Source organism: Gasterosteus aculeatus, chromosome 12, assembly GCF_964276395.1.
Source record: "Gasterosteus aculeatus chromosome 12, fGasAcu3.hap1.1, whole genome shotgun sequence".
NCBI classification, from domain to species: domain Eukaryota; kingdom Metazoa; phylum Chordata; class Actinopteri; order Perciformes; family Gasterosteidae; genus Gasterosteus; species Gasterosteus aculeatus.
The window spans coordinates 4335339-4443161 of record NC_135700.1 but is presented as its reverse complement, the minus strand read 5'-3'; the positions used below and the strand labels follow the sequence as shown (position 1 = coordinate 4443161).

General features: G+C 44.4%; 2 protein-coding genes across 3 annotated transcripts; one reads left to right on the top strand and one right to left on the bottom strand.

Annotated features, from left to right (window-relative positions):
- Nucleotides 1–3918: 3918 nt before the first annotated feature.
- Nucleotides 3919–9039, top strand: LOC120810188 (apoptosis regulator BAX). Its single transcript, XM_040164535.2, has 6 exons — nucleotides 3919–4276; nucleotides 5205–5253; nucleotides 5456–5617; nucleotides 6634–6766; nucleotides 6983–7087; nucleotides 7180–9039. The coding sequence occupies exons 1-6, from the start codon at nucleotides 3934–3936 to the stop codon at nucleotides 7276–7278; spliced, it is 891 nt and encodes a 296-aa protein (XP_040020469.2). The 5' UTR covers nucleotides 3919–3933; the 3' UTR covers nucleotides 7279–9039.
- Nucleotides 9040–16990: 7951 nt separating this feature from the next.
- Nucleotides 16991–105684, bottom strand: adamtsl3 (ADAMTS-like 3). Of its 2 annotated transcripts, XM_078085278.1 has the most exons (32): nucleotides 105426–105684; nucleotides 103496–103596; nucleotides 90981–91091; nucleotides 51702–51829; nucleotides 47669–47714; nucleotides 46470–46706; nucleotides 41897–42023; nucleotides 39311–39385; nucleotides 38802–38959; nucleotides 38025–38136; nucleotides 37731–37869; nucleotides 37276–37326; nucleotides 36095–36305; nucleotides 35766–35913; nucleotides 35119–35203; nucleotides 32142–32419; nucleotides 31927–32056; nucleotides 29146–29356; nucleotides 28868–29047; nucleotides 28307–28460; nucleotides 27092–27829; nucleotides 25723–25963; nucleotides 25317–25444; nucleotides 25051–25188; nucleotides 24379–24561; nucleotides 24147–24257; nucleotides 22946–23200; nucleotides 22644–22827; nucleotides 21196–21394; nucleotides 21002–21105; nucleotides 20415–20629; nucleotides 16991–19814 (listed from the first exon to the last, which is right to left on the bottom strand). In XM_078085278.1, exons 2-32 carry the CDS (start codon nucleotides 103553–103555, stop codon nucleotides 19696–19698), a joined length of 5256 nt encoding a protein of 1751 aa, XP_077941404.1. In that variant the 5' UTR covers nucleotides 103556–103596; nucleotides 105426–105684; the 3' UTR covers nucleotides 16991–19695. The 2 variants fall into 2 exon arrangements, with proteins under 2 accessions (XP_077941404.1, XP_077941405.1); XM_078085279.1 differs by lacking the exons at nucleotides 41897–42023; nucleotides 46470–46706; nucleotides 47669–47714; ... (2 more) ...; nucleotides 103496–103596; nucleotides 105426–105684 and adding an exon at nucleotides 39480–39593.
- Nucleotides 105685–107823: the final 2139 nt, after the last annotated feature.

Genomic DNA, 107823 nt, shown 5'->3' with positions numbered 1-107823 from the left:
GTTTCTGCTATGAGGCGTTTTACCAGCAACATACGATTCCTTTCGGGCTCTTCGGGTTGTCTTCCACGGCTCTTCTCCTCGCAGCGCTTGGCGTTTTAGCGCATCTGGACACTTTTACGCACGGGTGCCTTCAGAGTGGCGGCCGCTCGGCCGACCTGGTCCCAAGAACGACAGCGGTCTACAAAGCTGCAGGTACTAAAGACCTTTTTAACTGCCTCAAGAAAGATGTATGAAGTTAGTAGAGTCCAGGCTGCCCCATGTTCCATGTCGAAGTGTCCCTGAGCAAGACACCTAACCCCTAATTGCTCCCCAGGCAAAAATGTGAAAAAGCCATGGGTTTAAAGTGTAATGTAAGTCGCTGTGGATAAAAGCGTCTGCTAAATGACCTGTAATGTAATGTAATGTAGTCATTATTTGTGAATTGAAGTGCATTTTACATTTTTAAGGTTTTTCTGTCTGAACTTTTTGTGAATATTCTGTTTAACATGTGTTTATTAAGCAATAAGTAATGGCAGAGACCTTTATTTTCATTAATTATGGTTTATTCGTCACACTTCCATCCAAAATCGAACGGTTAGGCCCAAGAGGTCAAAGGGCCCTGATGATAAGAAATAATGTTGGTCAAATGCTGCGGTATAAGGAAAATTACTGACTTGATGGTATTCAGACATTTTGACTCTAGAATATTTTAAATTTTTCTCACTAGAACAATAAAGAAATTAATTCATTCTCTTTTCGTCATTGCCTCCATGTTTGCTTTCAAGTGACCCTTAGAGTGACCTCTGGAGCTGTGGATCGATCCCACCGTCAGGTCACCAAAGCCACAGGTCACATTTAGCCTGATGACACTGGAGGAGTCACATGGTATCTCTGGAGGTGGACAGAATCTGTCCATAGGAGAACTGGTAACCGTGTACTCCATAAATCTGGCCTTGATAGAAGAGTGGCAAGAAAAAAGCCGTTGGGAGTTTTCCACAAGCCATGTGAGACACACAGCAAACACGTGGAAGAAGATGCTCTGGTCAGATGAGACCAAAAGTGAACTTTTTGGCCTCAATGCCAAACGCTGTGGTGGACACCCAACACTGAGCACAACATGCCAACAGGGAAACATGGTGGCCATGGCATCATTTCACATTCTATATTTGATCTATTTACAAGTAGAAGAAAGAGATAAATATAACATGTGCTGACAATGTCGTTTTGTAACACCAATCAGGCATTTTAGTCACTCTTCAAAAATTGTGGCAATTTATTGACGGCACTGTCCAGCAGTACGATAACATCCGTAAAGCACATTGCATCTCTGCAGCTTCCTGATCCCGAGCACTTTGTTGGTGCCAAAGTGTGACACTTGTGTTGGTGAGTCCACCTCTTCACTCTGATGCATCTGGCTTCGCTGGCCCAGTAACTACTACTACTCTTCCTTAAAATAAGAATTTAATGTTTAACAATTATTTTCTCTTGGAAAAAAATGTCTCTGTGCAATCGAGAAGCTGCCCTAAAATCTGCCTTTCAAAGTCAAAGTCAAAGTCAAAGTAGCTTTATTGTCAATGTCCTGCATGTCAGACATACAAGGAACCTTTGAGGGGGAACTAACATGGACACAATCAGTGATAACTAAAAGGTTTATTTTTTTCAAAATAGTAACAAATCTGACGGCAATAAAACTGAAGTAATTTTCTTTGGAACACAGACCAACATTAGATCTTCTCATCCTTTGATCTCTTCGGTTAACATTCAGGATTGAAGTGTGACAAATAATTATTATATATAAAGAAACCAAATGTCCAGCATTAAATACATCCGTAATACCCTTCATAAATAACTTAAACACAGTTAAATAGAAATAAATCGATGGTTTAAATACATCGTACGTTTACTCTGCGTCTCCTTGAACTGTCTCTGCTCGGCCTTCACTGACACAATGCGAGTAAGACAAATATCTGATCCAAGAGCAACGAGTGTGCGTGTTGTCAACTATTGGTGCTAACACATCCCGTCGGACCAGGATTATTTATTCATATCCATTAATTAACTTTTAACCGCTGGCATCGCAGACGGTTTTTTAGCATACAAACGTTCCATTGCGTTGACTCTTACTGTGAAAATCTACGTACTTCCGGTTTAGCGGCTCCGCTTCGTATTTTCGTTTTATGGGCAAAACCCCCAAAGGGATTAACGGACCAAAAAGTTGTGAGTTTGTCTCGTTATTTGGTTCTAAACGAAAAACGAGAAAACGACTGTCCACTTCCGTTGTACCGTTTTGGATTTAGAACGAAAAACGAGAAACGAGTGTTTTCGTTTTCTGTTTTTTACGGTAAAAGGGACTATCAAACCGTACACGCACCTGAGAGTTCTGTATGTGCTTCGTTGGCGCCACCGTGTGGTGGAACCAACTGAATTTTCAATATGTTATTTTCAAGATCCAGGCGAGTTCAACCGGGGTTCGTGAACTTCAGGCACTCCATCTCAAAGCCATGAAGCTCAAACGTGTTCCGGGGACAATGAACGGCAGAAGGACTTGGTGTTTTGTGTTGTTAGCTGTGACACAGAGAATGAACTCATGTATTCACAGCATCCGGCTGGGTGCTCTCAGTGTCGTCGAGAACACCTTTCCCGATTCATCCTTGGGGGGCCGAGAAGTGGCTTTTGATTATTTCTCATTAGCCTGCGACGAAAGCATCTGACTCTGCACGACTACTCGGGAGTTGATGACAACATCACATTGCATTTCATGTCATTTAGCTGACGCTTTTATCCAAAGCCACTTACAATAAGTGCACATGAACATGTCAGAGGAGCTGCTCCACCTCAAAAGCCTCAAAGAGCAAACCGGAGGAAGCGATTTATTTGTTTCTGTTTGTGAAGCTGTTGATGATGATGAAACTACCATGGAGAAGCTTCTGGGATCATTACCGCGCTATGGCTGGTGAGCAAAGTGAAATGTCCACACTGATCCGTGATAACGTCAGCGAAGACGCAGGTAACGCCATTAAACTTCACTGCATCATTCACCAGCAGGCTCTCTGCGCCAAACATCTCAAATTTGTGTTATGTTATGACAAAGACAATGCATTCTATTCGCTCTGAAGCTCTTGAGCACCGGCAGTTTCAGCGGTTCTTGCATGACATCCTGAATATGGGGACGTGTACCACAGCAATGTGAGGTGGCTTAGTCGGGGGTCGGGATCCCGTATGGCTGGAAGCATCTGAATGTTCACTCACATCAAGGCCTTTGGAACCTGACTGCAACCTTTTCAAAGACACTTGTCCCAAACAGAGGCCTGCACCTCCCCTCTTTGAAAAGGACATTGTTTCCCACAGAATGGTGCACATATGAGGAATTATGCAACAGCTCTTTGGGGCGTATCAGTTATTCAAAAGGTCATCTTGCTTCTCCGTGAACACTGATGACCAACAACATCTTACGCATCTCAACCACGGCCCTCAAGTCAGACCTGGTCTCTTTGCTGAAATCTAGATCTCGGTACCACCCTTTAGTGCAGCAGGTTATCGGTTCCTTGATCAATCTGAAATGGGGTGTTTTGAATGGTAACATCTCTCACTACAGCGAGAAGCCTAAAGCACACGAATGCACTCGGAACATAATTGTATCAAACTCTTGAATGGGATTTTGTTATAACTGTTGATGTACCGATGTGACACAAACTATTGCTTTCTGAACTATCTTGTGAAAGGGCACAATTCACCTGTTTTAAAGTTGAATGATAACAGACCACTTTGCATGACTTACTCCCGTTTAAAATGCTCATGGAGGCAAAGATATTTAACTCTTTTACCGTTAAAGTATCCAGTGTAGTTGGTTCAATGTAATCTGACTGAATGAAAGGCAGGCTGGTGTTTTTACAGCTCTGCATTTGGACACGTTGTATTCAAGGAGCGTGTGATTGTCTGTCGGGTTTCCCGTAAATGCGGGTGAGGTCTCTGGCTCTTGCCCGGCAGAGGGAGGCGGAGGAGGCGGAGGAGGAGGAGGAGGAGGAGGAACGTCCGCACGCTTCCGCCTCATTTCCTTGTTCTTGCGCAGAAGACGAACACTTTTCATGGGACCGACCGGCCCGGCGTCCGGACTTCTGTGACTTCGACTCCGCCAAACTCGCGGTCGCCACCCCGGGAAGAAACACCCGTAACAGCGTCGCCCATCGCCCCCTCCGAGAGCCGCGCCGACCGACGTTTTGGGAAGTTATGGCCGACGGCGGGAGAGAAAAGCAAGACGACGGAGACCGGGAACCTCGGGGCGCCGAGGGCGGGGAAGGTACGTGAAGCCAAGCCGCCTCAGGTGCGCGCAGCCCCGGCGGCCCCATTCCGCGCTCCGTGGAAGGAGCGGACGCGTTGGAATGGCGGTCTGTAGTCGCGAGCCGGCGGGGCCCCGGGCTGCTTCACGTCGCTCCACCCTGAACCGAAACCGAAGCCCGACGCGGGGCGTCTGCTGCGGTGCTCTCGGTGACCTCGGGCCGCGGGGGAGGGAGGGAGGGAGGCCTCGGTACTCTGCTCCATAACTTTTCTAAAGTACCGTAATGAAGTACGGTGTTCTCAGAGGGGAGACCTCGGTCACCAACCCTTTAGCCGGAGCTAGCTGCCAAGTGTAATTCTTCCATTAAGTGTGTATTACACGCTTGTTACACGCGTATTCTGCCCCTCCGGTGCACTTAAACCGCTTTAATGTCGGCGAGAGAAGCGCGGTCTGTCGGCGAGGACCAGCGGGCGGCGGTGTGAAACGATGCCGACCGAATGCGTCCGTTTTGGGGGGAAGCGCGGAGGCCTCGCGTCCGCTCGTGTGTGTTACGTGCGGCCGGTGACAAAAACAAGGTAATAAAGACGCCGGAGTCCGGCGGCTGGTTCCGGGGCCACCGCGTCTTTATCTGAGGAACAACTGGAACGAGTCGTGAGCGAATGTTAGAACAACATTTCGACTGCCGAAGATGGTGTCGGGTCGGTGACGTCATACGAGGAATATTTGTAATTGTAGTAAAAGTATTTGTAAAAAAAAAAAAAAGTTCGGAGTTGTTGGAAATTGCAAAACAAACGTAAATCAACATGTTTAGTTTAGAACAACACACCTTCCCACAATAACATGGGCCAGCTGTGTTTCTATTTTGGATAATGTGACACATCGGTTCTCTACATTCAAACAAACCCTAAATGGTAATTATGGGTATTAAAAAGTCTGCTGCTTGTTCTAGATGTGGTCGATGATCCCATCATGGAGCAAGGAGCAGTGGTTCTCAGAGGGTGAGTCGCATCATTACTTGAATAATTACACAATTACACAACAGTCTGAGAGCATGCGTGATCTCAGGAGAGAGAAGTGAACATTTCCATCAGTTAAACAAAACATTTTGTAGCCTTTTTTTTTCCCAAACACATTGTGAAAGCCGTGCCACGAATTACAACATTTTGGATTTGTGGCATATCCTCGTCTTCTCCGTCGCAGGTACGTGGTGTCACGTATAAACGCAGAAGACCCCAGTCGGCACGTGTCGCCTGAACAACTGGGAGGACGCCCGAATGAACATCAGGATCCGCAAATCAAAGAAGTGGTGAAGCAGCTAATGAAGATTGCAGATGAGATGAACAGGAACGCCGAGCTCCAACGGTACGTCGGGGCACCTCGTCCAAACCCCAGTTATTGTCAAATACACCTTCATAGTTTCTACCATAGTGAGTCAACCTTTTTATTTTTTTAGTCAAGGCATTACGTTTTTGGGGTCGGGACCTTCTGGTCCGGCTTTTACGGGAGTTTCCTCAATTTTGGCATAAACGTCTGGCGGGTGGTGACAAAAAGGACATTTGGAACAGTCAGAGATGAGAGATGCAGCTCGACCAGTAGGTGGCGGCCCACTGCCGCCGGGCCGTAATGGTGCTTCAGCCGTCAGACTAAATTGCACATCTGGTCAGTCTCGTCAAATATATCACCTGGTTTCAAAAGAAGCTGTACAGTACGAGAGGCTGCACTTCATCGTCCAACAATGTAACAGTATTGTATTGTGTGTGTTACATTATTGAAGATAAAGTACTGCCTCAAGTACCTTATTGCTTTTATAATACGGTTACCAGCGAAATTATAAATAGTAAATAGGCCACCAAACGTTGTGTATCTAGAGAAAAAAATAGTCCTGGTACGTGCATGCAAACAGCGCTGGGTCCCGCACCATCTCATTCATTCACATCGCTCATGACGTCCACCATAACTGTCCCGTTGCGAAAGCTCGCATTGCCCGAAACTGATCATTTGTGGGATTTCCAGGTCTTATTTCGGCGATCGCCACCGAGCTAAAAGCTAAAATGTCAGCTAACGGTCGCGCAAAAGCTAACCTGTAACTTTGAGTGAGCATTGATACGGAACGCTCGGGTCGATGTGAACAGCAACTGTACATTATCGCATTATAATCTAGCCCCCGTGACTCACTCTCAACCAATCAGAACGCTGGATTTCATCTACCCGTATTATAAAATGGTAATTAATGTTAATAGTTAATGATAATTAACGGTACCGATGGAGGAAACATTGGCGGAGGTGTTGCTGAGGGTTAGTTTCAGCACCAAGTGGAGCTCGATAAGAACGTATGTGGGGGTCAAATAAAAAAATTGAGTCTGTTTCTTCCTCGTCAGACTGATCAGCCAGGTTCCGGGCAACTGTGCTCAGGACATCTTCATGAAGGTCGCCAAAAGCATCTTCGACGATGGCATCAACTGGGGTCGAGTGGTGGCTCTGTTCCATCTGGCCTACCGGCTCATATACAGGGTAACAGCCAGAACCAGGGGAGGCTCACAAGGGGGCCGCAGTCGCTTGGTTGTGTTTTGTAGCACGCACAGGCAGTCTCTAGCACCAATCATCTTTGTTACTTCTTGAGTGCAAAACAACCACATTCAGAATTTTAAGCCTCGTAGCCTTTTAGATTTCATTCCTGCACATTCGTCAACACGTCAATCACCGTCGCCTCTGCTTTTGTTTGTAAAGGCACTGACCACCAACCACCTCGAGAACATCAGGATAATAATCGGCTGGGTTCTGCGGTTCATCAGGGAGCGACTCTACCCCTGGCTCGTGCAGCAGGGCGGCTGGGTGAGTGATATTCATTAGAAATGTTGCTTTAAGGCTTTCAGGACTCGACCATATGCTCTACAGCCCTGAGTCTCCATTCTCCATTTCTTCAGGTGGGCGTGATCAACGGGTTTTCTCGATGGAGGAATGTGGCCATCGTAGCATCGGTAGCATTGGTGGTAGCTCTTGTTTACTACCGGAAGACGCGCTGAGAGCATCCGAAGCTCTAAACCAAGGCTGCACTCCCATCACCTGGAAAAACACAGCCAGTTAACAAGGACCATTAATTACAACCACTCATCAACCGCCTTCTAATCATCAAATGGAGGATACGCATTGTACTCCTCTTCTCAGGATTCCAAGAATAAAAACAAACAAACTGGGCCTCTCCATCAAGCAGATGGAAGCACGAGAACTGCTGCAGCCCACCTTGTAGCAGCCATATCGGGGCTACGTTCACCACTTCTAACAGACCACGGGACCCGACGCAGCTCAAACCGGGTCTTTGGTCCACATCCACTCATGTGGGGTCCAACGTATATATCCAATGCAAGTGTATGTACTTAGATATTGTCAGATGAGGAAAACCACAGCCAATCAAACATCGACAAATTCCCGTATAGTGGCTTCATCGTGTCGGCTTGTGCCATTGATTTGAATGAGATGCAGCCATGTTGGCCCAGTAGTTGATGCGTAAGGGTGCAACATGGTTTTCCCAAAGGATAAAGTAACAAAATCTGAGCGCCACACCATGGGGGTCAAGGTAATTTTCAGATCAGAGTTTTCATTCTCAATATAAGTGAAATTACCAGAGTTCATTTAAACTGCACATTTAAATGTCATGCTTCTACAAAAACAATCTTAAGTTGACTCCATTGCCAGACTTTTCTTACAGAATTGCATTCCAAGAGTTGTTTTAGGTTTATTGGACTGAAAACAGTTGCTAAACATTTGTACTAATTATTCAACAATTGAATTTTTCTTCCAGCCCTCCCGCCACAACTCTATATCTGCGGGGGTTTGAGGGTGAGACTGTTTAGATCGCCATGACTTAGTCGATTGAAAAGTAGCTCGCCAGCCGAAAAGGTGTGGGCGCCCCCGGTGTTAAGATAACCCAAACCCGGTCTCCTGAGTCAAAGTCCTGTGGTTTTATGGGCCTAACTACTACCACCAGCTAACAATAAGAGTAGCCATGGGTTATCAGAAGGCGGCTTGCACGAACCAACTATGGGGCCGTTTTGTGTCGGGGAGGAGAGGATGGCCTCCAATTAAGACCACGTATATCCTGTTGAAGACAAACCGAGCTATTTTGTACATGTTGCCCCTTTCGCTTAAGATACGGGACAACACACGTATATTTTTATGATTATCATTATTCCATTTTCTTCCACTGTGAATGGTCCTGCTGTTAGGGAACAATCGGACTAAGCGGATTTATTTTTCTTGATGTTTTCAACACGTACCTGAGCGGTTATCCGTGCCTACATCTGGGGACTTGTCATATGTGCAGAATGGGCCCATGTCGTGTTAGTGTCTGCAGTATTTCCTCTTCATCTTAACACGTTCACTTCTCCAATCTATTTTTTTATAATGAACAGTTATTTTTGAAACCTGTAAAACCTCTGCGATTTTTAATTTGCATAGCAGATGACTTTTCAGAGTACGAGAAACGGTTCTCGACTGCGACTTCAAATGAAATGATTCAAAATAATGCCGTTTTGGTTCGGTGAGACGTGTCCGGGTCAGGTGATCTAATGGAGGATTTATATGGGAACACCTCTGTGCTGTTGTCTTGTGCCAAGCAAGCTTTTCTCAGGTGTTTTTGCTACCAAATGTTTTGTGCACTTTCAAGAGGAATATCACACTATTTATCTGCTTGTTCGGTGGTGGTTTCTAAAGAGGAGAAAAGAAATGTAACCTGATTATTTTACTACTGGACTCCAGTTCTGTGAATAAATGACAATACAAATGTCCATCTGGCCAATCAATACTTAAATAATGATTTACACATTCATTATGGAAGTTCTGTTAGCGGGAGAATAAACTTCCCAGTTTAAAGATGTTGAACTGAACCGTACAGACTTTGACAACTAAACCAAAACTAAATTCACTCTTTACGCTGATACGAGGTTCATGCCACAGCTGGAAGCCGTCCTTCGCACTGAGGAACCTTGAACCTTTGAACTGGTGTTATCACCCAGGGCAGCGGCCCCCAACCTTTTTTCCCTTGCGGACCAGTCTTCAAGGTGTGCCGGTAATTATCATGTGACAAGCGTCAAGAGGGACAAGCCCACGTTATTCAAAATAAAACATTTTCAGAAAAAAAAGATAGGGTTATTTATTGTCTTCGAACCACCAGGTAGGTCCACAGCCTGGTGACTGGGGGTCACTGACCCAGGGGATTCCAGTATCCTTGCAAAACCTCCTTGACCTTTTAAGTCCTGCACGTGGTAGAGGGTGGGGGTGGAGGCGGTGGTGGATGTTTCATTATTTGGAGCATTTCATTATTTCCCTTGCTAGCTGCTCCATGTTTTCTGGTTTGTTGTGGATTAATTCTTTGCAGTTTTAATATTCTCTAACTCTGACTTGTGTGGTGAGGACACACACACACACACACACCCTCAGAGACCAGGACCTTTCAGTAAAACACCCGCTGAACACTGGAGATTCAGATTCTTCAACGCTATAGTACCTGATAGGTACTCCTAATATGCTGCGTGCCATACAGAAGTTTACCGTGTTTGTATACGTCACCTGTAATATGACGTTTATAAGACAATACAATCATGGCAATAGGAGGGTGCAACGTTTAGATAATTTGACAATATTAACCATTTGTATTAGGAGCACAGCAAAGCCACGATATGGATTTCCCCTAAAGAATCAAAAAACCAAAGGGTTTCTTATACTAAACAAGCATAGACGTGGTTCCGTTACAGAAAGTCAATCTTTATTACTATAATAGTCAACAATTTAAAACAGTGATTCAATTATTGTAAACATAAAAAGATGGCACCGGAAGCACACGTGGACCCAAAATCTTATACAAACCCACACACGCTCATGTGGGGGTTCCAACCCAGGGGGGCACCAAACCACCAAACACAGAGGGAAACACACCAGGAGGCGCCGACCCGTCCACCGTAGGCCTCGCTGCTCCTACAGGTGTTGCCACGGTGAGATAGTGTGCGTGTGCCACAGTTTCAGACAAAACCGATTCATCATCATTACGTTCTTGGCACAGCAGAAGTCTTCTCTTGCAAATGGTTTGAACACGTTTTCCTTTGTCACACACATTTTTCATCAGGTGTAAAAATAAAGTCTGCTGCCTGCCAAAGATCCACATGAGTTGTTACGGATATACACTGGTACGGCGGTATGTGAAAAGAAATCGGATGCCGGCATAGCAGTTGAACCGGTACGGCCCAGCCAAAGTACGCCTCGACAAGGTTGCCAAAGTCTTATGCTGCATTATATTCACGCAAGCGGATTCCATGCAAAGTCAACGGACGGACACGAATGGCTGCAGAGGAAGCAAACTAATGCTAATTCTGTTTAGCAATCCTTGCGACTGACAGCTCAGGAGTTGTCTGACGTCACCGTCGAGGCGGTGCAGCTCGGAGGGAAGCCCAAGTTCTGGCCAGAAGAGACACAGAGCAGCAGGGGCCACTAGACGGTAGCTCGGCTCACTGTCTCCCGCCCCAGCTGCAGAGACAAACAACTGCGGACATCAGCAGTCGCTCATCCTGCTCCACCCCCTATTGTGCCTCCCACAGTTGATGGCTGCCTGCTAGCAGCACTGCAGAGGAGCCTGCCTGGAGCAGACAGGGTACACACACACGTGTATATATATATATATATATATATATATATATATATATATATATATAATATTAAAGCGCTATGGAATCAGTCTTGCACTGGATGAAAAGCTATCTAAGTAACAGGCAACAATTTGTGCAAATGGGTGACCACCAGTCATCTTGATTGGACATTGTTTGTGGTGTCCCCCAGGGGTCAGTATTTGGACCAAAACTGTTTATTCTTTATATTAATGACATCAGTAAACTTTCTAAAATACTTAAGTTTGTTTTGTTTGCAGATGATACTAATATTTTTGTACAGGTGATAATTTGCAGCAGCTTTCGCCTGAAATCAATTTAGAGTTATGTCAACTTAATTTATTCATATCAAACCATATCTCATCATTAAACTTGGATAAAGACCAAGTTTATATTGTTTAGTAATTGCTAAAGTAAAACAAATTTGCAAATCCTAATAGATAATGTGTCGGTGGAGAGAGTTAATGAAATTAAGTTTTTGGGAGTGATGGTAGACCATAAGATTTGCTGGAAACCGCATATTAAATACATTCAGTCTAAAATATCCAGAATTATTGCTATTCTCAGCAAAGCTAATTTTCTAAATTATGCTGCACTACATATTCTATATTGCTCACTTATTTTGCCTTACTTGAGTTACTGTGTGGAAGTATGGGACAACACCTATAAAACCCTGCTGCGACCGTTATGTACATTACAAAAAAGAGCCATTAGAATGGTTCATAAGGCAGGATTCCACGACCTACTAACTTATTATTTATACAGTCCTGCTTCCTCAAACTGCCAGATCTAGTAGAATTTCAAACAGCTATGCTGATGTATAAAAGCTAGAAATAAACAACTACCAGATAACATGCAAAAACTGTTTACTGATCGAGTGGGGGGGCTATGATTACAGGGGAAACCTTAACTTCAGAACCTTGAGGGTTCGAACCACCATAAAGAGAATGTGCATTTCAGTCAGTGGTGTGAAGGTCTGGAAAAAAAGAGCTGAAGCAAAGTCCAAGCAAGACTCTGTTTAAAAAAAAGACTCAAACTGGTGATTCTCAACAGGTACTGTGAAGAAGAGAGAAGGTGATTGGTATAACTACTCAGCACTATATATATGTTATATTGCATTTAGTATATATAATGTATATGGTATATCATTATTATTAAATAAATAAATATTATTATTATTCTTAGTGTAAGTACGTATATGTATATAAATATATATATACACACTTGTTATAGGTGTGTTTGCAGGGATGTGGTGTATGTTTGTTTTTGTGATTGGATATTTGTGAAGTGTATGCGTGGTATGTAGGTGTATTATGTAGTATTCTGTGTAGGTACAGGCTGAAGAGCAGTTGAAAACGGGTGGGACATCAAATAAGTGTCATGCTTCTTCCCACTTCTTTTTTTCTGTTGTGTCTTAGCTCTTTGTTCTATTTTTTTGGAATAATTTGTATTTTCTTTGTGTGTACAAGTAGTAACATTTTGTTCCCTTTTATAAACGTTCGAAAAAATAAATTCAAATTCAATTCAATATACACACATACATATACACACACATATATACCCATACCCATATGGGGTAGATGTTTTGCCATACGTCTGTCTCCAATAAGGCTTTGTTTTTCCCTTCCTTCTACAGAAACTTAGATTTTTCCACTTTGCTTGGTAATCGTTGGTACACCAGTATATCATTGGTCTAGTTTGAGGGGCCAGGAAGTATGACCTGAGGTTTGGTAGTGACATTCTCCCTTCATTTTTTCCAATTTGTAATGCTTCATATTTGATTCTTGGCTTTTGGCCATTCCATATAAACGTTGAAATAATTTTATCCTAAGCTCTGAATTGCTTCTCAGGAATCTTAATTGGAAGTGATTGGCTCCTGGGCACATGATGTTTTCCTCCCAGGTGGCCATGCAAATGCCAGCATATGCAGGGGCAAACGTTTTGCCCATGGCAATGCCCTTTATTTGAAGGTATAGTTGGCCGTCAAAGTCAAAGTCTTTTCTGGTCAATAAAAAGCCTGGGTTGCTTTTAAATGATATTAAAAGCCCGTTAGTAAGCAACGGTCGCTAGTTTTAGTAAGCTCCCGCCATCGATCTCGCATGCGTGACGTGATTTTTAGCGATGGCCGGCAATCTATTGGCACTGCCTTCGACTGGTCGATTGTGGTCGACCTATTGGGCACCCCTAGTGTAGAGGCTTTCAACATCCACAGTGAAGAGCTAAAATGGAATTTCCAGGAATATGGCTCGCACTTTTAGGATGAAATCATATGTGATTTTAGGGTGCTCCCTCGGCGAGGTGGTAATGTGTAGCAGACAACTCAAATGAATTTAAAATACAATGTATTTCACTCTGAATCACAAGTTAAAAAGAGTCAACCTCAACATAACTATGTCTAAAATGACTGAATCTAAAAAAGTAGTTTCAGATTTTGCAAAGCCGTCAAATCACAGTAAAGAGGTGGAGCTCTTTTTAAAAATGAAAAAGGAGACCAGATTGGGCCAGGAAGGACAAAGGAAACGAGGGTATTTCTGCCACGAGGATAATTCACTAACCAATGTACTGAAAAGCCAAACCGCAGACGGATTTCTAAAAGTTTTTTAAAACAACCGGTCACAATACTAGTAAAAGTCTGCCTGTCCACCTCCACTTCGTGCTGCTCCAACTGCCGCGCGCCCTCCCCTGTACCACACCAGACTCTTTAAAGGGGTCGAGCGGCACACCTGCCGTCAATTCCAGGACGCACCTGTTGACCCTAATGAGAAGCACCATTAGACACTCACTTATCACATCTCACACTCAAAATATAAGGTAGGTAAAAAAATAAAACCGCATCTGCAATACTACATTAACCACCACACACAGATAATAAAAACATGCAAACGATGATTAATGAACAATAAAACTGGAAGTAAAAGCATGCACATAATACAAAAATCTAAAAATGACGGTTACACTGGCATGCATATTAGTGAGATGATTAAGATGGTGGTCCAGGAATTCCGCTATGTGATAGCTTTCGCTGTTAGTCACAAACAATGGGTCTTTCTGGAGGCATTTTGTGGAGGACTGGCCAAGCCTCTGGTGGTTTGGGGATTTTTGGGAGGAGGTAGAACTATCTTTTGTGATGCCTCACAATAGTAACGAGGTAGGCACGTTGTTCTTTGGTGATCATTTGCCTAAGGCCATTGAACCAGGGCGTTGGCCATGAGTTAGCCGTATGTGGGTAAATGGGATATCCAAGACTGGTATAATGTTGTGGGTTTTTTAGTTGTCTGTGGGCCTCCTGGACATATTGATTGTGGCCCATAAGTACTACAAGTACCCTGTCCGCCTCCTTGATGAAAATGGATATATTGGAACTAAGCTCCCAAAGGGTAGCTTAGCCAGGCTAGCGGTCAACCTGGACGAGTCTCCCAGTATCAAGATTGGTCTTGTGGGATTTAGTTTCCACATAGGTGTGACCTTTCCCTGTTTCTGGTGGCGTGTGTACTTTGGACCGGAGGAGAGGTAGTGGGGGACAGGGGAAAGTATAAGTCTGAAATACTTGAAGGTCTGGAACGTGCTGGTTGGGTATGGGAGGATCCTGGGCCGATGCTAGAAATGTTATAGAGGGTGGGGTTTTTGGAGATGTCTCCATGTCATTTTTCCCAGTGGAAGACTGTGGAGTGGGCTAGATGCCTCCCAGTACCAGCGTAGTATCGAGGGGAAGCGAGATGAGAAGGGTAGTTTGAAGACAGGATATCTGGGGGAGGTTCGTGGGTGGTTGTGGTGGAGTCTGAGGAGGGATAGTAAGAGAATGAAAGACGTTGGGGGGAGGTGGAGGGATGAAAGTGAAGTAGGTGGGGGGAGAAAAGCAGGAAGGAGGGTGGTGGTCTTGAAGGTTGGGATCTGGGTCAGGGACCCGCGTTGGGACTCGGAAGTTGGCGTCTGGGGTTGGGGCCGATGGGGGATCCTGGTAGTCGATGAGGTGTGGAGGTTGTGTCAAAAACTGTAACCGTCATACCTAAGGGGATGTCAAGACGTTGTTCTCACTTATTTACAGTCAATAAGTACTTTTTCCTCATCCAGGTGCTGGGTACACCCCAGGCCTGTTTCCAATCTAGGTTGTTGAATGCAGTCAGGGTAGTTTTGAAGTGTTGGAGAGAGTCCTGGTAGTGGGATTTTAGAATTTGACGGTTGGTTTGTACCGATTTTTAGGGATTTCCTTGAATAAAAAGCGAGGTCTTGTCATTGGGGTTAAAAGGGCGTGTGACCGTGACTAAATGTCAATCTCAATGATATTGAGAAGGGCGATTGGAATTTGAGTTCTGGCCGCTTTGTGAATGTGGCCCAGGTGGTGGTTGTAAAAGTTTGTATCCTGGTCTCTGGAAGATTAAACTATAACTTAAACACTGGATACAGCTTATACTTTGGTCTAGTGCCTTTTTCAGCCATACATGTCTTTTCCGTTAACCAGACTGTGATTCTGCTTCTTCACTTGTTAGCCTCCCTCATCTGTCAATCTTGGATGGCCCTGCTGCTGTTTCTGAACCCTTGTCCTGGACTGGTCCGGTATCTGTGTTGTAATCTGCGGTCCCATTTTCCTTGATCCCAGACCCGTCTTACTGCTAGTTTCCCTCGGGGTGGTGAAAGGGTGGAGGAAAGACAAGATCGCAGAGAACTTTCTCTTCTTAATAAGTGAGCCGGCTCCTGAGCTACTTCTCTTCTCTGTCTCCTTTATTTTCTCTTTTAGATAAGTGTCTCTCAGTCCTTTCCATTTCTTTCGGCACGAGTCCACAGACATGAAACATATATGCCGCCGATTGGTTCATAGTAAAATACAACAAATAGCTAAAATCAAGAACATCTGCCCTACCGGTCAAAAGTTTTAGAACAAGTTAAACAAAATAGTTTAGGTTACCAAAACTGAAAAATAATGTAGATTTCAGAGTTACACAAAACATATTTTTTCAGGGAACAAGTGATGGGTTAACAACTTGCAGCTGTTCTGCAGCAATGGAAGTAATTAGGCCTTGAAACGTGATACTAACAATTCCCACAGGTGTCTTCACTTTTGTTGATCACTTAGTAACTATGTCTGTATAAAAGCAGTTTTGGAACAGATTGGATTACTACAACCTTCTAAGTAATATTTGGAAAGTACTGCGGGAAGGAGTATATTGGTCTCATAATAGCAAGAAAAAGGCAATTAATAAAGGTAGACAAACAAATATAACCCTGAGGCACCGCCAGTGGACTACTGAAGCAGGTCTCATGGACCGCTGAATCAAAAATTGAAATATTTGGTTCATCACGCAGAGCTTTTGTACACCGAGTATACGCGGAAAGTTCCCTGCTGTGTTACGCCAACTGTAAGACATGGAGGAGGAAGCGTGATGGTCTGGGGCTCAATTGCTGGACCCAGAGTCGGCGACTTGCACAGAGGGACTGGCTCCCTGAACAAAAACAGCTACCACAGAAATGACACTGTACATTTCAATAAACTGAGGTGTTTTAAAACTTTCATAGAGCTTAGGGTGTCCACATACTGCAGCGATAAGTATGTCCTCCATTGTTTCTGATTCAATGACAGCAGAATCAGCGATGACGGGCAGACCAACTAGATCCAGTTTGGCTTTTGCAAGACAGCAAATATTTCCATGCCAAATTAGGCTATATGTGTATTGACAATCTGTCCCAGACAAAAACTGAGGCTGGAAGGTAACCCACAGTATCAAAGTCTGCTGTATTTCACAAGCTGAGTGTGTAACGTGTAGCCTACCCGGACATATCTCTTTGCTTGATACACCCAGAGATGAAAATGATATGCATCATCAGCTTTGACTCGAGTCAGACAAACACGGATTTTCCAAAATATTTACCTTGAAATATCCCATCCTCGGGTCCAGCTGTAAACATCACTCAGCGTACATATTGTTTTTGTAATTTGCATAGGAGTACTGATATATTAAAAACATTTACAGTTGACGAAAATAATGTACATCCCCCTTTCAAATTAGGATTTTTTCTTCAGGAAACCTTTATCGCATACTTTCAGAAATGGATGGAGTAAATAAATAAATGCAGACAAAGATGATCAAAGTGATTAAACTGTCTTTATTCCTCTGCCAAGTTATCTAAAGAACTTAAATACTTTTACTATACTTTTTTTACTATTGTACTACATCATATTTCATCAGGACAGCGACCGTGTCCACGAGCAGTGTTACCACATCAGATAAACACTGTAAAGCCATCAGTAGCAAGGGCCAACAATGGAGGATTTCACAAATGGAGATATAAAACATTGGAGATATCACTTATACACATGCAAATAGAACCAGGTGAATGGCCACAAACATTCCACCGACTCAAAATGTACTTATGCCAAACGCTCCAAGATCTTCAACAGGAGTTAAAAAGACACCTTGACTACGACGATGTAAGAAAATAAAAGTCACACACAATCTACATATACTTAATATAAGATATTGCACTTAGAACACAGTATATACAAGACATTTTACAATGCAGCATATCAGTATGATAAACCAGTGGTCCCCAACCTTTTTTGCGGACCGGTTTCACGTTAAAAAGAAAATTTGCGGACCGGTCGTGAAGGTATGGAAGCCGATTTCCACCATTAAAAAAAATAAATAAAGGGAAATTCTGAGTTAAGACATGCACAGGCTCCTTCATAGTTTGGTACAGTGACTTTCCAAACCCTCTTGGCAAATTTTGCTGTCAAAAGCGACTAGCGACAAATCTAGTGACCTTTTCTGGTTTTATTGGAGACTTTTGTGGTGTCTGACGTGAAAGCACGTATCGTCCTGCAGTTACTGTCCTTAGCGAGTCTCACAGGAACCTTGCGGCTTGCGCAGCAGTCACAGCTGCAGTCAGAGCAGGAGGGAGGCCCACACGTCGCGTCAAGACTGAAAATGGAGCGAGCATTCGTAAAGCCGCCGCTGATCCAGGGGCGGGAGTGTACTGGGAGTAGTCGTTGCGCACGGCAAATGTCAAGGGTGTCAAGAGGGTGTACGATGTAATTGGGAGAGAATCCAGTCCAGTTTTCATTATTTTATTTCTCGTGGTACCAAGTGGCCCGGTGGTTGAGGACCACTGTAATTAACAACAAAAAGGTAACGCAAATAGACCTGTCTGTTTAAAGTCAGTGTTTTAGTAGTGATTCGGTATGGTGAATGGTAAGAATAGAGTGTAAATATGATCCCATGTTTATATAACCAACACTAACAGCAGCAGCGCTTTTCCCTTCAGTGACGTTTGACTACATTCCCGCCTCAGCGCCTTCACATCACAAGACAATGGTCTTTCTAAATTGTGTTTTTTTTCCACAAAACCTGACAATGATATTGTAAATCTAACAATCAACTCTTACTGCTTGGTTTTGGTGTGTGCATATGGGTTTTATCAACCCAATATGTTCATACTTGTTGATTCTGCAGTACGTCATTTGTACGCCACCGTAAGACACATTGGGTCCTTTACTGTAGTGGAATCCAGTGTGGATGTTTTGGGGCACAGTTGTTGACCCCTACCCTTAACATCAAGTTACCCTGTCCTTACCATAATACCTCCTTGGTACACATTTCTATCTCCTTGAACTACCGGTTCATTTGATCAGGCTTGTTACGTTGGATCTCGCACCCTTTCTCTGGCTCTTGTTTTTAATCCCTCGCCCACCGCGTTTCCAACTGTGTCGCCTCGGATGCCCAACCCAGGCAAGTGGGTGTTATCTCCCTCAGATCTCTCTCTTTTGTACTTGCCAGATGCCACTTTTGGTTTGGCGCTGCTGCTTGCTGAATGGGACTCCACGCAGTGGGTCGACTGTTGAGAGGAAGTTTGAGTAGTAAATAGATACTATGTCATCGAGCATCTTGCTGATTTGTCCAGTATCAACATTCCACCTGGTGATCAGGTTTGTTGAACAGATGTGGGGTTTTGAAGACTCAACATTCTAAACTGCTAAACACCCCAAAAGTGGGTTTTGTGGTTTATTTCTTTAAATCAGAAAAATGTCTAAAATGACTAAACGTTTAAATTGATCAGGATTGGAAAAACCTCTGGAACCGCATCACAAGACACTAAACACACGGGACACTGGAAGCCGTGTGAATGTTGTTGAGGTCAGCAGCTCTCATAAAGCAAGGAGACATACTCTGGATTTTTACCTCCAAATAAAGTCGTTGGCACTCATCACCATCCCTCAACTATGTTTCCAAATCACAGCTGGAATTTAGCTTTAATAGTTTACATGACTAACTTTTTAAAAACAAAAAACAAGCTGCCAATTGAATAAAAAAGATGTATGGGTGTATGACTGCAACAATCCTCAGGAGTTTTCACAAAGCTGTCGATGTGATGAACCTTAATGATATCAGCAGTGGATAACGTGACTCAAACCCAATAAAGGAAAATACTAACAGAGCAATCCTTCAGTGTAAGGATTGTTTACCGGGCAGCAGTGGTACACGTACAATACATTTGGCTGGGCCACACCAAGATAATGAATGTCTCTTTACGTGAAAGAGAGTCCAAAATCTCAATTTGATCCACATTGGGAGCATTTTCTCATAAAAGGATTATCGAGTCCAGCTTAGGAAAAATGAAGCCCCTTCATCTTTCCAAGCTGGTCATGTTCCTTCAAAGAAAAAAAATGGACTCAATAGTCCAGTTTAAATATGTGCACTTGTTTCGTAGATGATTCATTGATTATTCCTTTTAGTCATTGGTCTCATTGCAGTCCATCTGTTGTACAAAACGTGGCGCGGTTAGGACTCACTGCTACTAAGGGGAGTCCAGATGTTGTGAACAGGAGCCACAGCATCTCTGTTTGTACATCTCCAGGTAACACAGCTTCAGTCTCTTCACCACACTGCAGTACTGGGTGGTGTCCTTGCATTCACCTGCATGTAGACAAACACTTAGTTAAATCACTGATGAAGCATTTACCTGTGATGGTGATTTACAGCTCTCATAATATACACTTGTATTTATTGGATTGGACTGCTGTGTAATCTGGTAATAATTAAAAGAAAGGGACAGAATTATGTGTAAGTACTCTCCTCAATATTGTAACGCATGAAAGAGGTACTTCAGGTTCGTAGTACTTCATTCTCATGGTAAGAGTATATAATAAATAATTCCGTTGGCATCGGTTACAAATAGCTTTACTTTTATTGACCACGCGGTCTAGTAGAGATTTAAAATAAAAATACTTTCTTCAATGTGCAGAGCAATGTTAAGCCCCTCCCAATGCTCAAAAAGAAATGCTGTTAACTGCCTTTCCTGACACCCTAATTATTGCTAACCAAGACGGATGAAATGGAACCACTTAATAGATTGTAATGAATTCTATGTGTAATCTATTTTAGTTTTGTCACTACACTCAACGACTAGTTTATAATTGAAATAAAACACTTTGTTGATTAGAAAATGCAGATTTCCCTGTGGTGTGTACACACACACACACACACACACACACACACACACACAGACAGACTTACTCCCACAGCTGGTGGTGTTGCAGTGCTGCCAGGTGGGGGGCTGCTGCAGCCAGGCACAGTTCTGCTCAGCCAGAGTCCTGCCACTCCCGCGCTGAACACAGTCCACCCTGCGGGACTGGAAGCCGCTCCCACAGACCACAGTGCATGGCCGCCACGCACCGGGACGCCACTCCACATCGCAGCGGTCAGAGGAGCAGTTACGCACCGACGGAGGCCTTCGTGACACAAGTTATAGTTTTAGCTACACACACCTTTTCAGAGTCCTGGAACCTGTTTCACAAGACAAAAGGTTTGTGTTCTCTGCAGAGCCATGCAGCTGGGACCTCATTAAGAAAATGTTACATACGCTCAAACCTGGGTGGAAAAAGTGAAAAAAAGTCCTAAAAACCCTCTTTTGATCTACACGATTCACGTGAATGACATATTTTGATTTCAGAACAACGAATTTCCCTGGAAAGCGGGTTTGCAGGTATGACGTTTGATACTCGTGGACATTATTGTTCTATTGTAGTTGTGTAAGAGCACAGATCTGACAGCAGTACTATTCATTAGTCTCATCGGTCTTTTCCTGATGATTGAACATGTACCTGTCTCTGAGATCACAGTCGGTGTACGAGGAGCCGTTGACATGTTGGCAGAGGACAGATCTTTTCTGTATGGTGGAAGTTCGGCCCAAACACCTCCCTGAACACTGATATTGAGAAAGAAAATACGATTTACACGGAACACTTCGTTCTCTGTAGTGCAGCGTACACACGTCATTGTGTGTTGGAGCACATACCTTCCCCCATGGACTGGTTACCCAGACCGGACAAACACTGGCCGTGCACGGCTCCGCGTCCAGAGGCCGGCTCTTCCTCTCACAGGAAGCTGCGGTCCTCACAGCGCCTCTGGCATCCAACTGCTGACAGGACACCTGCCTCCTCTTCCAGCCCCCCCCACATGAGGCTGAACACTCGGACCACTCCGATACCAGCCATCTGAATCGGTGACCCGACACAAGAAATATAAATAGCTGTGTATAGAGTATACGACACGCAACAATCTCCTTTTATTACAGGTGAATTTTAATCTCGCTTTATTGGCATGAACGTAATAAATAGAAAAAAACATACTGCCAAGACATCAACAAAAAATACACAACAATGTAAATAATGTAATATATACTGTACACATTTGTATTGCACATGTAAAATCAGAGCTCATTGTTTTGCTGTGTTAGGATTTCAGAGGGGAAAGTCCTCTATGTGGCAACACTTTCGATTATATAAAGATGAATTCAATTTTAATGTTTAAGATGTTATGAAATATGATGATGTAAGATATATTATGATTAGAGTGCATTACATATTCGATAATAGCGATTATGTAATGCATGCCATATTATGTTTAAGCTTTATAATGTTTAAGGTCAAAGCTGCAATCATTGAATGTCGTTGTAGTTCCAGATTCGGTCACCAGATGGCGCCAGATAGGACGGTAATAAAATGCCTGGGCGCGGACGGATGACAGCGGGATACAAAAAACGGTACCGCAGGAGGAATCAGGAAACATTTATTGGCCAAAATATGTCAAACATACAAGGAATTTGTATGTTTGACAGGAGAGACGGCAGAAGCTTCCTGAGAACAACAATGATGGTCTACTCCGGAATATTACACAATTAATAGTATGTTTCACTTACTATTTGCTTCTGTTAAAATATAGATTTTGTTAGTGTTAAACTAAAAAATGTAGGATTTTTGCCTCAGCTGTTAATAAAAACACACCCATATTTAGGAATCAGGAATCAGGAAACATTTATTTGCCAAAATATGCTAAACGTACAAGGAATTTGTCTTGGCGGTTAGTGCGCGACAGTAGACAGCAGTGCACAAGTAATAAAATAAAGTAAAATGAAATGCTAATGCAATGGGTTAGTATAAAACGAGGAATAAAGTTAAAAATTTTAAATATTAAAAAAGTTAAAAAGAAAAATATTAAGCATAAAGTGCACTAACGAACAAGTAACAGACAAGTAATTTAAATTTAAAATCATTTAAATACTAAATCCAAATACCAGCAGGTCAAAGTTGAGCCGGGAAGTGTGTCGATAGCTGTGACGTTGTTTGGGGAACACTTCCATGTTTAAATGTTATCGAGCCGCTGGCTTGAGTTACTTACGTGAGTCCCAGACAACGTGTATTGTGTTTTGTCTTTTAAATGAATCAAAGTTAGAGAGACACGTACCTGGGAGGGCAGTCCTGTCTGTTGCAGCCAACCGGGGAGGCGATGGGTTTTGGGACGTGCCGGCACATGGAGGGCTGCACGGTCTTTCCCTCCTGATTGACACAGTCAATCCTGCGCAGCCCACTTCCTCTATTCCCACAAGTAGCACTGCATGTGGTCCACCCTCCTAAACGCCAGCTCGTCTCTGTGGTCAAAATATATTTAGAATAAAAAAATATGAACGGGTTAATAATCCATTTTAGATTTCATGTATATATTTAATTTATATATCTTTCCCACATGCAGATGGACTTACTGCTCACCTTCAATGTGAACGTCCATCCAGGCAGACAGCGTTTGTCTGGTACCGTTGATGGTGGTCTGGCATCGGTACCGGCCTGAGAACTTAACCTGCAGCGTGTTGACCTCGAGGACGCGGCCTCCCGCCAGCATCCGGTACTGCAGGCGGCGATCGGGACCAGGAGCCCGGGTCCGCTCTGGACTGGACACCCCCCTCAGGGTCAGGTTGTTGTAGCCCCACAGCACTGGCAGTCTGTGACCAGCGAGGACTGGGCAGCCTTTCCAAAGACCAGAGCAGACTGAATGAAGCAGACTGGACAGAGTGAACAGTTTAATAGACCGTTAAACATACTGTGTTTCGGGAGGACTTCTGTTTACAGGTGGGAGACTTCTCAAATGTTGCAATGCTCAAGTGATTCCCCTCAGTAATTCTGAGACAAGGTGACTGAGTTATCAGGTAAAGTCACTTGAGGAAACCTCGGCTAGAAGAAGGAAACCATCTGAGGATGTGGAGTTCAGAAGTGAGCTCTCAAGCTTTCATTAGCACCTAACAGACAGACGGAAACATGCCGGTGGTTGAGTGGCATTGTGGGAAATGAGTCACATTTCGGCAAATATTGGTGAATATTGTGCGGAACAAAGCAGACTATCTCTGTACCATTGATTTGGAGGGTTTTTTTAACGGTCCACTTTGAGTCCAACAATGTTACTGAGATGTGAGAGGAGATTACGGATTAAAATGGGAATGCTGGCTTGGTGATCTTTCTTTCTAAATATCTCATTCTCAAATATCTGTATACAACCAATACAAACAGGATGAAAGCCTTTATGTAGTTAAATGACATACAAATATTTTAGAAAATTTGTAAATTTTAGTCAGAGGAGTGGATGAATTTTGTCATTAATGTGCGATATTATAGCAACAGAGCTGAATGCACGTGTAGATTGTGCCACTTTGTCTTTGAAATGAAATAAGCCGAACCGTGTGTGTGCTTACGTGGGTGTGTGTGGAGAAGAAAGCTTTCAAAATAAGGTGAATCCTCACGCAACAATACAGCAACCTGTATCTTTCATCACAAAGACATTTGACTGGAGGACTCGGGTTCACCGGACCTTCAACTCATCAAGTGCACCTTTCTGCGGCCAAACAAAAGCCTTGTTGTGGAGTGCCGTCTGTCGGAAACGTAGGAAGAAATGTCTCTGAGCCTAGAAATGGCGACTTACCGATACGTAGAGCGTCTCCAGGCCTGATAGCGGCACTCGTCCCCCGCTGTGACGCCATGAGGACCCGTCTTCTGTTCAGCTCCTGTGAGACTGGAACTACGCCGCTAACCCCTGGACACACAAACACACGTACACAAAGAGAAACGCACACACCCGAAACCTTATTCCAGCGTTTCATCGCCTGAGAACGTGTGCTGATGTTGGATGCAGAGTTTCGAGAGTAGCAGCCCACCGTAGACCTGCAGGTCGGTAGAAGCCGCGGACTTTCCGATGGCGTTGGCAGCGGTACACGTGTAGATGCCTCGGTGGTGCAGAGAAACATTCCTGATCCAAAGTGAGCCAGAAGGCAGTGAAACCGCGGCGGTCCCGAAGGGCCCGTTCTTTTTGTTCCATGTCACTGTGGGGGGAGGAAATCCTGACGGACGGAGAATGCAGAAGGTCCAATGAAAAGTATTGGTCACACTTCACATTACAGATCCAACTCAGGGTCTGATCATGTCGCATTCAGTGCAGTACAACATTTTGAAGCCATCATAGTTTTGCCTCTCAGGTTTACAACATAAACTTCAAATTCAGAGGGCGGCAAAGCCAGGTTTTCATTCACCATTTTCCAGATAAAATGTGGCTTTGAGCCATTTGAGCCTGACCGATCCAACTTCCTTGTTTACGTACAACGTTGCTTTGCAATGTCGCAAGCAGTCTCCCACTAACTTACCACCGCACTGGATTTGATGTAGATTTTATTATGCCTTATCCTGTCCGCAGTCAACACACAGGACTCCACTCTGCACCGTACAGGCAGCGTGCTGCCGTCCACTGGAGGCACATTTTAGTACTCTGACAAACAGCAGTCTACTCAAGTGAGAAAACAAACTTCTCACCCAAATCAAGTGATGTGACCTACCGGTAACGGGGCAGTCCAGGGTGAGGTTGGCACCAGGGCGAACGCTGACTCGTCCCCCGACTGTGGACCTCAAGCTCTGGCCCAACACCGCCCCGTGGTCCGACACGTTCCTCCATGACGCCGCAATGGCTGGCGGTTCTGAAGTTCCACACAGAGGAAGATTATCTGCCACTCTTTGTGTTGTGATCTCTTTTGCATTCAGAGAAAGTTCCTAGAATAGTGTATTTGCAGTCGATCGGAATGTATTACAGATTGTAGATCGTCACCTGCCACCAGCAGCTGAGACGTCTCTGAGTCTGAGCCCAGCGTGTTGGTAGCTGTGCACTTGTACTGTCCTCTGTCAGACACTCTGGGCTGAAGGATGTGGAGTCCTCCAGAGATGTCCCAGGAGACCCTGCAGACAGACGACGGAAACACTTCTCTGTGTAAAGGACCAAAGAAGAAGCTTGCAGTACTTTCTGAGAGGCGCACAAGTCATACAGAGGAGGGACTCAAAGTATTTTAGATAAGGACTCAAACGTGTGAGAGTCTTGATGAGTTTCCATGGCAGAGTTCATTGAAAGAATACCGTACACACACGTATACTCATTTGGCTTTTCTGACATCATGATGAAAATCAGGAGCAGCCAGTGAAACGCTCCTTTGATGTCGCCAGCAGCTCCGGGACGTTACCTGTCAGCGGGAAGCAGCGGAGCGCCATCTTTTGTCCAGCTGACCTTGGGAGGAGGGACGCCCCCTGCAGGACAGCGTATTGTCAGGGACCGGATCGCGTTGGTCAGGAGCGCGCTCTGTCCAATGCTGACGTTGACGGTCTCCTGAAAAGCCAGCGGATGGGTCAGCGGCTGTCTGACGATTGCTGCTCCTTTCACGTGTGTTTCCAATGAGGAGCGTTCCGACCAGTTGGGACGTCTGTCTGGGAGACAAACCGATACAAACAGGACATGAAGCTTTCTCCCCAGATCTGACACCAAATAACATAAAGACACATTGTAATTATAATGAAGGTTTTCATATTAAATATATATTTATGTTCTCTGCATTAACAAACTGGACGATCACTTATTCAATTTAGGTGAATAACTTAAACAACATAACAGACCTGCTTCTTTTATACTAAGATGTTCTACTAAACATCTGCAATGTAGTTTTGCCAAAACATGTTGTCATCCAGGAAGAACATGAGACTAAAATAAAAACAGGAGCAAACTACAGAGCGGCTGATGAAATTGACATATTGGCAATAGTAGCTCTGACTTGCGCCATTCCAACAAAATATTCTACATCACCCAAATAGCACTCAGCTATTTAGGCTCTATAATTACAAAGAAATGGACGTAACAGCTTGTGCATTTTTATTTTTGAGGTTCATACACAGAAGATCTGTCAATAGGAGAACATCCTGGTTTGCAGTTTAGCCAAAAGTTAAGATTTAACAGTAATATGTGTGCTCCGATGTCTGGAAAACCGAAATAAGAGTAGTTCAATGAACAAGCTAAACCCCACTGTGGAGGTCGGACGGCTGAGAGGTGGAAGGCGACAACAGACACCCAATCATCCTCTCAATACATCGCCACATTTCAAGTCTAATATTCAAAATCATTCTTCAAGCGCTGAGGTATGCCAGGATAAATTCTGCCCCGAGAGAAAGATTTCATGTCACTCGCGCCAATGGAGCCACAATAAAACCTTTTGTCTATTGTTTTCGCAAAAATCACAAAGGAAAAATCCTTGACGGCTGGTTGGCCCAAAGAAAGAGCTCCAGATGACCTTTAATTAACATGGACGATGTCTGATGCGCCGAGGTAAAGTGAGAATGTTCCAATGGAGTCTTCATAACGTGTAATCACATTAATGTTCCTGTTAATTGCAGGGAGCTGGGGGGCGGGGCAGTGGGAGGCGGCTACATTCCAAACTGATCAAGGGGACATGCGCAGTGAGTGCAAGCTGTTCTGCAGAAGCTACTCGTACATCTAAGTTTGTTAAAGTGCTCATGAATGAAACAAAGATTGCAAAGAGAACAAGCAGCCGGGGGTCTTGTTACCTTCAGCTTGTCCCCCGTCTGCTGTGCTTGTGGTCCAGAGCTGGGCAGCAGACATGTGAGTCAGCAGTGAGGAAATGAGTTGCGACGCCTGCTCCTGTTGGATCTCTCCTCCATCAGCCTTCAGGGTGATATTTATCAGCCTCTCCTCCACCTGTGGCTGCAGTCGGGCCTCCTGGCCACCAGGAGGCAGCAAAGACACACTGACTCCGGGCCCGGTCAGCTGGGACACGCCTGAGTGGTGCCGATGGCAACTCGGCAGCGCTTGGTCCCATTTGGGAGGACTGGCCGTGGTCAGTCTGCCGGTGGATTTGCTGTCACCACCCAGGAGCTGGAGGGTGAAGATGTCAGAGGCGGGTCCGGCCACACACGTGTACACCCCGATGTCCTCTGCGGAGAGGACTTGGATCTTCAGGGAGCCGAATTTGGTGATGCCCAGGTGTTTGGAGGTGGGTGGGGGGCGTCCGTCTTTGAGCCAGCGGATGTGGGACTTGGGGAACCTTCTGACGGGGCATTTGATGACTATGGAGGTGTTGGGTAGGAGGTAAGCGTGGCCCCCAACAGTCAGGTGGAGACGCTTCTCCCTGCGGGTTTGGATGTAGACTTTGTGCACAGCCATGAGCGTGGGACACTGCTGAACCCCGTGCTCATGGCCTCGGGTCTTTGGTGGACGTCTCACTGTCTGCCTGATTTGGTTCTTCAACAGAACCTTCTGGTGTCCTTTGCGTCTCATCTCTGGCTCTGTGGGGGGAGGGAGGTGGATTTGATTTGAATTATACAAATGAGTTTAGTTTTTAACTCCTTCAAATGTGAGAGCAGTTCAAAGCATAGAGATTGTTACTCAATAAACAGGTTGCTTGAAAAATACATATAGAAGTACAGTCTTTTTAAACAGTACTGTCTCCCAATATCATTAAAAGCTAAATGAAGGAATCTACACCAAGGAGCACTGCAGCTGTTCAGAAAGCTCAGAGGAGGTGGTGAAATGTGTGTGCCAGCTGCATATGTGTGTTAACACACGACACTTAGATAATTGATTTTCAAAAAATATTTTTTTTGCTACTTACTATTCGTGCCCTCACTTATTTCGTTTGAAAAGCTGAAAAAGGGAACTCTTGGTAGGTCCTCTTGAATGACTCACTCCCCAATAGTGTGGAATGCACGCAGATAATGAATGTGTTGTGAATTTGAACATGTGATGTTTGAGTGGCTCCTTACTGGGACAGCCCATCATCCGGCAGGTTCTTACGAGGGGGGGGGAGGGCAGCCCGGAGCACAGCTCCCGGGCCACTTTCACCTGGTCGCCTGTCGCCGTCCACTGGCGACACATTGGCTCCCTGCGCTGAATCCCCAAACCACAGGACACCGAGCACTGCAGATCCACAGGGAACAGATGGAAGCGTTCGGGAAGGTTTGTGACAAACAGCATCCCGGCGGTTGGACCGGTTCTATGTGCCAGGTCCAACTCAATTCATCTTCGGAAATCACTGCAAAGCATCTTTTCACTTTGACTAAAGGAAACCTGTATAAGTCATTAACTGACACCAAATAGAAAGACATCAATACTGATGTAAAGATAAATGTAATTTTTTACACTGTTCAGCCTCTCCGGCTCTTCTTTCAGATATCAAAATTGTCGATTTCAGCATTTTGCTGTTGGTTATCGGCGCTGATTTGCTGCCTGGTCACAGCAAACTTCCCTGTGATTCCATTGAAAATTGCAAAAGACATTGCTGTTATAAAGAAGCACTTGCTTTGGCCTTAGTTCAACTTGCTCACCTTTCCCCATTCTCCTCCTGCCAAATAGGGCTCACAGTCAATGTTGCTGCATCCCCTGTGAGTGGCAGGTTTGCCGCCCAAGCAAGCCGCGTCTCCAAGCCTTCTACGGGCCCCTGTAGACAGGAGCTGCTTACAGTAGACCTTCCGCAATAGAACACCGCCACCACAGGACTGGGAGCACTGGAGAGAGGAAGCAGAGTTTAATCATTTCCTTATGCAGACACACAACATGCACAAGCGCGTACACACACACACACACGCGCGCGCGGAGCCCACACCTTTTGCCAAGGCTCCGTCTCCCAGGCTGGAGGACAGTCCACCTGGTTGCAGGGCTGCAGGATGGCAGGTTTGAATTCCCTGCACTCATCCTCTGACACAGTCACAATGTCCTGCTGGTCCACGGACATCAGGCGCATGCAGAACACACTCCTGGTTTGTATGCCAACGCCGCAGGATGCCGAGCAGCTGGTCCACGCCGTCGCCTCCCATCTGCAAGGGGGAAGAGGTCACACAAACTGAATCACACATGAATCAGAGAATGAAACGTTCTTACATAATCCACCATCCTTTTTTAATTGGCATGTCAATGTCTCTTAACTTTGTTGCTTGAATAATTTATGTATCAACGAGACAAAATATAATTGTATTGTAAAAATAAAAAAGCAGAATCCAGAGGCATGTGGTTTTATTAAAATATCACATTATGCAGGTTACTCGTAGTCATTAGCGCAAGTAGAACATAAATCTGTTAAATTCTGTTTTGGTTGTTTATAACTGTATCACGATCAGACGCAATTTGATACATTTTCTATTAATACAAATAAGACATTCAGAGAATCGTGCCCACTGTTGCGCAAACCTCCAGGTACGAAAAGGAGAAGCCGCTGTTTCTTAAACCTGCTTTTTCTCTCCAGCAGGAGCGACTTCTGTGATGGGAAGATATGGCCTCAATTCCCCGCTCAATCATTTTTCTAATTCATGCCATTACATTTGCCTCCCTCTCCTCCGTCTTTGTGGAAGCCAAGATCACATAAGCCATTTTCTTTCATCCTCACATTTTACATACACACTAGGCCCATACGTTCTGATCATGCACCCCAAATAGCCATTAAAATTGTGCAAAAATAATGTTCATGCATTGTTGTGCTAGGGCAAGAAAAAAATCCAACTTAGGGTCTGTGAAACAAAGTAGCCATGAGCCATAATAAATACTTTGGGAAATGGGCACATGTTTTGATGGCCTGTCCATCCACCCTCAACGTCCTCCTTACAAGACTTTCTGGCCATACGATGTCACGCTACACCCACATGTGGAGAACTACAACAGATCACTTTTTACAGGTCGTTAGCACAATGTTCTCCAGCCGAGAAACTTGAATCCGTTCAATGTGTTTTCAGTTGATTACAGTTAATTGGTTCCTTTTTGGTCACCTATAAATGATTTATTAAGCTTTCGCTTGTTCTCAGCGCAACCCACCGAAACAAAATACAATACATTATAGTCAGTCTGCAATAAACCTTGATTTTATTTTATAATTTAAACAAACTTTCAAAGATGTTTAATTGTGCCATGGCATTTCCTTTTCTTTCATCAATGAATTTATTTCAATGGCTAAAAGGTTTAAGTGAACCTTTAGCCTTCGATACCTTATTCAGTCAGATAAAACCCCATCTGATCGATAGATGGATAGGTCGATCCTGTCCCTGTATTCAGTAGCCATATGATGTCAGTTTTTCCCAGGAGCTCAACCAGCCTGACTGAGAGTGACTCAGTCTATTCAGTAAGCTATTTGTTTTGGGTGGAAGAATATGGCAAATAAACATCTACTGGGAGCAGCTCTCTGCAATGGTGCCAAACACTCTGACTGCACTCACGGCTCTAATCCCAGTGTTTATTCGAGTGATGTAGGCAGCTCTGTTTAGCTTTCCTCTAAACCACCGGCCTAGTGTTTACAATAACCTACTGGGGTACTTCCGAGGATTTAAGAGCAATTAAACCTTCAAGCGCCAAACAACGGGCTCTCGTACCTTTGTGCGTATTGGAGGTAATGGCAGGGCGCTGGCGTCCGCGACGGTCGGACAACTTGGTCACTGAGTTAGAGGAACTTGACCATGTGGACTGCGAAACACCGGAAATGATCTCTTGCAAATATTCCACCACTTCCTGCATCTGCTATTTGGGTCAAGAGAACCCTTAACAACCGTGCATGATTCTCCAGTTGTAACCGACAGTATAAGGGCCCAAAAGCAACGCGCGAATGAAGGGATCTTTGGCTTTTGTTAGCACGCTTTCAGCAGGCAGCGTTTCTTGGGGAGAGGATCAGAAGCCCAGTCGGTTTACTGCTGGAGACTAATCACTTTGGGAGCGCGGAGTTTAAAAACTTGTTTAATTGTATTTTATTTTAAACACAAAGCCACACACATTTGATCATCTTGGAGGCAGATTCCCACCGGGTGGAACATGTTGGAGTAGCGACTCTTCCTGTTGTCCTCGTGCACTTTGCTCTCAACTCTCCATCATTTGACGGCTTTGTTTGAAGAGCCAACAATCTCCCACATTTAGCCAGAAGTTTTTCCAAACCACTGTCTTTTAGGGACACGGTGGTGGTCCTCTGCAGGGTACATGGTGAGCTAGAAGTAGCCTAGCAGCTAGCTTAGTATACAAAAGCTTTAAGTGGTCCGTTTGTCACTCGTCGCCTTTCGTTTGACACGTGGAGAAATTCCTCTGCTCAGTTCTCCGCTGCACGTCAAACCTCTGTTTGTTCTACTTCCAATGCAAAAAGCTCTGTCCATCTACAACTACTGTCCTGATCTCTCGGATCTAACTGACTGCAGCTAGCGGTGGTTTTGTTTTTGGAGTAATCGCACACCGGAAGTAAACAAAAGTTGCATTAACTCTGTTAAAATACTTTATTGCATTAATCACAGCCACAATAATCACATAGATCAACGCGTTCATTGTGACAACCCTACAAAATACATTTAAATGGCCACGTGTCAGTGGCAAAAAGCCTGGCGCGCTTGAAAACACTGTATGTGATTGGCTTGTGGGTTCTTACCTGGGGGGGCACGGCTCGGGGGAACAGATGCGGACTATTACTGGGGGCTTGCTGGATGAATCACACAGAGAATCATCCACATCTTCACCCTGCTCCCTGCTTACACACCTCACCACTGCTGTCTGCTTCCCTACAGAACACACACGGCAATCAGCGGCACATGAAAGGATAACTGAAGTGGACAAAAGTTCATTTCAACTGGCCACAAACCTTACCAGCAGCACATGTGGCCGAGCAAACAGTGAATCCCCTGTCGTCCCAGCTGTACAGCTCCTTCGCCTGCATGTTGAGGCCCACAGAGAGGCCTGGAACTTTGGTACATGGCCCTTGGTTGCAGGGTCTCAACAGCCGTGGTCTTTCTTCGCCACACTCCTCCTCTGGAAGGTCCACCTCCGTCTTGGTGAAAGAGAGCAGCACTTGGCACTTCACCTCGCGAGTCTGCCGGCCAGGCCCACACGTGGTGCTGCAGGCGGACCAGGGCCCGGGCACGAAGCTAAACACAGGGATATAGAAGGTTCTGCAATCAGGGAGAGCAATAGTAATCCAACAAACAGCAAGATCGACAGGAATCAGTAATACAGATTAAAATCACAAAATGTACAAGATAGAGAGAAAAAAGGTATGTTGGCCAATATAGAAGAGGACAGACTACGGTGGACTCTGTTTGAGGCTCTAAGTCTCATCTGCTTTTAGTGATGTATATATTTAACAATAATCTATTTATGGTAGGATGGGCTGCTGTTCGTATTGTGCTGAATTGATGGAGCCGTTCGGGTGAGTTCTTTCCCTCTCAGTCAGTAAGTCAAACTGAGCCAACGCATATAAGTTTCAATGGGGATCAGGAACCCAAATAGCCGTCTTCTAATGTGCACTGCAGCTAATGACTGGTCACGAAAAGGCAGTTGTGCTGCCATATGTTGTGCTTACTCACTTAGTCTCTGCTAGTTGTATCACACGGTCACTCACCAACAATGTCTTTGAAGGCCGCTCATTTATTTGGTAGTAATGGACTAAGCAACAAGCAGGGATTGGTGATTTAGAGAGAAACTTGGTAAAAGTCATTATTAGAAGTGGCGCCTTGCATAATCTTGACATTTCAGGAAGCATTTAGGAAAGTCTTTGACTTAAATTTAACCTATGATTTATACAGAATGATGTTTAAAGGTCACTTTTTGTGCAAAATACACTTTCTGCCTTTTTTCATCTACGTAACATATCAAAAATCAGGAACTTCCTGTCTCAAAGTGCTGCAGAAAAATTTGTTAATGCGTGTGTCACTTCCAGACTGGACTACTGTAATTCTTTGTTATCAGGCTTCTTTTGTAAATCTCTTAAGCCTCTTCAGTTGATTCAGAATGCTGCAGCACGTGTATTAACAATAACTAAGAAAAGGGATCATATCACTCCTGTATTAACTTCTCTGCACTGGCTCCCTGTTAAATCAAGAATAGATTTTACGGTACTTCTCCTCACCTACAAGTCACTTGCTGGTGAGGCACCGTCGTATCTTAAAGAGCTTGTAACACCGTATTGCCCTACAAGGCAGCTGCGCTCCATAGATGCTGGTTACTTGTTGTTCCTATGGTTTTAAAAAGTAGGCTGGGGGCCAGAGCCTTGAGTTATCAAGCTCCTCTTTTGTGGAACCAGGTTCCACTTTCAGTCCGGGGGGCAGATTCGGTCAGCTCTTTTAAAGTAAAACTTAAAACTTTCCTCTTTCATTGTGCCTATAGTTAGGGCTGGCTCAGGTTAGCCCGGACCAGCCCTTAGTTAAGCTGCTATAGGCTTAGACTGCCGGGGGACTTCTTAGGACACACCGAGCTCCTCTCTCACGCTCTCCTTCTACAATAATCCACGTTTTATTAATCCGCATCACTTTCCCGTATTTTTTTTGTGCTTTGTCACCTCGCAGGTGTCCGTAGATCGTAGTTCCGTCTGGTCCCTGGTCCTGACTCCTGTTACTAGTATCGTGTATATTTTTCTCTTCTAAGCAGGGCGCTTTAGGCTCTTCAGAGCCGCCAGTAATTGGGGGATGTGGGTTTAATATACTTTTTTTTTGCTGGATTATCAATTGAATTAATGAACGTTATGCGGTTTGTGTGAGCCGTGAGGGCTACTGGATCCCAGGGAGGCTATCAGAGAGGACCAGGCCCAGAGCAGCAGGCCATAATCACGTGCTTATCAGCAGCAAGAAGAGAGGAAACGCTGCCGGAAAGACTAACTTAGCCCAGGATAAGCTCTGTGTGTGTGTGTGTGTGTGTGTGTGTGTGTGTGAGGTGTGAGGTGTGAAAGGAATCAGTACATTAAAGCAGAGTACTTTCAAGAAGTATCTGCAATTAAAGTATCATGCAATTTAATGCATTAATGTAAACAAATGAACAGAAACATTTGGGGAATAATGAAAAAATGCTCTCTCATTTCAATTACATAAACACTGTAATTAAAAAAAAACATTTTTTTTCCAAAAAGGTATATGTTAGTGATCAATCGTTAATTTTCCATTTTTCCGCTTGTGGAGGAACGTGGAACCCTCCTCCTGGCATGTCTTAGCTTTATACTACAGCAGCTAATAATGGATGGTTAACATGTTGTTAAATAAGAATAAATAATACAGGCAGGAGTGGAGAGTTACAACAGTAATAATAAATAATGTTTTTACTGCCCTGTGAGAAATGTAATGGCAAAACTTAAAAAACAAATCTAAATATCTGTTCAATAACGGCTTAAAGACAAGCATTTATTGGACAGATTTAGAGTAATTCAGCTGACCGGATAGAGCTCTTTGACGCGTGGTATCGGTGGCTGATGGGCCCTGAGCAAACATCGATTTGACAAGTTGGGATTATCGATTGTCTTGATTGACATCACAACAAACATAGCATACGGCAAAAGACCAGACTGTCTGAGAGAGTAAGACTGGTCTACAATCAGCATTAAAGAGATCAAATTGTTGCCTCTCAACAGGTTGGTTATCATACACGTCGGCCAAACTTCTGATTGGAAATAGACTGAAATAAGGATCTCAAAAATAATCATTTGCGTACTGGTCAACCGTAGCAACGTATCACTCCATCAGATCAAAGCAAAAATGTCAAGACAAGACTAACTCTTGTTAAAGAGCCCAGTGTCTCTGTAGACAGTTACGAAAGATGAAGAATGCATGTTGTTGATGTGTGAATAAGTGTGTGTGCTCACGTGGGGTCCTCTGTGGCACTACGCTGTTCCTCTACTTGGTGGGGTTGTTTTAACCAGGGCACCTTGGCCTCCACCGGCACGGAGTCTGACAGAAAGGCAGAAACAAAGTTATTTACACCCGAGAGAACCCGACCTGTTCTTATTAATCGAAAAGTTAAAAAAAGTCAAACTGCATATAATAAACAACATGTAATGTAAAATGACAACAACAAGCAGGATATTGTTAAAAAACCCTTTTGTAATTGCACCATCCTCTTTGTAGGATAAGAGCTCATTCACATGGGAACAAACTGTTCAACAGCATCAAGGGTTGAGACTGTATTTGCGATATTTATTTTGCGTGATACAATATCTTTACTCGAAAGAAAGCCGAGGACACAATCGACTGATCTCCGTCTCAGAAGGAGGCAGCCGTGGATGTCCTTGAGCATGTTGGCTATGGGTATGCACGATACACTAATGGTATTTTCCTCAAAACAACCCTGGCAGTCTCTGAAATCTGTGCTTCTGCTCCATCAGTGGTCGCTGGGGACTGAGGATTGGGGAGGACTACTGGGGGTGGGGGGGGGGGGGGGCGGGGTGCAGCAAGTGAAGAGACAGAACGGAAGGTACTTTCAGCCGGAGTATGCGTTTGTATGGCGTCCTACCTCGGGGCTTGTGGCAGGCAACGGGGACCAGACAGTCTTCTTTAACGTGAGGTTTGAGTGACGCCCCACAGCCTCCGACGTGCTGTCCCCGATGGTCGATGCACAGAACCACGCGGTACCGCAGACCATGACCACACGTCACCGTGCACTGCAGGGAGAAATTATTTGAATAATTATTAAATAACATAATTATTGTATTTCTGCTTTCCTCTAGCATTTATTGAACCGCTCAAGGTTGATTGAGAAAAATAAAACTGATGGGTATTTCCTGCCCCAAATAATGCCCTCCGGTCTGTGACTGTGTGGCTGGTGGAGACGGACCCACTGACCTGAGACCACTCCATGGCCACCCACTGGGGGCAGGCGAAGGTGTTGCAAATCTGCTGGGTGACGGGTCGAGGGGAGTGGGTGCACTTCCACTCGTCCACTTGGGAGAACCGTCCCTGCATGTCCTCCTCCATGCACAGCATGCTGCGAACCTGCCATCCGCCTCCTTGGCCGCAGGACGCCGAGCACTGTGTCCAGGGTCCCTGCTCCCAGCTGGGCAAACACAGGGGACAAACAGGCATAGTGCTCAAAGCCCAATGGACGTCCTTGTCATAGCGCTTAACTTGCTTTGCTCGTCTTTCGTCAGTGTCGGACATTTCTTCTGCATTTTTATTGCTTCCTTACTGCATTCCAAGTTGATCATCATCATTCTTCTTTTCACTCACCAGACCCACAATGTCTTCCGGAGACTAAAGGAGTCCCCAAACACCTGCTCTATGTCTACACTAGATGGCCGAATCCTGAAGCCCTTTGTGGTTCCTGACGTCAGTGTGGGAGACCAAAACGGCTGAAAACAGTGTAGATACAAAAGGAACAGCAGTTTGCTGCAACATCTCGGGTTGCCATGACAACGTGAAACAAATAATACAATTGTTTTCATATTTCTTTACTCCCTGATTTTCACGTTTCAGGATGAGAGGTCATTTCATCTATCTACTCATTGTTGTCAGTACAGCTTCAATGACAAAGTGCATTTTTGATATATACATTTGTCTTATAACGTCTCTGCTTTGATTCCTCTGATTTAGTTGTTTTTTAATGTCCAATCTGTAACCGTTGGTGTGTGAGTAAATCTAATTTGCCGGGGTGAAGGTCCCATCTGCGCACACTTGGTTTACCCATTTTTACTTCTCCATTTGAAGGTGTCCTTGGCGGGACGTAAAAGTGGGACAGAACTAAACCCCCGTGGAGTTCACAGGAGCCCTTGCGCGTGTGAGTGTGGTGAATGGAATCGTGCCAATGACTTCTTCAATGAGGCCATTGGGTCGGGCCAATGGCCAGATCAATAAGATTCACATCTTATTGTAACGTTACCATATCGATTCCTTATTGTCTTTTAAATCACAGGATTACAACAACTAATCGTACAACAGACACACTGCGCCGACTCTCGTGTTACGTCCAAGAGAAGAAAGTCAGCAATGGAGTCACTTTTAAAAGGAAAGATGATGAGGCCACTCACCGAGGCAGAGGTTGGAAATGGTCGTACGGCAACACCTCTTTAAATCCATCACTGCAAGAGACAAAGCATCACGTCATGAGGTCATAACGACCTTAGATGGAGGTGATAGAAGATAAATGCAGCCACACATAGTGGTTATGAGTAGCAGGTTACAATAGATGGTGAGAAGTCAAAGGCTTTGCACAGCGTTTCTGCTCATTGGACTAAATATCTCTCGTCATTGACGACTTTCTTGCCAACATTTACCAACTCTCTACTTTTATTGAAAGGAGTTGGGGACCCCGGGCTTGGATTCAGTCTTGTGTCTTTTTTAAATTTTAAAGTGTTTTTAGGGCTCACTTGGTTCACAGTGGTAACCACATTTTTAAGAAACAGGTACATTATTCATTACCATTTAGTAATACAAGGCTGAAAGGTTCCTGAAATGTAACAAAAGCAGGACAGTGTAGCTGCACCTCTCTGGACAGGGGTCCATGTTGCACTCCTTGAGTTTGGGGGTGGGTTTGGTGTTTTCGGGGTAGCTGTTGCAGTGATGCTCGGGCAGCGTCTGGTTGGATCGGATGTCCGTGCACTCTGCAGAGTTCAGCTGATAGCCTGCAGGAGGAAAGCCGCCATTACACAGTACGTTACCATAAAAACGGATACCTGCGAATGACACTGAGGATCAATGACAACTTGAACAAGGTTGGAAAAATCACACAAAGACAGCTTTTTTAGGGCTGCTGTAGATTGACGGATGGCCACCTCACCTCCTCCACAGGTAGCCGAGCAGGGGAAGAAGTCCGTCTCTCTCCACTGGTGCCTGATCGGCTGGTAGAAGAGAAACTGGACCACCGTGTCCTTAAAGCCTCCATACTTCATCTGCACACAATACAGGGAGGATGAATTAAAAAGAACATTGTTATGTTCGGTAGCGTACAATAGAGATGAAGTAAATAATTAGAGGTACGCAAAGAAGAGCTCGGTGAAGTAGAGAATCCTCTTAATGAGGCAGTTCCACAAACAGCAAGTTTTTGATACAAATGAATGAAGAAAGAAAATACAAAAGGACATTTCATAAAACAGGAACTAATCTGTTATTAAGTAGAGAAAAAATGCAGTGCATCCAGCACTATTCTTTTTGATCCCTCACCCTGAAGTATACGCTGCATGAATGGAAATCTAAATATTGTAGATCAGATCACTGACAGTGTGAGCGACCTGCGTTCACCACTTCAATGCTGAAAAGTGTTAACAGGTTTCATCATGTCGTCAACCAGTCCTCACAGTTTACACCATTTTCCAATTCAAGACAATGAAAATGACGTTGTTGTCATCTTCTTTTTGCCCTGCATACAAATCTATGAACAGTTACCAGAAACATTTTTCTTTCATCAGAGAGCAGCAATAGTTTCCTTTTTCCTTTTTCCAAATCTAATAATAATGTAATAATAATGACAAAAAACAGCGTTATTGCGCAAAAATACCTTCAGAAATATGACAGAAGGCAGTTTTTGCCAAACAGCTAAGCCTGTTCTTTGATTCACCTTGATAACGAAATCAGCGTTGAGTGGTCCGTGTGTCCTGAGCGTCTGCCTGTCCGTCCCTCTCTGGAAGTCCAAAGAGGTGTTTCCTATCACAAAGGAGCCCGCAGACACCAGACTGGTCTCGTCTACTCTCCCCTTAAGAGAGACGGCTTCGATAACTGAGGGAAACCGAGCAAGACGGACGTTTATTACTCTAAAGACCTTTGTGCAGACTTAATATTCACATATGGCCCTTATCAAGATGCATATGCGTTCACTTATAATGATAGCTAGACAGGTGTGGGAAATTCTCATAAAACACAAAAATTAAGAGAAAAGGATTTTAGATTCTATAATATTAATATTAATTAATATTACAAAAGAGAGCAAAACCAACAAAATAATTATGTAGTTTTGTAAAATATAGCTCTTGTAATATAGCTTACCATCGCTATAGCTTGAACAACATTGTGTTTAATGTGTCTGCGTCTATGAAACGCCAGATGTCTTTATTAACGCCTGTGACTCACCGATAGTATTCGGCCCTTTGGCATGAAGTCTGAAAAGGCGGCTTCCTAATGGCACCTCCACCACGGTCCTCATAGCTGCAGGCAGACACACGGTGGGAAAGCTTTCATTTTAACATACAGTAGAATTTATAAACATATATATATATGGATGGCAGAATACAAGAAACACCTGCAGTGTCGAGAGGAGGACTTGTGGATCTTTTGGACGATGTCGGGGGCAATGCATTAGAGAATTATCCACCTTCATTTTGACTGGTCGTGTAAACTGTAAAACATCTTTCCCCAATGGTCCCCTACAGATTTGAAGAACCTTGACGTCCTCAAAGCAGAGTTGATAGGCTGCGATATTTTTCAATAAAGACTCAATTTACTAGAATTGGAAAAGTTCTGTGACGAAGCATCAGAAGACGTCCCAGCGACATCAGCTGCACCGATCGATGCCGCACAAACAATGGATCACTTGTAACGGTTGTTAGTCACAGTGATAAACCGACAGAGAATCATCACCAACGTCACTCTTCTTAAAAAAACTCACACTTGACGTTTTAGACCTCAAGTCTACTTGAATCCTTGAGACTCAGCAGTCGTGTGACTTTCTCCATAAAAATAGTAGAAATGCCAGGGATGACATGTCAGTTTCCACCAGTGACATGCATACAGTGTTTTAGGGTTGGGAAAGTTAAGGTTTGATGTTAACTTGACTGACCAACTACTCACATAGTCGCTCGGTGCCTGTCACCAAATGTACATTGACATTTAGCTCTTCCACCCACTTCCCAACCCCAATGTAGGAGGTTATTTTACGGTACTTGAATATGTCTTTTTAGTGTTCGGACGCCCATTCACCCATTCATACCCTGATGACTGGCTGTCCGTCCCGTGAGTTGCTGTGAGGGTCTAATTACAAAGTGGATGGGTTCACAGAGGCTGAACGTATCTCTGTGAGTCCATATGAGACTTGAGTTTCAAGTCATAGGCTGTATTCTTTTTTGGTTTGTGATCATTTTGGATGTTTTATCATTTGAGCTGCTCCCCTGCTGAAATTAAAGCTGCCTTTATCCTTTTCATTATTATGATGGAAACTAATGAGGCTTTTAGTTTGGTGGGCCTGACATGTAATAAATTGAATTTGACACAAGCACACTGCCTTGTTTTTGAATAAACAGTACATCTTTACAGTATATATATCTAGAAATATTTGTTTGAATATGTTTTTGCTCATATTGTTGGGTATTTCATCTGAAAAGTGCATTATTAATCGATATTAAATCCTCGTATATTATATGTAATATCTGTGATTATTTAATTAAACTACATTTTAGGTACTCTTCGGCAGACTTCATCTCTTTCTAATCAGGGGCTGCGTCTCAGGGGCAGCAGGGCGTAGGAGGATGTTGCAGATGTCGGTCTTCCCAGCCAAGCTTTCAAGCTCTTCCCGGGAAACCCCGAGGCAGCCACAGGCCAGATGAGATACGGAGTCCTGGAAGCGCGCTCTGGCTCTCTCAGCAGCTGGCCGTGCCTGGAAAAAAACTCTAAAAAGGGAGGCGCCCTGACGGATCCGGATCAGATGCCTGGACAACACAAGCTGGACTCTCTCACCGTGGGATGTCGGAGCGCCTCCCCTGGTCTTTAATGCTGAGCCTGGCCACTCTCCCAACCAGTAATGTGCTGTCCACTGTTTAACAGCAGAGACTAGATATGCATCACACTTGGCTGAAAACCACCCCGCTACAAGCTGGAGGTAACATTCTGCAGGAGCCAAAAGAGCCACATCGTCTGCAAAAAGCAGAGAGGTAATTCTCCAGATTGCAAAGCAAACACACTCCAAGTCCACGAAACACAAGAATAGAGCACACAGGCAGCAAGGAGCTGAAAGTACTTCAAAGTTTCCTTTTATAAGTAAATGGCGTGTTAATTCTATTCAGAGTTGAGTTGGTGTCAAGTTTCCAGCAGCCATCAAAATACATGCAGGACCTAATATAGTTACATCTTGTTAGAAATGATCAATCGGCTTCCTAGCTCATAACTAGGTAGGATAGGGGGGGTGAAAGGAAAAAAGACAACAATCTAACTTGTGGACCCCAGCTGTGGGCTGAAAACATCAAACACTGGCGAACAAGTCAGAAAAGACCCAAACGAAGCATCACCTGGATTGAAGGTCGTATTAAGTTGGAGGGAAAACTCAGTCTCACCCAATTTACATAAGGAATGAATGGCTGCCGTAGTGTCGGTGTTACGGTGAACTATTTTGTCAGAGAAGACGTGACGTGTATCCGGTTGACATATTAGTAATACCGTAATACAATTCCCCATTTAAAAAAAACAAATGAAGTTATGAAGTGAGAGACACCACAGGAGTTAAAAAAACACACACACACACACGCAGTGAAATCCACAGACATCAAGTTTGTAAATGCAGTTTCAACAATTTGATTAGATTTTTTAAATTTTGTTCAATTTATTTAAGATATGAGATATTGAAGGGAGGTGAGCCTGAGTTCGGGGTGTGTTCCCCTGTGCGGGTCGTGTTGAGGAGGGAGGATCAGCTCGGTGAAACCAGAGGGGGATGACGGCTGCCTGACTTACGTAGTTCTGGCGTGAGGTGGAGCAGTGCCTGTCCTCGTACCAGCCGGCACGTGGAGCCGTCCCCGCCGCAGACGCCGCAGTTATCCTCCCGGGCGCCGCTGCCGAGCTGCCGGTCACAGCCCACCTCCTGCGCACGCATTATAAATAAAAACCTGATTTAATCAACGCATGAAGAGACGGGAGGACGAGAGAGATGGATGGACAATATGATGAGGAAGACTTGACTGCCATTGTCCGGCCTCACAGCAAAAGATCATTGGAGGATTAATTGATTAGCGGATGATTGACAGAAAGCAGAATGACGTATCAATAATTTCAAATAAAATATCTGTCTGTTGAATGCTGTGATTCTCATTGTTCAGTCCACCCGTGTGGTGGAGAGGGGAATGTTGGTGACCCCTGACCTCTCCTGTAGGAACATCGACTATGGATGGATTGGCACACAAGTTGGAACAGATAACGATGGTTACACGTTAGGCGCTCTAGTAATCCAATTAGCTTGAGACTTTTCTGTTTGGTACCAAGTAGCGAATGTTCGCATGCTGACATGCTGATCTTTGTAAAAAGACAGCTGATCATTTAAATTGGCCAAAATGGGTGAAATGAATAAAAACATACAGTCTGAATTACAATAACTTCTGCTCACCCATAAAACTTCCATTTTGAAAATCATATTCCAGGGAGGGGATGTAACTGCTTTGGCCGGCATCGTTTCAGAAGCAGCCAGTCGATTGCTGTACTAATAAATACAGAGAGCGGCCATTCTTGTCACGCGTAAAGCGTCCTGATGGGTTCGGTGGCCTCGCTGCAGCGCTGCACTGCTGGACGATTAAAAACGGAACCAGTGATCAAGGACCACCTCAACCTCAGTGGAAAAAAAGGGCCTTTTCTTGGTATTCCTGTCTGCAGTTTGCCGTATTCTTTGATTAATACCAATGGATCCACAGGCAGATGAGACGTTAACGACTCCTTTTAAAAATCTAGTCTGACTGGCAGGAATTCTTCCAAATTGGTGGGACTTGGGCACCACATCCTCTAACGCTTAATTCACATTGTTTGATTGTCTGGGTTATATCATGATATATCCTTCCATCCCTTTGGTGTGGATGCTTTTGTGTGTGTTTTTTTAAAAGGTCTATGCAGTGAGTGCAGTTATTGACGGTGTGGTTCTCTCATGGGGGGAGAAGCAGCATTGGCACCCTCTCTTCAGGCTGCTGTCCTTGAAGCTGCTCTCTCCTACTTGGAATGTGTTTGGCATCACCTGACCATCAGCGGCAGCCTGCGTTCTCTGAGGGCGTCGGGAATAATGATTACCCCCAAATCCCCGCTTGGTTTGGTACTTCCTTTGTGCGGAATCACTGAGTCGGAGCCCAGATGCTGAATTTCAACACTGTGTGTGCTCTGCATTTCCATAATGATGAATCTCACATGAGTGGCCCGACAAAACACACATTTACGTTGTGCTGACATGCAAATTCCCGGAGTCTCAAAAGAAAAAGGCAGTAGTTAAAATCGCGCTACAATAAACTGGGTCGATTTGACGGCGGAGACGGTTTCACACTTGACACAGTCAATAATGGTTTCATTCATCCCGCACCATCACCCCTCCTTCCTTTCGGAACTCATCATCAATTTGCAATTAGACCTAATGAAATGGTCTCTCATGAGATGTCCTGCGTGGCTGGTCTGGTAACACCCGCCCTCCAGTTATCCCCTGCTGTAATCACCCTTACAGGAAATGTGTGCGACATTTAGAGGGAATCTTTGGCAGTGGAGGTTGAGTCTGCCCTGTTGCACCAGCATGTTCCTACCAAGGACCATGTATAAGAAGGGGATGTCGTCGATAAATGGACTGTACTTTATCTCATTTTTAATCTTCACACCTCTCAAAGCTCTTCTGCACTTCATGTAATAATTCACCCATTCGCTTCCATTCATACGCTGATGACTAGAGCTACCTCACACAGTGACGCCTGCCAACATTCACACACCGTAGTCATAACTACGGGGGCATTTGGGGGTTAAGTGTCCCACACAATCAACATGCACAGTAGTCGACTCATTTGTGAAATATTAGTCAGATGAGTCAAAAGTCGGTTAAATTAACGTCAATCTTTCCTGAGCACAACATAAGTGGGTCTTTGTTTTTCAAACTAATTTTGAATATGAAAATCATAATTTAAAGACACTTTAGGAAGCATTGAATTCCCTCATTAATCATGTATTCAACAATGAGAAGTGGCCTCTCAAATGTGAGACGGCCAAACATCTAGTTTGTCCAGTTCTTCTCCCTGAATGGAAGAACAACCACAGATATCTGCACATATTGTTCTGTATTATGTCAGTTCAATATTGCTCATCATAATCTATTATCTTTTTCGTCGTACAAACTGAACAGTGAGTATTCTTCCATTACCGAGCGTTATTTAACCACCAGTTTTCTCATGCTCACGCACACACACAGACACACAACCTGTAGCTTGTCATGTAAGTTTCACTGACTCCCACACAAACTCTCAAACACACACACACCGCTGTCATCTTCCCCTTTTCTCCATGGAATCGGACTTATTTTTCTCTTCCCCTTGTACACAACTGGATGCTGCTGTGTGTTGTATTATTTATCCGTGCGCATGCAGCAGAGGAGGGATTGGCCTCATTCCGTCACTGACAAACTCAACTAGAGAACCGCAGCCACCCGGCACCCCGTCTCCATCACCGGCCATGTGATGCCGTTTCATCCCTGTCGTGCCCGGGAGGCCTATCGCCATGCCAACAAGGTCATCAGCTGCTGTTTGAGCACACATCCGTCGTCCATGGAACATTCCTGCCAACAGGCACTTGAGTGTGTCGGGCCTGATTGTTGGTGTCGTCGGTCCAGTGATGCTGCAGAAGCACGACGGGCAGATTCAGGTGCAGCTGGTGGGCAAAGTGGTAGCCACACAAAGATGTTTCCCATCTTTATTGCAGGGAAAGCCTCACAGGGGGGGGGGCTGACTTCAAACCGGGCACGTTAGGATGTCAGTGCAGCAGTTGTGTAAACTCCTCAGTCACCAAGACTACTACTTATACTTAATTACACTTAACAATTAAACTAGTAAACTATTAACAGCTTATTGTCACAGACATGATTTATACTGCGTATTTGGTAGTGATGAAGTATTTTGTGAACATTTGTTTGTAAAACATCTCCAAACCAGTTAGTGTTTCATACATCTGGTCCAAATATCTTGTAGATCTTTTGACAAATATTTCTTAAAAAGGTATAAAACTTCCCATATTGTCTGATTCCCTTTTTGCTCCTCCAAGGTGCACCTTTTTCCTTATTCTAACGGGACGTTAGAAATGATCCCCCTTTGCCGCCCAACGGCCTTCCCCGGTAACAGTTTATTAACTCTCCATTGTTAATGTACTTTACTGTGCAAATCCAAGAAGGAAATCAGGCTGATTAGAGGCATGTAACACTATGCGAATGTGAAACTATAAAGGAGCTCATTAGAGAGGTATGCGGGCATAATATCGCCTTTATGAAATTGTTATGATTGTTTTCCAGCAGCTTATAGCCACGACTGCTTGTAATTGGTTGCTGTGCTTCCCGGAGGCCTGAAGGAGAACGGCCGGACAAGCTGCGCCTGCTAAAATAGGAGCTTTCCCTCAGAATCTATTTTCGGTCCCAGTGGATACGACGGCGTCTCGGTCCGGATGCAGAGCTCCTATTCGTAGCCTCTGATCTACATTGTATGTCATCGTTCATGATTACAGTGTGTTCATAGCTGCCGATAAAAGGCCATTTGTCCGATAGGCATCACTGTACCAGTGGCTCCATCGCCCTTGTGTACGGGTCTGAGGGGGTTTCTTCTACTCGTCTTCAAACAAACCAACCAGCTGTCCAAAGCTCCTCGGTTGTTTTCCACACAGAAGCTTGTGATTTGTGAGCTTCCCACTACATCACCCGCGTGCCACCGGGTGTAAACAATTGTTTGGAAAATGAATCTGATACGCGTCTCCTCCTCCTGTCTCAGACGGCTTCTTATCAGCACATCCAGTGCTGAGCCTCCTGAAACAAAGCCCGCCCACGAATAGTAGAGTCCGTGACGTGATGATGACACTGGGGGGGGACCACAGCCCGATGTCCCAGCCGCTCGCTACTACGAGTCAGACACAGCACGCTGGCTGCAAGGCACTCTGGGTATTCTAACCTATGGAAGACCAGCTGGCCGTTTTGAGAAGTTATCTTGAATTCATAAACACTACATTATTTTGTTATCTAAAAAAAAAATGCACTAGTTAGTGTGTGTGCTTTAAAATGAGCTGTCAATGATCTTTGTTCACAGTTTTGTGGGATGTCGTCGCTTTGCTGCTTGATTATTATTTGTTGGTTTTCCTAATTTAGTTTACCAAATGATTTGCTTTAACATTTTATTTGTATCTCCGTTCACTGCATTGATCGGACTTACTGTTTCATCTACTGGTTTCACTCTTCATGCTTTAGAAGGGCTCACTCTGTTATTTCTGTTATTGTTGCCTTGCTCGCGCTTCATGAACTTTTTAAAAAGGTGCAACAACAGGTTACCTGACACACTCCACTGATGCACATGTCAAAGGCGTCCGCCCGGCACCGCGTCCCGTCCAGCACCTTGGGAGCCAGTTCCACAGAGACACTCCTCCCCTTGGCCTGGCAGCGCAGCGCGCAGGGCGCCGAGGGGTCGTAAGGGGACGGGGACCAGTCGTAGGTCACGCCCTGGTACTTGATGTCATTGTGGGCCGAACACTGCTGGGCCCGGAAGTCACCGGACTCTGCTGGGCAAGCCTGAGGACAACGACAACAACAACAAGTTCAGTCTTACTTTAGTAAATTGGAATTTAAAGAAGGTCTTTAAACTGTATAAAATGGCCGTTAACACACACACACAAGGATTATCCAAAAGGATTTTAATCTTTACTTTTGTTTTCTCTATTCACGGTTGTTTCTCTTATTCCATTTCACATGACATGCGTGTCCTATAACATTTATATTTCAGTTTGATCCAATCCAGAGATACATACATATCAAATGTTTTACTGAAGGAAATGGAAGTCAGTTACTGGTCCCTACCTTAAATAATGGAGGTTGCCATAAAGTTGATGAGCATTAATTTAGAGATTCCAATTACTAAACGCTGATGTCATCAGCCACACAGCAAAGAATTGTCACTATATGTCTAAAGAAAATCCAACTGCCACAACACTGTGTTATCCGTTTTACAGTCCTGCCTAATGTCCACATTGACCTTCCACTGTACAGCACCAGTCCACCGTTTGTCCAACTGTTTCCTAACTTTTCACTGGTGCTTTTTATATTTTTGTATCATCTAAATGAAGAAAAAATATCCAAACTTCTTTGTGTTCCGAGCAGCAGGTGCGGTGCGTCAGTGTGTGTGTGTGTGTGTGTGTGTGACAGCAGCTGGCAGGTTGAGTGAAGGAGACTCAGCAGCAGTTCCTGGTGCAATGTGCATGTTATACAGTACTAATATTACTACTTTGAGCAGATATTTGATGGACAGTTCGGTGGAGGCCTGCTCGTCCCTCTGTGGGCTCTTTAAATCACGTCAGCTGACGACCACAGACGGAACCACCAGGAGCCCTGGAACTTCTGGCCTGCGGTCACTTCAACTTCTATTGGGACGGCGTCCCTCCAAATGACGTCTATGTGCACAACTAAACCCTAAACCCAGATGTACTTCTTATTCTTATTCTTTTGAAACGTTTAAAACGAACATCGCTCAGACTTACCCGGTTGCTGCACGTTCTGTAGCGGATGTTTTTGCCGCCGCAGCTTCTGCAGAGGAAGGTCAAAGAAACGGTGTGATGTGAAACAAGGCTGCCTCATCACAGGCTTCAACGAGAATAAAACATTTTAATAATCCAGCTGGAAGAGCTCAACATGTCAAGCAACTGAACCCAGAGATATGCGCGCACACACACACACACACACACACACACACACACACACACAGGAGGTTCCTTTCCCCCCCCATGACCGCCGCCACATGCTGTTAAATCTGTTCCACCTCATTAGCAACAATAACAGCCGATCTGTGTGTGTGTGTGTGTGTGTGTGTGTGTGTGTGTGTGTGCTGACCAGCAGTAAAGTGCACACTTCTCCTGCCGCCTCACAATAACATTCAGATAAACTGTTAGCAGCTCATTTATCCGCGGGGGAAACGCAGCGCGTTCCAGGCGACGCCGCAACCTTTCAGCCGCCTCGGGAGTTAAATGAACACACTGGTGTTTGTGTGTCTGGGAATGTGTGCTGCTGCTCCACTCACAACGCTGGTATGCACAGGCGTGTAGTTCGGGACAGAGCACATGGGCACAACGTGTGTGTTTCTTTATGAACAGCTTCAATAATACGCTGGCACGACTCACTAACATCGTACCGGCCGACCGAATCATGTTCCAGATGTATTAAATATCCGTTAATGTGCTTCTGAAAATGCAGTTGACTCAGTAAAGAAACAAGATTTCTGTCTCTCACTTCTTTTAAAAAAAAATCAAGAATACATTTCTCTTGAGCGAGATTCTAAAAGCTTTATTAAAAGGCACCTTTTGCCTCGCAGGGGAGAACAGAACTACAAGGAGCTTTTTTCACGTGGTCTTTACACATATGACCCAATCAAGCACTCCAATAAATAACCCTGTTTTGCAGAGTGGACCGGGCCTATTGCTCACCCATGGAGCTTTTTAGGGGAGTGCAGATGTATTCTAGTCATGGGCCCATTACGGCTTAGTACACGGCTGAGGGCAACACGACACTGACATTTAAGATGTATCTTGTTTTCTAACTTCCTGCTTTAATATTTAACAGGAAAGACTTCGACGAGAGAAGTTCATAAATCATTTAGAAACCAGATTTTTCTAAAAATAATCCACATAATTTTTGCTGAAGGTACATTTTATAATATAATCGTATTCACTGATCACAAAAAGTGGTCGTGCAAAGATGAAACTGAAAAATATGAATCTCAATGTTAGTTTCGACACTGAAGACGGTATAGCTTTATTTTCATATTCATTAGAGGGACCACAGTGTTGCATAATCATGAGCCTGCAAGCCAGAGATCCAGGGGAACCGCAACAGAAAGAGATATACGACAAATAACAGATTACAGAACCGCTTGAGGCCGTCTTTTGAAATGTTATTAGAATATAGGCTTGCGACAAAACCCCCCCCAAAAACTTCATGAAGATATAATGATAGAGTTTCTGTTCATATATTTACTTTTATTGTGTAAGTTATGTCAGTAAATAAGTGAATGCTTCCACAAAAACGTGAATATTAAACTGCAAACAAGGTCGATTCTGTTGAGGGATGAGTCGAGTTGTATTTATTTTAATAATAACCAAGAGTGCAGTAGTCCAAAGCAACACGTCAGATGTTATCACTCCTTTAGCCTCGACACAGACCAGATCCACTCATTACGTCCTTATAAGACACGGACTCCCGCAGGCCGCGCCGCTGCTGTCTGAGCGCTTCGGGGTCTCTTCCCTTCGCTCTATGACAGGAAGCTTAATGCGTTTCAGTTGGGGACAAAAGACGACGTTTGAGGAGGTCATCTTGGGATTTTTTTTAAAAAGATGGTCATTTTACATTCAACTTCACAAACTACTAAATGCGTTGTGAAAAAGAAATTGGATAAACCGTGTGTATATTAAATCAGGCTTTTCAGCAGGATTTACTGCTTATTGGGCGGCACGGTGGCGTGGTGGTTAGCACTGTCGCCTCCCAGCAAGAAGGTCTTGGGTTCCACTCCGCCCAGTGTGTGGAGTCCACAGTCCAAAGACGTCCTCTGGGGATCAGGTTGATTGGTGACTCTAAATTGCCCGTAGGTGTGTGAATGTGAGTGTGAATGGTTGTGTGTCTCTGTGTAGCCCTGCGATTGGCTGGCGACCGATCCAGGGTGAACCCTGTCTCTCGTCCAGCCCCCCCGTGACCCCGCATGATGGATAAGCGGTTTGACATTGAGTGCCAATGTTGTTCCAAATTAGCTGCATAATGTACAGCAAGGCGAGAACATTTCACTTGTATAGCACATTTCATCTGCAAGGCAATTCAAAGAGCTTCACATAAAACTATTAAAAACATCCAAAGATAAAGCAAGAAGATTTAAAAACACTTAATAAAATTGATTGAAACACACAAAAAAAAAAAACAGTCGATAAATGTAAAAAAAGGAAATCTGCAGTGTAGGTAGAGAGCACCAACATTCCGCGAGGGCAGCAGCAATCACAAGCTTTTAATCTGGATTTAAAGGAGCTGAGGGACTCAACAGACCTGCAGCTTTCTGGGACTTTGTTCCAGATGTGTGGAGCAGAGTGCTGCTCCTGCATGTTTGGTTCTGACTCAGAAACACAAAGTAGACCCGACCCAGACGCCGACGAGGGTTGCTGGCGGTTTATGAGGTAGCAGCATTAGAAATGTACTACATGTACCCTACACCATTCAACCAACAGCGGGATTTTGAAGTCGCTTCTCGGTGTAAAGACCGGAGAACTGAGTGATGTGATCCACTTTCCTAGTGAGGATCAGCTGCAGCGTTCTGATTGACTTGATACAGTTTTTGCAGTTTCAGTACTGTGGTGCTAACAAAGGCCTGACTGGAAGGCATCAAAACCGTTATTAACCGCCAAGAAATAGTTTAGCTGTTGAAAAAAGGTTGATTATTTTAAAACGGCAGGTTTGATATCTAAATTCTTTACGAGTGCTTGAACAACAGCAGTTTTTAGGGCTCTGACAAGAGGGATGTGGTTACAATTTGTACTGTTGTTTTTCGTCATGATGTCAGGGAAGGACTGTCTTGCATTTCTAAGTTCCAAATTATAAATACCACGTCCGTCTTTCGCCAACCGTCTAAGAACAAGAAGCCGCTCTTGCGTTCATCTCAACATGAAAGCGTACACATTTCCATCAGCACTCGCAGGGGCTCGATGAACCAACAGCCCAACCCAAAGGACATTGCAGCCAGACGGGGGAGTTTTACCCAGAGGTGCCAAAGCGTTTGGGCCTCTTGTTCACTGTGGACCAAGAGCTTCAGGGGGAGAAACTGAGCTTTTAGAAAAGGGTCGGACATGAAGGACACAACTTCCTCTTCCCCTGTAAATCATCAAATCAAACATTGAATTAAGGTCAATGTAGAACTACAGTGGGGAGTATTTGATACACTGCCGATTTTGCAGGTTTTCCCACTCACAAAGCATATAGGGGTCAAATTTTTTTATCATGGATACTCTTGTTCTTCAATCATGAGTGACGGAATCTAAAACAAAAATCCAGCAAATGATACTTGATACATCATAAAAGCCAGTGCTGCAGGAGGTTAATCCATGACGGCGTAGTGTGTTACGAATGGCTTTCTGACCAGGTCCTGCCGTGTAGTTCTGGGCTGATCCCTCACCTTCCTCATGATCATTGCTGCCCCACGAGGTGAGATCTTGCACGGAGCCCCAGACCGAGGGAGACTGACCGTCATCTTGAACTTCTAATCCCTTTTTCTAATAATTGCAACAGTTGTTGCCTCCTCACCAAGCTGGTGGCCTGTTGTCCTGTAGCGCATCACAGCCTTGTGCAGGTCTACAACGTTATCCCTGATGTCCTTACACAATATATTCATGGTCACCAACATCTAAGTGTGCATCCTCCTGAGAATGCACCGTCTCGGTTGAGCAGACCGTAATAGTTTTATGGAGCCCAGCAGCTTTGTACAGGGATCACATACTGGATCCGTTTGCTTTGTTTCTTTCCCCTTAGATGTGAAATGGGACTTACCCTCCGTTGAGACAGCGCCGTAGAGAGTAGGAGGCTCCTCCGCCGCAGGTGCGTGAGCACTCACTCCAGGAGCCCCAGGCGTCCCACCCGATGTCCCTGTCTTCATCGGAGCGGGTCGTCCTGGAGGCCTGCGGGACAAATAAAAAGCCCATTTCAATGGGGTTACAAATCCAGTGGCTTCCATCCCAAGCGCCTTCCGACGAGTTTGTATGAACCGTTTGAGAACAGCTTTTCTTTCAGTACCAATACAGAGTAATGTAAAACTCTGTATTGGAGGATCCCTTTATTTACGTGGCAAAAGCTGAGAAAAATGTTACGTGTCCCATTTCTCACTCTCATCATTTGGTTCTACTGGATAAACCTTATTTTGCTGCATTACTCACACCATATATTTCAGGAAAAGCCAATAAACTTTGTCACAAAAAGCTTAAAATGGAGTCATCTTGGTACATAAATAGCAATTAAAATGTCTCTTACAACACTTTGTATTTTTTTGATTATTGTGGCCTGGTTGGTTGAATGCATTGTTGTTGCTTCGGATAAAAGCGCCAGCTAAAAGGTAATATAACACAGTCCCATCAGTTTACCCTCCGTGGCCACTGAACAGCAGCACAAGCTCACAGTCCTGTGATGCCCCCACCAAGCTGCCGCAGCCCCCGTGCAGCTCCGACCCTCTCCTTGCTTATCGGCTGCGTTAAAAGCTCAGATGTAATTGCGAGGAGAGAGACTTTGAAGCAGAGGGGGAGATGTGGAAAGAGGCTTTTCCTGGCTCAGTGTCACAGAAAATAGGAAAATTGGCTTCCCTCGGGTCGGTGATGTCACCGCGGACCCTATAGTGCCAGAGAAAAAGAAAATTGCAAGCCCGGAATTCACAGTAGTAAGAGGAAAAGTGAAGCACAATTAAATATTTATGGGAAATAAGTGGGAGAACAAAAGAACCAAGCTTTCCAAAGTGCTTCCAAGTTGCTTCCCCCGACCTGTGTGCCGTTGGACCGATAGTTTGAACGCATACTTATACAATAGAGAAAACACAGGCCCTCTACCAAAACCCTGCCTTCCATGCGAGTTAACGGCAAAGCACAGGAACTAACTCTAATTCTTCTGACACTGTTATTTATGCCTGGTCAACCAGAATGAACATTTCTGACGTGCCTCCACAGGTTCCATTTCACGCTGTCTCCCAGGCCCGGATCACCATCAGCGACGTGGAGCTCCCATACATGGGATCGATCTGTGCGCGCCGGACTGACGGAGGGCGCCGGAGCTCTTTCCTAATAGATCCGCCAGAGAGGAATTAGACACGTTGGCATTCCAGCAGTGGGATAAAACCGGCCTTTGTTGTCAGGCTCAGCCGGGCTAACGGCCCCCACAGACCTCCGACAGTAACAACATGAGCAGGGGGAGCATCTGTCCAGCCAAGGCTGTTCTCCGGCCTGTTGGCACCACTCGGTTCAGTATCGGCAGTCTGTGTCTTCTGGCGACCAGGATGAGTCACGCGTGGGACAGCGGGATGAATAAAGGGTTTATTTATCAGACAAGTAAGAAAAAAATGATTGCAATAAGTTGTTTTTTCTTCTTCTTGTGAGTGACTAGATTCTGGGACTAAAACAAGACAGAACTCTTCTTTTAGTAGACGTGTGCAGCTCATTAAAAAGGGGAAATCTAGCATCTGCAGGTTAAGGACAGACAAGCCATGCGAATAAAAAAAAGCCATTCAAAATGAATATGTCCTATATATCCGTTCATGAATAATACATGAAGCTCCCTCTGTGCAAACCTTCAGATAAAGATGAAGACGTGTGGTGAATCCAAGTGCTACGGCAGTAGAGAGTATGAGAAAAAAGATTCACGAGGAGACTTTTCCAACGTTCAAGAAATATCTTTGGGGAGGAAGACATTTTCTGAAATGGTACGTTTGAATATATGAATGAAAATATTCCTGTTTCCTCCTAATTCCATACCCAATAAATTATCAACCAAAACATTTCCAAACTTAAATTTGAGGAATGAAAATTTATCCGACACTGTTTGGTGAATCCATTCATTTATTAATTCAATGATTTATTTATTACTAATTTTCTGTCCAAAAATCCCAAATTGCATCATAGATGTTCCTCTTGTCTGAAAGTCATAAAACATGTAGTGCAAAGCCTATTAGGTTGCTTCACACTTGAGCTCCTGCTGACTTTCACGGATAGCAAACAGACTTCATCATTTTGTTTGGTAGAGGAAGCTCGACACAAGTGAAAACAGCCGGCAGCATTAATCTCACTTTGTGTACCGATTTGGGAGTGGAAAAAAGAAATCTGCCTCCTCCTAATGTGGATGTGAGTGTTGAATGCAGGATACAGTCTGTTAGCTATGAGGGATGTTTAATAGAATACTATGCTCAACTGGCTTCCATCCCTTTAGGTGATGTAATCCCTCGCCTCCGTACAGACAACGTACATTCAGCTCTTGTGTGTCTGGAAGAGTCTGTAAGGATGTGCACTATCGGTAGGAAACCGGACGCACACACTGTAATGACGCCCCACTCTGTTCACCGATAACAGCAGCCCGACCTCAAACACCAAGGGCCTTGCCAATGACACCCACAGCACGCTGCTGCTGACAGACTGGCACCATTTACATGGCTAATGGATGCTCCTACAATGCAAATGTACACAAACTGTAGATTAAGACCAACACCGTCATTTATCCCTTTGCAAATTCAAGCTGCGGTTCCCAGCTCTCCGGTTGGTTTGAACACAGATTGGTTGACTACAACGTAACATTGTGCCCTGATCTTATATTTGGGGGGCAAGTAGGGATCAAGGATGGACAGGTCTGTTCCACCACTGCCGATCAGCCCGTATTTTTTGCTGTGAACCACACAGCGCTGTGCGGCTCCTCGAACCTGTGTGGAACTAAAAAAGTGAGAGTCCTTTTCCATTGAATCAACTCCTCACTGAAGTAAAGAAAAAGGGGGCTCGTGAGCAACGCTCACACTGACTGGGATTACTTGATTGACACATCATTAATAAAAATCAGAGTGGAACTTGAGAAAATAGATTTGTGCGTTCTTTCGCACAGTGAAGATACACAATAAGGATCTACTGGACTGCGTCGACCGGTTAAGTCCGTCTCCTTGGTTGCCAGGTTGGACTCCGGACTCATTAGAAACGATTAAGCTCATTCCCCGGCTGATCACAGCGGAGCCCGCGCACTGGGAGACCTGGCCTCTAAATGCCACGGACGGATGAGTGAAAACGTGGCGCACAGGTCCTGATCAACAGCACGCCGGGCCTTTTATACACAAAACTCAGCTGTTCATCAAATCCGGGACAGTTGTGTTTACGGAGCGGAGCCTCAGTGACATCATGTATAGCAACAGGACAAATAACCACCGGTTTCAGATGGAATGGCTCTGGAGAGAAGCTGTATTGACTCACAGCGGTGGAGGTATCCTGTCTTTGTGCAGGGCTTGTTTGTTTAGAAGGAAGAACTCTTTTTTTTGGTGATCTGGGAAGTGGAACTCATTGTGCCGTTTAACTGACGCTCATGGAGTCTAAAAACCTCTAGAGCGTATAAGCAGCTAAGCAGATGTTGAGCACAGTGGGGTTTTTTTATGAAAGGAATTGTGTAGGAAAGGTAGTCCTCACCAGAAGAGCAGCAGCAATGCTCATTTGGCCGAATGTCTCTTTTAGTACGCGTCATGCAAATAATGGCCGCTGCTTCTCTGAAAGCAGAGGTGTGTGTGTTAGTGTGAGGACCCAAAGCTCTACAGGCCCTTTCCACTGATGGAGCCTTTGTCTCTGGTTTCCACTGTACCCCCCCCCCCCCCTCCCCATCTCCTCGGGGGGGCTCAAAGTTCCAGATACTCTCGAGGGGGAAGAAATCCTACAGCTGGTTTGCTGCAAGGCAAACATGGTAATTAATGTGACTGACCTGTAAAGTATCAGCGTTCTCTCTTTAAATACCAACTCCAAAACACACCAAACGACATGGGTCTCCGCTCTCGCTCACTGCTGTGATGCCATAAGGCATTTACTGGTTAATCAACGCACAATGGAAACAAGTTGGTAAAAGGGACAATTGAAAGTGCAGTCAGTTGTGTTTGTAGATAAAAAAAAGAACAGAGGTTATATTGATATTGACTTTTTGTCAGAGACAGAAGGCTCACCAAGGAAGGGCTCTGCTAGTAACTCGTGGCTCTGATTGACACGTGAATTCTTTCTTTTGAAGCAATAGGGTTATACTGCCGTTGTTATTAAAAACCTAAAAATTCATTTTTGCATGGTTAAAATGCAAAAATATTGCCAAGTGATCATTTTTAACAGAACCTTCCTCCTGGTACCTGTTTACACCAGTGGTGCTAATCTTTTATCCAGGTGTCCAATGCACCTCTTCTGTTCTACAAAACATGCAAGCACTGTGCATGTCAATGATATGACATGTAAGCTATAAAAAGAGACAAAATGTAGAATATTTTTGAAATAAGCACTATGGTTTACTGCAAAACTATCACAATAAGTCCAGGAACATGAACGATGGAGGACTCGGGAGGCCACACACTTCCAAGTCAAAATAACAAAATGCCTTGTGGGCAAACAGGGACCGGGACTATATGACAACCCAAAGACTCACCAAAAATGACTTGCAACTTTGTTTTTCGGTAACTCCTCAAGTCTGTCTTTGACTGCCAGAACTCGACTCTCGTAGCACGGCCGATCCGTACTCCAGAAAAGGAGTCGGCCCCGAGTCCACCGTGGTCGGTTCCTTCTGTCACAATAAGTCCAGGAGGGGTAGTCATTTAGCTGACGCTTTTATCCAAAGCGACTTACAATAAGTGCATTCAACCATATACAAACTCAGAAGAACAAGAAACAAGAAAGTGCAATTTCCTCAAATAAGCAAATTTACAATTTGCTATAGATGAGTGACGTTATAAGTACAATTTAAGTGCTACAATTTGTTAGTCTTTAGTCGAGGTAGAGTCTGAAGAGGTGTGTCTTTAGTTTGCGGCGGAAGATGTGAAGGCTCTCTGCGGTCCTGATGTCTTGAGCTGCAAAGGTCGAATGGCGGTAACAGGGAGACCTGCCAGGAGCGAGTTGCAGGAGTCCAGGCGGGAGATGACAAGAGCCTGAATCAGTACCTGCGCTGCCTTCTGCGTGAGAAGAGGACGTATTCTCCTGATGTTGTAGAGTGTGTATCTACAGGATTGCGTTGTCGCAGTGATGTTGGGAGTCAGGGAGAGTTGGCTGTCGAGTGTCACACCAGTGTCACATCAGTCAAAGAGGGCATTAACACAGAGTTGCCAAAGTTGACCTTCAAGTTGTGGGTCGGAGAATCTTTTGCCGGAAAGAGTAGTTCAGTCTTGTCGGGGTTGATTTTCAGATGGTGGGCGGACATCAACTGAGAGATGTCAGTCAGAGAGGCAGAGATCCGTTCCGCCACCTGGGTGTCCGAGTGAGGGAAGGAGAGAATTAGTTGGGTGTCACCGGCATAGCTGTGGTAGGACAAGCCATGCGAACTAATGACAGCACCGAGACAGTTGGTGGAGAGCGAGAAGAGGAGGGGACCCAGGACGGAACCCTGAGGAACTCCAGTAGTAAGAGGACAAGGTTCCGACACAGATCCTCGCCAGGTTACCCGCTAGGTGCGGCCGTCGAGGTAGAATGATGGAAAGGCTCTGCTCTCTCCCTTCCTGAAGGGAGGAAAATAAGGATCTGGTGGTTGACTGTGTCAAAAGCAGCAGAGAGGTCCAAAAGGATGAGGACAGAGGAGAGAGAGGCGGCTCTAGCAGTGTGGAGTTGCACTGAGACAGCAAGGAGAGCAGTCTCTGTGGAATGGCCTTGAAGCCTGACTGGTGGGGGTCAAGGAGGTTGTAGATTGTAGAAGATGTGATGGAATGGGGTCAAGAGGGCAGGTGGTCAGACAGGCAGAGGTTACTAGGGTGAGAATTTGGTTAGGAGACAGGGTTATTGTTTTCTAAATTGTGACAGAATTGATTAATTGTATATTTAGTTAACGCTTTGCTGCGTAAAATGAAGAAGAAAAGAATCAAACGGTCTCCTGTGATTTACTTAGGGACATGAAGTCTCATGTATGCAGCTCAATGCAAACTACACCGAAACGGGCTCTGCACGTGCACGTGTCTGTGTGCGGCCATCGGGGTGGTAGTGCCGTGCGCAGCGACAGAACTTCCGGACTTTAATAACGGAGGGGAAACACTGATGGATAATTAGGTAGATTGCTAACTAGTTGCTGTAGCTACACAAGCTGTTGGCCATTGTATTGAACCGGTACCAATATGGCACCGGTTCTCGATACCCAGCCCTAGTTGAGAGCCAATGAGAGGCCACCAAAATTCTCTCAATCTAGCATCTTTCCAATACAGGCTATATACAGCACTTGAGATCCTATCCTTCTTGATCTACAATTTAAGTTCTCTCGGTCCTTTTTGCTCCAGCAAAGAGCAAAGATTGAAGCACAAATTGTCACCAAACATTGTAGAAGATTCCATCTGATCATATTGTAGAGTAAATGGCAACCGCTCTGTAAGCGTTTCTATTTCTGAACTCATATCAGTCGGTTGAACATCTCCGTATGTCGATGCTCTGTCCTGCCACCAGACCATTTCATTCCTCATTTCACCTCTCATAATAATAATAAGGGCTTTTTTCTCAATCTCTGCAGAGCTGCAAACGTTTTCATATCTGTACTCCCTGTAGAAGAACATCAGTTCCGCCCACACTGCTGCTGACTCATCTCCTAAAGTGGCTCTAATTCTATCACGTTGTTTGAGAGATTTTCATTTTAACTATCATTTTTGTCACTGAAATGAACATTACGCCGCGGTTCTTTCTTCTCGCCGGGCCATTCCTTTATTTCTTATTTTGAGCACGCTTTAGATGTTGCCTGCGAAATAGCAATTTTGCCCTTCATTGACTTAATTATATTGTAAAACCCTGAGCTGCAAACAATCTCGTTGTACCTACCTGAGGAAATTAGCATTGAGCACTTGACTTTGAATGTGTGTGTGTGTGTGTGTGTGTGTTTCTCATTATTTTCCTGTTAAAGTGAGATGCGTGAGAGCCGGCAATGAAGAGTCATTCATCACAGCCATTCATGTTCTGCCGGGTGGCAAACCCTGCTTATGAAGATGAAAATAAGTCTTCAATAAAAGTGAGTCTAGATCAAACTTAACTTATTATCTCCGTAAACATGGTGAACATGAGTGTTTTAAGCAGTTTCAGGAAAATAAGGTAAACATGCATAACGTCTTTTAGAGACAATATACTATCTTCACAGGTGTGACAACTCGTATGGTCGCTTCCTGTTTTATTTTTTATTGACTTTCCCATGTCTCAGGTTGCTTTACATCCTGCCACTGTTTATTTTTGTTCCTCACCTTTGTTCCATTCTCTCATCAGACCTCCCGGTACTTACAGCCTGAGTGCTCACTGCACGTTATCAGGATTGTCTCAGTTATTTAAAAAAAAAAAAATCTCTAATGCGAGTTCCAGGGGCCTCATTTTAAAAAAAACTTGCGTAGGATTTGCGCCAGAAGTGGCGTACGGATAAAACATAGGACGTGCGTACGCACAGAAATATTCAGACTACGCAGTTTACCCTTAATAAATCACAATCACTTCTAAATGCAGTGCAGCTTTTGTGGCTTCATGTCATGCCCATAGTTGCCCATATATAGTCTGTGGAAAGCCCACAAATTAATATTCATCGATTGCGAAATTATGACAAACACTGAGAGGAAAACGAAGAAACGTAACTTCACCCAGTGTGAAGTCGAAATGATCATTGGCGAGGTGGAAAGGAGAAGTAAAATGCTCTTTGGAGGGCACAGTGTGGGCATTACTAACCAAAAAGGCACTTGAGTGGCAACAGGTTGCAGAGCAACGCTGCAGCCGCACAACCTCGGGCTGCACTACAGCGCGAATCCTTCCATGTGCCACATCTTCTAAGAGCGCAAGATCAGCCATCAGCGTCATTACGCATTGTGACGGCATCATGGCATTTTATTAACGTCCGTTTGATTGCATCTGACAAGTATGCAATATCATTGCAGAACATATTCCACTTTTCTTTTTGAAAATGTGTTAATTTGTATTTCTGTTTGTTTTACGCTGCAGATCAAACGGGTGTTCATGTTATTTATGAGAGGCAGTATTGGCATTTCTTTTACAACAGTCGTTTTGCGTTTGCGTGTTCCTTGCATTTGCCGACGGTTCTCATTTCACCCGCTTTTGTGCGTACGCATGGGTCCGAGCTTGCGTGAAGGACCGCACATTTTTCCGTCAAGTTTGCTTTTTATAAATACCAATTATTGCGTAGAGAGCAGCGTACGCCTTCTTTTGTGCGTACGCAACGTTTATAAATGAGGCCCCTGGTGATTTGCCTATTTCTGGATTTTTATTGAAGCCTACCGCTTTGTTCTTATCCTTGATGAGCTCTTTAGTTGTTTTTGCCGTTGTCTAACTCCTATTTTGCTGACGGTTGACAAATAGATCATAGTGAAAATAACCACGATCTTTAAGTAACCGAAAGATCGAGGAAGAGCGTTTCCGTCTCGTCTCACACGGGGATCAAACTGCGGCCTGCTGGCTAAAACTCCCGTGTGTTGGACCCATCCGCCTCCCCTCCTGTCCACCCGACGGCCCGCTGAGGGATTTCAAAAGCCTCTCTACAAACCGTTGTGTCAGTAAGACAGAAGAATGTGTCCATAGGTATTGAAAAGGTGTTGCTGCGTATGCTCGATGAGATCACGTCACTTCTGGCTGCCAAAAAGACGGCCAAGGCCAACATGCAGAAGCAGTGGTCCCACCCATAGCTTAAAAACTACTGGGTGACATCACAGCGACTGCGTCCACCTCTGGTGCCCTTTAAAGAGATGAAAATGAATACTGCAACACAGTGGAGTCGCCACTGCGAGCAACCACAGCAGACTCCAGAGTTACCACTGAAGAACAGAACCCCTCTGGATCCAATCGAGTCACAGCTCAGGCCCAGTTCTGCAGCCTTGGGTACTTTTATCATGTGGATTGTGATGTGTGGTGAGATGGAGGCCTCGCCTTCTAGTGCCAGCCAGGTCTCCCTGCGGCTACAAATAACCTGACTTGTTCTGGGCAAAGCCACCAGGTAGTGATGCGGCTGGACAATGCGAAGGTATAAATTGGTCAATGTGTCATGTGGATGTCAAGTTCTGTTCCTTAACACAAGAGCGCGGCCCGTGTCATCGTTCAGTTCTTATCTAAACGGGGCAGCTGTGGCAACAAGAAGTGACACTAGGACCAGAAAACCAGAAAAGGGACCACGGACAAAGACGCACAGGGATCAGAGGCCATGAGAGAATATCACACACTATACACAAATAGGCTTGAGGCCTGATTGTGATCAGTAAAGATTGTGTGTGTCATTTGTTATTTGTTGTGCAAAGCCAAAGAGAAATTGAACCTTTGAAGACGTGTTCTCTTCATTGCTTTGTCTCCACCGCACATGCATATAAATACATTTGTTGTATATTTATACACATAATCATGAATATTACTAGTGGAAGTAATCGTTATTTCTTCAATTTAAAATTTGTAAAATTCGGGTAACAAATTTAATTGAAAAAAGAAAAATACACACACAGAAGGATGTAGGTATAAGAAGAAGCTGCTTTTTAATCTTTTGTATATCTATTAGATTCCTTTCATCCAATCCCTAAAAGAGCAGCTGTATTCTTTGTGAGACCCTCAAGGTTTTAAAGGCAGCGGTTTTCTTCGGTTTCTCTGGGTCAATGTTATTCTAATACATTTCTTTCTATTGTTCGGTCTGTAAGACAAGCAGGCCATTCAATCTTTCAGATTCAACCTTCTAGGATGTGACTCAACCCCACTGTACTGCTTTCTATCACAAAAAAAATCCATCTTTTGATCTTAACTTTTGGCAGAGAAAGAGTAGTGCTCTGTATTTCTTCTGTCCGTATTAACGGTGTAGGTTTGTCCTGTCATCGTAATGAGATGAATTATTTTGTCTCTCCATGCTGAGTTCAGGAGCAGATGGTTTCTGGTCCCTGGGAGATACACAATTTACATTCAATCCACAATGTGTTTTTGTTTTCTCCCGGTGACAGAGGAATGCACGTCTTTGATGCTGCCCTGGAGAAACGGCTGTTCATTCCTGACTAAAGGTCCTCTCCTGGTTGCAGTGATTGTAACTCAATCAATTTCCAATAAAGTCTAGTTTATGCGTCTGTGTTTTCAGAGTGTTTTCAGAGTTTTCTAGGCTTGCGTCGCTTTCGACACCAGCCTCCCGCAGCGCACCAGGCTGCGATTGGTCCACTAACTACATCCTTTACGGAGTCTCACATTTCCGCTGTCGTAGCCCGATGCCGCCATTATTAAAACGAAGAATGTTTACGAGAGAGAGGCGGGTTGTAGAAGCGGGCTGGATTCATAAGAGAGATCGCCGTAAACGCCGGTCGAGAGGTGCACAAAGTTGTGGAGGAAAATACGGGACAAATGTGTCCGCGACGAAAAGCAGCAGTGGCGATGCACGGGACAATAAAGTCTATGATAAATAAATAAACAAATAAATAAATAAAGACGTGACTCTCTAGGTCGTCTTCAACAAAAACACGTTACTCCACCTGTTGTTCTGGAGGTGAATTGCTCTGCAACACACGCAAGCCGTGAATTGAAACGAGTGCGTCGACGCAACGACGCAGACGCATGCGCCTTAACTATTTCATACAGTGATTGACTATTTTGTCCTCACTACACTCAACTGGCCTGTAGGAAAGTGATTTAAACAACTCCATCCTGTTACCGCTGCCGATTAGGAAATTGTTCCTCTTCAGATCTGCAGGCCACTGTAACACAATTGCATTAATCTATAAAGGTATGTGTGTACATAGGTACACTACCGTTCAAAGGTTTGGGGTCAATTTCCAGAAATACACACTATACATTGTTAATGCGGTAAATGACTTTTCTAGGTGGAAACGTCAGGCTTTTAATGAAATATCTACATAGGTGTATAGAGGCCCATTTCCAGCAACTATCACTCCCGTGTTTTAGTGGTACATTGTGTTTGCTAATCGCCTTAGAATACTAATGGAGGATTAGAAAACCCTTGAAAACAGTTATGCAGAGGAAGATCGGAAGAAAATCAAGTCAAAGTTTGAGGTGTTTGGATCACACAGAAGAACATTTATGAGACACTGAACAGATGAAAAGGTGCTGGAAGAGTAGCGGACGCCATCTGTCAAGCATGTTGGAGGTGATGTGATGGTCTAGGGCTGCTCCTTTGTACACGGTAAAAGGGATTTTAAATAAGGAAGGCTATCACTCCATTTTGAATGCCCAACCCTGTTGACAGCGCTTGATTGGAGCCAATTTCCTCCTACAACAGGACAATGACCCAAAGCCCACCTCCAAATTATTAAACTATTTAGGGAAGAAGCCGGCAGCTGGTGTGCTGTCTGTATTGGAGAGGCCACAAAGTCACCAGATCTCAACCCCATTGAGCTGCTGTGGGAGCAGCTTGACCGTGTGGTACCCAAGAAGTGCCCATCAACCCAATCCGACTTGTGGGATGTGCTTCAGGAAGCGCGGGGTGAAATTTCTACAGATTACCTCAACAAAATAACAGCTAGAAAGCTACCATGTCAACAATGTCTTGACAATATTTTTTATCAATTTTGCAATTCATTTGATAAATTAAAAAGTGACTTTTCATGGAAAACACAAAATTGTCTTTTGAACGGTACTGTATGTGAATCATACAACAAACTCCGGTTCTGACAAGTGAAACCAAGTGTCTTAAAAGCTCCTTTCTCCCTAATGGCCACTTCTCCTCTGGATGCGAAATGAAGTCAGATTGTATGGAAGTCTATGAGAAACGGACCCTACCTCAAAGTGATGGACTTTTTATGAATTCGTGGTCTCAATCTCATTTATTAAGTTGTGGTCCATTTAGACCGTTAGACCGTCCATTTAGATTTAGTCAAAGCTGAGTATGCTTTAAGGTGGAACTACAACATAGCGTGTTGTCTGGAGTCCGTAGTGGAGCTCAATGGAATATTGAAATAAAGGCGTATCTATCGATTGAGACCTGCGAGGGAAAATGCGTTTGATTGGCACACAGTCTGTAGTGGGAACAGTTGTGCTTTGTATCCGCGGCGGTGACCAAAGTCCTCGAGATCTGTGCACGTTATATTATGTTTGTGCTGCTACTTTTGATAGTAACACCGTGTGCTGCTGTCAGGGCCTCTTTACTGGGATTGGAAGCCATTCCCAATCGCCGGCTGGAGCCCGAGCCAATGAGAAGGCAGGGCAGTCGAAGCACCAGCAGAAAAATATTTATACAATTCCACTACAATCAATCCATTGTTCCTCTCTCCAATTTAATCACTAACTACCCACCAGCTTTGGCTTCGTCATTCAATACTCCGCTGGAAAGAATGTTCCTGATTGGGCCAAAATTGAAGGGCAACACGAAGTGCAAAACATAAAACTGGAACCCGTCAGTGTTTGATCTGAATACGTTCCCAGTGAGTCCCCTCCTCCTTTTCAAAACTCAATTTCTATCTGCTGCATTTGTCTTGGACCCATTGCTCTTATTATTGAAGTGAAGGATGGGAGTCGTGATGCACGAGCACGGAGATTATATCACACTCCTGATGGAGGGCTGAACTTTGCTTTATTTTCTTTTCAGAAAGAAAAGAAAATTGTTTTGGGATTTTAAACAACTTCAAAGAGACTAATGCAGATTCACATTAATAAGTTGTATTAGGAGATACGGGAGTTAAATAAAATTCACGCATCGCATCTGGTCCCAAATAACATGCTACGATAGCAATGTGAAATGAGCACTGAAAGAGAATCATCTATACCAGCACTGCTGGTCGCTATAACTCTCTCCACCACTAAAAAAAAGGAAGCTAAGGACTGAAGCGCACCGCCCGACGCCTTTAGGAGTTCAATTTGATCACCTTTTAGAAAAGCGCGGACGAGCAGAGTAGGTACGTCGGTACTCAGTTATCGGTGCCACCAAAATATACCAAGATGGAGAAGGTACCAGTAGAACAACTTTTCGTTTCACACTAAGCAGAGTTTGATGACATGAGTCACAAAGGATACAGCGACACGCACGTAAAAGAGTCCATCTGGGAACAGACAGGTAGATCTTTCATGCACCCATAAACGGCGCCTTGGCTGTTCACTAACACCCTCTTGCTCCTCCTCGAACGTCAGAGCCAAAGCAGGTAATTGCATTTTATTCTCCATAGTAGCTACCTAATAATAGGTGGTTGATACAGCCATACATTTTCTATGTTTTTTTAACGTATGATACCGTTGTTAAGGTGCATTACAGAATTCTTAAAAGAAACAGTGACGTGAAGTGTGAACACGCCTGACCATGCATTACATGTAGCGAGGATTAGCTCTCCTTGTCACGAATAGGTAGGCAGAGGCAGGACCCAAATGCAGACTTGCAACCAAAACTTACTTTATTAATTTAAAAATCAAACTGCCGAGGGGCAAACCGCAGGCGGGGACCGGCAAGACATTGACAAGGACATTCAGGGTAGAACATTCAATGACGCGACAAGGGACCAGAGACACACACGGTTTACATACACTGGGAAGGTGCAGGTGATTGGACACAGGTGGAAACCATCAGGGACACAGCAGACAATCACAGGGGACGACAGGGCAGGAAGTGAAGCAACCCAGGGACACAAAAGACAGGAAACTACAAAATAAAACAGGAAATAAACCCAAACAGTGTCACTAGCATAATCAATTGTTTAAGAGCTCATTTAAACACCAGGGAGCCTCCCTTGGTAAAATAACAAAATCAATGGGAATGAACTTGTTTCATCTCTGGGCTCAGCTGTGTTGGTTAAACCACTTCTGCCTTCCATCACCCACAGAGGAATCAGACTCCAGTTAAATACTGTCAGCTACACGAGCTATTGTTGATCTGGGCTTATTAAGGAACCTGACCAAAAGGCCGGACTGACTTGAACTCGGGCTGCAGAATTCCTGATTTGCAAGTAGTAGAAGTAAACATGGTCACATGACACACTGTGCTCAGTACAGTACTAAGTACTAAGAGGTGTATTTGTACTACAAATAGTACTTAGTTATGCGCTTATTTGTGTAGCACCTTTTTATTCTCCCGACCACTTTGCAGCACATGTCACCATTGACATACATTCATACACTGGTAGCAGACGCTACCTTGGAGCATTTTGGGGATTCGGTCATGCGGTTTCTGCTTGAGTCCCCTAAACCCTTCTGGAGCCTCACATGCTCATATAAAGTATGCCTGTTTCATCCAGTTGGTGGAGATTACATCAAAACCAGCATTTAATTATTTCAGATATGGATTACCTTGAAATAGGTAAATTAGGTGAATTACAGCGTGTTTAAAGCATTCCTTTTCTCTTCAGACCGAGGAACCTTTCAAACCTTCTGCTGGTTTCAGTCAAAAGCTGTCAGAAATTTTAAGTGCGCCAGTGACACACACCTTCTCTCTTTACAGAGCGAGAGAGAGAGAATTCTGCGGGGGAGGCCGAGACATTCTGTGCATTTGGGGCGAGTATTTCTGATGAGCACCAACCGCTGAGCAGACATCAAAAGACTGCAGGCAGAGGGCGAAGGGAGAAAAGGAGGAAATAGAGCCGCGGGGTAAGAAATGCGAGGAGGGAAGAGAGATAACAATAGTACGAGTGGAGGAAATGAGTCCCGGGGGCCTGCTGGGCTAATGATCAGAACCCTGCGTGGTCCGGCTCCCTCTGACGAAGCTCAAAAGAGACACGCATGTGAGGACCCACGTGGTCCAACCGCTCATCGTTTACGGTACACATCCAGTCCGGATCTCAGGAACCTTTCGTCACTGCTCTCCAGTATCTGTCTGATTGGTCGTCCTCGGACTAAATGAAGCTTCTTGTTGAACTTCTTTATGAACTACTGATAAAGAAATGCAATTATGTAGAGGCCTCTAGTGTCATTGACTCGAACTATGACACACATGTCCAGCTAAATGTGGTCTGCAGAAAATGGCCGGTCCAACTATGAATCTATAAAGGGAACTGGATAACATGTCCAACGCTGCATCTCATTCTTTACTGATGTAAGTCAATGGGAAAACATATCTTCCATATGGCCCGCAAATTGCATTTTTGGAAATGGAGCTGCTTAATTCGCTTGAGAAAAAAAGGAATATGAAGCCGGAATGCTATATTTGAATAGACCTCGGGTCCCTAACCATTTTTCCTCTCACACACCGGTTTCGGCTTGGAAAATAAATAAAGATAAAATATTTTCCACAAAAAAGGTCAAATGAAAAGTATTATTATTTATTCTGCGGCTCACGGACCGGCCCGGTGGTTGGGGACCTTTGCTAAAGACCACGTGTCCTGCCAAATGGAATCCTCTGGCCATGAAACAACTGTGTGTCTCTAGCCCAATTATTTTGGGTGTCTTCCCTCTCTTTTAACTTTAATCTTTTCTGTGCTGGCAGACCGTATTCTTTCACTGGCACATGCTGCACCTTCTTCAGCTACAACCTGAAGCAGTTCCTCCTCCTACACCGTTTGTGGCTGTAACTACAAAAGGTAATGGACTATACTCCATAAACAATCCATGCAACTGTAGTAAAAGTAATCCGGTAATCCGGAGGGCGACGTAGTACGATGAGCAGACAGTTGGCACACGAAGGAGGTCACAGGGGTCGACAGGTGGTTCCAAAATGACCTGACATTCACCTGAGTGACACCCACATTCATATAAGCTACTATTGAACGGCCACAAGTTATATTAACCCCAAACACCGCTCTTTTCACACAGTATTTGTGTTGCCTAGACAAGGCAGGGGCTCCCACGGGCATACGGACCCTGTGAGATCGCAGGAAAAAAAGACATATCAACAAGCTGAGGACCGATATGATCGGGTAGTCATAGACTACCCGATCATATCGGTCATATCGGTGAATTATCTTCACTTCATATGCAGTAAGTGAGAAACCAGCTGTGTTCAACTGGTCCTTCGATGTAACACCCTGCATTCGGTGTAACAAGCGGAGGTGGACAACCTCCAACAAAGTGATTCACCACCAGAATCTTCCAGCTATTATGGGATCTGAAGGCAGAGGAGTGTGTGTGTGTGAGAGGTGGTGAGGGTTGAGAGTCCATTGAAAATAGAGGGTTGCTAACGGTGATCAGACACACGTGAAGGGGCGTCATCGGCGGCCGAGCGGATAGAAGCATGTAATGGAGGACACAGTTGAGTCAAATAATGTATGTCTGCGTCCCTCATCAACTACTGTGCAGCACTGATCGCACCACTGCAGATGTTGCCAAGCTCATTTGTGTCTGAATGCTGTGGTCACAAACGGGCAGCCAGGGGGAAACCGTTTAGCACGGAACAGAAATCCACCGCTTCACTTGAAAGGAGAGGATGACGGACAAACTGCTGAAATGATCCCTTTGATTGGACATGTTTGTTTTCACAAGCAAAGCCATTAGATTTGCCTCTGAATGATTAAATGGAGGAACCCAGCCTAATGGAAGAGCTCCTTGGCCGTTACTGACTTGGATTCCGTGTCTCGGCTCCATAGCAGGTACTGTATCCCCGTGTTGTCACTCACCACCTAATTATGAAACGCAGAATGGGGGAAAACACGCAGCCTCTGTAGCAACCAGCACAGCCGGCGGAGGATGCGAGAAGCAATAACGTTACACAGCGCAATCTGTCACTGTGCACATTAGCGCTGTCAAAAGCCAGTTACTTGACACGGACCATGTTTACTGCTTTCCTGCTGCTTTAGCGTGAGAAGCAATATCAAAGCAGCCATGTGCAGTGGAACGAAGGCTTTCTGCATCACAGTTCCGGGTCAGGCGGTCCCCCCTTCCTCAACTCGGCAGCACCCCCAGGAAAAAAAGGTTCAGTTGGATGATTCTGCACGTAAAGCAGTAAATAGTGCGGCCTTCATATAATAGGGGTGAAAGTAAGGGCATAAAGTTTGTGGAGGTGGACGTGTAATGAATTTGACTTTCATGCAGGGGACTGGAGTTTTATTTGATTCATCACAACCACAATGTTACAATAACCTCCACCAAACACTTTAGTTGCTTAGTTCTGTGACTAAGACTATTTTTTTCATAACCATGGGCCCATTTTTAAAAAACACTGGAATTGAGTAGAGAATATAACGCTGACTCATCCAATGTTGATACGGTTAACTTTCTGAAAAGCCTCTGGTAAGACATTTCTGTGGCTATTTTTAAAGTCAATACAGCCAAATACAGTAATAATCATAGTGTACATGGGATGTGGACTTCATCCATTGGCTCGCTGAATACAGTTTAGAAGCCTCGAGTTTGACTATCGCCAACATTTTACAATTGAAGTGAAAAATGTTCCAGTTCCAAGACGAAAACATGGACCGCTCCCGGATCCTACAACGCCTCGTAGACAGCCGTCAGTCACAAGGAAGCCACGCCCCAAAAGCAGCGGTTCCCAAATCGTTTAGGCCACGCACCCCTGTTGGATGTTGCAGTGTGAACACAGACCGAACAAAGGGGCAAATGCAATTTTTCTTACAAAGGGTAGTTTTATAATTCAGCTCTCTATTTTGTGTAAAAACCCTATTGATTTTTTATTATATTTGATATGAATTATTACTCCATTAGACCACCTTTACATGTTTCCTCTCGTGCACCCCCAGGGGAGCCCGCCCCACACTTTGGGAAACCCTGCCTCAATGCATACTCCACGTTATGGCCCATTTGATACTGAGGTATTCAAATAACAGAGAAGGGTCATTTTGGCAAAAGACAAAACAATCAGGCTGCCTTTCGCATCCAGGCGAGTCGCCCAACAATGACAAAAAGTTCAAGGTCCTCATTTGCCTCCTTGTCACATTATGAAAAATCTTGTGTTCCCCTTTCACTAATGAGCCTGCAAACTTGTTAAGTCTCTTTCCTCCACTCACACACAACATAGTCCCCCGCATACCACAAAACCCACGCACCCTTTTAATCATGGTGACTTACAGTACATTAAAAGGGTTTGTGTTTGTTTGAAGAACATCAAGGCTGCCTCAATGCAGAAGCACACACATTCCCGCACACAAACACACGCACGCACATATATTTAGCATCTTGATTCCCTCCCAGTGCGGCTGCAGTGAGTTATCGGGTGCAGCAGCTGGTGCTTTGGAAACACAGAGGATAAGGGAACGTCCGATGAGACGCTGCAGTCCGGGCTGACAGCTATAATACCACAGCAGCTCGGCGAAAGCACTTTAGAGGCCGGCATCGCACGGCGGGGGACAGCAGCAGCATAAAAATCAGGTCGGAATGATTGCCGGGGTTATTCCCCAGACCGGCCGGGAAGACGTGGATTGGTTTTGCCTCCTGTTGCTGGTGATCAGATGGAGACGGACACCGAAACAGAAGGTTCAACCTGACGGAATCCATCAGACTCACTCTGAATAATGAAACCAGGATAGATAATAATGCTTTTAGAACCCTGAATGTGACGAAAACCAGAGTCCGACTCAAAGCAGATACACTATGTAGTGTTCATGTAATTGTCCTCAGTGGAAATCATTTCAATATGAGTGGGCAATAGGACAAAGTCTGGACATGAAAAGACTGGACTTTAGTCTGTATTTTCTGTGGCATATTACCAGCCTGCCGAGGCCAAGACACACTGTAATGGAACACCTCGGTGTGGTGGTAATGAGGTTACTGCGGTTACAGCGGAGCACACAGCTCATGTGGCCTCTAAGCAGCCACTCATGAATTAACACAATTCATTATGTCTACATTTGAAACTCCTGAATATTATCATGATTATTTTTTTTTTCAAGCCGTTTATCCGTCATACCGGGTACCTGGAGTCAATCGCAGCTGGGATAAGCAACTCTGAAGATGGACGCGTGGATTTTTTGGGACATTTGGATTGGAGTTAGAGAAATGTGGACTTGGAGGGACGAGGGGGGATTTTGTATTCACATGTCGATTGTGTATTTTCAAAACTGAGTATTTTGTCCCAACTGCTAAACACTTATTGTACTACAACCAGGGGGCTCCGTGGTCCGAACCTAGAGCAAACTTGATTTCCCATTTAAACCTTAAAGGAGGAGGTTTATGTCCGTTGTTTTTCACAATAAAAGCCTTATACACATTTTTATCTGCTGAAACTCAAATTCAGTTTTTTGTTCAATAAAATAGTGTTTAGGCTATAAAATGTTTCACCTCTGAGAGACACTACTGAGTCAATAGTTCTATCCAACGTTTCATTGAACGGGTTGCAATTACAAATTTGCATAGGTTTAATTCACAGCCGTGGTCACCTTTCCTTGAGAACGTCCTTGGCTCTACATTTGGAGATAAAAGTTGAGGAGGCTTGACTTGGTGACCTATGAATGTTGAAATATGCCATATTGTGCGTATAGTTTCGTCTTTAGGAGCTCCGCCACACTGTCATGAATAGTTAACATACCCAGGATACATTGTAATGTTATTACAAAAGTGATCTAGTGGCGTGTAGATAAGTACAGAACCTTTCTTCTCCACATATCACAGACTCCCTTCTCTGCATCTCCCGACTCCATCAAGGAGGTTCTTTTTTTTGATGGACTGTCAGCAGAACTACTGAGTAGCTACCAGCCAGGTTTTTGAAGGGCTTTGAGGGATGCTGTAGCACGGGCCAAGGAACGACCCATTCAATTTCACAGAGTGGATACACACATTTTTTTACGTCTGTGCTCATCCAGTGTGTTTATGAGACGTTGAAGATGGCTTCTGCTCAAGGAATTTTTGATAAAATAAATGAAGCAGCCTTTCAAGTATTAAATGGCAGTAACTGCTTGAAAGACATTTTAAATTACTTAAACCAGGGGTGTCCAAACTACGGCGCGCGGGCCAACTGCGGCCTGCCATCCATCTTTGATTGGCCCATATCAAAGCCAAAAAATATAATGGAGTGTATTGCAGTTCTTAGTTGAACACAGTTGTGAAACTGTCAACATAATTCGGGAACGAGGGCTTTACCACAGAGAATTTGAAGCGTTCCTCTCTGATGCCGCATACGGGACCTGCTCCACCATTCTGAAGGGCGCTGGCTCCGTGCTGCAGCGCCTTTGTTCCCTGAGATCAAATATCGACATGTTTTTGAAAGAAAAGGGTAGACATCTCCATGAGATCACTTCCTACCTGACGTCTACCGGAGCTGAGAAAAGGCCAAGTTTCCTCTGATGAGACGCCGCGCAAAACGAACGATGAGTCTGTTGGTCTCAACATGCATCTGTGAGCTGACATTCTCTCCGTTAACGCTGAACAAAAGCAGACTGAGAACCACAATGACCGACAGCATCTCCGTGACGTCCTTCACATCTCAACAAAACGTACTCCTGCCAGCTGTCCTTCAACCAAAGCGCAGCATCAGCAACACTCTTACAAGTGAGCCCTTTGTATATTTTTCTGTATGTGGCCTTCGGGGAAAAAAGGTTTGGTCATTTCGGTGTACAGACGCTTCAACAATATTCCACAGACCTTCGGTAGGACATTTCTCCACCCGGACCAAAGTCTCAGAGTCTGAGATGAGCTACGAGTGTGAGGAGCTGTGGAGCTGTGGCCTCTGGGCCATGCAGACCTGTGCAGGAGGTCTCACCCTGACACAAGGGCTTAGGAGGGTCAAGTGGAAGGCAGTTAATTGGTCTCTACTGGCATGTTGAACAGCACCCCTCACTGCACACATACACCAGGTACAGCCTACCCTGGCCCAGTCCCATCAGCACAACTGTGCTTCAATTAGTAGTGAAGTTGCACCCGCTGCCGACTCACATTAACATGCCGATGCTGACAGAAAGCAAAGTGTCCCACTAACTAGTCCAGATTGGTGTTGGATGTGCCAGCTGAGTCAGTTTCCCCTACTCGCACATAACTCGCACGCAGATTCTACATGTTGGAATCCACATTAGCGGAAAATCCAAGCAGAGACTTGAGACTGTTGGTGTTCTGTTGGTTTGATCTGTTGGCCTGCTGGCCTAATTTACATGAAACCTGATGGAAGCGTTAGGCGTGGGACAAGGAAGAAGTCGTAAAACGTTGGAGCAGATCCCAATCACAGGGCGGATACAAATTGTTTTCCACTCATGGAAACGGCCTCGCCGGAGGTCTGCACTCTGGACCCTTCTAGTTATTTATGTATTTATGAATCTCTGCCTAGTGCTTCGATTCTCTGCGAGGACCACCACACTAAAAATAAAGGCACTTCTTCACAAAAGCCTCACGCACATTCAGTCAGTACTGAGAGATCGTTTAAAGAGCACAACTGCTGGAAAATAATCTATTGGATGAGAAAAACGCCAGTCAACGGCAAAACGTTTAGTACGTATTTCAAATAGTAAGTAGCAAAATTCCCATAGGACGAAGATGATAAATGGGACAACTACATAGAGGACATTAACAGAAGGAAATGAATATCAGTTTTTCCCATCGGTACATCGTGTACTTGTCGTTCCACTCCCCAAGCAAATATATAAAGTCATTGAAGTGTAGAGCTTCCTGCTTTGGTCATCTGGGAACAGTCGGTAGCGGTACTCCAACTACGTCTCAAGAGCTTTTAGACAGGACTCTATAGAGTTTTCCATTAAACACTGCATAATGATTTTTCTTAAGTGGAACTAGATCTTAGTTCATCACTAGTGTGCCGAATATGTCAGCGCCAAAGAAACAGACTATAAGGAAAATAAACTTGATGAATTAGAGCAGCTTTGAATGATTATCCATTGTTAGGAGGCTGTATGAGGCTGAAGGAGGGCACTTTAATGTGGGATTATGTGCAGACAAAAGCAACCATCCAACCTGTCCACCTTCTCATAAATTACCTTGGTGACCACAAATTATACCTTTTGTTTTTGTTATCTTTCCATTTTTGACCACCATTCAGCAAGGCATGGATTCCCTGTGGGGGCACTCGAAACACTTATTATACGTTATGGTACTCCTAAAACAATTGAGCAATCCACCATGGAATTTAATGACATATGTCAATATCGGTTACGGTCTCCCAACATCCGGCGAAATAACTACAGCCATCTCTGCTTCTACATGTTTCAGTGTTCAAACCTGTGAAAAGAGGGTACTGGCCTTCTGAACCTTGAGGGCCGAAACCTTCTAACCGATATCTACACGATGTAGATGACTACATGCTGTATCTATGAGGCTGAAGGCAAAGGGGACATCCCTTTAGTTACCAACATTCAAAGCAGTTTTCTTCTACCTCATATATTGTAAATAGTAAGCGTTGCTTAGTTATTGTGTGTGTATTGTGGGTAGACCGTAAGAGTAGACACAATAAAAAGGATAATAATAAAATGATCCTTCAGGAATTAAAATGTTTTATGCATTCAAAAGTCAAGCCAGGGATGTTAAAAAATCCACTTTTCTTCTTAAAAAATTGTCTGGATTCAACATTGACTGACAAAACCTCCACCGGACACACAAGCGTCTTAAAACTAATCACATGAACACTATTTTCTAAATGTGTTGCACCCTCGAAAAGCACCAATTAACAAGGTGGTGCTGGAATTTATTGTCTCACTCTTTACCCTAGCCGTCAGGTAAACAGGGAAGTGATCTTATGGTGAGATTTGTGTTTAACCGTTGAATTAATTTCTAGCCTAAATAATATTTTATAATTTATAAGTTTATAAGTTTTTGTCATGGATTCAAGGCTGCATTTGGAAAGCTTTTTGTTATTTATATAGAGCAGCGTCAGGTTATCGCCCTCGTCGTTTATTGCCTACTCACCAGGTCCAAGCAAGGAAATGTATTTATTATGGCTGCCAATAGATTAAGCAAAATTAACTAATTAATCGCATTTTTAAATTCATTCCTCTTGAGTAATGGCGATTAATCAATGTTGTTGTTGCTACAATGTTGTTTTTGTTCTAAAGACAAAATCTTAAGTAACCATTTCTAATCACTTTATAAAGTGTGTATTTTAGACAATGTTGTTTAATTGTTAATGTTACTTTGAACACAAAACTACACACATTTGATCATCTTGGAGGCAGAATCCCACCGGGTGGAACATGTTGAACTAGCGACTCTTCCTGTTGTCCTCGTGCGCTTTGCTCTCAACTCAACTCCATCATTTAATGGCTGTGTTTGAAGTGCCAACAATCTCCCCACATTCAGCCAGGACATTTTCAACCACGGCCATTAGGGACACAGTGGTGGTCCTCTGCAGACTGTGTGCGCAACGTTAACGGTAACGTTAGATGTTGAGATGGAAGTAGCCTCGGCATAGCAGTGCTTTAAGTGGTCCACTTTAAACCTAATTCATTTACAACCTTTGATTTCACAAAGTTAATTTGACTGAGTTGCTGTTGGTGCAAAGCAACGCGGTCTCCACTAACCACTGAGGAAGATGTCTGGCTTGAGCTGCGACACAGTACAGTGTTCATCAGAGTGGATCCGTATCAGCTGCCTGCATAGTATTCCGACCAGTAGAACTACAAGTTAAAAGTGAATTTACCTGGAAAGTTTACATAAATGCAATGAATGAACTCAATGGCCCCAACCACTGCTCCAGTGAGCAGTTTGTGTCAGAGAGCCGAGGGGAAAGGAGAGTAAACGATGCCCTTCACAGAGGTCAATAACCTTAGTAACACTGCGAATACCGCGGCCCCCAAAATCACTAAATCTGCTGCAAGGGCCTAATAGCTCAACGCTCAAGTGCATCACTAACTTAGTGCATTAGATAGATGCGTTGGAAACTATCCGTTAAAGTGCCAGCAGCACTCAGTATCTTGAGAAAGGTCATCAGAATTAAAATGGTAAAACCTCTATCTGACGTAATACTGCTGTACCCCACTGCATTTCATTTTCAATAATAATTTATCCTCACCGCACAGTAAAGCAGACACCAAATGAACAGTCTTAACAGATGTATGTGTGTGTGTGTGTGTGTGTGTGTGTGTGTGGTTGCTGGGAGGCTCTTGCTAGCTGAGCCAACTCCACTACTTCTGCAGAAGCACTCAGAAGGTCGTCGTGTCAGAGCCGGTGCAGGGAATCAAGAGTGTCCAGTGCTAAACACAACAGCAGGTAACCATGGTTTCAGGACAAGATAGTGCAGCGGCTGCATCAGGTGGATGTGTTACAGGGAAAGTAGTGGGTCATAGTGGGTCATGGAAAAAGACTACTGTGACCTGGTTCTGTGTCAAAGACGTCACAGATGTTGTGATCCGTTTGCTCCAGCACATGTTCGCACAGTGCACAATTTCCATCCCTCAAATTGAATTCTATCCAACCGTGGTGTCTTGTGCCAAATGCTGCTCTCATTTTGCCCGGTACGCTTTAAAGACATAACAGTTATAGACACGTCATCAAAAAGATGTGCGCAAGCTAATGATGGAACAAGCTTTTAACATCAAAATGTGAAAGGTAAAAACATTTGAGGCAACGCTTTACACAATAAACGTTGTCCTCCAATAAATACAAAATACATACAACATGCAGTGTGCACAGGGTAAGGCGACTTTGACACAACATGAGTTTGTTTGCATCCCTCAGCCTTGCCCTGACCTCGTATCCTCATCCTGACCCCAACCTTAAACCACGTCCTCGCCCTGGAACATATGGAATCCTGGGGAAGGTCCCCCGATGGGTCTCAGGAAGCACATTAATGTCCCCGCAGAGCACTGAGAGAGCCACTTAGTCGTGTCAGGGTTATTCTCGTCACCATCGGTTTGAACGATCTTCACAAACAGCTGCTGCTCTCCTTGCATTATGGATTCATGTATTTATGCGTTTAGGAGAAACTCACTTTGCCACTCGGGGACTCAGCAGCGACTCAATTAGTATTCAATCATCCGCGTGAGACAATGTGAAACCTGAGAGTGTCACACCGAGAGGGATATGGGTAACATGAGGAGTGTAACTCATGTGTTAGCCCTCCTGTAGAGAGCAGAAGACACAGAGGACAGAAGCTTTGAGGACACTTTGCTAGAAGAAACTATGTACAATCCTAGTTTTGCAAAGTTTGCCGCAGTGCAGCTAAAAAATTCCGCTGAAGCTGCCGTGTACTGTAGATATGTATTCCGGTGTAATGGCGGGCAAATCAGAGAGTTCTGGGCCAAAATCAGGTGGAAGGAGGCAAGGCAAGGCAATTTTATTTGTATAGCACTTTTCATACACAAAGTGCTTCACATTATAACATTTCATACCATAAAGTGAAATAAAATGCAGGAATTAAAAGACAATTAAAAACAGCAAATAAAATTATAAATTAAAAATTAGGAAGGAACATCATTAATGTGATCATTAATGTGATCCAGCTTGTGTCATTAATGTGATCCAGCTTGTGTCCTACACGAAGGGGAGCAGGTCCCAGCAGTCCGAGCTGCTTCTCACTTGCATTAGTTTGAGCCGGTTTCCTTACAACATCTTCACAAGGAAAGATAGGAGGTCAAATTATCTGTGTCGTCTGCTTTACATTTGTTGTTTGAGTTTACGCGACTGCCTCTGAGGAGAGTGCCGTGATAATCAAGACGCTCCAATTGGGAGTTTAATCAAAGCATTCGCTCAGGATGATTCAATTCTGTTCATAAAACAGTGCTGAATGAATTAGTCAACAGTGTCCTTTGAAACACTTCGGAAGAAGACATTTGAAGTTTTAAGATAATAGAGAAGTTGTGTTGGAAAAGAACGAGTAATGACATAACTTTAAAGCAACACAGCATTTATCACAGTGTATCCATTCACACCAAGTATCGGCCTTCAATTCTATAAACAATTATTATTATAATCATAGATGTTGTTTTAACCACTTTGGCAGTAGCTTCAGTTACACAAGTGATGGTTTCAGAACATTAAGAGTCTTTCCTCTTTGCTGTTACTGAGGTCGTTGTCTCTCCTCTCCATGTTAAGGCTGATGCTTGTTGATGTCCTCTACAGACAGCATTTTCTACATTTGGTGGTTTTTGGATTTGTTCTTCACACCAGCTCAAATTAGCACATAATGCAATAAAATATTATTATCAATAAAAATCTTTTATTCCCTTATCCAATTGGGTGTTTTATTGCAAACACAGATGAGTACAGATTCATTTTAAAAACTAAAAGTAAATACTTAATGCAATAAATCGTTTATTTGTTTAGCTGTGGGCCTATTAGAAATAGACTGAAGTAAAACAAGTGAAAACTTTAAGATAAAAGATCTGTGTGGACAAGCTGCAGAATCTGCAAATGAAAGAAGGAAATGAATCTTAAAATATTGCAACGTTTGATATTGGCCTAAAGATTATCGAAGGGATCGTTGTGCTCTTGAGGTCATCGGTTCAATTCCCCAAGGAGAAATCTGGATGGGGAATGTGAATGGAGTTATGTGAGTGATAGTATTTTGGGCCGGTTTGTTGGTGTCCTCCGACCAAACCCAGACGTCCTTCAACACACAGGCCTCTTTCGTTGTTTGCTCTCACATTCAAACAGCTTTTTAAATATTACTCAGATTCTGAGAATACGTGTGTGTGACTTGTTGAACGAAGCGGTTTGAACAGCGTGTTATTCTGGGACAAAGTGGTTGAACTTGGAGCTCTGTAGAACACAAAAGGCCCAAGTGCCTTTCCCCACAGAGGGTAATGCAGCGTAAAATCTATGCATGGGGGCCTTTATGCCCAGAAATACCATGCCAATCCAATTTGACCCCCCGTCTCTCACTCCCCTGTAATTAAAGTACGTGTGGGTAAAGTAAATGATCGTTTGTGTATGTTGGAGAGGGGGGGTTACTGTGGTTACAACAGAGGTGCCCTCATCCATGCCCAGACAGGAGGAGATGGAGAGGGACGGGAGGAGCGCTTTGCATTCATTGCCGTGTTTATTTCCAATCACTTTCCCACTGGCTGGGAGGCGAAGTGACTGGTGCCGTGAGGAGGGAACCGAGGAGAGGAAATAAGGAGAAAAGGGGAGAACCAACACCAAGGAGGGTTTAGACTTGTTATATGATGCAAGTATTGCTTGCAGCTGTAACAGACTTGTGAAAGTACCCGTGTTGCAACCGGTGTTGCATACATGGTACTTCTATCATCATTACTCGGTCTAGTCTGCATCGAGAATACGTCTTTTTCTGTAGAAATGCAGCGTTGGTCTGCCTTGGTCCCCCGTGTCCCGCTTACAGACCTGTTGCTACGGACACATTAAGTCACTGTCCCTTTCACCAAACTCCTCCTTAAAAGGCAGGAAAGGGATATTTAATATCGGCTCTATAGAGCCAGAAATATACTCATTAGTCAACCATCTGACCACATTTGAGTGCTAAATATCTAAAACACATCTACAAACCGTCCAAGCTCACTGGGCAACCCGCCATTTATAAATGATTCAAACAGAAGTGTAAAAATGTGTGGGTTTTAGCTTGAGTTACATGTACATGAACTATTTGTTGATATTTATTTGTTGTATTCATCCGCCCAGGACTTTGGTGCAGCCTGAGAGTCAGTTTTTGGTTTGGGTCTCAGTAGAGACAAAACATAACGCATTAGTTGGCCTAAAAACCTTCCCTGCACCACCACAAGCCCGTACCTCTCTATGGTTTCAAACAGTTCATAGACAGACATTTATCCCACAGTGGAAGAAATTTAAAAAAAAACTCCACTGGTTTCCTTCTAGACCGGTAGACCTCTGACCTCCATCACACCGGCTCCTTCATTCCTGCCGGCCGCCTGATCTCTATCTTCTTACATCCATCTGCTAGATGAATCGGATGGTTACACGTACAGTAGCGTTATGAGGGACACTGACATTTATATTTATATTACAGGATTAACTGAAACAACAGCATTCTAGAGGGATATTATGGTTTTGAAACACCAGAGAGAGATTTCAATGCAAAGAATAGAAAGATTAGTCGCTTAGTGTTAACATATCCCACTATAATATTCCCCTCAGGTAAACCTCAATGTAACTACCTGTACTTCCAGCTTGACTCCGTGCATGTTTTACTTTGAGCTCAGCTGCCGTTACTTGGCAAAGTGAGAATGAGTCAGATGACCGTTTCTGTCAACGGAGGCTGGTGCTTTTGAAGAAAGCGCAAATAACCGCTTCAGTTCCGTGTCAGAAGGAGCTGCCTCACGCAGGTATAAAAAAGGTGAAAATGTTGAAAATGTTCGATTTCTTCAGCTGTCCGTTGCCGCACATGGCTCTCCTCCTATGCTGGTAGCACAGGTTGTATTCTACTGTGGTTAATACTCAGATTGCGGTTAAGAGCAACTCACACAACCCTGTTAAAAAAGTTTGAATATTGACGTAAAAAGTCAGAATTCTGTTGATTTGAATGTTGCTGGTTTTTGCGCCTGAGATCCTTGTTCTCTTTTTTCCTTACTGGCTTCCTTTTAACAAGAGAGACATTCTAGAAGACCTCGCATTGCATGAGAAGCAAACGCCGGTGGGATTATGATTATCATTTGGTTAACGGGAGGAATGATCTCACCTCCTTTGGACGAATTGTCGACACCTTTTTCACAGAACTGCCAGAAAAAGGGACACGAAGACAGCAGACCGTGAAAGGCGGCATGAGACGGACTTTGTGTGAAACGTATTCACAAAAAGCGTGATTTAAATGAGGAGAGGCGCTTCAGTGTGCCGTATTCCTGCTCATGGCAGATCTCTTTGTGGGCTTCCTGGCAGGCAATTTATGCCCCTTTTGTGCCTGGAATGAAGCGGCGGAGCAGACGCGGGAGGACTTACGCAAAATGTCACAAGTTTTACAAACACCCCTATTTTTAGGGATCACGTCATAAAGTTTCACAAGAAAGCTTCTATTCTCTGCCGGCCAACCAGAGACACTCAGGGTGCACTCGGGTTGTGTTTTGACAAGAATAGAACCAAATAAATCCCCCGAGGAGCGACAACTTCGCACGCACACGCACGCACAATCCCAGTCAGTCGGTTCCCCGGGCTGAGGACTTCTTCTTCTGCCGTCCTTTGCTGGGCTTGTTTAACCTTGTCGACCGTATTCTCTCTCACACACAATCCTTAAAAAAAAAGGACACCTTTTGGATGCAGTCGAGCAAAGGCTTAAGTAATAAAACAATACTCCCCCCTTTCAGGAATTATTTCCCATTAGTGCTTCATCTGGCTGAGCATCAAAACGCTCTCATTCACTCAAACTGACAGAAACAAAAAGTGTGCTTCTGGTCTCCTCAAACTGAACCATCAACTGGCCGAGTTGGATGTGAAGAGACCCGCGTGACCGCTTCAAGACAAACTTCATCACCTTCAGAACCCAAAGAAAACAAATCCAAACGCAATGTTCTGATTCAGCCCATTTCTGTAGGGACGTATTAACTACCTCACGATCCACAAAGGGCTAAAAGCGTTCATGTTTTCCCACACTGCAGATGAGCACCACGCCCAGAAAAAGACACCACACTATACGCACTTTGTGTTTGGAGTGAATGGGAAATTAAACCCCGCTTTAAAGCGAAGATGAATGCTGTCACACAATCACCTCAGACAAAGGGATTGGATCGCAGGGATTCCTTCGCCTCGCGGGCTCCCGTAGAAATGTCTCTGCTTTGTGGATGGGGGGGATATCTTTCCACGGGGCAGCCGGTGCTTGTCCCAGGGGCCCTTCAGAACAGAGCAGACATTTGCTTCCATGAATACCTCATCCAAGTTCCCCGGCTTGCTGTCTGGTCTCATCTTGATCCAGAGTGGCTGGCTGGGAGTGCTTTAGCCGATATGTGCATGCGGATCTCCCGCATGACGGGGGTTCCCTTGTGTGGCTCCTTGTGGCCAGCCCACTGCTTATTTCCCCTTCATCCGCCCAGCAACAGCCTGGGCCTTCCTTCCCTCCGAAGCCTCCATCGCCTTCGGGGACATAACGTCCAGTCGTTATCCGCCGGCTTAATGCTGCAATAACACTCTGCGTGATTAATGGGCTCTGAGAAAAGATCGGACATAATGTGCAATCGATCTTTCAAATGGTACACCACCTTCACGTCTTCAAGGGGCCCCGTGGTTCACTGAGAAAACATGAACTATTAGAGCCCGTGACTTATGATGCCTTTAGATCACATGTAAGGTCATGCGCAGCACATGTGAGTGGGTATTGTTAGATGTATGCATGTCAGGGTGAATGAAACGCATGTTTCCCTCTGCCGTACCTCGCTGTGTGATCCAGATGTTCCACACAGTGGCTGGTATAGAAGCCCTCGGGCTGCACACATCAGTGTGTGTGTGTGTGTGTTCCATAGCTGGCAGGTAGAGCAGCAGTTAGGTTTCTCTTTCGGCAGCTCAGTTCAGGAGAAAGTGTTAAAACCAGATGTCGCAGCCGACCCCTCACTGCTCAATGGGCCACTTCCAACCTGTGCGCCTGGTCAGGAACGTCAGCGTGTCGCGGACAAACAAGGGATCCAGCAGCAGAAACACAGACTGGTATTTGCATACCGTCACCTGGCGTTTGTCGACAGTCATGTGTGATGCTGCAGGAAGGAGGAACCTCTTATGGTGCAGAAACCCTGCAGCATTCTAGTACCGAGGTCCTCAAGACTTGAAAGGGGGCTCTAATTAGTATGGAGGGTGTCCAAGAGTCAGCTTGGGTACACACAGACCCAGAATCAAAGACATTAAAAAAAACAAAAAACATATTGGTATGCAGGCCAATCTGCAAGAGCAGTTTCATTCTCAGACAAAAGCGTTTTTGTTTTGTCCATTTGCAAACCCATCACACTCCAATGGGGGTTGGAGTGTGATGGGTTTGCAAAACAAACACAGGACTTTCACACCAGAGACCCCTGCTTGTGTGTCTGACACACTAAGGGACCCTCATTTCTGCGGGCCTCATTGCCGACGGAATGATTAAATTAAATGAAATAATGACTGATTCACAAAGGCCAATCAAACCCCTGATAGTGTTCTTGAATGTGCATCAGAGCTCGTCCGCCCAACGGACCCATCCGGGCCTCTCACGTCCACTCCACACTCTACTTGCCTTGTGAATAACGTCCTCCTAGTGGACTCACATACATACACGTGTGTGTGTGTGTGTGTGTGTGTGTTTTCAACCATTAAGCTTCTGACCCCCCCAGAGGTTTCGGGGGAATTTTTATCCTCGTGTCACATTATACTCTCCATGGCTAAATTTCACTGCAGTAAAAAAAAAGGGCTGCACCTCCGTGGAAACAGCGCAAGCATTGCTAGTGGGAGAGACCTGAAAACAGTCACCAGGCCGTATATGAGAAAGAAAAATCTTTGAGAACTCATTTAACAAAATTGGAAAACCCTGGAATCTAAATGTGCAACATGAGCAAATGTAACTAACGTGGAGCCTCTATGTGACACATAAATATCGCATTCTTATAACCGGTGCCTCCCTCCCCTCTATAGGCTGCTCGGTGTTCAGCAGCCAAAATGTGATGTTCTTTTTGCAGTAAAGCAAACGTTTGCGTGTATTTTTGGTGAAATCCTAAATTCAAGATGCAGAACAAATATTTTGATACAATTTTAAAATGTCTAATGGCAGCACAGTAATGATCTTTACTACTGAGACTAAATCGAGCTTAAACAAAAGGATGATCACTGAGCAAGGCCAGTGAGCTCAGGTACTTTCTCAGTACGGCCCCCCACCATGGACCGGCTCTTGTCACACACTAACTTTGAAGACATTATGAGCGAGGGACTATGAGGGAAGGGCACTGGCATCATATCAATACATAAATGCCCCTTACCTTCGGCGTTTTAAACCTAAATAGGAATTTAATCCGCTGCTTTTCCATTGTAACCCGTCCAGCAGCCGTCTTGTGTGACTCACACAGCTTCTCGTTGCTTTTGAATGACGCCAAACGTCATTTAGGCTTTACACCTTTGGGCTTGTTGGCGGTTCGGGGAGCCGGCGCCTTTTCTCCACGCCGTAGGCTCTGACGCTTCAAAAGAGTGGCTGCAAATCGGCCAATCACAGCCTGACTTGAAAAAAATTTTCACTCCTCCTTTGTGTGCCGTCAGGCCTTTACTGAAGCCTCGCTAGAGTTGCTGTGCTTCACTCTATCAAGGTAAAACAGAATTACTGTCCACATACTGGGCTATGACTTGGATGTGTCCATGTTTTATATGGCTGGAAACCCTGTGTGGGATTTTCTTTTTTTAGGCGATTGTGGAAATTTGAGAAAAAATAAATTGTTTTGCATCTTCATTTATTTCTTAAGCAGGGAGGGTTTGTATGTCGTTAGGTTGCCACGGGCTGAATAGTCGGTTTGGAGCTGGACACTGGAGATCTGGAGATCAAGAGAGTATTTGTTCTACCCATTCATTTCCATCAACAAGAGATTCTTGATTGGGTTAAATACCGATTTAAAAAAAATGTGTGACGGTATTTTCAGATTCATGTTGATGTGCTGTCATAGCAACCAGCCATGAGCAGAGCCAGTGCACGAACCGATGGCAGGTCACGTATGACAAAGGCCCATTCATGTTACACTCTGGCCTGTTTGTTTGGCCTCTGCTCCGAAAACGGCATACCCTTTGATAAAAAAGGAATATTTCTGGAACTACTTTGTTCATCTGGAAAATGTTTGCAGTGTGTTCTAAAGCGTAGTGCCACTCACCCAAAGAGGTCATAGAGAAACTACAGTATTAGCAATATAATATCCACCGAAAAACCTTGAATGAGCCGTGAGGGAGCACTTTGGAGATAAAATAACCAGCGAGTTGTGTAAACTAAGGATTACCTGCACAGTTCAAACATCATCTACTATCAAATGAGTCTGCCAGCAACTGATGGAGGTTATAAAGAAGTGTGGTCTGGTCAGTTTGGTCTAGTTTTCTAGTGTGCTGCTCTGGTAACGATACAAGTGAAGCATGAATGAGGTGAATGAACAGGATTGCTTAGTAATGTTCGGCTGTGGCTCTTATAAAGGATGGAGCAGGTTCCTTTGAGCTCCACCGTAATGCCTTCAAGCTGCATTTAGTAAAAATCCGTATTGTAAAATGGTATTTAAATGAAATCTTATAAAATTACATTTTTAGTGAGAAACTTGAAGAACTACATTTCTTTGATGGAGATGGCGACATAACCAGTTATTAGTGATGAATTATGAACTGTTTGACTCTAATCAGCTCATAATACATTAAAAGAATATTGTGAGCATTTTTGTTTTAATATGAATTGTTTGTTCCCATGAATATCACCACTCTAGATGAATTAGACTAAGCAAAAGTAAATTATTTATTTAGAATGATAATAGTTAAATAGTAATATTAACCTATTACAGATGAACTAAAAAGTGAAAAACTTTTTATTTTATTAGATCAAATCCGTACTGAACATTTGCCATGCTTGCTCTCACAATCCTCAGCTTATGAAACTATCACCAAGTCACTACGACATAAAATCATGACTCTGCCACAAACGCTCCACAATCCAACAAGCTGCATTGAAACTCATGAGTGTGTAGTTATAATCTCATCATCATAAATCAAACTGCCAACCGCGCAGCAGCTTTTATGACACACACACACACACACACACACACACACACACACACACACAAACACACACACACACACACACGTGGACGCCACAGACCACAGTGTGGCTGCGGGCGATTTCGTCTCCCAATGTGTCAGCTCAAAAATAAGCATTAAAGCTGAGCGCCGTTAGAACACAACCGCAGCCTCTCTCTCAGCATCAGCCGAGCGCTGCAGTCGGTGTGTGTGCCTCAGCTGGACACGACCCCCCCCCCCCCCCCCCCCCCCAGCACGCTGCCCGTCACATTTCATGAGCCATGAACAAGATTAAAACATACAAAACTCTCTTTGGTCTATGCTACTGGCGGGTCTGCCCGTGTGTAGTATGTTTATAATTGCGTCATTGTGGTTTGTTATTGATCTCGATCGCTATTGCTGATCAATAAACTGAATATCAGAGTGTGTCTGAGGCAGCACTTCTTCTCAGGGAACAGTAGAGCGATTAACCACTACGACGCAGGTAAAACGTGACGACCGGATCACGCGAACAAGAAAACACTTTTCTTCATTCCACAATAACGTGGCACGGCTGCGCGGCAGGAGGTAAGGAGCGCTTGGTTTTGATCTCAGTGTAGACAGGAGTGAGAAGGAGCAATGCAGAGACTGAAAAAAGACACACACAAAAAGGGAGGAATTGCGTTAAATGAGTTACAACCACAAATGTAGCCTCGGATCGAGCTGCTGAGACGCTGACAGACGAGAGCTGGTCACGCTACATGCCCACATGTTGCATTTATTCAACCCGGGCACAATCGTGACACACGGAGGCCACTTCTCCCTCAGTCTGATTGAATCCAGACTAAAGGATTGGAGGAAAACAGGAGGCCTCGTTCATTGCTTTGGCTTTCCTGATCTTACATCATTTCAGGGGTTAGTGGGGTATTTAGCAGAAACTAATTAGAATGTATCAAAGCAGAAACAGCATTAGCTCTTCGGTCCTACAGGCATTTTATTTTGCGGTTGGATGATCCTTTTGGTCTTTGCCACACTTTTAAATCACTTTCACTCGCCAATCCTAGGCAGACAAATAAAGATCGACAAAAAGAAAGAGAGTGACTAAATAACTGAAACGTTCCTTTTGTTAACCTTATGATAGAGATGTACATAAAGGTCGTTTGATAGAATTGATTGAATCTTTAACATACCATCAACATATTTCAAATTTAAGAGCATTACTATAACTATTGTTACAATTATTATATAATACATATGTCGTTTTAATCTGTCCAAAAGGAAAACAGTTTTGCACATTTACATTTACGGTACCACAGCATCTCTCTTGCTTTACTGCAAAACACTGTTGCACTTTCACACGCATTATGTGCACCAGTAGTTTATACAGTAGAAGTTCCAGGCTCTGAACATCCTTCATACCTCATTCAAGTCTTCCAGATATTTTGCAATCCATATTTTTCTTCCATAATCTCAATTTTGATTATGAAGAGTAATTGGATACATCGATTGAAATATCATATATATATATATATATATATATATATATATGATATTTCAATCGATGTATCCAATTACTCTATATATATATATATATATATATATATATATTACTCCAATATATATATATATATATATAGTATCAATTGCTTGTTGATTTTTTTAGCTTTCCAACTCAACACTTTCTGATAAAGACCCTGAAGGCCTCATTAGTCCACTTTGTTTCCAGCCGGTGGGGCTTCAATGCTGTTGACCTGTCTGTTGCACTCAACAAACCCTGAGGAAAGTTTACTTTGGACGGCTGTTTGGGTCTCAATAAATTGGTAGCGACCTTGTTAGCCGTCAGTTCATTATAACGTGATCTGACAACGACTAATGTCAAAGTACATTCATAAAACTCTTAAATTGATCCATGTATTTTGAGGGAGATTAGTAAAACTAATTATTTCCCCAATAATAAAGGTCTTAAATCAGTATTCTGGAAAGCGTTAGGTTTCAAATTTAGCTTTTCATTTAAAAGAATCAATGAATGTGGGCTCTATAAAACATCCCGGTTGAACCGGTCAAGTTAAGTAGCTTTACAATAAATATAGCTGCACAAACATTTTAATTCAGTTCAGTCAATTATTTTTGTCTAACCCAACGTCCCCAATTTTCCTCAGAGATCTTTGCAATCTGTTGATATAAAACATCTCCTGTCCCGGAGCCCGCCCATCAGCAAAGGAACAGCTCCCCCCAACAAAGGAAGAAAGCTTAGGGAGGCCGAGGACGGATCCCTCTATCAGGATGGGCCGGAGAGGGAAACCGGTGAGAGAAAATACACAAATACCTCTGTAGGTGTCGTGATCGTGAATTTGTTCAGTGTCGCCAAGAGGCTGAGTAGAGGAGGTGAATTGCGGACGCTTACTGCGGTTCTCTAGTTTTAATTTTGGTGCATTATACATTCTTTTAACGGTCGACAAAATATGTGACTCCCTCTCACACCCCCTCTCCTTCCATTTCCCCAAACTAAACTGTGGACACACCTTTATGCCCGTTGACACCAAACACTTGACACTTAACACTTGACTCAACTAACGTAAAGAAAAGGGGCGTACCAGGCGACACCTGGCTCCTACAGTCTCCATTTATCCACAGAACTGGTTCATTTTGGAGTGACCCAATCAAGCGTAATCTCAAAGCAAATCTTTTAGCTGCAGTGTTTGGGACCCCCGGGGTTTTGGGGCATTGGAGCAACTTCCACTTTTACTGATTGCTGCTACTTCAAGCAGCGGAGAGGCTTACTAGCTCTACCTCAACGGAGAGCATTTCCACAGGCAGCTTGGGAAAGCAGGAAGCGGCGGTGTTGGGTTCAGATCGCCATGCGAGTATAATGCATTTAGATCCTTTCATCTGTTGATACTTTTATTTGTAGGTAGACTTGGAGGCAACAGGATAAGCACGATAAAAGTCCCAGAGGCTGCAAATTGGTAAGCACAAAATAAAATAAGTAAATACTAAAGCATCTGTGCACTGTTGCTATAGTTTGTTTCACACTATGCGACTGCATACCTCCGTCTAGAAGGAAGAAGCTGAAGCTCACTGTGCAACGAGAGGGGGGGGAGGTATAGTGTCAAAATCCCTCAAGTAGCTTAAATACAGGCTTTTCGTGTGACTGGAGGACATTTTGTTCAGTGCATTGATCTAATACAGTATATGAGCAATTGTCTGCAAATAACTAAATAACACATTCATAATAATGTTACCTGATTTGAGAATCAGCATGTGTTAGTTCCGGGTTTTTTTAAGTATTCAGAGCATTTTTATAGTATTTCCAACAAACTCATCTAACCCCAGTGTCCAGTCTGGTGGGCTTCGGGCAGTGAGCTAAACAGTGTGTATGGTGGTCCCCAACCACCCTGTGCCATTTGGTACCCGGCCGCACCACAGAAAGAATAAATATTTTATTTTTTAATTGAACCGGATACTCTACTAATTACGTGCGCTCGTCCCTCTTGACATATCTCCCGAGCAACACAGGCGTCACTCCTCGCTGCGCACGGCGAGAATCTTATTTAGTTACAGTGAAATACTTTCACAGTTGGTCTAAACACAATAATTCCTCAATTAGAAGGTATATGCATTATGAAAAATCTCTTAATGAACTAGTTCAATTTCTAACATTGACAAAGTTCAATGTTCAGGATTCCTCAGTCGTTTAGTTCAAAGCTACAGTGTGCAGATGCAGCGACATCTAGTGGTGAGGCCGCAGATTGCAACTGACTGAATACCCTTCGATTCATTCCTCCCTTTCCAAGCGTGTGGAGAAGCGATGGTGGCCTTCAGCTCACAGACATGAACTACCCTCTCGAGAGGCTGTGTTTGGTTTGTCTGTACTGGGCTAACACTTTTGTATATGTCCCTGGTGTTTAGAGTGCATAAAGAAAAGAAATAGTGCAAGCTGACAACTAACAGGTATCTAGTTGGTCCACAGCCACAAATGTGGTCATTCTGGCTCCAGAAAAAAAAAGGTACAAAATGCCAAACTCAAGGCTCCAAAACGGTAGCAACAAAGCAGAGTGTGACATCAAATAGCAGCATGTCTACATGCTGTCCACATTGGTCCGTTCACTAAGCAGTGTATTTTTCAGTGTGTCACACTTTCAATGTTCGTCAATATTGGATGCATCGATGGCCTGTGCATCTGCTGGACTAATGGAAGGACAGACTACATGTTTACCCATATCCAGGTTACTCATATCACTACATCGTTTTAACAATATCCTATGGGGTTACTGGAGAAACAGAATAGGGCCCGATCAGGGTCCATATAGAGTTACAAAACCATGATTCTAGTGAGCATTCATTTCCAACCATGATTTAAAGCAACAACAAATATTCCAGTAAACACAGCTGGATGTACCCAGAATCCTCCTGTATGTAACTGAATCCCTTTGAGCTTAGACATTATACTCCAATAACATAGGCTTGCATAATGTGAGCCCAATCTCCCCTGAAAGGTAAGACAAGTCTGTTTCTTTCTGAATTCAAAAGGCCGAAGGAAAGGAGAGCGTATTGCATACAGCTCACAGAGGCCCAGTGTCCTCCTCAGCCTTTGTGCCGCCTCGATGCAAGAAAACAACAACGCTGACCACTGCAGACGGCCAGAGGACGACTCATCACAAGCACAATCTCTCCAAACAGGGTTCACTTGTATGATATCAGTCCAAAACACAACCTGCTCTCAACTTCTTAGCGCGATTTCTGCCCCGGTAAAGAATTCCCTCATTAAAAACCTAGAGGGGAAGAAATGGATGCGCTGAGACACAACATAGAGGTTTCATTTTCAGCGTTGCATATAAACTAGAGAAGTGCTTCTCATCACCTTCTCATCAAAGCGGAGAGAAGTTCATGAGAATAAATCGGGAGACCAAGATGACTCACAGTGCCAAAAGCCACTTTGAAAACCCAGAAGGTCAGCTACGTGATCAACCTTTAGATTGTGTTCTTTTTGCCCCATAGAATGCTAAATGCTATGTGTGAGGGTAATATCAATTACCAGGAATGTTGCTGTATCCAGGAATGTCAGTCAGTCAGTCCCTGTGTCAATCAAAAGTCAGTCTTTGGATTGACACAGGGAGGTTCCTTTAACTTCAATGATTGCATTCAGGCTCTTTTCAATGGAAATGTCTGGCACATTTCACCAACGGGGCGATTCAAAGTGCTTCACATGGGGCGAGTATTGGTTACAGTTGAATTACGTTACAGTTATGAGTTGGAGTGGTGTGTTCAAGCGTCTGGTGCAATGTAGATTTGGTCCAGCTGTTTGAAGGAGACATTTGAAGGTGCTGTTTAATTGACACATATCACACATCGGGGAAACTGCTAATGACAAAGTGATTTTACTATTAAAAATAGACTTGTTTACATGCTCTCAATATGTCTTCTGGTTTATTTACTTTATGTTTTATATCTTTAATTGTATTACCTTCTGTTTAATTACTTTTGGTTCGATTTGTATAATGTTTTAATACTATATTATATTCACCTTTATTCATGGGAGAACACAAAATTGTCCTTATTGTGTATAAAACGTGCTAAAAGTTCAATTGTTAGAACGTAAACAGAGATGACTTCTCTAATTGTTTCATCTTGTGGTGCTTTTGGCTACGCTCCAGTTTGTTGTGTGTGTGTGTGTTTCCATCGACATGGACTACGATAGGGAAACTGTTTGTGAGGGGTTTGACCCCCCCCCCCATGATAGCATGGACCGTAGGAGGAAGCACTCCTCCCCGGCAGAACCACTGACCTGGTCGTCATACTTGTAGGTCAGAAGCTGATCTTCTGTAGCGTCCTCCATGAAGCTGCCCTGAGGGGAGAGGGCGAACTCGGGCAGGAACACTGCTCTCTGGGGCTGACTCTGTGCACGCACACACACACACACACACACACAGTTTCAGTCTATCATCATCCCTGTGATGTCAATTATATTAAGGAGGATGGTAACAAAAATGTGAGAAATTCAAAAATCTTCCCCATGTAGTTCATTACTTACAATGAGAAATTGTATCACACACACACAAGGTAAGTGCTTTCATGTGCAAATAGGGTGATGTCATCAACTCATCGTACTCATTTACATTCATTTTCAGAACTTTTAGTCAAAAAAATGATTCCATTTTGTTGACACATTAAACAGGTTTTCGAAAAGGCATTTTAAAAATCTCTTTTCTGCGCTCCATTAATCTGAAGAAAAACGGTCGATCCGGTCTTCTAAACAGAGGGTGTGAGATCATCTCCCCCAACAGGCCGGGACCCCCCCCCTTCCCTCTCGCAGCCTCAATCTCACCAACTCACAGGAGACCAAAGCTCTGCTCATTCTTCATCAATTCTGCTCCGCTCGACTATTTCCTTTTCATTTGGCTGTCACGCACCCGCAAAGACTGGTGAGCCTGTATGCATCACACTGGATTTTTGAATGATCAGCATATTCCAAAGACACGGGAGGGAGGGGGGGGGCAGAGCCGGGCCCGGGACAGGAGCAACCGGCATCTGGCATTTGGAGGACTCCCCAGACGATCCGGCGTTGAGATTAGCAGAAGTGGAGACTCCTGCATGCTTTTAGAGACACTTAGAGACACGCAGCAGAAGGGACGCTGCCGTGTGTCTCCCTGAGGAGTGTCTACCCTTCATCCCCCAGTAGCCAAGTGTCCCCTACGAGAGGCCCGCAGCAGCTGGAATACGGGACAGCGCGTTGCACGTCATGTTACCACGGCAACATGGTTACACGTTACGTATTATATTTTGTCCATGTTAGCTCCTCCAGGCTCTCGCCCAAGAAGATGAGAAGCCAAATGACATTTTTACTCGTTTGTGTCGCCCTCGAAAAAACTAAATAAGGACAAATGTGTGATGAATAACACAACTGTGTGATATGGCCAAAAAGAAGACAGAACACGGCCACGAACTTCTCTCGATTATTCCGGTATTTCAACAACACTCTTCTGCTTTCTATCGTAACACACACGTGGAGGCGCATTCTAACAGGGTAGTAGAAACTAAATATGATGACAGACAATTGAAGCCTAATTAAAAAAGCAAATAGAATACATGAACATTTGTTAGTGTCCTTCACCGTATTGATATTGACGTCTTTACTTACATGGTGCCTGCAGTGTGTCCCCAGTCCAAATATACCAAACATCCATCTACACATCCATCTATTTGTGGGGGTTTTTTAAAAGATTTTTATGGACAATATTTCATTGGAGTCACTTCTGAATTGCCCAACCTCACTGTCATTACTACCCAAGACACGATGCCTGTAAACAGGGATGTCTTGATATGTATGTTGATAACATTGGCAGAGAAAATATCAAGGTTTTCCGGTTTTCCCTTCACGCATCCTTTTACCTTGTTCCACTCGTCAATTAGTGTTTCCCATTGATGGATTAAATAAACTAAAGTGTGTGGCAGCTTCTCTCTGCGTGCATTTCCTCTGCCGCCGTCTATTTACTTGTTGTCACAACTGCTTCAATGACAAAGTAAATGTTTGATGATGCAATCTGTGTCATTTAATCTCTGACTCTGTCATCTCTGACATTCCTCTCATTTGAATTCCATCCATCTGACCCCACCGTTTAGCGGCATACACTCCTCCCTGCTCCCTCTGATCAAATGAGCAGTATTAATTATGCCGCACCATTTCTATCATATGCTGCTTTTATTAACTATACGTTAAATAAGATCTAGTGTGATTCACATATGTTATCCTAACATTTTTATCACAATATATGGCACTTTATAACCTGCTTTTGCAGCTCTCTTTGGCGCTGCACACCAAGAACGGAGACCTAAAGTGGCGTCTGAAAGGGGCCGTGTTTGTCCCCCCAACGGGGGGGGCCCGTGTGTCCATACAAGGCCACACACACAGCGGCAGTAAGTCAGCCTGCTGTGGAGCAGTGGAGCGCTTTCCTGATTGAGTTTACACACCAGTGGAAGGACAGTGTCACCCTGCCAGCTCCCTGGGGGAGGAAGGGGGGGGGGGGTCGCATAGGATCACCGAATAGCTTCAAGGGAGCCGATACCGAGGTAATAATACAAGGAGGGTAACTCCCCCCTCCGTCCCAGGGGCCAGCACACTGTACCGGAGATTACTCGCTCCAGCCGCTGGAGGAGGCGCAGAGGCGCGAGTTGTTCACATGGAGACGGATGTAATGTTGTTTGCCGATTACGAAGACTTACGCCGGAGTTCTGGAACATGTTCTTGGTCAGAAAATGTCTGAGGATTCAGTCATTCCCCGCTAGAGCACTGACTGGAGAACGGGATTGATTGACAGGTTCACTCACTGCTCACGTCCTTTTTGTCCTGCGGTTTCTTTCATTGTCCTATTTGAAGAATAACACCGCTTTCAAATGGGAATCAATGCACAAAAATGCATTTGAACAAATCAACTAACTATTGTCTTGTTGGCTGCAAAGGAACAGCACACATCTACACGGCTCACGGCGACGACACAACGGCTGATTGAGATTCATTCATGTCGTTATTACGATAAGTGTGCGTTAACAGCCGTTTCATTTTGTTCGCTGTCACACACGACAGCGGCGTGTGCGTGGGGAGTCGCAGCCTGATACCTGCATCCCGCTTACTGACCCACATGATGTCACCCGGGTCATCAGCCTGAGCTTAGGAGTGCAGGTTCATAAAACGTCTACAAAACGCTCTGTTGCATTATGGGAAATGTCCCACCCTGTGTTTTTGGAGTCCCTCGCTAACAGCAGCATGAACAACATTGAACTGCATCGCTCTCTAAATAAACCCGGTGAATTTTCTCTTCCCGTCAACACGTAACACAGATCAGTTTGTCCTTCATTTAATTCAGCAGAACATGCCGACTACCGTAACGTAATCCCCCCCCCTCATTATAGAGGCTGAAAGAGTGGGATGAAAGGCTTTGATCTCATCACGGCTAAATATACAGGATCTATTCTGACCCTCGGCCGTCCACCACTGGAGTTCACACTACGCGCTGACGTGGCTACTGGGGTCCAGGGCGCACAAAGAGGAGCAACGGTTATTCTTTTTGGAAATCGGAAAACTTTGATACAATTTGTCAATCAATTTATCTGATGCAAAAGCCGACACTCGACCACTCGCGTGGTCCGAGACGCTTTCCTCTTGCCGGGAACAAAGACGGAATGGAAATGTATGATTCTTCTTGTGGCTGAAGCAGCACAAGCAGCAAAGACCCAAATCCCGAGCGCGGATTAAATAAAGCTACTTTGACCAAGAAATACTTTAAAAAAGGTACAAAGTGCAGCTGGCGGGCTACTGGGAAACAAAACGTCTTATAAAACCAACAGTGACACAAATGCTTTCCTCAAGCCCAGAGACTCTGTGGAATAACAAGCACGATTCCTTCGGTAAAATACTCTCATTCTTCAGGATGAGAGTAATGAAATTAAAGTTCGGGGGACGAGAAATGCATCCGTGCAAAGGATTGTGGGTATTTTAGGAGCACAGAGGAGCCTTTGGAAAGCGCTGAAGGCCTCAGTCTTTGGTAGAATTAAAAGGAGCCTCATTGGAACATGAGATGAAGCAGCATCAGGACATTTAATCTCAAGCAGGAAACTTACTGTAACAAAAAGCCCAACAGGAGATGAATATATAAAAATAAAACATCATTTCCGCATCACTTGAAGAGTGATTATGTCAAATTCAGTTTAAACAGGGGAGGTTTATTAATAAGCTTCCTTCCTCTCCTGCACTGAAACGAATCAAATGTCCCTCCGCTGTGTTGTGTCCTAAAGAGTGTTTCAAATAGTTCCACTGTTAAATGTCCTTGTAAATACTACGGAGTAGTTGTTGTATCCTTATCTGTGTTTGCTGTAAGCGTAAAGGCGCCAGTCGCTTTAGACCTTTGCACCATAGTAGCTGTGGGATTTATTCTCCGTGATATTTTCAGTGTTTTAACCATCAAGCTAAAGTTTGAACCTGTGCCGAGTCCTACAACCTTTTTCCTGTAACAGAAATGTGCAGCAGGAGGGATTTCCAACGAGAAGGTAGATGCATTCTCTAAAGGCACGGGGGCCCATCGATTCACTGGGCTCGCGTGTCTGTATCCGCGTAAAAAGCAGCAAAGAATGGGAAAGGTCACGCTTAATGAGCGCTGCCTTTACCCGTGAGGGGGGCTTTTGTTCACGCGTGAGGAGCTTACTGTGCAACCTAAACTCCGGAGGAGTAGATGCCCCCGTTCGGTTCTGATCCATTCTGTGCACGCTGAATGTGTTTGTAAAGCTTTGCCTTAAAGATGTGTAGTGTCGCTGCGTGTTCCGCCGTGTCCACCACATCTAGCGCACTTTAGATGTAACGTAACACAGCTTACCTCTTCAGATAATTAAGAGATACTCGGAGATACGAGAACCCCGGGGAGCAGCAGAAATAGAACGCGGGTGCAGGATCAATCACTTCTTCACGGCGATCCGCTTTAAGCTGCAGCCACGTCGTGCTGACACTGCGGGTCCCAACAAGGCCGAGTGCACTAAGTGAACTCAGAGCCCTTTTAAGGCCGGAGACGGTATGTCACGGCAAGCATTCCCCCAAAATGTAGAATAGTATCAATACTTTTACTGAAGTACTTCTCTTTAAATGCTTATGGCACAGATAGACTTCCTCACTGGAGTAACATGCACTGAGAAACATTTCATGTATTTTGCATCAGTGTGGATGAAGGGATCAAATAAAGAAAAGTGTCTCAGTCACACCAGACATTGAAGAATGAAACCAATGCTACAGTGTGTTTGAATACGTAATCCCTCTAATGTTCACCAAGGGGCCACTCGTCTAGTTGTATACAAGTCTTTAAGAAAAAAGCTACACCTCTCTTGATTTATTCCCTCAGGAAACATGGTAAACATGAGTCAATGTTCCCAAGTGTTCTTCCTCACAGTGTGATGCTCCATTTGGAGCCACAGGCCCATGAAGCAGGGTGTGCTTCAGGGCGGGGCTTAACACCTCCACAGTGGACTTTCAGCTGTCACTTCCATTTCCCCCCCAAAAAAAGTCACAGACTATTAAAGCTATTGACCTTCAAACTTGGAACTGGGTAAATGAGTTAGCGGCGGCGAGGTAAGAAGGCCAGAGAGAGCGGAAAGGAACAAGTAGAAGAATGAGAGGACGCGGGGAGGTCGGGGTCCCTGGTGACGGCTCACTGCAGTTTGCGTGTTGCAGAGACCTGCAGTGATCTTTTCACTCCTCACCTTTAGCTGAAATACCAGAGCTGACGTTGGGCCTGAGCTGTGTGTGTGTGTGTGTGTGTGTGCCTGAGATCTAAACAGGCCACTCAGTCTTCTCTCCAAAAGGAAAGAAGAACCACTCATTGGTTCATTTCAGGCTCAATACAAAACACCAAATCGTTCACAATAAACGAGAGGCACATGATGCCAACATGACACATGACTTCATTTAATCTTTGTTACGGTTGTAGCTTCACGTGGTCAAAATGCTATTTTCCCTGAATTGGTTCTCGTCTGGGTTTGTGTTTCCTTAGAACAGCCCCTGAATGTGTGGAGGACTAAGGGCCAGATGATTGACACTGAAAGCCTTTTCCTGGCTGTGTTGCTAATGCCCGTCACCATCTAATGGACACAATTTGTCAAAGTTCACAGAAGCATCTACCAGTGCGCAGGCACAGGCGGTTTTTTCTTTACACTAAAAGGGGAATGAAAGATCCCCAACAATACAACAATGCACATTCTAGGCGGGTGAGCCCCTCTCTAAGTTGTGCTAGGGGCCCTAATCCTGTCCCTGATGTACACCCGCGATAAGAGTGGGATCACACACCAGTTTGTTCCCATTAGCCTTTCCTGCGCTGGGTGTTGTTAACGTGCACGACCACCGCGACCGTCTCACGCGGCGCCGTTCACCCGGGAAGCCGAGTAGATGGAAAGGCTTCAACATGCACAGGTGGCTAAGCGGCACGACAGCGTTGACTCATCGGCGCGTTGCGTGGCCGTGACTTTCTAGCTACGTGAAGGAGGTGCTTTTGTCCTTGTGGCCTCTAGGGGGGCGGTGGGGGGGTCGGGGGGGGGGGGGGGGGGGGGGGGGGGGCAGTGGCTAAAGGTTGGCAGGGTAATGAGCAATCTGCAGCGCTTTGTATTAAGGGCTCCGTAAGGAAAAGCTGAGGCCATGTACGATGCTAATTACCGCGCGGTGATGCAACATTAGCAGTGCTAATAATGGCATCGTCAACTATTTTAGTGTTAAGGTTAAAGACACTTAACAACGAGAATAACATATCGTATCGAGCCGTATCGTATGTTGTCAAATAAATTCAAACAGAAAATATATGTGTGTCATTTTTGTACATATAAAAATCACAGCCAATATTGTAACAATGTCATAATATGTAAATTAGTTACACTGAATAAATGTAAATGATACATGTTTTTGTCTTAAATTACTGTCTCATAGCAATCCGAACAAACTTGTGTTTTTCATACAACTCTTAATAATTTGTCTTAAGTGGTCTTAAACAACTGCCTATAGATCTCCCCAAATCCTAATGTAACGCAATAACACACATATAGTCTTATTAACGCATGCTATTCTTAGTCTGCGTCTTATGACGCCCTTATTACCTATGAACTAATCCTGAGAGGAGGAGGGGGGGGGGGGGGTGACATCAAACGTTACAGAAATAGCGTTGATTGTACATTCTAGAAGCAGTTCTGTCAAAGAGCACCGGTGGATTGGTCCCCAAAACAGCCTTTCAATGAAATTGTAGAACACATTGTTAGGTAACCTTAAAAAAAAGGTCACCAGAAAAGAGGCTTTTCTTGTTCTGGTTGCTCTTTCTCTCCGTGCCCTTTTCCTTCTGGTCCCTGGCTGCTCTCTGCTGCTCCACCACCTCCGTCATCATCCCTACACACAATGGCAGCAGCGCGCTGCATTCCGCGAAGCCATACCTCACCGATTGTTGGCATCACGGACAATGCTGTTTTAAGAGGAGGCTGAGAGGAAAGGCTCGGGGATCCCGCCTGGGCGGGAGGAGGAGGAGGAGGAGGAGGAGGAAGGTGGTGCTGGTGAGGGCTTCTGGCTGGGTGGGTTGAGACGGGAAAAGGACCGGCCGGTTTTGTCGACGGATTGTGTTTGAACAGCTGGGGGATGACAGGAAGGGGCTGGCACCAGGAAGGCCCGGCCGACAGGAAACCCACCAATAGGCTCTCACGTTGTCACTTCACCCGTCTTCTGCCTCGGTGTTTCCCTCTCTCCTCCACCCCTCTGCTGTCCCTCGTGGCTCCGCTCCCCTCCCGGTTTGTGCGATAATGCTGACAAACGATCTTTCTCCTCTCCGGAGACATTTCCCGCCACCACCGTGTTCTTAGTTTTAAAATGAAAGAGGTCGGTGAAAACCCAACTCCAGCCTGCACGTCTGATAAAACACCCGGACAATAAAAGGCAATCAGGCGCGATTCTGATCCTACATCAGCTTGGGATAATCCAGGTGACCGGCCGGGCGTGCACAGTACAGCACCGCCACCCCCACCCCCACCCCCTCCATCACCTCATCCACACTCAGTCACACCACTTTGTTCCAATGTACACAACACATTCCTTCACTTTTCAACATACAGCACACCATCCGTGCAACACTGTTCACCCCCAGCCCACCTGAGCAGCACCAAAAGCACCTCCCGGAGCCCGGCGACCTGTTGACTACGCCCGAACACCACGCCGGCACCATGAAGTGGTGTTCGTTCAGGATTAGCAGAAACATAAGGGAATATCTGAGCCAATTATTATCACCCGGACATAGGGCTGCACAATTAATCACGTTTTAATTGGGATTACAATTTTAGCAGTCAGCAATATTGATGTTTAAAATGCCTTCCTCAACCAACAGTCAGTAACCACCAGGTGGAGAGCAAGATGGGAGGAGTCATAATCGTGATCTCATTATTGATAAAAACAACTGTGGTCATGATGTTGGCCTCAATCCTGCAGCTCTACTCCGACAGCACTCCTCATGCAGACATCATGCCATCTCACCCACACACTGCATTGTTCAGTTAACGATACGCTGTTACATATTATCATACATGATACTCCTACAAACTAACACGATACCAACGTAAGACCAAAACAAAACCTCTGGTGTGCCTCATCACAGGCCGCTGCCTCGCCTTAGCACACGTTTATTTCAAATCCATTTTAAATCCCTGATGGTCGGCCTCATGTTTCTCAACAATAACTACACTTTTATTCCCCGATTACTCAACGATTGGATACACCAGACATGGTGTCACCACAGTGAGGAACAGAAGCTGCTTCTCTTTAGGAGCCTCGGCCTCAGTCAGTTGGAGGAGCAGCTTGTTTTTTCTTTGGGGGGGGGTTGGAGAAAAAAAGAGACTACTGTGTGCACCAAATGCCTTCCGCCCCCGGTGGGCTCACGCCGTCTTCCCTCAAAGTAGCAGTCATTTCAATTGGACTCAATGGTAATTATCTGACTGACTGGACAGCTCCTTTAGCGGCTATTTCTCATTTATTTACTGCGGTTTGCTGTAATTTTCCGGTCTCTTTTCTCTCATTTTTCATTTCAGAACGTGCCGACTGAAAGACGACACTCCACCCTCGGCCTTCTGCAAACTTTTTGCTCTTGATCCCAAATATAAACAACTCTGTTTCAGCCATGTTTATGCTGCTCGCTCCTTATTATATCATCGTTGTTCTGCTCTTCACTCGTCCCATAATGTTTTCCGAAATTAATCGGGATCCCTCCCAGGATAAATCAGTCAGCGGTGCCTCTCATTGGAAGGTCCAATGCATGACCTGGCTGGTCACAATATCGTTTTATAACATTCTGTCACGATGAAAATGGTGGTGGTGCTCTGACTTGTACAACTACATGTTGGGTTGGGAAGTGGGAATTCCAGATTCCTGCCCTTTCTGTGGGAAGTGCAATGTGATGACAAAAGTTTGGCAGAACCTCGTTATTGTTCTCATGCCAAGATCTCCGGGTACCTGGTCCGATGCCATCACAGGACGCCGTGCTGGCTCAGCATCTGCGTGTGATGACCCCCCAAAGTGACCCACCGGGGCGGGAAGAAAGGGACACATTTAAAAAGTGAAGATCTGCTGAAAGGCGGGCGAGCAGGAGAGAGCTGGTGCTTGTTTGTCATGCGACTCACCCCTCCCATCATCTTGGCTAGTGCCCTATTGTTGTTGATATGGCCCCATGTGTCTGGAATAAAGCTTAATTGTTGCCATGGTGACCGTCTTACTTATCTCCGCCGGCCACCATATAAATCATGCTGAGTCATTTCGAGTGTTCAGGAGTGCGCTGCGACCAAATCCAATCATTGCCAAAAGAATAAAGAAGCAATTCTATGTTCATGTTAAATTGTATCGGTATTTGTGATCGGAGGAATCCAGACACACACACACACACGTATGCACACAACACTCAACAACTAACTTATGTTCTCTTTATCACAGACCTAAGCTCATCCGCAAGTGTGCAATAAGGTCAGAGGCCTGTGTGTGTGTGTGACTTATTTAAAGGCAGGGTGGAACACCTGAATATCAACCTTCCCTCTGCTTTTCATTATCCTAACTTCCACCGCTCCATTTCGCTGTGAGGGGTCAGACATGCAGGATACAGCTGAGTCGGCATGGATGACGTGAGGAGGGCGCTGTGTCAATGAACGGGCCGGTGAAGGCTTCCCTCAGCTGCCAGCTCACTGCAGGTCAACTGTATGACTCCCTATCACACACACACACACACACACACACCTCACACAGCGGATTGTGTGGGAGTAAAAAGCCCCGCTACCGTTGTGTCTCTATTAGCGTGGGCATGGGGGCATGAGCCCCCGTAAGCCTGTGCGTTAAAACGCTGGTGGGAGGGGAGACGATAATGAGAAGACACGCCATTGAAATGAAAACAGCTGGAAAATAATCACCTCAAATAAATTAGCTCTGCTCAAAAGTGACCTGTAATCAAGTGTATGAATAAACATATTGCGGCCTGTGAGAACACGTGGGCGTAGAATAAAGAATACGATCTATTGATCTCGCGTGCTGCGTTTCAGCACCCTGGACAGCACACATGCACGAACCCGCTGCACACAACCACCCCGCTATCCCTCTGAGAGCGCCTTATTATTCCTCATGAATAATGAGGCATTACATCGCTTATTAGATGTGGGAAGTTTATGATGATGCATATAGAATTATTTTTAAAAAAAACTAATTTGGACGATGATTGTCGTGGCAACAGAAGAAGCTTTGAAGTATCTCTCCACTGCTCTTATATTTTCTTGTCTAAATTCTCAACCAATAGAGTGCCAGAGGCAGATCTGACCAATAGAATAACCCCTGCTTCAGATTCAAGCATGTCCCTGACTGGGAGTTTCTTTTTAAACTGGTTCATCCCCTTCCGGGTTCATTACATAGTTGGCCGTGATGCTTTTGATGGACACTGACCCGTCTTTACGTTCAATCTAGAATATTAGCCGTCGTTAGTAAATAGCATTGGTATTAAGTGGAAAGAAAATACTTCACAATTGCTTTTGTTAGGCAATAAGGGAATCAAATCAAATATATTTAATGGATCATTGGTTTATTGTTGCCACTTTAAGTCATCGTTTCATAAGCAAAAGTATTGATGAAGCTACAAAATTCTTGGCGTCCTGTCTCCTACATTATTTCCCAGGTGAAACCAGTCTTGTGGGACGTGTATGTGCCTTCTTTGAAATGATATCACGCCAGTCACAAGGTAAGTGTCTGTGCGGCAGTTTGTTTTGTGAGTGACAGTGGTCCCACTCACCTGTAGCATTGAGGAGAGCTATACACATGTCTAATTTAGTTTGTAATAAACACAGTTCAAGCTGAATTATGACTTATTTGACTTTATGATACAGGCTTCAACCGGCTTACAATAACTCAATAGATCTGCCCATGAAATTCATTTAGATTTAGCGAAAATGTTTTAGTTATGAGATACAGGCTTACTAGAAATATTTTGGTTAATAACATTAAAACTGTGATATTTACTATTATAATAAGCATCTTTATTTGGAAGCTTTTCTTCACGCACTGACCCCCCGGTTTTAATGTACAGTTCAAGCAAAGAAATCAGTGAAATACCGTCAATCCAAATAAACTTTGCTACAATATTTGACTTATTTTATGTGTTTTTGTGTATTAACGCGACAAAGAGTGGCAAATATATTAATAAGAGAATCCCAATAGTTGGTCACTAGTTATTCAAATCTACAACTTTTGCACCATTATATATTTCACTCTGTGAATCACCTTTTTTAAAAAGCTCAAATTCCAGAGTTGCTGTGTGGAGTTTATGAGCCAGAAACACTGTCCAAACCCTCATTCTTACACTCATAGCTCACCACAAAAGTCCCGGTCCTGAAAATAGACGGAAGAAATATTCCTGCCTTTATAAACAGACGCCGTCCAAATAAAGATGTTTTCTCTGGGTCCATTATGTTATGTTACATTACTGTTGTCAGGGATTAAGGAGCTGCTATATTTGCCAGAGAAATCCGCACTCATTTGTGCTTCTTATAAAGAGGTGACACTTACAACTGCAAATACACATGTAGAGAGACTACAGTGAGCTCACCTCACTACCCTGCACCTGTATTAACAATCTGATTCGGACTGGTGAGATCAAATTAGCCAACGGAGCTGACAGCCGCCGCAGTGAGCCGGCCGTGGGAGAGTGGGAGCCCTAACAAGCATTCTGTGGTGTGCTCCATGTTCATTTGATTCACCAAATTCTGTGACGATGAATAAGCTGAAATCTACAATAACTACACAAAAATAGACACACAGGTATCTGTTCGAAGTGCAGCAAGGGATCAGGAATGTGTTTCCTAAATGTCATTCAGGTGGTACATAGAGAATCAGGAATCCAGCGCATCCATCCACTCGTCCATTCATCCGTCCATCTGTCCATTCATCAATCCATCCATCCATCCATTTGTCCATCCATCTGTCGATTGATTAATCCATCCATCCAACCATCAACCTGTCTATTCCTCAATCTGTCCATCAATCCATCAATGCATCCAACCATCCGTTTGTCTATCTGTCCATTCATCAATCCATCCATCCATTGGTCCATCCATTTGTCGATTGATTAATCCATCCATCCAAACATCAACCTGTCTATTCATCAGTCCATCCATCCATCCATCCATCTATCCATTTGGTTCCATCTGTTCATCAATTAATCCATCCATCCATTCATCTGTTTATCAATCCATTCATCCATCCATCCGTCCATCCATTTTTAGTACCTGGATCGAGGGAAGTGAAAGGAAGATGAAGACAGCCCTCCAGAAGACCAATGACTCCATCTTCAACAGGAATTTCCCCAAATCTCTCTTCAAGCTTCCACCTGCGTACAGGACGTAGTGACATGAAGTTCAAACGTTCCTGCACTTGTTGACTGTGATTCCATGACACAGCTTAGTCAGTCGAGACTCTGGAACCATTAGTACATGATTTTAGGCATCATCACTTATGGCGACCTATTCTACAGTAAGGAGTGAATTGAATATGATGAACAACACAGGAAGAAATCATAATGCATGAAACAGTTGCAGAATATAAGAGTTCTTACTTTGCAATCTGAAATATATTATATGTTTTTCTAGCATCCGGCTCCAGTTACACTGCGCATGTCCCACAACCCAAAGCTTTTCCTTTAAGCCCCCCACCCAGCATCATTCTCGGCTCACTTACACGAGCGGAGGAAACAACTCAGGATTTGTTTATTAGGCCATTTTACAACTTTTACAACAGGGCCCAATGACTTATTTAATAAGTCATATGTTCACACTGGGAAGATTTATCTAAAATAAATACTGCATGTCTCTTTCTCAGTGTAATGTATAGGGGAAATTCTTTTCAGGCCCAAAGGCATCACAGAACAAACCTCGAAATTGTCATTTCACCTTTTGGCCACTATGCTAAAGTTGCTTCCAACTCCTGGGAACTTCAAACAAGGTAACATACATGTGTAGTCTCCCAGATCAGCTGGGTGTCCTTCCTTCGCATATGATGTCACACTGTGATTGGCTCTATGTGGGAGTAAACCCATTCACTGCGTGCGTTTAGAACTCATTATTTTTCTTGTAAAAAAAGTACCTCAAATGTAAAAATGAATGACTTAATTTAGAGCTAAATACAAAATAACGAGTCGAAAGGCAAATCGATGTCACCTACTCTGCATCTGATTGGCTACACAAAAGAAAGAGACAGGCCAGGGGAACTTTTGTTCCCGTAGTAGGTGGGCTACCAGTAACGGACAACATATTCATTTCATATGCAATCCCATCAAATTTACTACTCAGATTTCGAGGCTACCTATTTACTGTGTCGATTTTTGAAAATTGGCAGTTTTACTCAAATTGAAAGGAACCTAACGATTTGCTCTTGGAGGAAGCCGGCAGGCCTCTTGGCCTCTTGGCCTCCAGGCACCGCGCAGTCGGCCTGAACTCGCAGTCTCAGAAAATATTTATCAGTATTTGTCAAAACACTTTTTGTTGTTCTGATACTTGCGTACTAAAAACTGTCACACCTGGCTCGTCTAGTTTATAGAGGCACTCGCCATAACTAAGCGAACATTAACATTTAGCACCTCTTGGAAAATCATCGGTGAGTTAGTTTACTCTAGTAAATATAGCGGATCATATTGTATGTAAAGGCCAATCAAAATGAATTTTGTATTTTTGGCCCCACTTTTACTTATTAATATTAAAACATGATACAAGAATATAACTCAATAGAGCTACAATGGTCTACAGGTGAAATTATTTTAGGTTTTCTGCATTTAGAAAACATTAGTCAAGCAGTTTGAAATGTCTTCATTATTTTTCGACGTTTTAAAAATGTAAAATTAAATCATTAATGAAACAAAACCAACAGAATAGCCGCAACCCCGTGTTCAGGTCTTCATTGATACACTATTATATTTAAGAATATCACTCGCGAGCAGCAGAAATCCACCTGCACGCACCAACACCGTGCGCGTCCCCCCCTCTCATCCCGCGTGGACCACGAAGCGTGCGCAAAGACCACGGCGACTTCCCAACTTTCGAAAGGCAAGTCGACGCCTCCCGCAACGGTGCGTGTTTGGCGGAATCCCGCGGATCCGCCGCCCGGGGAGCCGGCGGGGCGCGCGTGAAGACGACGAGGCTTCCGCGAGAGAAACAAACACCTTACCTTCTGAGGGGGGGGGCTCCTGCTCCTGCGCTACCTATGCGCTCCTACGGAGATGCAACATCTGTTGTTCTCGACAGACGGTGCCGGTCTTCGCCGAGCCCCCGGTCCCGGTTCCCCCAAGCGTCCGCGGCGGGGAGGGAGGCGGAGATCGGGACGGCGGTGGTGTCGCAGGAGGCGAAGTGTCTTCAGGCTCCGGGCGGCGGACAACCCGTCAGCCTGCCGGACGCGCAACTTGCGGGCATGGGCAAGTCACACGCAGACACGCGGCTTCCGCCGGTACCTTTCAGAGTAAAACGCGTGGCAACCGAACGTGCTATGATACTATGAAACACGACAGGTTTGTGTCACAGCTCCAACCAGGGTGACATTAATCAGGAATCAGGAATCAGGAAACATTTATTACCAAAATATGCCAAACATACAAGGAATTTGTCTTGGCGGTTGGTGCGCAATAGTAGACAGACAAGACAGCAGTGCACAAGTAATAAAATAAAGTAAAATGAAAAGTAAAATGCTATGGGTTAGTATAAAACAAGGGAATAAAGTAAAACATTTTAAATATTAAAAAAGTTAAAAAGAAAAATATTAAGCATAAAGTGCACTAACGAACAAGTAACAAACAAGTAACAAAGTGACGAGTGACGACAAAGTGATGAATTACAGTTAAAGTTAGGAAAGGAAAAATAATGACACTTCCGCTAATAGAAAAATAACGGCCCTGATCTTGATTTGAATTTAACTGGCTTTGAAATGGCTGCTCTACCGATTCCTATCAGCAAAGAGGCATCCGTGAGTACAATGTTTCTTCCTTCTTAACTTCTCTGGGTGATTAGGAACGCGCTTTAACTCTGAAAGGATGCTCATCTCACTTCCGGCCGGACCCTCCTCTGTCTCTGGCAGCTTGATGAAGCGTTGCGTCGGCGATGCCCGTCCCCTGTCCCCTGTCCCCCGTCCCCCGTCCCGTGTGGTGCTGAGGAGCAGCACACGTGGGTCCATGCGCGTGTAGTCGGTGTCACGGTGGCTTGTCTGCTCAGTCCAACACGTTTGTGAATGTTCATGTCCGACCTGCACTAAAGCCGCATGGACCGTTGCACCGGTAACGTGATACGTCTTTGTCGAGTTGCATATAAATAAATGTTAAAAATGAAATGGAAGTCGCTTTGGATAAAAGCGTCAGCTAAATATGTGTGATCAATACTATGAGGATTGAAGTCGTGGTATCGAAGGCCGGCCAACCTAGTCCCTCAGATTGTGTGTCAATGTGGTCATTTTAACAATTGTAACTTTGTTTTGCCCGGTTTTATTATCCGAGCCCTCGAACCAATATGTAGTTTTAAGGCCTTAATGGGATATTTAGGATGTCCATGCAGGGTTGAGCCATACATCCCTCATTGTGTGCTCCACTAGCTGAAGAAGCTGAATCCTTTGAACCAGTGGCGTCATGGACCAGGACGCATTGCTCAGGAGGCCCCTGACACCCGGAGGGAACCTGCTGAACTCCTCCACCCAATTCTGAGCTCCATCAAAAAAGGCATCAGTGACGTTCATGAAGGGAATTATATGGATAAACATCTCAAGTCCGTCACAAACATTCGACTGAAAGCGAACCCAATTCTTACTGTTGTGTTGATGTAGAACCTTTAATGGATGCAGTATATTCAAGTCCGAATCTTTAACAAAAATCATTAGGCCACATAAAGTATTTATTTTCTTTATTCTAAGTAGAATGAATTACCTCTTTCAAGTTAAATATACATAAACATGTATACAACAACTCACGACTATAACGTTTATTGCCAAGTAATCAGTTCATGTAAGTATTGCCTTTGCATTGTCACGTTCCGTAACAACATCTTTTACAATAACAATAACCCATTCGTATTCCACTCCAACAGAATTTATTTAGTCAAGAGAAAAAAATTAAAAATTAAATTATGTCGCGGCTGTCTGTAACAATATCTTAGTTATTTTTGCTGATACACAAATCCTCTCATAGTGTGAATTTGTCTTTCTCCCATGTGTTCCCATCTTCCCCTGTGGTTTCCCAGCATGCCTCTGTGTTCCGTCCACAGTTAGTGGAGCTCCCCCTTGTGTACACGGAGAGTTATTTTTCCATTTTACAGTCAAGGATGACTGCACAGCAAGAGATCAAAAACTCATTGCCTTAACGTCAAGATTTGAGTATTTAGTGAGGAAGTAACGAAGCAGCTTGCTGGTAAGCGGTAAAATGATCTTTACGGTACATGAAGGGAAGGTTTCCTGACTTGTCATGTCAGTGCAGACAATCGACTGCAAGGTGCCGGCGGTGTTCACTGGCACAACATTACTCATAAGAAACTTACAAAGCAGGATTCAAGCCTAGTTGATCAATTGGCAGTCAGCTGTAGGACAAACCTCC

Bases quoted from the DNA above. Each gene is read 5' to 3' on its own strand.
- LOC120810188 (XM_040164535.2), top strand. From the start codon at position 3,934: ATGCGGGTGAGGTCTCTGGCTCTTGCCCGGCAGAGGGAGGCGGAGGAG. The intron at 4,277-5,204 runs GTACGTGAAGCC...TGCTTGTTCTAG, and splicing joins GGGCGCCGAGGGCGGGGAAG to ATGTGGTCGATGATCCCATC. The intron at 5,254-5,455 runs GTGAGTCGCATC...TCTCCGTCGCAG, and splicing joins GGAGCAGTGGTTCTCAGAGG to GTACGTGGTGTCACGTATAA.
- adamtsl3 (XM_078085278.1), bottom strand. From the start codon at position 103,555: ATGGAGTCATTGGTCTTCTGGAGGGCTGTCTTCATCTTCCTTTCACTT. The intron at 24,258-24,378 runs GTGGGCTGCTAC...TTGTGTGTCCAG, and splicing joins TACCGACCTGCAGGTCTACG to GGGTTAGCGGCGTAGTTCCA. The intron at 21,106-21,195 runs GTATGTGCTCCA...TCTCAATATCAG, and splicing joins TAACCAGTCCATGGGGGAAG to TGTTCAGGGAGGTGTTTGGG.